Source organism: Rhinoderma darwinii, chromosome 10 (assembly GCF_050947455.1).
Source record: "Rhinoderma darwinii isolate aRhiDar2 chromosome 10, aRhiDar2.hap1, whole genome shotgun sequence".
NCBI lineage: Eukaryota > Metazoa > Chordata > Amphibia > Anura > Rhinodermatidae > Rhinoderma > Rhinoderma darwinii.
The window spans coordinates 39,598,130-39,742,308 of NC_134696.1; the positions used below are offsets into that span (position 1 = coordinate 39,598,130).

The window sequence follows — 144,179 nt, forward strand, 5'->3', positions numbered from 1 at the left end:
GGGGTATATGTAAGCTGGGCAGAGAACATCAGGGGCATAGTCAGGTGGTATAATAATGGGGTAAAAAAAGCAATAAAATAATCCATAGATATTTGTTATGCTGTGAAGCAATCCTTTCTGCAGAGGCTGGTGTCGCACTGATAAATGGTGTCCTTACTTATCCCCCCTTTGGTCCACACTCTGCATCTTTGCAGTTTGGGGAATTTTGCTGGGAAAGTGTTGTCCTGGTATAATATGGGCACCCTCGCTTCCAGCAGATATGTTTGGGCCCTCCCTGGTTCCCTAATTTTAGGGCCTTGATAAATTGCAGCTTGAAACAGAAGAAATGTTCCCCTCGGGCCTGCACAACTGCATATTTTTCTTTCCTGAATGGGAGCCTTTACTCATTTTAGTTTTTCATAGATGTAGTGGTATGAGGGCTGTTTTTTTGTGTGATGAGCTGTAGTTTATATTGGTACAATTTTTGGGGTACATGCAACTTTTCGATCACTTTTTATCCTTTTTTTGGGAGGCAAGATGACCAAAAAACAGCAATTCTGTCATACTTTTTTTTTTAAATGTTCATATAGCATTCACCACATGTTCTAAATTACATGTTAACTTTATTCTGCGGGCCAGTATGATTCCGGCGATACCTAATTTATAGCACTTTTTTATGTTTTCAACTTTTTGCACAATAAAATTACTTTTGTAAAAAGAATGTATTTTTTCTGTTGCCATGTTGTAGGAGCCATAACTTTTTATGGTATGGGGCTTGTTTTTTGCGAGACGTGCTATAGTTTTTACAGGTACCATTTTTAGACACATGCGACTTTTTGATCACTTTTTATAAAAAAAATTTAAGGCAAAGTGACCAAAAAACAGTAATTCTGGCAATGTGTTTTTATTTATTTTTTTACGGCGTTCACCGTGCAGGAAAGATAACAATATTTTTATAGTTCTGCCCGTTACGGAAGCGGCGATTACAAATATGTATGGTTTATTTATTTATTTTTCAATAATAACTTACTTGATAAGACATATCAATACTGTGCCTTGCGGGAACCCCTGCCCAACGGCACCATATATATACGTCAGATGTCGGGAAGGAGTTAATAAACACAGAATATAACACAGTTCACATATTTTGTACAGCACTTTTTTGCAGACTATGGGTGACAAATCTGTGTCGAAAAGTTCTTCCACGTCTGAACGTGGTCGTGAGAAGTTATCCTAAATGCTGGTTATTCATAGTGGACTACTACTTTAAAACATAAAACAGATACAGTGGCTCTGTCTGATAACAAAAAATACGGTATAATGTGAATATAGCCTATTAGTGTCTTTGTACAACAAATAATCAGGGGCATAGCTATAAGGGGTGCAGAGGTTGAAGTCGCACCTGTGTTTTGGTGCCTGAGGTAGCCAAAGGCTCCAGTATAGGACTAGACTCATATGTGCCATTTTTAACGCAGTTTTTGGTGCTGTGTTTTGAGCCAAACATTGGAGTGGATCCAAAACAAAGGAAAAATATAAAGGAAAATATAAAATACACCTCTACACTCTTGTACGTCCACTTCAGTGTTTGGCCTAAAATCTGCCTCAAAAACTGCATGTGTGAATATAGTCTTATACCTAGTACATGATAGCTCAGGAGCCCTGTTACAAACTAACCATCAGGGCCCGGAGCTTCAGTTATGACTCTGACTTTTATGCTAGAATGAACAGTAAACTTTTATTTTTATCAAGTTGCGTGTTTGGATATAATTTTTTTTTAAGATTAATAACAGATGTTGACAAAATATATCATGTGGTTGATTTAGCAACTCAGAAAAACGTCACTGGTATTTTAAAGTCAGGAGCTAATTTAATATTGCATTTACACAGACCAGGGAAGGCAGAAGAGCAGAGGTAAGAAACACAAAACTACTGCTGCTAATAATATGCCTCTATCTGTCTGACAATATAGAAACTTTAAGAATTAGTATTTGTGTATATATATATATATATATATATATATATATGTTATAAGCCAGCAGCAGGAAATAATTGAAGGGGTGTATATCTCACTCAGTTTATTAAGATTGGTGAGATAAAGGAATCCAGGAAAGCTGGATTTCTTAAGGAGACCTAGTTTGCTGTGTTCTGGGTCTGGATTTCTATGGAATGACAGGTAGGATTGATAGTGGGACCTGTCATTCCCTTCCGCACTCCAGTACGGGCGTCACCATTAGACCAGTTATCTCCGGTGAAGCTGCTGGGCTCATTACTGAGCCGTAATAGCTCTGCAGTTAGTGTAGAGAATGTGTAGAGAGCGTCAGAGCCTGGGAAGCCGCACAAGGATAGTGTGGAAAGATCATGCTTTATAATAGGTGAGGAAGCCTGCTGTTTGGTTAGCGCCCAGATGGGCGATGTGTTTATTTTGCTTATATGCTGCAGGTTTTGTATGCTGGATAAGAACTAGTTTGTTTTTGGACTGCAATAATGTCAAGCATGGACTTTTACCTTGACTGCATAAGACGACATGCATTTGACTCAGAAGGAGTTCCAATAGGTTTTCATTGTCAGGGTATGTTCACACGAGGGCGTCCGTAACGGATGAAATTACGGGGATGTTTCAGCCTGAAAACATCCCCGTAATTTCAGCCGTACCGGCATGTGCAGGCGCTTGAACGCCGCGTCAATTACGGACGTAATTGGTGCTGCTATTCATTGGAGTCAATGAATAACGGCTCCAATTACGGCCAAAGAAGTGACAGGTCACTTCTTTGACGCGGGCGTCTATTTACGCGCCGTCATTTGACAGCGGCGCGTAAATTACGCCTCGTGTGAACAGACAAACATCTTCCCATTGCTTTCAATGGGCAGATGTTTGTCAGCGCTATTGAGGCGCTATTTTCGGACGTAATTCGGGGCAAAAACGCCCGAATTACGTCCGTAAATAGGCCGTGTGAACATACCCTCAAAGTGAACTATGAAGCGTTTTGGGGTTGTACCAACTCTTTCTTCAGGTAGAAATCTCCCTGACTATTCTACCTAATGAAGGGGTTGGTACAACACAGAAACGCTTCAGAGTTTTACTTAGACTATTAAAAACTTTCTATTGGTTTTCCTTCCCAGATCTGATTCCGGACAAACTGGGACAAAGATTGCACCAACTCAGGAGGTGTAGATGAGCTGCAAGGAATTTTGCATTCATGTTTGTGTAGTGGTTTTGCCTCCCAGCACAGCCCCTAAAGGTGAGCCCCACCAGTTATCCACTTCACTTGTTGCTGATATCTTATAGTTTTATATTATGAAGTGCTTGTACTCTGTTTATTCAATACAGATACAAGATTATATGTAACCAACTGCATGTTGAGCGTGTTATGACATACTACTAATATATTTTCCATCAGACTGGAAGGTAACCCTTCTAGTCCATAAGCAGCCAGTGATTGTTTTCTTACATAAACGGCAGTCTATATTCAGCGTGTGGCCACTGGGGAATATGATTTCTCCACCACTGCCCTCATCCATTCATGTTCTATGTTTAGGGAACCAGGTGGAGCTTACAAATTTCCTAATATTTAACTGTAAGGTCACCTTGAGTTAATTATGAAAGTGTAAGAATTGTAGAAATGCAATTTTATCTTTTAAAAATTATTGTTGAAATTTTAAAAGTTTCAACAAAATAACCAGAGGGAATCAGTATACGTGTGTTTTGCAATATAAAAAATAGTATAGAAAATATAAAGCATGTCGGCATATGAATCATAAGGATGAAATATGAGAGTGATTTAATATTGACTTTCGGACGGGGCGTGGCCGGATGTAGAGGAGAGAGGCTGTGTGAGGAAGGAGCTCCTGAACCCATATCCCTTAAAGGAACAGTGTCACCAAAATTATTTTTTTTATATCAGTTTTATGTTAGGGTTTTATTAAAAACGTTTATATTTATTTGTGTGTTTGTGTGTTACTTTTTTCTATTTTTACACTTTTTCTTCCCTATGGGGGCTGCCATTTTTTTTTTCAATTTCTGTATGTGTCGATTAACGACACATACAGACATGGAATACGGCAGCTCCAGTCCCATAGGGAATGCGAACGGGGCCCATTCCATCCACTATGGTGTACGCCGTGTGTGTGGGAACGGCGCATGCGCCGCTCCCACACAGTCCAATTTGAAATGCGCGCCGACCGGCGCCATTTTCCTGTGGACCGGAAGTCGCGGCCGGACAGTAAGATTACTACTTCCGGTCGCGGCTTCCGGACTTGTGCACATGGAGCAGCGGCAGCAGACGGAGCGGACGGACCGGAGGGAGCGGTGGCGACTGGAGCAGGTAAGTGATTTCTATGTATGTTCGTGTTTCAGTGTGTTTACTACTGTATGTTAACCTACTACACTGTGTGTTAGCTCAAAAAATGGCGACACACAGTGTAGGAGGTTAGACCGTTCAAACCCCTCGTTTCTCCCGGCACTAGCCAGGATAAAGGAGGGGGGGATTCTGAGAGCTCACTAGAGCGAGGGATTTTTTCCCAATTTTGCAGCATATAGCAATGTGGTTGCTTTACCACTTGCAATGCTGCAATTTTGGGAATTGCTCCATCTAGTGACCAGTGCTGGGAAATATTATAAATTGAATCCAATTTATAATATTTCCTGACTCGTGAAAAAAATAAAAAAAATTAGAACAATGTTTAATCACCTACACACTAATTGTTTAACTAAAAAAAAAAAACATGTTTTGCTGGCAACACATTCCCTTTAAGCAGCTCAAACAGCAGTGATAAACAGAGATATTCGATCCCCCAGTGTCACCAAAGTGTGTGAGAACTCTGAAAGACAACCAGATCATGACTAGAAGCAAGAGAAAAGCATCTAGCCCACCGAAAATGACAGCATTCTTTGCGCCCTCCACATCACAAAATGCCATCGGAACACACCGATGGCAGGACCTCCGGCTTACTACACAGGAGGTGAGCGCTTCTTCATTTACTAACTCCATAAATCATTTACAACAAGAGGACTTTGCAACAGTATCTCAGAAATCCCTCACACAACCCTCCTTAACTGCTTTCCCAGTGAAGTTAACTTCTCCCTCAAAAGCTGTGCCATGCAGCAGCAATAGCAGCACTACATCTTCACACAGGATTGCATCAGAAACTCCTGTCTCCTCTGCTGAAATGAGAATCATGCTGCAAGAACTCAGAGTCATTTCACAATGAAGCTGGGTGGGAACGATGAGAAGTGTATGACGCTGATTGGTTAGCGTCATTCACTTCTATTCACAACGCCCAGTTGGTAAAAACACAATACACGCCCAGTTGGTAAAACGAGAAAACACGCCCAGTTGTCTATCGAAAAGCTCATTTGCATAAATCTAAAATTGCTCATTAGGCTGGGTTCACACGTGGCGGAATTTCACTTAAATTCCGCTGCGGACACTCCGCAGCGTTAATCCGCAGCGGAGCCGTTTGTCCATTGACTTTCACTTTAATTTAGCAGTGTTCGTTTAGACGATGCGTAACATTCCGCTGCGGAGCATAGGCTGCGGAGCGGAATTTGGTGTCCGCAGCATGCTCTGTCTGTTGCGGAGCAGTGGCGGACTCATGGCGGAATTTCTCCATTGACTTCAATGGAGATTCTAATTTCCGCAATGAAGTCCGCAGCTGTCATGCACATGTTATGTGTGCTGCGGATGCGTCTTGCTTTTTTAACTTGACATTCCTTCATTCTGGCTGGACCTATGTATTTCTAGGTCTACAGCCAGACTGAGGAAGTCAATGGGGCTCCCGTAATGACAGGAGCGTTGCTAGGAGACGTCTGTAAATAGTCACTGTCCAGGGTGCTGAAAGAGTTAAGCGATCGGCAGTAACTGTTTCTGCACCCGGGACAGTGACTACCGATCACAATATAGAGCAACCTGTCAAAAAAATAGAAGTTCATACTTACCGAGAACTCCCTGCTTCTGTCTCCAGTCCGGCCTCCCAGGATGACGTTTCAGTCTAAGTGACGGCTGCAGCCAATCACAGGCCAAGCACAGGCTGCAGCGGTCACATGGACTGGCGCGTCATCCAGGGAGGTGGGGCTGGATGCCGAAAGAGGGACGCGTCACCAAGACAACGGCCGGTAAGTATGAAATTCGTTTACTTTCACTAGGGAAAGTGCTGTCCCTTCTCTCTATCCTGCACTGATAGGGAGAAGGGAAGCACTTTTCCCGCAGTCCGCAGCAGCTAGTCCGCATCAATTTTCTGCACATTTTGTGCAGATCCGCAGCAGAATCTGCAACGCAGATTCTGTGCGGCATTGATGCGGACAGTTGCGGAGGAAATCCGCCACGTGTGGTCATGCCCTAACTTGGGCAAAAATGATCGTTTTAAAAAAAACAACAACTTTACTATTATCTACATTGCAGCGCTGATCACATTCAATAGGAGATAGGGATTTTATAATCTGGTGATAGAGCCTCTATAAATGCATTAACGCTTACAACAGTATACTGTGACCTGGGACTCTACACATGATTTAGAGTAATGAATTTCTTCCAAAGCCCTTCCAGGTGTTATTTACCTGTGTATTACACTCTTAAACGTACACACTGCTATTTATCCTGTTATGTATACTTGTCTGGCTTCCATTTGTTCCACACTGTGGCAGTCATCTCTGATTTTAATATGTGAGTTCTTCATGTTTTATATTTTGTATCAATAAAAATCACCTTTTTATCAGCTATAGCTTTGTCTTGACTCCATTTTTTAGGTTGTTGTTCTAATATTCTAGGAGTCACTGCTGATGTTATTCATAGTCATGGGCATTATCATATTGTTATTATATGCACTTTTCCCTGTATATATGATACAATCATTAGATGAAACTCATTCTACTTAAAAGGGGTATTTAGGTTGTCCTCCACATTGGTTGTGTAGATCTATTCTATATGAGCTGAGCAAAATTCCTATCCATGTCACATTTACTGATGTTAGCTGTGTAATCGATCATGTTTATTTTCCGCAATGGTACTCCATATTAGCTCTTTAAATGTAAAAGGGTTAAATAGCCCCTTCAAACGATCCCTTTTATGGAAGGAAGCTCGAAAACAAAAATGCAATGTATTCTGTATTCAAGAAACCCACGTGAATGAAATAGATGCGAAAATAATTTCTAACAGTAATTTTCCGAATGTATTTTTCTCCCATGCTACCAACAAAAAGAGGGGTGCAATGATAGCCTTTAAAAAACAACATTGCCTTTCAACTAGTGTTTTCCGTAGCAGATCCTGAAGGCAGATATCTCATTGTGATTTGTCATATAAATAACGTCCCCTATACTATAGCCTGCATATATGCGCCTAACTCTCACTAATCCAAATTTATTAAAGATACGATAGAATTGGTTAATAATATTAAAAAAAGGTCTCTTATTTTTTTGTGGAGATTTTAATATTGTCCCAGATCCAGATATTGATAAGCGCTCATATCGCTCTTCTACTAAAGACATGGGTATCTCAAACCTACTTTTTAAATAAAGTTTATATGATACTTGGAGAATCCTTCATGCAAACTAAAGAGATTACACTTTCTTCTCTTACCCCCATAAAATCTACTCCCGTATTGACCTATTTCTTACAGATAAATGGTTATTACAAAAAATCTTACATTCTAAGATTGATATTATATCTTGGTCTGACAATGCTCCTATCTCCATAACTATTTCTTTGGAATTCAATAACCCGCCTTCCTCCGCTTGGAGAATGAATAATTCTCTTTTGAATAAGTCCGATTTGTTTAATCAAATTAACATCAATTTAACAGAATATTTAGAAATAAATGACAATGGTGAAACTTCTGATACTAACGTATGGTGCGCACACAAAGCAGTGATCAGGGGCCTTCTTATTAAACTGGCAGCGACTGAAAAGAAAAACGTATGGCAACCATTGATAGACTTATGAACAAAATAAAAACCTTAGAGGATAACAATAAATCTAATTTCTCCTCTCAAACCCTTATAGAAATTAAAAAGCTCCGCTCACAATTATACCTATATATACAAAATAGGTATGAACTCAACCTCAGGAAATCTAAGTTGACTCATTTTTGGCAAGGAAATAGAGCGTCCAAGCTTCTTGCTAATAAAATGAAATACAGAGAGGCGAAATCGAAAATTCCCTATATTATTGACACTAACACGAATGGTAATAAAATTCTTAATCCGCAGAAGATTACTGAAGCTTTTGCGGACTATTATAGTACCTTATATCATTTAAACAATCAACTTGATACTACCGAACCCAATACGGAAATAATTAATAGCTTCCTGAAGGATATATCCTTACCTCAGATATCTCTGACCGAAAAGGATCTCATAAATAAAGCGATCTCCTTGTCTGAAATAACTGACGTAATAAAATCCTTGAAATCCTTTAGGTCCAGGAATTCTGCACTTGATTTTATAGCAGCATACTGTTTTCTAGGGGGCCTAATGCTGCTGAAACATTAGAAACACCCCATAAATAACTTCATTCACACAAGTAGACCCCACAAGGTTTCCTTCAAGGGGTTTATCATATTTTTAGACAGTCCAGTTTTCTTCTGAAAGTTTCTTGAATAAGATGGAACAAAATAAAATTAGCATTTTTTTAGCAAATGCGTCAGTTTATACCAGCATTTTTCACACATGTTATAGACCACGGACAAAATTCATCTCCTTCCACATTCTGTCACTTCTCCTGTGCATGGGGATACCAAATATGTGTGTCTTATTATCACATAGAGATGTAGGAGGGCGGAGGATAGAAGAAGCTTATTTCACAAATCGCCTTTTTTAAAAGCTGGTTTTACAAAACTCAACAGAGTTTCTATAACACTTCCAAAATATCTGCTCATGAAGCAGAGATCCCAAAATATTCATCTAGGGGGATAATGGGAATTAATTTTTTGGGGTTTTCTAAAATAAGAAATTGCAGGTTTATGCAAATGGACCTCTCCAGCAGATGAACTTTAGAAAATATCAAACATGACATCCACTCCCCACCCCCCACCCATTCCCTCCCTCACCCTTGGAGTAAAATCAGGGGAAAAATAAAAAAGTAATGTAGGGCAAATATATTTTCAACTACTTAACTAAAATCTAATAATTCAGAACAGTGTAGTATTTTTTTAAAACATGGGTCAATGCACAGGCCTGGTTGCGAGGGACATGAGGGACAGAAATATCGGGAATCTTTGCGGTGCCCGTCTTTTCTGCAGACGCGGCACTTTTTCTGGGGGTTGCTTCTGGTTGGTGTTGGGGGAATGCGAGTGATGAAATGTCTTTCAGTCAGTCATGTGACATCCTCAGACTGGGGGCATTCTGTGGTGTCCTGAACGTCAAATATGAGGCCTTCGATAATTTTCTCCTGAAAATCCAGATATGTGTCTCTGCCTCTGCTTTTTTTTATAGAGCACAAATGAATTGTGGATTGTCACCTGTAACAGATAAATGGCCACTTTTTTGTACCCGGTTTTTGTTTTGTGTTTTACTAAATACGGCTGTAAAACCTTGTTACTTAAATCCATCCCCGCCCCCCATGTACTTGTTATATTCGGACACGCTCACTTGTTTGTGCTTGTCCGATGTTGCCCCTCTTTCCCTCACTGCCACTGTTCCTGCGGTATGAATCGTGCTTAGTACATACACATCTTTGCGATCCCTGTACTTGACCGCCAGCAATTCCTCAGATGCATAAGCACAGGAGTCCCCCTTTACCATCCGCTTCCCCACTAATTGCTGCGGAAAACCAATTCGGTTTTTGCACATGGTACCACATGCCCCAGTCCTTGCAGCATGCAAATGCCTAAACAGGGGCACACTCGAATAAAAATTATCGCAGTACAGGTGGTACCCCTTGTGAAGTAGAGGCTGCATAATCTCCCACACGATCTTACTGCTGGTGGAAAGATCAGGGGGGCATCCAGGAACATTTATTGTGCGGTCCCGCCCTTCATAAATTCTGAAGGCGGTGGTATATCCTGACCCGCTTTCGCACAGTTTTTAAAACTTAACGCCATATCTTGCCCTTTTGGAAGGTAGATATTGGCGAAAGCTAAGTCTTCCATAGAAGTTGAGGAGAGATTCGTCCACACTTACATTCTGCTCAGGGGTGTAGAGTTGCAGAAATAATTTATTCAGGGAATTTATTAGCGGTCTTATTTTGAACAACCGATCCCGGTTTGCATCGGTACTTGAGGGGGCCTGTGCATTGTCATTGAAGTGGAGGAACCTCATTATTGTCTCATAACGAGACCTGGGCTTTACTGCAGAATATACTGGGGTGGCTTGCGCGGGCCTTGTTGACCAGTAAGACCTAATGGAGGGCTTTTTGACAATATCCATATTTAAAGTGTGCCCCAAATTTTTTTTTCATTCCTGCAAATTGGTGGCCGTCCAATCTCTGGCATGGGTCGATGAAGGTTTCTGCCTTATATGCTGAGCCGCATATAAATTTGTTTAGTGGACAATCATATTTAGGATGTCGTCAGTAATAAATAAATGGAAGTAATCCATTTGGACAAAATTTGTCTTGTCCACAATTATGGCAGGAGTGGCAGTAAATCCGTGGATTCTAGCCCCAAAAGATGGAGCAGGTGTCCATACAAGAGCCTGAACTGGAGGGACCAGGCTGTCCCGTGCTACAGCGCTACTAGGCCTTGCGCTTTCATGTTCTGCAGTTTCAACTGCATCAGGGATAACGTCCCCTGAAGATGAACCTGAAGTGACGCCATCATAGTCACTGCCCAAAACAGGTTCCATTTCTGACGCCATCTCTGATGCGGTCTCAGACTCAGACCACAGGATGGCGTATGCCTCCTCAGCACTAAAAAAACTTCCTCGCTATAACGTCACTAACACTAACTAAACAAACTTCTTTTTTTTTATAAACACACAAACTAACTGGTATATATACACCGCATTCCAAATTATTATGCAAATGTTATTTTTCGCTGAAAATAGTCGATGCAAATGACAGTCAGTATAATCTTCAAGCCATCAACCGTTGGAGTATAATGCGAATTTTATTGAGCAAATCTCCTAATGATAACAGATTTTTTTTAGAAGTAAAAAACGCAAAATGCACTGTTTCACATTATTATGCACAACAGAGATCAAAACATTTTAAAGGTTGTAAAGAGAACTAAAATGGTCATTTGTTGAATTTGCAGCATCAGGAGGTCATATTTACTGAAATCAAAAGCTCTTTCAATCAAAAAAAAACTTAACAGGCCAAGTTATATGTTAACATAGGACCCCTTCTTTGATATCACCTTCACAATTCTTGCATCAATAGAATTTGTGAGTATTTAGACAGTTTCTGCTTGAATATCTTTGCAGGATGTCAGAATAACCTCCCAGAGCTTCTGTTTTGGTGTGAACTGCCTCCCACCCTCATAGGTATTTTGCTTGAGGATGCTCCAAAGGTTCTCAATAGGGTTGAGGTCAAGGGAACATGGGGGCCACACCATGAGTTTCTGTCCTTTCATGCCCATAGCAGCCAATGACACAGAGGTATTCTTTGCAGCATGAGATGGTGCATTGTCATGCATGAAGATAATTTTGCTACGGAAGGCACGGTTCTTCTTTTTGTACCACGGAAGAAAGTGGTCAGTCATAAACTCTACGTACTTTGCAGAGGTCATTTTCACACAGTCAGTGACCCTGAAGGGGCCTACCAGCTCTCTCCCCTTGATTCCAGCCCAAAACATGACTCCGCCACCTCCTTGCTGACATCGCATCCTTGTTGGGACATGGTGGCCATTCACCAACCATCCGCTACTCCATACATCTGGACCATCCAGGGTTGCACGGTACTCATCAGTAAACAACACGGTTTGAAAATTAGTCTTCATGTATTTCTGAGCCCACTGCAACCGTTTCTGCTTGTGAACATTGTTTAGGGGTGGCCGAATAATAGCTTTATGCACACTTGTAAACCTCTGGAAGATCCTACACCTTGAGGTTCGCGGGACTCCAGAGGCACCAGCGGCTTCAAATACCTGTTTGCTGCTTTGCAATGGCATTTTAGCAGCTGCTCACCTAATCCTATGGGTATGTGCACACGAGAAGTGCCTTTTACGTCTGAAAAGACAGACTGTTTTCAGGAGAAAACAGCTGCCTTGTTTCAGACGTAAAAGCTCCTCCTCGCATTATGTGAGGCGTCTGTGACGCTTGTAAATCTTGAGCTGCTCTTCATTGAGTTCAATGAAGAACGGCTCAAATTACGTTGCAAAGAAGTGCCCTGCACTTCTTTGCCGAGGCAGTCATTTTACGCGTCGTCGTTTGACAGCTGTCAAACGACGACGCGTAAATTACAGGTCGTCTGCACAGTACGTCGGCAAACCCATTCAAATGAAAGGGCAGATGTTTGCCGACGTATTGTAGCCCTATTTTCAGGTGTAAATCGAGGCATAATACGCCTTGTTTACGCCTGAAAATAGGTTGTGTGAACCCAGCCTATTAATTTGTCTGGCAGAAACCTTCCTCATTATGCCTTTATCTGAACGAACCCGTCTGTGCTCTGAATCAGCTAAAAAATCTTTTCACAGTACGATGATCACGCTTACGTTTTCTTGAAATATCCAATGTTTTCATACCTTGTCCAAGGTATTGCACTATTTCACGCTTTTCGGCAGCAGAGAGATCCTTTTTCTTTCCCATATTGCTTGAAACCTGTGGCCTGCTTAATAATGTGGAACGTCCTTCTTAAGTAGTTTTCCTTTGATTGGGCACACCTGGCAAACTAATTATCACAGGTGTCTAAGATTGATTACAATGATCCAAAGAGCCCTAAGACACAATACCATCCATGAGTTTAATTGAAAAACTAATAATTAAATGTTTATGACACTTAAATCCAACGTGCATAATAATTTGGAACACGGTGTAAATAGGTGAGTGCACACCTTAGGGACACGGTCCAATGGCCCCTCAATCAACAAAAAATGGGAGATCAGACAGCACCCCAAAAGTAAAAGTGATACATTTATTCCCACATGAAATGTTTCCGCTCAGTGTGAGCTTTTCTCAAGCACTACAACAGTGAATCACATTAGTCAACAGGTGCATCAATTACTATTATTACAATTACATATAGGTGCATCAATTACTCACATCATTAAAGACTATTAAAACGTTCAATCAACTTTTTATTTTCTAGCAGCATGTGTAATATAAATATATTTTGTAATATACTTTATTATGAATTTTGGCTCCTTTTTATGTTATATGTGTTTTAAATGGCCACTCTGACACTTTTCTACCACATTTTATTTCTTGTATTTCTCCTGTTGCTAGCAGAAATCCGTACACTGTTTGAATGTATCGGTGTTCGGATTCTGCTGCCTATGAGTACGGGTGGACGGCCCCATCCTGACGTCAGATGTGCACGCCCCCATCGTGATGTCAGGAAGGTCTCTCTGCCTCTATACACTACCTGCAGCAACAGAGAGCATGGAAGAGACTGTGATGAGCTCTGCTTCTGTCCGGACTATAGTGTGTGTGAGAGGCGCTTCAATAGCAGAAGGCACGTCTGGCGCCCACTCCCTGTCCCCTCTTCTCCCTGTCCACTTTACTGTAACCGGCAGGGAGGAGAATGACAGCTGTTACTGTCTGTATGGTATGTGTGAGAGGCGCTTCAGTAGCAGAAGCGCCTCTCACACACACTATAGTCCGGACAGTAGCAGAGCTGTCATTCCCCTCCCTGCACTCTGCTACTGCCGGTTATAGCACACTTGGACAGGGGGAAGAGGGGACAGGGAGGGGGACCAGACCTGCGCTTCTGCTACTGAAGCGCCTCTTACACATACCATAGACCGGACAGTAGAAGAGCTATCATTCTCCTCCCTGCGCTCTACTACTGCCGGCTACAGTACTGTGTACAGGGGGAAGAGCGGACAGGGAGGGGGCACCAGACCTGCGCCCAGTGGTGTAGCTATAGGGGTCGCAGCGGTCGCACTTGCGACCGGGCCCCTAACCCACGCTAACGCTGACTGGGCTGTACTAAGGAGGAGGAGCCAGGATAATCACACTGCCGCACTCCGCGTTGTGTCAGGCTGCAGTGATGGACTTGACAACCTAACCAAAAACCTCGCACCAAAGAAATGGCATGTAGTGGGGTCCCCTATAGCAATAGAACCTAAAAACGAACCAAATGGGACATATCCCTAAAGAGAATATTGTACTCAATATAAAAAGCACAAAAAATATCTTTATTAAATATAATGACAAAATAACACAGTAATGGAAAAAGAGAAATAATACAGCATATACGGAGACATATACAGCAGGGTCAGATAGAAAAGACCATGACCAACAGAATCAACCATATACTAATGATCACTCACACGCTCAAATAATATCCAATAACAACACAAGCCCAGGGGTGTGTAATATAAATCCCACATGTAGAAATAGCAATGCAAAGGTGGCCTGTATAATATCAAAGCCTATACAAAAAGGGAAGGGCAGAATAACATGTGGCAGCATACATATAATGATAATACGTCAGAGCCAGCACAAAAAAGGTGCAGCTAAATAGATATGCATAAAATAATGCGTACAAGGACAGCGCAGTATAACTAAATAGATATACGTATACTGCTAGGTAGGAGTCAGCACAAAAAAAGAGTGTAGCTATTGACGTATATCAAGAGATAGTGTAGCTCAGATAGCCATAGAAAGATGCAGCTGCCATAGTTGAACAGTATAGCCCAAAAGTCGGTACAAGTTAACAAAAGCACATACACATACCCTGAGACATGTTGAGAGAGCGTGGAGGATCAGAAGATCTGGGTGAACAAGCGCCTCGACGCGCGTTTCGCCCGATAGACCGGCTTCGTCAGGAGGCTAATTTAAAATGGTACTCCAGGGTTATAAATAGAGAACATAGAGTTAGGCTCACCTGTGATGAGCGCAAATCGGCGCTCGGAACACACGCCCAGTGACACCCACATCACGGGACGCGCCGCGCGTCAGATGGAGAAGACGCCGCATGATGAAAGATCACCATAGCGACGTAGGACGCTAAGCGGCACTCCCGGATGTAGGCCACACTGCGCATGCGCAGCCGAGCGTCTGTGCGGACACCACAGGGGAGACAACAAAAGACAGGACTAACACAATGGCAGTTTAGGAGTGGGAAGTAACTACGAGAATGGAATGCATTCAACGGAATCTAGTAATAGAAGGTACATGCAGATAGAGCAGGATGTTTATAATAAATAAAAATAATAAGATAAAATGAGACGAGGGGAAGTGCACATATGACAAAACTGTGCACAAAAGGAAAAGGTGAAAAAATAAGTGGACTATAATCCAGTAGATAAGTGAAACAGGTGAAAAAAAGGGGGGGGCATGTTAATATAATAATAAATATAATATATAATGTGAAAAGTGATATACATGAATGTGAATGGGCAATTCCCAAACACCCTATAAGAATAAATATACATAGTACAAAAAATAAATAATAAAATAGTGACAAGTGAATACATATATATATATATATATATATAAATAAATATACATGAAACGAAATACATCAAGATGTTTAAAATAAATCAATATACTCCATCCCATATGTCCCATTATATACAACAAATGGAAAGCCGATAATGTGAAACCCAAAATATAATAATACAATGGAATCCACAGTATCGGCAATAAATACACACATATAGATACATTGGTGGATGTACAAAATGCTGCAACATCAAATATACAAGAAATAGATATAAAGTACTACACAATGTATATTAAAAAAATACATATATAAATAGAAATATATTCTTATATAGTTAGTTGAAAAACGCAGCAATCGCTCCAAAAATTTTTTTTTAGAAAAATACACACATTGGCAGAAATAATACAACAAATACACAATACATCAAAATTACAATATGTGTATAACTTCTCCACTTCTGGTTTGCAATAAAGGCCATATGCGATCCTCGTAGATATATAGAGAAGTAGACCCACTCACTGGACAAGATAAACTGCAATATACAAAAGTAGATATAAAACACAAGAAAAAAACCCTAGAGAAAATAAAATTCACGCATGGTTAAAAAATTACAAGAAAGGCCTAAAACTAGTGGCTTCGTTTAAGCCAGATGGAGCTACAGTATTAAGTAACGTGATCCACTTCATCTCTTTTCTCAATAACGCCACACGTACATCCCCACCTCTACAGCCCAAAGAGATCTTGTCAATTCCACGTACCTCAAAACCCTTTGGATTACAGGAGTGGAACTCGCGAAAATGCCGAGCAACAGGCTGGAGTTTGTCAATGTCCACGACATTAAGTGCCGATTTAATCTTACTCACGTGTTCCAGCACCCGCACCTTCAATTGCCTGGTAGTCATGCCAACATAAATAAGCCCACACGGACAGGTAGCAAAGTACACCACAGCCACGGTATTACACGTGATGTGGTAGACAATTTTATAATCTTTCCTTCCGCTTGAGCTCTAGAAGTTAGAGGTACGTAGAATGTATTTACAGGCAGAACAATGACCGCAGTTATACGAGCCCCAAGGAGGGCCTCTACTCCCAAACGGGTTGGGGGGAGCACTAGGAATATAGTGACTCGCAGTCAGAAGGTCCTTAAGATTTTTGGACCGCCTCCAGGTAATGGAGGGATAGCTGGGTAAGACGCCTGCCAAGTCGCGATCAGTGAGAAGGACCCGCCAGTGCTTTTGCAAAATATCACGGATCTCAGTCCAATGAGGGTTGAAAGTAGTGATAAATCTGACATTCTGATCTATTTTGTGTCTCCTGGGTCTACTCACCAGAAGTCCATCGCGAGTTGAGTTTTTAGCTCTTAGATAGCCTTTCTTAATGACCCTCTGACTGTACCCACGACTCTTGAATCTTGCTGTAAGATCCAAAGCTTGACGCTCAAAGTTGCTGTCACTGGAGCAGATACGCTTTGCCCTCAAAAACTGGCCCACGAGTATGGATGTTGTAACCTTCGGGTAGTGGGCAGACCTAGCATGGAGGAGGGCATTTGTGGAAGTTTTTTTCCCTGAAAATATCGGTAGAGATAAAACCGCTATTATCTCTGCAAATCCTGATGTCCAGAAAGTCAACGCAAGTGAAGCTAAACTGCCACGTCAATTTGATGTTGATATCATTCCTATTAAGGGAATCGAGGAAAGATTCCAAACTAGACGTGGAGCCCTGCCAGATGAATAGAATATCATCTATATACCGTGACCACAGGAGCACTGAATCATGACCCGGAGTCTGCTGCACAGTCTCCCACTCCCACAGCCCCAGGAACAAATTAGCATATGAGGGCGCACAAGTGGCCCCCATTGCTGTGCCCTGGAGCTGTAGGAAGAGACGGTCCTTGAATACAAAAAAATTGTGTGTTAGTGCAAAGTCGAGAAGGCATAGAATGAACTCAACAAGATCCAGGTCATGATTAGTCATCTGTAAAAAATGTCTAGATGCTCGGATCCCGTGGTCATGGCATATAGATGTATACAGGGACTCCACGTCACATGTAACAAGAAGCATGTCATCCTCAAGATACAGCCCATCAAGACGTTGTAACATATCCGTGGTATCCCTGATATATGACGGCAGAGTTTCCACACATTTCTGTAGATAAAAATCCACGAATCTGCAGATGTTCTCACATAAGCCTCCAATCCCTGACACTATTGGGCGCCCGGGAGGGCAAATGACATTTTTATGCACTTTAGGCAGTAAATAAAAAGTGGGCTTAATGGGAAAGTCCACGGAAAGACCATCTCTTAGTTTGGAGTTGATAATATTTGAATCCACACCTCGTTGCAATAAACTATCTAGTTCTGCTTTAAAGGCTAGCGTAGGATCCGATGGTAACCTACGGTAACAGTGGCTCATATCTAGTTGACGAAAGGCCTCACATGCAGTGATGGACTTGTATGCACTGCTGTTTTACTTCCCCGTCATTAGGATGAATTTTCGGCGCGCACTGGTCTCTGTGCCTGGATGATTCTCCCCCTTCCCTCCGGCAAAGAGTCTCAGGACACTGTAATCTGATCTGCAAATTAGCATCAGATAAGACTAGGACTGCTCCGTCCCCCCTCCCCCCCCCCCCCTTGCAAGGGAAAGGACTCTCTTCTGGAGTGTACAGAGATATTTCCATCTCTATATATAATGTGTTGTGCTGTGCATAGCTCAGTGCACGCTCACAGTTTTGTAGTTATCACCTCAGAGTTCACTGCCCATGAAAGATACAGACAAATCATAACATCACACACAGTAAGGCCTCATTTACACGAGCGTAATATACGCGCGTGCGACGCGCGTGCTTTTCACGCGTGTCGTACGCACCTATATTACTCTATGGGGCAGTGCAGACGATGCGTGAATTTTGCGCAGCGCGAGTGCGTTGCGTAAAACTCACGACATGTTCTAAAATTCTGAGTTTTTCGCGCATCACGCACCCATTGAAGTCAATGGGTGCGTGAAAACCACGCAGGTCGCACGGAAGCACTTCCGTGCGAACTGCGTGGTTCGCGCAAGAGCTGTCAAACTGAATGTGCTTTTCTGTTTACAAACATCCGAACGGAGTGTCTTACACATGAGCGAACCGAACTTTACCGGGTTCGGCCGAACTCGTTTTGACTGAACCCTGCAGGAGACAATCACTGTGCAGGGTGCTGAAAGAGTTAAACTGGTTCAGCACCCTGGACAGTGACTTCCGATCCCAATATACGTGAACGTGTAAAAAAAAAAAAAAAGTTCTGACTTACCGATAACTCCCAGCTTCTTCCTCCAGTCTGACCTCCCGGGATGACAATTCAGTCCAAGTGACAGCTGCAGCCAATCACAAGCCAAGCACAGGCTGCAGCGGTCACATGGACTGCCGCGTCATCCAGGGAGGTGGGGCCAGATGTCAAGAGAGGCGCATCACCAAGGACGCGTCACCAAGGCAACGGCCGGGAAGTTCGCGGTAAGTACGAACCTCTTTTTTTTTAAACAGGTTACTCGATATGGTGATCGGAATTCACTGTCGAGGGTGCTGAAAGAGTTACTGCCGATCAGTTAACTCTTTCAGCACCATGGACAGTGACTGACGTCGACTAGCCTCATCTATATGATGGCGGCTGCGCGAAAATCACGCAGCCGCGCATAATACACTGATGACACACGGAGCTTTCAAGTGCCTTTTGCGCACGCAAAATGCTGCGTTTTTTGCGCGCGCAAAACGCACACGCTCGTGTAAATGAGGCCTAAGACATGCCACTAGCAACTGCCAGAATCAGGAAGTGTGGGAAAATAGATATGGACGGTTTCACAAGAAAAAAAAGCTGCAAAAAAAGGTACTTTGACGTGAAAAAAATTGCTAGGAGTAATGTATTCACATAGAGGGACATAATAGCAGTTTAAATTTTTTTTTTTTTTTGCGAAAGTTTAGCTACACTTTAATATAAATTGTCTTGTACAAAGTGCAAACTTCATAATAACAACCAGTAAATCACATTAGTGTAAGTATAAAAAAACATATAAAAATGTGATATATAAGAAGTCCAAAAGTGTAATAAATATAAAGTGCAAAGTTAAATTCATAACAAGAATGCCCATTAATACATATGGCATTCAAGTGTTTGTTAAAAGCAATTAATTATACATACTGTATTACAAACTGTTTCACAACATCCAGCTCTGCTGCTGGTGCCCCCCTCGCCTCTGAGGCGCTTGTGAGCATGCGCAAACTGACATCACACATCACTGAGTGAATAGATGAGCTATTCATATGTTAAACTGTGGTGGACATGCGAAGGGAGGTCAAGTGTTGGCTAATGTGACGCACTTTTGTAGTGCTTGGGAAAAGCTCACACTGAGCTGACTCGTCTGATCTCCCATTTTTTGAGCCTCTGACAAGGTGACCTGCATAGACTGTCTGATATAATAACACAGACAGGATCTCAAACTAACAGAGAATGGGACCACATTCAGGACATGGTTTCGCTTTTATATGGCTGATACTAGTGGACACTGATACTAGTGCACAACCATACTTAAAAAAATAAAAAAGTTTTATGTTTACCACACTACAGTTCCCACACTCCTTCCTTCCCCTACTCATTTAATGTTTGAAATGTTCATCAGATCCTCATCTTTGGATCATTCGTCAGTGGTCTGAATAATCTTGGTGTGTAAACGGCTTTAACAAACAGCGGAATAGAATTTATAAAATCTTAAGAGAATAGAACTAGTCAAGGGCTTATATTTACAGGAGACAATTTAATTTCTAAAATGTACAGTATATAATTTGTTTGTGGTGAAGGGTTAATTTTGTTTTTTTTTACAATCAGGTTCCTTTTCTGAAGCATCTAAGAGAAACAGCACAGTCCTGAGGATAGAAAAACATGGCCATCCCTTTTACCACTCAGCAAACCTACATTGATGAATTTAACCCTAAAGATTACTTACAGACATTCTATGTGGCAGGAGAAGGAGTCCATACTGGAGAATGGACAGACTTTGTATCGCAACATCTACATGAAACTTTCACTAAAGGTAAGTAATACAACTGAAATAAAGTGTTCAATTATATATTAATGTTGGACCTGTCTAGAGTCAATTAAATTATAGGTCCCTGTCCTAAACCACTTCCATTCACCCCTTCACCCTCCCATCCAGGAATACCAGTTAAATTATTGTACCGTCTGTAAAATTGGTGGATGGAGCATTTTGCTGTCTTCCCCATAGGCTTCAACACACTTGAAACCCCCCCCCCCCCCTTAAAAAATCCTGTGTTTGCCTTTCAAGGGAATATACATAAATTAAAAATCTGCTGAAAAAAATCTAAAAATATATAATGCTCAAAATGTACAGCCTCATTGGGGTTGTTTTGTCTTCCACTGGATCAACACTGCCGGATAATAGTTTAGAACTTGCTCTATGCCACATATTAATTAACGTAATGGGCTGCATTTTCAGAGCTATGAGAATTGGGGTGACTAAAAGCATGGTCTCTGCCTTCTGCTCGACCCTGAACTTTCAGCTACCCTCTATATTACAGTGTGTCCTAATACAATTTATTCCTTTTACAATTAGTATAGCAACAGCTAGTAAAAGCTATGTACACGTTGGCAACTATTTTGTTTTGATTTTCTATGCATCTTAAATGCAAAAAGAAGCAACTAGTCTTCATTAAAAATGTCCTATAATTTTGGATCTATAGCTCCTATGCAGATTTATACATCTCCATGGTAACAGACAACAAACAAACCCTCTGTAGTCTGACCTGCAGTTATACTCCTTACTATCTGTCCCCTATTTCGTAATAACACCTACCATGTTAACAAGAAGTAGGTTGCAGATGGAAAAGATTATGACTGCCGGATCAGAATACACAGGGTCTGCCACCATGGACACAAGACACATAAGTCCGTATAGCTGCCATAGACAAAAAATAGCAGGACATTTTTAATAAAGAATATTTGTAAAGGTGCTTCATTTTTAATTTCAGACGCATTGGAGCAAAAAAAATTGGTAGCAAAAGGTGTACATAGCCTTAAAGGAATAGTGTCACCCCAAAAAAATTTTTTTATATCAGTTTGATGTTAGTGTTTTATAAAAAACTTTTGTATTTATTTGTGTGTTTGTGTGTTACTTTTTTTTATTTTTTCACTTTTTCTTCCCTATGGGGGCTGCCATTTTTTACTCCATTTCTGTATGTGTCGATTAACGACACATACAGACATGGAATACGGCAGCTACAGTCCCATAGTGAATGCGAACGGGGCCCGTTCCATCCACTATGGTGTACGCCGTCTGTGTGGGAACGGCGCATGCGCCGCTCCCACACAGTCCAAGTTGAACTGAGCGCCGTCCGGCGCCATTTTCCTGTAGACCGGAAGTCACGGCCGGACAGTAACATTACTACTTCCGGTCGCGGCTTCCAGACTTGTGCACTTGGAGCAGCGGCAGCAGACGGAGCGGACAGACCGGAGGGAGCGGCGGCGACAGGAGCAGGTAAGTGATTTCTATGTATGTTCGTGTTTCAGTGTGTTTACTACTGTATGTTAACCTTCTACACTGTGTGTTAGCTCAAAAAATGGCGACACACAGTGTAGGAGGTTAGACCGTTCAATCCCCTCGTTTCTCCCGGCACTAGCCAGGATAAAGGAGGGGGGGATTCTGAGAGCTCACTAGAGCGAGGGATTTTTTCCCAATTTTGCAGCATAAAGCAATGTGGTTGCTTTACCACATGCAATGCTGCAATTTTGGGAATTGCTCCATCTAGTGACCAGTGCTGGGAAATATTATAAATTAGAATTTAATTTATAATATTTCCTGACTCGTGAAAAAAATAAAAAAAATTTGAACATTGTTTAATCACCTATACACTAAATGTTTAACTAAAAAAAAAAATACATTTTTTGCTAACAACACATTCCCTTTAAAACTCTTTCATTATTTCATTATTTTTTACCATATTAAATCTGTACTCTGCTACTATGAGTTACTTATTTTGCCTGGCATATAAAAAGAACATTTAAAAGCTAATTATCCTATTAGTAGTACAGAATTATTAGATTGAGCATGTAACGTTGGTTTAAACAAGGACAAGCTACGCTGCAGGAGATTTATAATGGCTCACCCAGTACTTTAATGAGGCTCTGTCATCAGATTATAAGTGCCCTATGTCCTACATAATCTGATCGCCGCTGTAATCTAGATAACAGTGGTTTTTATTTTTAAAAACGATCATTTTTTACCAAGTTATAAACAATTTTAGATTTATACTAATTAGTTTCTTAATAGACAACTGAGCGTGTTTTTACATTTTACCAACTGAGCATTGTGAAGAGAAGTGAATGACGCTGACCAATCAGTGACCAATCAGCGTCATACACTTCTCATTGTTCCAGCCCAGCTTCTTTCCCTGCACAGCGTGATTGTGCACAGCGTGATTGCCTCTGGCAAGGCTTAAAAGGTGCCTGTAAAAATGACAATAGACTGCAATACATTAGGATCTAACGATCACTGGTTCAAGTCCCCTAGGGGGACTAATAAGCTGTGTAGAAAAAAGTGAAATTAAGTTTTTAGTAGTGAAAAAAAACAATTTTTCCTCTAAAGTAATGTAAAAAGTTAAGAAAGGAAACAAACCTGGTATCACTGCGGCCATAAAAGTCTGAACAATTACAATATAGTGTTATTTAAGTGGCACTGTGCACGCTGTAAAAAATAAAAAAATTAACCTGCCAAGCCAAAATCGCTGTTTTATGGTCAACTTATCTCTCAAAATATGTAATAAAAAGTGATCAAAAAGATGTATGTACCAAAAAATGAACAGCTCGTCCCGCAAAAAATAAATAAAATAAAGTTTCTATTTAAAAAAAAAAACTTTTCTCATTTTTATCACTGAAGAGATGTAAAAAATGAAAAAATATACAAAATTGGTATCATTGCGTTTGTAAAAGTCCGAACTAGCAATATAGCGTTGTTTAACACGCACTGTGAATGCCATTAAAAAATAATTTTTAAATACGCCAGAATCGCTGTTGTGATCAAAAAGTCTCATATAGCCCTAGTATATTGTATTACCAATAGAAACTACAGCTCACCCTGCAAAAAATAAACAAAGCACTCAATCAACGGAAAAATTAAAAAGTTATGGCTCTCAGAATGTGGCGACTAAACACAAATTTTATTTTTAACAACTACTTTCTGCCTTGTAAAATTAGTAAAACATAAAAAAAGATATATAAATTTGGTATCGCCATAATCATATTGACTGGTAGAATAAAGCTAACAATAAATCGCAGTTTTTTTCCTATTCCACCCCATGAGGAATTTTTTTCCAGTTTCCCAATACATTATGCGGTACAATAAATGGTGCCGTGAAAAACAACAACTCATCCCGCAAAAAAACAAGCCCTCATATGGCTATATCGACGGAAAAATAAAAAACTTATGGTTTTTAGAAGGTGGGAAGGAAAAAATCAAAACGAAAATCCCAAAAATGGCTGTGTCCTTAAAGCGTTAAGGGGTTAAAGTCTTTTATTTAGGCAAAGTAATGCAAGACTAATAATGATGTTTCGGCTTACACAGAAGCTTCTGTGTAAGCCGAGACATTCTTACTAGTATTGTAGTACTTTGCCCTGTCAGCTCTTTATCCACGCTTAACAGGTGTAAGTTTTATTTTTATTTTTTTTCCGAATCCCTGTTTCATCTATGTAGGTTTGGTTTGTGGCAGCAATTTTGGTATTCCCAATAATATTCCTTTCTAACCTGATATTTTATATATTTTGTTATTATTTTGTAAGATGGAGTAAGAGGAGATACATTACTTGATGTTGGCACTGGACCCAGCATTTATCACCTGCTCTCTGCTTGTGAAGTGTTCGATAAAATCATTGCCTCAGATTTAGTTGAGCAAAACCGTGCTGAATTCCAAAAATGGCTGAAGAAGGATCCAGATGCTTTTGACTGGACTCACATAATCAAATTTGTGTGTGAACTCGAAGGAAACAGGTATTAAATCCTTTCAACTTTACCCCAACTAAAATTACTACAAGTAAGTTATGTAAGTATATTTCATATAGCAAGGTATCCCATCTCTATATGTGTTTTGTGCAGGGCTAGTGCTAATACACAGCAGCCAATCTGATCACACAGAGCTGCAGTAAAAATCATAAAGAAGTGACAGAGCAGTAGTTGGAGCCATTGATGAGAAAGGGGTGGTGGGTCAAACTCCCTCAGATTTCCTCTACAGATAAGTTTATCTTGCAGATATATGGGACAAATAAAATGTAAAAAGTTAATCAAGTCAGAATTCTGAAATTCAAAAGTCGGAATTCTGAACAGTTTAAATGGTTGTCTCATAAAGATCATCTCTATATATGTGCCATATTAAAGCATATGGATGTCATAAAAAAGAGTTCCGAGCATGAGACCCACTTCTTTGAGACAGAACGGACAGCCGGTCTCTAGGAGCAGCTCTTGTTCTGGAGACCCAGTCTGGCAATTCATCACATAGATGGCGATTCCCTTCAATTGCCACCATGTACTGATTTATTGCATTACAGAAGAAATCAGTGGACAGACGCGGCTTACCCTGACAACAGCAGCTGATTACTGGAGGTTAGAGAAGCGATCAGCTGTCTTGCCAAGTCAACTTCTTTGCAGGTATGGGAGAAGCACACGATTAAGTGTAAATTTACATAATTGGTGCTTTCATAATTGGTGCTTAGATAATCATAATTTATGAGGTAGTGGGTTAAATATAATTTGTTGGATCTCAATTGGAATTCCACTTTAAAGAGGCTCTGTCACCACATTATAAGTGCCCTATCTCCTACATAAGGAGATCGGCGCTGTAATGTAGGTGACAGTAATGCTTTTTATTTAGAAAAATGATCTATTTTAAACCACTTTATTAGCGATTTTTAGCTTTATGCTAATGAGTTTCTTAATGCCCAAGTGGGCGTATTTTTACTTTCGACCAAGTGGGCGTTGTACAGAGGAGTGTATGACGCTGACCAATCAGCATCATGCAAAGTAAAAATACGCCCACTTGGGCATTAAGCAACTCATTAGCATAAACCAAAATAGCTAATAAAGTGGTGAAAACAGATCGTTTTTTTTAAAATAAAAAGCATTACTGTCACCTACATTATAGCGCCGATCTCCTTATGTAGGAGATAGGGCACTTATAATGTGGTGACAGAGCCTCTTTAACTGTGATACCAGAAGAGCGGCAACCATTGCTGTCACTATAACAGTAATAGGAGTTCCTCAGGAAGGCAATATTTTTTCAATGATTCACCCATGGCAAAAAGATTGGGAATTACTGTGGTAGACAATCAAACCTCATCACAGGCAATCCCTTGCAGACAGCAGATTTTGCTGGGGTAAGCACCAGACATTTCCCCTGCTGCAAATGAATGGCTCATCATGGCTTATGTCCACCAGAGCAGGAGCCACTATTACAGAGCAGCTCTGAATTCAGGCTCATTGAGGGTGATCCTGAGCAGTGGACCTCCTTCTATGATATTCATATACCCTAAAAGGGTTGAAGACAATCCCTTTCAATCTGGTATTTTCTTCTGGTATCAGTAATTGGTATCAGTAATCAGTAATTTCAATAACATACTGTGAAGGATGGTTTATTTGCTTATATTCTATGTATGAAATTACATCATGAATTATCAAGCAGGATGCCGAATTACTAAAATATGTATTATGTGAAAGTGATTATGATAATGTTTAAATGATTTCGTTTTGTGCAGCAGCCATCTTGTCTGGAGTTCCCATCTTGGTTCTTTTGTAGTGAATAGGAAAGTCATTGTTCCTTTAATACAAGTAATGTTGATTTTGTATGTTTTATCTTTGACCTTGGTTTCCATGCGAAGCTTGCAGAGAAGGAACAGGGAGTGAGAAGCGAGGGCCAAAATATGTGTGTGGGAGAGCCATCTTACGGGAAGATTCTGCACAAGAGAGTTAAGGCCACCTGCAAACCTAATGAGTGAAGAATTATAGTGATGTTTCTGGGATGTATTTTATTGTATGCTTTTTACTGAATAACAAATATTGTCACATTGTCTCTAATTTGTTAAATTCAACCCCTTCTGAATTTCAGTATTATAGTTTGAGCTTGGAAATAAACTTTCAGAGGAGCATTTTGAGCATATCAGCAGCGTCTGTGTGTTTTCTTCTCCTCTCTCGATATATATCGGTGAAATATCCTAATTGGGATACTGAATAATGGGGCCTGGCCTGATAGTCTGTTTGGACTCGTATAAATTTCAGTCTAATATATTTTGAGCCATTGATTTCCACGACAATACAAATTAGATAATTATTTTATTCTTGTATGTTTAAAGGGAAAGTTCTGAGGAAAAGGCTGAGAAACTTCGCAGTAAGGTGACAGAAGTCCTGAAATGTGATGTAATGAAAAGAAACCCTTATGACCCTGTCGTTCTGCCACCAGTTGATTGTCTCCTGTGTTGTCTCTGGCTTGAATGTGCATGCCCAGACATGAAGTCATACTGTAATGTTCTTAAAAACTTCAAGAACTTGATTAAACCTGGAGGTCACCTTTTGATTTTAAGTGTAATGAATGGTACTTTTTACCACGTTGGTGAAAAGTATTTTAGACCATTGACCACAAGAAAGGATGATGTGGAGATGGCTTTTATAGAAGCTGGTTACCACATTGAAAGAGCTGTGTATATGCCACGTATTAATAAATCAAGGATGGATGTTGGTGATTATGACAGTAAATATTTTATTCATGCCCGTAAACCACAGTAAGGGCCAAATTCTTAAACCACGATTTGTTGGAAATAATAGTGTATATCTGCATGCTTTAGCTTGTAAACAGGTAATGCAAAATACTAGTAAATAAGTAATTTGGGGTTGGGTTAAGCCTGAAAATGCCAAAATAATTAATAAATAAGGTATGAAACAAATTCACCATGCAAAAAGAATGTTCCACTTGTCAACACTATTAATAATAGAGTCCACCTGTAAATGTTATCGTTTATATGGGTAGCCAAAGTGTTGCGAACTCGGATGGGAAATAGTGGGTAGGTTTTTGTCTCCTGGTGATAACATATTATTAAATGGTTATTCTGGAGTCCACAGTCCATTTTACTCCTATGTAAAGTAATGTAAATCCTACAGGAAAGCAGAGGTAGACCAGAATTGTTTCAAACTTTTAACATATCACATTGGTCACTGATCACATCTGAAAGGAGGGATCAGGAGACCTACTCCATGGCACCTTTGGAAGAAATGGCATGGAACTTGCTGTGTAATCCCTTTTGACCAATTAGCCCAAAAAGATAAATGGGCTCATGTAAACGATCGTATTGGTTTTGCGGGCTGCAAAATCACGGGTCTGTTGCAGGCCGTCGGACCGCAAAAAACTCTTGTTGTGCATCCGTATGTCATCCTGACTCATGGATCCACAATAATTCACCACTATTGGTGAATCCGCAAATCCGGACCGTAAAATGACTTGTCCTGAGATTTTGCAGTCCGGATTTGCGGCCCCCATACCGATCTCTGTAAATCACGGTCATGTGCATAGGGCCATAGATAAGAATGGGTCCGCCATTTTTTGCAAAAATGCGGATAAATTGCGGCCACAAAAATATGGTCGTGTGCATAAGGCCTAACTATTTTTAAAAAATAAAGTAGAGTCTTGAATGCCCCCATACTAAAGTTCAGGGAAATGTTTAATGGGTGCAATTTAACCAACCTTATTTTTCTAGATTAACAAATACCCTGTAACGGAGGTCCACAAATTTCTTTAGCTTGTGAGATACTTTCATATATGACAGGTGTTGTTGAGACATGATCACTATTAAACGGGAAAAGTCTAACAAAGATATGACTAAGTTACAAGGCTGTTACCCTTGTAGTGGAAAAAATATACAGGGTGGGCCATTTATATGGATACACCTAAATAAAATGGGAATGGTTGGTGATATTAACTTCCTGTTTGTGGCACATTAGTATATGGGAGGGGGGAAACTTTTCAAGCTGGGTGTTGACCATGGCGGCCATTTTGAATTTGGCCATTTTGTATCCAACTTTAGTTTTTTCAATGGGAAGAGGGTCATGTGACACATCAAACTTATCGAGAATTTCACAAGAAAAACAATGGTGTGCTTAGTTTTAACGTTACTTTATTCTTTCATTAGTTATTTACAAGTTTCTGACCACTTATAAAATGTGTTCAAAGTGCTGCCCATTGTGTTGGATTGTCAATGAAACCCTCTTCTCCCACTCTTCACACACTGATAGCAACACCTGTTTTTTTTCTTTAAAAGTAGTAAAATATAAAAAAAACTATATAAATCTGGTATCACCGTAATCGTATTTAGCCACAGAATAAAGTTAAGTTGTTGTTTGTACCGCACGGTAAAAGCTGTAAAAACGAAAGCCACAAAAAAATCAGGAGTCACAGTTTTTTCCAATATTAGCCCGCAAATCATTTTTTCTTAGTTTCCCAGTATATTTTATGGTACTTTAAATGCTATCAATAGAAACTAAAACTCCTCGTGCAAAAAAATAAGCCCTCACATTATGCTATTGATAAAAAAATAAAAAAGTTATGGCTCTTGGAAGGCGGGGAGTGAAAAACAAAAATGAAAAATCAAAAAATGGCTTCGTCCCGATGGGGTTAAAGCCCCTTCCTATAATTCTTCCGAAGGTTATATCTCTATGGCTAATGCAAGACCAATCAAGTTACATTTCTAAAACATTTTGAACATATATTTACTAACACATTTAAAGCTTCCTTTTATAAATTGTATGTAACAAGTATGTAAACTATTTTCCATGGTCATTGTAACCTTCAATTTGTTTAATTATTTTTGCAACTAAAAAAAAATTCTATTCATTTTTATAAAGTTTAGAATTTTCCTAAATCCGTGGCTATTTGTTATGCTATTCTAAATTAAATCATCCTGTATACTGTATTATTATATATCCTTTATTAAAGACAATACAAGTTGTGATCTCGAGTATTGTGTTGCCTTACTTAGGAGCAAAATGGCCTTTTAAAAATAATTAATGACACATACTGGTTATAAATAAATGTTTTATTTAAGTGTTTACATGACTAAAACGTACACCCTCACAGCGTGTGACTTGGCTGTAACCAAAAGATGTTAAAGTGGTATTTCGCAATATATAATGTTATGGCATATTGCAATGATGTGTCAGAAAATTATGATTGATCTCTAGGACTCCCAACGATCCGAAGAACAAAGAAGCAGAAGCCCATTCACCTTTGTACCTATCCACGATTAAATGAATGGGGTTGTGTTGCAGTTCTATTCACAGTGGGTTGTGGAAAACCCTGATGTGCAGGAAAGAACTTTGAAGGAACCACGGCACTTAACTAGCACTCCGGCACTTTCATTCTGAAGATCAGTGAGGGTACTGGCAGTCAGACCACAACCATGAATTGCACAATATACAAAGTATTTTCAAATATTAATTTATATATATAGATAGATATAACTATAATATATATAAGATATAACTCAGGTTAAATAGCCATCATACACCATGTCTTTAGAAACCTCGCTTTGTGCATTGGGCCACAGTCATGCTGGAACAGGAAAGGACCTTCCCCAAATTGTTCCCACAAAGTTGGAAGCATAGGATGAAATGTCTCTGTATGCTGAAGCATTATCCTTCACTGTGAATAAAACCAAACCCTTAAAAACCAGACCATTATCCCTCCTCCACCAAATGTTACATTAGGCACTATGCATTCCGGTAGGTAGAATTCTCTTGGCATCTGCTAAACCCAGATTGTATAACGTGATTCATCACTCCAGAGAACATGTCATGCTTTACACCACTCCAGTCGATGCTTGGCATTGTGCATGGTAATCTTAGGCAGCTGTTCCACCATGGAAATCCATTGCATGAAGCTCAGGAAGTACAATTCTTCAGCTCATGCTGATCTCAGTGCTCTGTCACTTAGTCAGTAATTCACCACAAATTAAATCTTATACTTGCGGCATCCAGGCGTGATGCAGGGTTTCATTCCAATGCTATTCAAATATTCTTGCTTTCCTTGCCCTCCAGCCGCTGATTGATACATTTTTCCCTATGCAGAGGAATAGGGAGAAATATGTCAACCAGCGGCTGGAGGTCCGAGGGGAAAATTAATATATGCACTTAACTAGCTCCAGGCAGTTGGACTAACATCGATCAGTAAGTATTAGATTCAGGAAAAAAGCCAAGTAGCGCTACCTCATCAAGACAGAAGAGGTCATCAAGTTTGTTATTCGTAGTTTCAGCTTTTAATAGGGTGACACATTTCGACACCGAAACGGTGTCTTCATCAGACCCTATACATAAAACACCAAAAGAGAATGTGGTTTTTAAAACATAAAAAAACGCCAAAAAAACCCGAGTGGCAGTTACAATAGGCAATCAGATGTGTATTAGGAAATTGCAGTCTAAAAAGAGAGGTACAGGCAGCGGTTTTCACCTGTGGTGCAATACATAAAGTGTGCGTAGCATTTTTAGAATAATGATAAATAAAGGATACTTAGTTAATTTAATCCGTTAATTAGAAGAAAAACAATAGGGGAATTAAAAAATATATCCGGGCGGGGAGAGAGATTTATTATGCGCATAGTCCTAAATGACTCATAAAAACGTGCCTTTATTGCATACGGCTTATATTGTGTGAAAAGGCAGTGGGGAAAATGCAGAAAAGGCGAGGGATCCGGGGACCTAATTGGCGGGGGTACATAGGGTTTATTACACCATATTTCACACTTGAGAACAGTTTAGCATCGGGAGCGCAGGGACGGACTCCCCTTGATGCTATTGGTAGAGTGCCGGCGCAGGCAACAAATCAGCAGCCAGGTCTCTGTTACTATGGTGCATGGAGACGCTAGCTCCCTGATAAGCTGGAAACTAGCCAATCAGGGGATCGCAATACGCCAAGCCCCCAATCACCAAACCAAGGGACCAGGACGCTTTGGCAGAGACTAAAACGACAGAGTGAAATGTCGGCAAATGGATGTCAATAGGGGATTTAAAGACTTTGCTGGACTGTCAAAACATGAAGACAAACATGCATAGAAATAAATATATGTGTATATATATATATATATATATATATATATATATATATATATATATATATATACAACGTGCCGGCCAATTAAGGAGAAAGGGGGTGGAGGGGGAAGTAGCACCACATATAGAAACATGGCAGAAGAAGATTGGGGCACAATGAGCAGCATATAAGGGAAAAACCAAAAAGGTGTAATAATAATAATCATAATAATAATAGTAGTAAAATTGCATGCTACAAGATTAATTGCTTAAGAAGATAACTAAAGACAATTGATCATCAGGTTAGTACATAAAGACTTTTTCTAAAAGTGAGAATATATACACTGTCATAACAAACATATGCAAATATATATATGAATTATGAAAAAAATATTAAAAATATTTTTTTTTTAAATTAGCCCGTTCCTAGATCATTTTGTTGCCTGGCTTCCACAATTCCAATGCTCTCAAACATCCACTCTCTTTTGGGGCGACTTTAACATCCCCATTGATGACCTAATCTCTTCATCTGCCTCCCAGCTTCTGTCGTTAACTACCTCCCTAGTCCTGTCACAACTTACTAATTCTCCTACACATGAAGATGGCCATTCACATGACCACAACCTTCTCTCCCTAAGACTAGATTCACATGGGCGTTGCACATCTCGGACATGAAAAATGGCAGTTTTTACGTCCGAGGTACATCTGTGCTTTGCGCTGTGGGACGCAATATAACTTATCCCCCATAGACTAGAGTCTATGGAGGGATGTGTGAAGAGTGAAAAAATAGGACATGTCCTATTTACTCATGGACCCTTCACACAGTCCGTTAAAACAACGATTGTGTGAAGGGCCACATTGAATTATATAGGTCCGTGTGACGGCCATTGTTTCAACGACCGTCACACGGACGTTTAACACGTTCGTGTGAATAAGGCCTTACTATCAAAAATTCTCTGCCTACTCAGGACATACCTACCCATTAAACACACAGAAATCTACATGCCATCAACACTCAACAACTCATAGACAGTCTACAGTCCTCGTTGTCCCCTATCTATTCCCTCTCCTTTCCCAATCTGGCTGCCAAACATTACAATAACACTTTAAAAAATGCTTTGGATGAAGTAGCCGACCCCTACACTCCAAACTTCCGGACACAGATGTCAACAACCTTGGCACATGCCTCAATCCCGCTTTCTTTAGCGGTGATCAAGATGCACGGAACGTCTGTGGAGAAAATCGTATTTGTCAGCAGATTTCCTCCATTACAAATTTATGTTCAAAACTTACAACTCTGTCCTCCACCGTGCCAAACAAGTCTATTTCACCTCTCTCAACTCCACGCTATTTAATAATCCAAAACGACTCTTTGATACTTTCCATTCCTTCCTTAGTCCTAAAGTTCAAACGCCGATCACAAATCTCAGTGCTTAAAGAGGACCGGTCACCAGCATTTCGCCTATTAAACCAGCAATACCTGGTGGTAGTGGGTGAAAAATCATTTCTATATAACCTATAATTGTCTTCTTAGTTGGCTCTGTAGCTTTATTATTCAGCTTTTTAGTGTTCCAACACCATATGCATTGAGCATAAAAGAGTCAAATCTGCGTTTGAAAAGAGTCAAATTTTTGTTTGAAAAGAGTCATATCTTCCTTCCTCGAGTCTTTCCGAGTTTACCCCGCCCTATACTTTTCCCTCACACTTCGTCCAGTCCCTCTCCCCGGCTGTCACTAGTCACCTTAATAAAATATTTAACCTCTCTCTCTGTTCTGGAATCTTTCCCTCCTCTTTTAAACATGCCATTATAACCCCATTACTGAAAAAAACAACTCTTGACCCATCCTGTACTGATAACTACCGACCGTTCTCTAAACCCCCCTTTATCTCTAAACTTCTGGAACTCTTGGTCTACTCTTGCCTAATCCACTAACTCTCTATTATTGACCCCTTAAAGGGAAGGTGTCATAAAAAAAATATTTTTTTTATAATATTGCTTTTAGTATGTTATTAAAATAAATTGTATTTATTTGTGTTCTTATGTGGTACTTTTTACTTTTTTATTACTTTTACTTCTCTATGGGGGCTGCCATTTTTTTTCATCTCTGTATGTGTCAATTAACGACACATACAGAGATGGAATACGGCACACACATCCCCATAGAGAATGCGAACGGGAGCCGTTCCATTCACTATAGTGTATGCCGTCTGTGTGGGAACGGCGCATGCGCCGCTCACACACAGACCAAAAGGAAGGTCTTTGGCAGAGCGAAATCCGGCACCATTTTCATGTGGACCGGAAGCCGCGGCCGGACAGTAAGATGACGACTTCCGGTCGCGGCTTCCAGCCATATGTTCAAGTCAGCGAAAACGCAAGGCAGAGGAGCGGAAGCGGCAGCGGCGGCAGAAGCAGGTAAGTTATGTTTGTGTATGTGATGTGTGTATAATGTTCGTGTTATACTGTCTGATTACCACTGTATCTAATCCTCCTACACTGTGCATTCGCTCAGAAAATGGCGGCACACAGTGTAGGAGATTTGAAGAGTCAACCCCCTCCTTCTCCTGGCACTAGCCAGAATAAGGGAGGGGTGATTGTGTGAGGACACTAGAGCGAGTGTGTCTATCCCAAATTTGCAACATAAAGCAATGAGGTTGCTTTACCACATTGCCAATGCTGCAATTTTGGGAATTGCTCCCTCTAGTGGCCAGCACATGGAAATGTTATAAATTAGAATCTTACAACAATGTTTAATCACTTACATAATAATTGTTTAACTAAAAAAATTCTAGCGACACATTCCCTTTAAATCTGGTATACACACTCTACACTCCTCAGAAACTGCCCTTACTAAAGTCTCAAATGATCTCCTGACAGCTAAATCTAATGGCAACTACTCTCTATTGATTCTTCTGGATCTCTCTGCAGCCTTTGGCACTGTAGACCACCAACTCCTACTCAATAAGATCCACTCTATTGCTCTCTCTTGGTTTTCTTCCTATCCCTCTGACTGCTCATTCAGTGTTTCATTTGCTGGTTCTACTTCTTCTCCTCTTCCACTTGCTATCGGGGTACCTCAGGGATCAGTCCTAGGTCCACTCCTCTTTTCTCTTTACACAGCCCCTATTGGACAAACCATCAGCAGATTTGGCTTCTAGTACCATCTCTTTGCTGATGACACCCAATAATATACCTCTTCCTACGACATCACCCCTGCTCTAATAAAAAAACAAAACACCTGTGATTGTCTGTCCGCTGTTTCTAACATCATGTCCTCTCTCTATCTGAAAATGAATCTTTCTAAAACTGAGCTCATTGTGTTTCCACCATCTACTAACCTACCTCAAACTGATGTCTCCATGTCAGTAAGTGGTACGACCATAACTCGCTGTCTCTGGGTTATTTTTTACTAAGATCTTTTCTTTACTTCGCACATTCAATCGCTTACACGCTCCTGTCATTTTCACATCAAAGACATCTCCAGAATCCGCCCTTTTCTTACTGTGGAAACAGCCAAAACTCTCATTGTCGCTCTGATTCACTCTCGTCTTGACTACTAGAATTCATTACTAAATCAATTTTCCCCACACCAATTTTCCCCTCTCCAATCCATCCTTAATGCAGCAGCCAGGCTCATCTTTCTGACAAACCGCTACACTGATGCCTATACCCTGTGTCAGTCACTGAACTGGTTGCCCACTCCCTTCAGAATAAAAGTCAAATTTGTAACGACCGGGGTCGCGGTCCGTAGACCCCTCTCATCCTGTCAACGTCTCCCTCCCCGGAGACGCCAGCACATGCGGCCGTCTTGCCCTGCAGTGACCACTGGGGTGCGTGCGTGCACGAGCTCATTCCAGGCCTTAAAGGGCCAGCACGTGCACATGTAAAGAATTTATAATTACTCCCAGGTCACCCTGGACTATAAAAAAGGGCCCTGCCCTTTCACTCTTTACCTGAGCATTGTTTGTATTCCTATGTTAGTCTTGCAAATGGTCTCTTAGTTGTATCCTTTTCCCAGTGTTCCCGTGCCCTGTCACCTGTATCCAGTGCTGTATTTGTTCCTGTGTTCCCTGCCAAACCAAGAATCCATTAGACTTCCAGATAGAGAAGCGTGATTCATCACTCCACAGAACACGTTGGCGACTTTTATGCACTATGTGCCTCAGAACTCGGCCACAATATCTGCCATTTCATGACTGTGGTTCTGAAACTCTTCCACTTTGCAATAATACCACTCACAGTTGATCATGGAATATCTAAGAGGGAAGAAATTTCATGAACTGACTTGTTGCAATGGCGGCATCCCATTACAGTAACACGCTGGAATTCAGTGAGCTCTTAACAACAACCCATTCTTTTTCAAATGTTCATAAAGACAAACAGCATGGCTAGATGCTTTATTTTATACACCTGTAGCAATGGGACTAGATGAAACACCTGAATTCAATGATTAAGACGTGTGTCTCAATACTTTTGTCCATATAGTGTATGATAAATACAATTGTTGTACTTTTATTCCAATATGGCTCACCTTCGCCTGTGCCTTCCCCTTTTTGCAAGAGACATATTAAAGGGGTTTTCCAGTTCAAAAATATTGATGACCTATCTTCAGGACAGGCTATCAATGTCTGATCGGTCAAGGTTCGATTCCCGGGTCCCCTGCCGATCAGCTGTTTTAAAGGGGCAGTAGCGCTTAGTATCACAGCTTTCTCCCATTAAAGTGAAAGGGAGAAGGCTGTAATACTGTGAACCACGACTACGAGTGTGTCAGCGTTCCACAGTGTGAGCAGTAATGGGAATGAAAAGTATCGCTCGTACGAGCTCTGCAGCCCCTTAAAAAACAGCTGATCGGCGGAGGTCCCAGGATTTGGACCCCAACCGATCAGATATTGATGGCCTATCCTAAGGATAGGTCATTAATTTTTTAGGACTGGAAAACCCCTTTAAGCTAATAAAGTTGGTCTTTTGGTTTGGGGTACAGAAGTTTTGATTTCCTGCGACTGTCATACACAACCAAGGAAGCCATTCTGGGCCAGAATAGAAAACATGAAAGTAAGGTTTGAAACTTATCCTTAAGGATGAGGAGCTAATGAAGCCACTAAAGCTGACCATAGGCGTCGCAAAGTTATTGTTATGGTGTTACATTGGTGTTTACTTATTGATAGGCTGTGCTGTATTTTGATGATATTACAATAGTGTGTGTATAAATGGACTCCGTACTAAAGTGACACCATGACACCATGACACCAAGACAGAAATGGAAATGAACTGGCATAACACGTGGCTCTTTTAACTGCTGTAATTTGAAGGGAAATTAGGTTCTGTCCCTTCCATTATATATTTTGGAAATGATAGCCACATCTACATAAATGTATGTAAAAAATGTATTATGCAGCAGCCCAGTATATACCAGTGTAACCCAGAAATTCTTAAAATAGAATCTGTCACAGAGAACCAAGCTGTTCAAGAACAATGTGTATTACAGACAGAAACTATGCACAAATTCATAAGGAGGTTCTAGCCATTGTGGAAGGAGTAAAGAATTTCACTTATATGGAAGAAGTTTCAGCACTATAACAGACCACATGTCACGAACAAATACACAGTGAGGTCCCTGTTCTTCCCAAATCTCTGTCCCTACCTACTTGTACGGCCCGACCTAAACGACGGCGCACAACTGGGTGGCGTTCCCTATACTATTACCAGTGAAACTGACAAACGGATAAGACAGAGACAGTACGAAATAACAAAGGGTCACCTGGGAAGCTGGGAAGTACATGGAGGGAGAGGCAGGGCAATTGCGCCACGGACAAGTCCGGGCGCAAAAGGCGGAGTCAGGCAGGCAGGGTCAAACCAGGAGAGTGCGGAAAAAACAAAAGTCAGAAGGCAAAGAAAAATCAGGAGTCCAGCTGGGGTCAGGTCACAAAGGAGTCAAAATGCAAGTCGCTCAGGGGAGGCTGAAACAAGGGAAAGCACCTGGCTAGGTAACTCTAATTACAAGCATAGGCCTACTACCCCAGGCTGAACTAAACAAGGAGAGGGCAGGAGCTCAGGAACATCAGCCAGGCTTTGATTGGCCTGACGCTCCTGAGCTCCTATTGCAGACTGCCTTAGTCTGCCAGGCCGGGCGACGCCCGAGTGAGTAACTCTCGACGTCCTCGAAACCAAGGGAGCAGCAGGAAAGGAGTACGTGACAGTACCCGCCCTTTTATGAGGGGCCACTGGACCCTCCAGCCCTGAACCAGGTTTATTCGGAAATGTTCTATGAAAGTTTTTTATAAGGGTCCGAGCGTGGATATCTCGGACTGGGACCCAAGTCCTCTCCTCTGGACCATATCCTTTCCAATGGACCAGGTACTGGATAGACCCCTGAACATTTCTACTGTCCAGCAACCTGGCCACCTCGAACTCCTATCCCTCGGGTGTCAATATTGGGACAGGAGGTTTCCCTATAGGAAGGATGGGGGGAACAAATCTCTTCAGAAGGAAGGAATGAAACAAATCATGGATGTGGAAGGAGGGGGCAATTTTAAGCGGAAGGAGACCGGGTTGATCCTCTCCTTGACCTCATCAGGACCGATGTACCTAGGGGCGAACTTTCTGGAGGGTACCCTCAGGCGGAGGTTCTTGGAAGATAACCAAACCCGATCTCCCACCAAGAAATCAGGGTTGGCCGAACGTCTTTTATTGGCTTAAAGCCTCTGGCGGCCCCGGGCTGCCCTGAGATTATTCTGGACCAGGTCCCAGATGACCTTCAAGTTCCCAGTGAGAAGCTCCACTTCAGGGTTATCTGATACACATGGGGAAAATGAAGAAAACCGGGGATTAAAACCACAATTAGCAAAAGAATGGAGAAATGTGCTGATGTGATTATTCATGGCAAATTCCGCAAGGGCCAAAAACCTGAGCCATTTATCCTGAGCTTCGGCCACGAAGCATCTGAGATACTGTTCCAGAGACTGATTGGTCCTATCAGTCTGGCCATTAGTTTCTGGATGAAAGGCCGATGAAAAGGACAAGTCTAGTCCTAACTGCTTGCAGAACGCTCTCCAAAACAACAACACAAATTGGACCCCCCTGTCAGAAACGATGTTAACAGGCACCCCGTGCAAACGTAAAATATGTTTAATAAAGAGGTTAACTAGCTCTTTGGCATTGAGCAATTACTTCAGGGGAATGAAGTGGGCCATTTTACTAAACCGGTCTACCACTACCCAGATCACCGACGTGCCCTGGGACGAAGGGAGATCGGTGACAAAATCCATGGCTAGATGGATCCTTGGGGCATCGGCAAAGGACACAGCAAGCCTGCAGGTTGGGATCTGGGAGTTTTAGACTGGGCGCAGTTCTCACATGAGACCACGTAGGCTCGGACATCCCGTAGCAGCCCTGGCCAGCAGAAACTACGGGTGACAAGGTCCTTGGTACCAGAGAGGCCTGGGTGACCTGACAGGACTGAGTCAGACACTCCTGGAGGAGCCTCAGTCGGAGTTTGCCCTCTGGAAGGGCTTCAGGGGCAGAGTCCTGGCTGGCCATGACCTCTGTGGTCAGGTCAGAGTCTACGGTTGCCACTACCGCACCAAGAAGCAATACTCCTTCGGGTTTGGTCTCAGGCGGAGGGGTGGGCAGAAAAAAATGGGACGGAGCATCCACTTTAATATTCTTTGAACCAGGCCTGTAGGTAACAACAAAATTGAACCTGGTAAAAAAAAATAGAGCCCATCTAGCCTGTCTAGGGTTGAGTCTCTTGGCTGATTCTAAAAAGACCACATTTTTATGGTCAGTGTGGACCGCGACCCGATGTCTTGCCCCTTCGAGAAAATGGCGCCATTCCTCCGAAGCCCATTTGATGGCCAGCAGTTCCCGATTACCCATATCGTAATTTTGCTCAGTGGGAGAGAACTTACAGGAAAAGAAGGCACAGGGTCGGAGGTGAGTGTGAGAAGTAGGACCCTGAGACAATACTGCTCCCACACCCACCTCAGAAGCATCCACCTCCACAATAAAAGGTTGAGTTTGATCCAGTTGGATTAGTACCGGGGCGGAGGAAAATCACCCCTTAAGGAGCTTGAAGTTTGGATAAAACGTCTGTAGTAATTTGCGAACCCTAAAAACCTTTGGAGGGCTTTCAGGGAAGCAGGCCGGACCCATTCAGATAGTGCCTGGACCTTGGCAGGATCCATGCGGAAATCCTCAGGGGTAAGGATGTGTCCCAAAAAAGGCATCACTTGAGTACCAAAAATAAATTTTTCAAATTTATCGAACAAGTTATTCTCTCTGAGAATGTGGAGGACAGTCCTGACATGTTTGACATGCGAGTCCCAGTCTTCGGAAAACACCAAAATGTCATCCAAGTATACAACCAAGAAAAGCCCTAGATAGTCTCTAAAAATATAATTTACGAAAGTCTGGAACACAGCTGGCGCATTACATAGACCGAAGGGCATCAGCAGGTACTCAAAGTGCCCTTCAGGGGTGTTAAAGGCAGTCTTCCACTCATCCCCCTTACGAACGGGTTATAAGCCCCCCCGCAGGTCAAACTTAGAGAACCATTGGGCACTCAGAACCTGATTAAAGAAATCGGGGATGAGCGGAAGTGGGTGTTGGTTCTTTATGGTAAGATTGTTTTGCTGACGGTAGTCGATACAGGGTCGGAGCCCCCCGTCTTTCTTCCCCACAAAGAAGAAACCGGCACCTACAGGTAATGAGGAGGGGCGGATGTACCCCTTGGCCAAGCTCTCCTGGATATACACCCTCATCGCTTCACGCTCAGGGCAAGATAGATTAAAGATTCTACCTTTGGGGAGCCTGGCTCCAGGTATCATGTCAATTGCGCAATCGTGTACTCGATGAGGAGGTAACTCTTCAGAGGCTTTTTTAGAAAAGACGTCACTGAAGTCCTGAATAAATTCAGGAAGTGTGTTCCACTCCTCAACGAGACTGACCCTTAAGGTGGACATACAAGATGACAAAAACGTCTTGCTCCAAGTAACAAGTTCCCCCGTCACCCAATCTAAGATGGGGTTAAATTTGCGCAACCAGGGGAGACCTAATAAAATCTCGGTGGGTAGCCCCTTAAGGACAAATATAGTACATTCCTCCAAGTGAATTGAACCAATCTTTAAACAAAACACAGGGGTAGACTGGAAAACGTGCCCGCAAGCTAACGGGGAGAAGTCTACCCCTACCAGGGGAATAGGAACAGACAAATCAATAAAGGGTAAACCAATCGACAAAGCAAAACTGTGGGAAACAAAAATTGACAACGGACCCCGAGTCCACAAACGCAAAACCTATCCCAGTCTTGGCCAAAAATGACACCTGGGCTGGCAACAAGTCCTTATTAAAACGAACGGGAAATACCTGTGCGCCAAAGTGACCTCCCTGATGACCACTTAGGCACGGAAGTTTTCCGGAGTCTTCTTTTTTGCGTTTGGGACAGGCGCTGAGTAGATGGTCTGCGTCTCCACAGTTGAAGCATAAGGCATTTTTGCGGCGGAACGCCCTGCGAACTTTCGGATCTCCTGTGATCCCTATCTCCATCTGTTCCTCCTGGAAGTCAGCTAAAGAAGATGGCACTAGCTCCTGGATGCGTCGGTCGAGACGGACTGTGACATTCATGAGCTGATATAGGGAGTCGGGGGTAAACTACTAGCAGGTCTTTCAGGGCGTCAGTCAGTCCTAGCCTGAAGTGGTACTTCAGGGCCGAGTCACCCCAGGTAGATTCCACTGACCACTTCCTAAATTCAGAACAGTACGCCTCTACTGGCCTCTTACTCTGATGAAGTCCCCTAACTTTTCGGATTCGTCATAGAGATGTCCTAGGGCGGAAAAGAAAGCATCAACAGAGGAGCCATGGGTACTAGTGGGAGATAAGGAAAATGCCCAATCCCGGGTGTCCCCCAACAGACAGGACATGATGATCCCCACGCGTTGAGACTCAGAGCCAGAAAAATAGGGCCATAACTGAAAATAAAGAATGCAGCTCTCACGAAAAGATGAAAACATTTTTGGGGAGAGAAACGATCGGGTAACTGGATTTGGTGTTCCAGCACTGGTGCGGAAGGGTAGGCTGCCACGGGTTACACAGGGGCGGCCACCTGCGGGGCATGCTCCTGCTGGTAGACTCTCTGGGCCAGATCCTGCACCAATTGGGTGAAACCCTGCATTTGCTCTGTTAACAGTACCAAGGGGTCCATGGCAAACAAAGCCAGAAAACAGGGAAGAGAAGGTAAAGGTCCTGTAATTCTGTCATGAACAAATACACAGTAAACAGTGAGGTCCCTGTTCTTCCCAAACCTCTGTCTCTACCTACTTGTACGACCCAACCTAAACGACGGCGCACAACTGGGCGACGTTGCCTATACTATTACCAGTGAAACTGACAAACGGATAAGACAGAGACAGTACAAAATAACAAAGGGTCACCTGGGAAGTACACGGAGGGAGAGGCAGGGCAATTGCTCCACGGACAAGTCCGGGCACAAAAGGCGGAGTCAGACAGGCAGGGTCAAAAGGGAGAGTGCAGAAGAAAAAAAAAGTCAGAATGCAAAGAAAAGTCAGGAGTCCAGCCGGGGTCAGGTCACAAAGGAGTCAAAATGCAAGTCGCTCAGGGGAGTCTGAAACAGGAGAAAGCACCAGTCTCAGTCTGCCAGGCCGGGTGATGCCCGAGCGAGTAACTCTCGACGTCCTGGAGACCGAGGGAGCAGCAGGAAGGGAGTACGTGACACCACAAGCCTCTTTCTGATCAATTAAAAAATAATGGACCTAATGCTGATACCTTTAGTCGTTTACCACTACAGACGGGTGATTCTGTGGTACCTGACATTTTTTAAATACTTACGTTGGAATCGCTATCCAAAATTCCATTACAAGCAACTGATATTGCTCACATGACTGCAATGGATAATCTTGGCAGCAAGAGTATTCAACTGGGTATGGAGAGACTGGCCACATTCAAAATAAAAGATGAATTCAAACCTTTTCAGCGTAAGCAGCAGGAACTCTCTCTGCCTAGAAGGATTGTCTCCTCTTGGGTAATAGAGTAATAATGCCAAGAGCAGGTCAAACTCAAGTGCTTAAAGCTCTACATCAAGGACATCCTGGAAATGGTAACATGAACGCTCTTATGTATGGTGGCCTAAAACTGATGAACATATTGAATAATGGGTAAAGAAATGGGTTCCTTGTCAAAACACACATCATTTTCCAAAAATAGCTGTGTCTCATTCTTAGAAAGTGACCAGAAACCCATGCTCTAGATTGCATATTGACTTTGCAGGTTCAGTTCAAGAACAGACATTTTACATGGTGTTAATTCTTTTAACAAGTGGCTGGAAGTTGTACCACTACGCTCTGCCACAACAAGTGCTGTCATACAAGATCTAAGGAGAATTGTTGAAGGCGATTGGAATCACAGATTGACAAATTCTCTACTGCAACAGCAGGTGACACCTTGCTCCAGTACCGGCTCCAGCCTTCAGAGCTACTGATGAACAGGAGAATTAAGGTTTGTCTGGACAGACTTCCTTCTGATCTGACACCTAAAATGCAAAAGAAATAGGAATCCAGACTGTCTATAAAATACATCCATGAGGAGTTTTCAGCCAGGAGATAGTGTGTATGCTAGAAACTATGCGATTGGACCAAGGTGGGTACCAGCAACTGTAGTAGAAACCCCAGGGTCAGTGTCTTATAAAGTTAGACGGTCGTCTTCTTAGTAGGCATATCGGCCAACTGAGAAACAAAAGCTATGGTATAATGTGAATATAGCTTATTAGTGTCTCTATACAACAAATAGAACTTAGATGTGATTGATAACAGGTGGCTCATGCGTGTCAGAGACACACAGGACCCACTGTCACCAAAGCCGTCAGTGCCACTGACCTGATGGATTCAGGTTTCAGCGCAAGATACAGCTTCTATATCTCAAAAAGTAAAACATTTTTTTAATAAAAACAAATCATTAAGTTGCACTAAACACTAAAATACACTGTTTTAGTAAAACAAAAGTCTTTAAAGGTGTACAAAGCCTTTAACTGTATGCAGGGGCGTAGCTAAAGGCTCATGGGCCCGATGCAAAAGTCCTTCATGGGCCCCCCCCCCACCCGTTCTCTTCATGGCTGACGGCCCACAGCTTTCAGCTGAATCGCTGGGTCTCAGGGGCGTAGTTAAGCACACTTTCTCTGCCCAGTATCTCCAATAAACACAGAGATGATCTAGCCCGCCCTTTTACTACAACAGAACTGGAAACAGCTCTTTGCTAGTCCCCATCTGGTAAAACTCCAAGGTAAGCGCTTCCTCATACTCTGCCTCTGCAAGTTGTCTACCACCTGAAGATTTCCTCAAAGCATCTCAAACCTCACCCACATATCCCTCTCTACATACCACTCCTGAGAAACCATCCTCTCCCTTGCTCTCCTTGCCATGCAGAAGCAATCGCAATACAGCAGCTTCCCAAAAGATTGCTCCAGACGCTCCTAAATCTTCAGCAGAAATGAGAATCCTGCTGCAGGTCCTCAGAGAGTCTTCCCATAATGATGTACATTCTGCTATTTCCTCCCTGAGAGCAGATATAAACTACATAGGTTAGTGTACTGCGCATCTAGAGGAAAACATGGAGGAATGTGTGGGGGCACATAACTTGGCTGGACACGCATAATGATAGGGGCCCCCCAGAGCAGTTTGCTTGGGGGTAAAACATTGTAGCACAGTCCCATTATTAATTTTTAATTAAGGTTTTTATTTTGGGACTTGGTTTGTTCCTGCTCTCTTTCCCCCTTCCTTTTTTATTCCCACAGTGGTTCTTACCTTATGAGGTCAATCTCAGGTCAGCTGCATTGAACATACGAGCAGGTTCCGGAATTTTCTGTTTCAATATTGATATATTCTGATTGGAGCTTCATAATTTACGGCGGGAAGATTTTCCTTTAAATAGGCAAGCGCTCAGCTGTTCAGGTGCCAGTTTTCCCAGACCTTCAGGACCAGCGCCCGCCCTCCCTATTTTAATAAAGTTTGATATTTTCGCAATGTTTTTTAGTTGGGGTATAGTCTCCCAGCTAATGCTGGGAGGATTTGGCCATTTGTTTATTGATTCTTTTAACAGTTATTGGTTTATTATATTTATTATAAAATTATTGATATTTATATTTTTCAGGTTACCATTAATAAACATCGCGGCCAATTTTTAATCCAAATTCATATGTCTTGGTCTTTTATTCATCTATTTAATTGGGTCTTGTGCTACCATATATACTACCTGCCTGTGTCCTGTCAAATTATTCTGATGGTTGGTTACTTTTTCCTGTAGAAATAAAAGGCCAGAAGCATATTGAAATCCGACAGTAAATTGCAGTCAAACTTAGCAGTGTCTGCTCTCTATTAAGATACATTGCAAATGTTCTCATCCTTCTTAAGGCATTAGATTATATTTAATTCATGTAACAAATAGCAGGAAAACAAGTACAGATCATCAGTAATATCCAGGCTTACCATTATCTGGGTGGGATTAAAGGTGTGAGCCTCTGTAGTTGTTCTGGTTAGTCATTGTCATTGTCATGATGAGACAAGTCACCTTTGTCTATAAAAAACTAAATGAAAAACAAGAAATTAGATTTTAGTCTCAGCTGTCAAACCAGTTCTATACAAGCCTCCTGCTATGGAGGCTTGTAATAATATCATTCCTCCCAACCGTTCCGTATTCAGCGGGACAGTCCCGGATTCCGGGCGATTTCCCGCTGTCCTGGCAGCTGGTGGTTTGTCCCGGTGTCAACTGTATCTGCATCCTCAGGACACAAATACAGTTGAATCCAATGCTGAAGCAGAAAATCGTCAGCTCCCTGCTTCAGCATTCTACTGTGTGAAGCGGACGTGAGTCGCTCGGCACAGACAGGTGCGATGAAGTTACGTCATCGTGCCTGTCTGCGCCGAGCCACTTATAGTGCAGAGTGGAGGAGCAGAGGGAGTGACCAGTGGCAAGATCCTTAAAGGGAATGTGTTGCCAGAAAAACATGTTTTTTTTTTAAAAATTAAACATTTATAGTGTGGGTGATTAAACACTGTTCAAATTTTTTTTATTTTTTTGCACGAGTCCAGGTAATATTATAAATTATTTCTAATTTATAATACTACCCATTTTTGGTCACTAGATGGAGCTGTTCCCAAAATTGCAGCATTGCAACATTGGGATAAAAGCCCTCGCTCTAGTGAGCTCTCAGCATCCCCCCCTCCTTTATCCTGGCTAGTGCCGGGATAAACGAGGGGTTTGAACGATGTAACCTCCTACACTGTGTGTCGCCATTTTTTGAGCTAACCCACAGTGTAGTAGGTTTACATACAGTAGTAAACACACACAAACACGAACATACATTGAAATCTCTTACCTGCTCCTGCCGCCGCGGCTCCCTCCGGCCCGTCCGCTCCGTTTGCTGCCGCTGGTGCAAGTGAACAAATCCGGAAGCCGCGACCGGAAGTAGTAATATTACTGTCCGGCCGCGACTTCCGGTCCACAGGAAAATGGCGCCGGACGGCGCCAATTTCGAATAGGACTGTATGGGAGCGGCGCATGCGCAGTTCCCACACAGACGCCGTACACTGTAGTCAATGGGACGGGAGCCGTTCGCAGTCCCTATGGGACTGTGGCTGCCGTATTCCATGTCTGTATGTGTCGTTAATCGACACACACAGAAATGGAACAAAAAATGGCAGCCCCCATAGGGAAGAAAAAGTGTAAAAATAAGAAAAAGTAAAACACAAACACACAAATGAATATAAACGTTTTTAATAAAGCACTAACATCTTTAACATATAAAAAAAATAATTTGTGATGACACTGTTCCTTTAATCTTGAGTTTTTCAATGACTTCTCAATGGCTTTTGTTGTGTGATATCACGCTGCAGCAAGTTATCACAGTCAAGATAAAAACGGCTACATCCATTTGCTATGGGGGCATTATACTGTATGGAGACATTATGCTGTATGAGGCATTATGCTGTATGGGGTAATTTGTGTGGGCATTATACTGTATGGGGGCATCTGTGTTTGTCTTATACTGTATGTGGCAGCAATTTGACATAATACTGTGTGGGAGGACCTATGGGGCATTATACTGTGGGGGGCAGCTATATTGGCATTATACTGTGTGGGTGTAATGAATCGGGGTAGGGAGACGACAGGTGAGCCCTAATCTACCCGCAACTCAGTCCCTGCCTACTTGCACGGCCCGTCCTAAGTGACGGCGTACAACTGGGCGACGGTCCCTATGCTCAGTAAGTGCAAGACAGACAACACAAGACAAGGGCACACAGAAGCAAAGAGGGAAGTAGGGGCAGTTGCCCATGGAAAAACCGTGAGCAACAGGCAGTGGTGAACGAGCCGAATCAAACCAGGAGAGTACGTAGTAGCAAAACAGCAGGAGAATAGTCAGGCAAGCCAGGGTCAATGTTACAGCGGTCAATCAGGTAAATAGCAGGAATAGCAGAGCCAGGAAACCAGAGAATCACACTCACTTCATTGTTTTTTACTATTATGGCTGAACGGTGCGTGTGTGTATAAATATATATATAATCCCCTAGTACCTTAAATATTTGAAGAAATTGCTTTGCCCCTGAGCCAACCCGATGAATAATGTTTTATTTGTCGGAATAATTCATGATTATTGACTCATAGTGACAAGTCATAGAAATGGTTGGAAAGACTGACGTGTTTATGGCGTAGGAGAAAACAAGTTTGAAATTGTGGCTTAAATACCAAATTAAAACCCCTTAACAACCTCTCATTGTGGAATATATCCCTACTCCACCTTGTTTATGGGTGGCTCCACTCTAGATCCTTATAAAAAGACCAGTTCTTCCAAGAATCAGTTTTGTGGATTCAATTAATGTAGAGAGGTTACATCGTTCCACAACGCTCACCACAATGAATATCGCCACTGTGGCACTAATATCAGTCTCTGCGCTATGGAGCATTTTGGAAGGTAAGTTATGATTGATGCTGGAAACCTCTACACTACTTTCAAGTTTGGCCGTATTTAGTCATTTCAGGTGATAAAAAATTGCAATAAGATACGCAGGATTGATATGGACATTACAGATAAGATCTCTACATACCACACCCTTTTTCATATATTAGACTACATAATATTAAAATATTTCATTCTCACATTCTTATATTAGAAATTCACTGTGCTTATCAACAATTTGTTAAAATTATTTATACATTAAAAATAATTGAAAGAAACATAATAATTGCCTTAATGTCTATAAAAGGACCGAGCTACATTTAAGAATAAGAGCTCTGCTTTTGGAATGCAACGGTTTTCCCCATTAAGATCAACGGGGAAAGCGTTGCAAAAACTCCACAAAACAGTGACCAATAAGGTGGCGGAATTGCTGTTGAATTCTGCTGCGGACAGTCCGCGGTGGAAATCTACAGCAGCCGTATTTTACATTGATTCCTATACATTTGTAGGTAACTTGGTTAAGAGATTGCGGAATATAACTGTGGGGAATTTAGGCTGCGGTGCGGAATTATCACTCCGCAGCATGCACGTTTTGTTGTGGAGAAGCAGCGAAAAGTCTGCTGTGATATCTGCAACGTGTAAATTACCTGTCAAATATGCAATGTTGCTGAAGAATTGTTGCATAATTGCCGCGAATATGCACCAACATTTGCAGCGGAAAAATTCTGCCACGTCTGAACGTGCCCTAATAGTACATGTTGCAGTTTATAAAAAAAATAAAAACGGCATAACCTGAAAACTGCACTATGGAATGGGATTCCATGAAATTACTCATGGAAATCCTATTCACAACAGTATAATATCTAGCTGATGTGGTAATTTAATGCAGCAAGACCACTGTGTGAGTGAAAACAGCCATAAAGTGAATATTCACCCTGGAACACCATTTAACTTTTTTTTTTTCATCTATATGGGTTCAAAATTCTGTGCTGATTAATTCATTAATATCTTAGTAATCAGAGCTTTGCTTTTCCGATACAGAGCTCCAAATCTCCTGCGTAGACATAGATTTTAAAAAATAACATGCTGGCTGCATGCCGCCACCACTAGAGGGATCTTGGGATACTGCAGACTGTTTCTACATTACTGCAGTAAGCTCATAAGCTCCCCCTAGTGGTGGTTGCAGACAGCATGTTATTTTTTTAAAATGTCTATGCAGGGGATTTGGAGCTCTGTATCGGAAAAGCAAAGTTCAGTGACAAAACAACATGTGACTTATATAGCAGATACACAATGCCACGTAACATGATTGCAGTCGTTTTCTGGTGTGATGCCTCCATCTGCTTCAAATAATGTTCACCTGTCTGCAACTGTTAATCAAATTACATCTCTTCCGATCTCCGTGACAATGGAGTTAATTTACCTAACACACCTGTCGTGGTCACAGAGAATAATTCCTATAGGGGCCTGGGATAGAACAGGTCAGGTAGGCTTAAAGGGGTTGTCCGAGATACGATCAAATTTTCAAAAAGTGTCATACATTACCCCTTATACAGACAACCTAAATAAAGCAGTATTTAAAAAAAAATAATCCACTTACCACATCTCTTCTTTGAATTTAGCGCCGTTTGTTTACATGCAGTCCAGGTCCGGTTGGTTGATGCTTCCTTCTGATGAAACTTTTTTTCCCTGCATGCATTGCAGGCTGTAATGAGCGTGCATGTAGGGTCCATGTGTGACACTGTTTGTTAGACCCTGTATCTAAGCGTAACACAATGTAGGCTTAGATACAGGACCCCAGCAGACAGTAATCGGATGCAGTATACAGTGGCGGATTATCATTAGGGCGTTTCGGGCGGTCGCCCGGGGCCCAAGACTGCCAGGGGGCCCAAGGAGCCTATGACCGCCCGAACCCCCTCATGCCCAGTGGCGTCGCTAGCACCGGAGGGAGCCCCGGTGCCAGGACCGCACCTGTCAGGCGAGGGGAGCTTTGCTTCTACTTAGCAGCCGTGGTCTGTGCTGCTTTAGAAGCTCCCCCTCCAGCCCCCCTTCCCTGCTCTAAACATCTCTGCTGCTAGCTGTCGGGACATGGGGGAGGGGAGACTGTCGGCGGGCTCTGTGCTGTGAGCAGGAGAAGAGCTGCAGTGAAGACATAAAAGGTAAGTGCATGTGTGTTTAATATCCATATTCATGTATGTTTAATATCCATATTCATGTGTGTTTAATATCCATATTCATGTGTGTTTAATATCCATATTCATGTATGTTTAATGTCCATATTCATGTATGTTTAATGTCCATATTCATGTATGTTTAATGTCCATATTCATGTATGTTTAATGTCCATATTCATGTGTGTTTAATATCCATATTCATGTGTGTTTAATGTCCATATTCATGTATGTTTAATGTCCATATTCATGTATGTTTAATGTCCATATTCATGTATGTTTAATGTCCATATTCATGTGTGTTTAATGTCCATATTCATGTATGTTTAATGTCCATATTCATGTATGTTTAATGTCCATATTCATGTATGTTTAATGTCCATATTCATGTGTTTACAAGGTGTACTTTGTGTATAATGTGCATACTTAGTGTATAATGTGCATACTCGTGTGTACTTTGTGTACTATGCATACTTTGTGTATAATGTGCCTACTTTGTGTACTTTGTGCATAATGTGTGTACTTTGTGTACTGTGCGTACTTTGTGCATAATGTGCGTACTTTGTACTGTGCGTACTTTGTGCATAATGTGCGTACTTTGTGCGTACTTTGTGCATAATGTGCGTACTTTGTGCATAATGTGCGTACTTTGTGCATAATGTGGTACTTTGTGTACTGTGCATACTTTGTGCATAATGTGCCTACTTTGTGCATAATGTGCGTACTTTGTGCATAATGTGCGTACTTTGTGCATAATGTGCGTACTTTGTGCATAATGTGCGTACTTTGTGCATAATTTGCGTACTTTGTGCATAATGTGGTACTTTGTGTACTGTGCGTACTTTGTGCATAATGTGCCTACTTTGTGCATAATGTGCGTACTTTGTGCATAATGTGTGTACTTTGTGCATAATGTGCGTACTTTGTGCATAATGTGCGTACTTTGTGCATAATGTGCGTACTGTGTGTACTTTGTGCATAATGTGCCTACTTTGTGTACTAGTGTTTAGGTAGTGTTAGCAATAGTTACGGCGCGGCAGGGTGGTGGTGGAGAAGGGGGGCCCAAGTTTGGGTAACAGCCCAGGGCCCATGGTCTTCTTAATCCGCCACTGGCAGTATACTATTATAGGCTCTGCTCCAGAGGACTCTGTGGAATCCCCTGACATCGGAGCAGAGCCTATACTAGCGTTCTGAGGCTCCTCCTTGGGTCTGCTCTGTCCTCTCCCTAGGGAGCAACGGGCAGCAGATAACAGCCTCAAGGGCTGCATGCAGTCCGTGTGCCGCGTGTTTGATAACCCGTTATCAAAGCCTACTATGTGTAGGCTTTGGCAGTGTATTTAGTTCTAAAACATAAAAGTGCCGGTGCTGATATTGTACCTCGTAGACCGGGATAGTCATACGCAGGTGCCGTCCTTGTTCACTGTGAACACACACAGGCGCGCTCACAGTGAACAACTACATAGGCTGGGCGGGCTCTAAAGAACCAGCACCCGCAGAAACGACACGTCACCAGTGACGTGTCGTATACCATCCGAGGTCTCTCTGGTCCGAGACCATGCGATGGGTATATGACACGACAGTGGAGGAGGCAGAAAACGTGACGTCGGAGGTCATGTGATCAGCAGGAAAAAGCTAGAATGCACAGGTAAGTAAATTATGAAATTGTAAATATCTGCAATGTGGTTTTAAATGTACAAAAAAAAAAAAAATCGCGGACAACCCCTTTAACCCATGAAGCTAGAAGCAGTGCAGGATGGCTTCCAGTCCCAGATTGTGTTGGGAGGACACATGCTTGAACTAGGGGATTAAAGGCAGAATAGTAGTAAAAAAATTAAAAATAAAGCTAATAATTAACTCCTCTGTGAACAAAATATTATTTCCTCCTCCTTAGATTCACACCGGGCGGTTTTATTGCACTCTGTGGGTTTTCCCTTATGACTTCAAAGGAGAAAAACTACACATAATCCCCCACCCAACCCCCCATAAAAAGTCACACAAATGAACCTCTGACTAAACATTTTTTTATGTCTTATTATTCTAGTGAATTCTTTGCAGTGCTATTCTTGTTCCGAGATGAAAAACAATACCGAGTGCAACCATCTACCAATAGTGACCTGTAACTCCTCCAGCTATTGCCTTACACAAGTAGAGAAGATACTGGGTAAGTTCTTCTTCTTTATATTGCGCTCTCTTGTATCGCTGTATCAATCATACATTTTATTAATGTGTTTGCTACTTTATCACCACAGACATACAGTAGCTTGAAGCTCCCACACACCAAAGCAAAATCTGTAAGACTGGATTCGCACAGTGCAGATTTGCTGCAGATTTTGGATGTATTATTTTAAGCCAAAACCAGGAACAGAACTTAAACAGAAGAAATATATAAAGGACCTTATAGGTCTCCTCTCCTGGATCTAATTTGGCTTACAAAATGCAGGCAAAATCTGTAGCAAATCTGCAATGCGGGAACCCAGCCTAAAAGGGCTCCTGATGTTAGGGCATGCAGCAGAAATTCACATATACGTTGTGGATTGTTACTGAGTGTTGTGGCAGATTTCACACTTTCAGGTGCAAAGAGTGAAACCTGCCGCAAAATCCAACGTTTTTGGTGGATTTGTGTTACAATCTGCGGTGGTAATTTTTTTGCCATTGATTTTACTGTGAATCTGCCTTAAATGATGTTACATTTGGATTTTGCTTCTGACTTGATGCGGTTTTATAAATCTGTGACAAAAATTCTGCAATGCAGGCTGTTTATACAAGGCAGATTAACTGTAGGAGAAAATCAGAATAGAAAATCCACTCTCATACTCGTGCAGATTTTTATGCAGGTTTGACCATTTGTAATGGTTAGGGTATGTTCACACGTAGTCAACCAAAACGTCTGAAAATCCAGAGCTGTTTTCAAGGGAAAACAGACCCTGCTTTTCAGACGTTTTTTTACCAACTCGCATTTTTCGCTGCGTTTTTCGCGCCGTTTTCGCGGCGTTTTTTACGTCCGTTTTTGGAGCTGTTTTCATTGGAGTCTATGAGAAAACAGCTCCAAAAACGTCCAAAGAAGTGTCCTGCACTTCTTTTGACGAGGCTGTTATTTTACGAGTCGTCGTTTGACAGCTGTCAAACGACGATGCGTAAATAACAGGTCGTCTGCACAGTACGTCGGCAAACCCATTCAAATGAATGGGCAGATGTTTGCCTACGTATTGGAGCCGTATTTTCAGACGTAAAACGAGGCATAATACGCCTCGTATACGTCTGAAATTTGGCCGTGTGAACATACCCTAAGGGAGAAAGCCACGTCAAAATCCACCACATTTCCGCAGCAGAATAGAGCATACCGCAAATTTGATAATCCACAGCTAGCTCTAAAGTCTGCAATGTGTGAATGAGGTATGAAAACCCCATTAAATTACATTGCACCGCAGTTTGCTGCAGATTTTCTTCTGCTAAAAGCAAACAGAGATCTTGTAAATGCATTCATTGAAACACAAAGGGGAAGATTTACTTGCCGTCTAAGGGTATGTTCACACTCACTAATTACGGACGTAATTCGGGCGTTTTTGCCCTGAAATACGTCCGAAAAATGCGGCTTGAAAGCGTTGACAAACATCTGCCCATTGAAAGCAATGGGCTGACGTTTGTCTGTTCACACGAGGCGTATATTTACGCGCCGCTGTCAAATGACGGCGCGTAAATAGACGCCCGCGTCAAAGAAGTGACCTGTCGCTTCTTGGGGCGTAATTGGAGCCGTTATTCATTGACTCCAATGAAAAGCAGCGCCAATTACGCCCGTAATGGACGCGGCGTTCAAGCGCCTGCACATGCCGTTACGGCTGAAATTACGGGGATGTTTTCTCCTGAAAACATCCCCGTAATTTCAGCCGTTACGGACGCTGCCGTGTGAACATACCCTAAGATTTAGACCTATACACAGCCTACATTTTGATCAGGCAGTCAGAGGATGTGCTGAATTTATCAAAGTGGGGCACGCTGTATGATAAATTTGGCGCATCTTGCTAGACATGATAGACGCTTATCTCTTCCTTATACCCTCTCAGCTGGCTTAGTTAAGTGCAGGTTTTTTTTTGTAGTGCAGCGGTGCATTTTAATGCGACATTGCTTTCCACTAAGCTATGCCCCTCTTAAAAAGGGTCTAGTGAGCTGCAAACATCTGTTCTTTTATTAATAATAAATTTGTTTGAATTGATTTGCACCAAAACAGGCGCAAGTTACACCATCATTCAATAATTCAACTTTGTTTAAATAAATGTGGAAAACTCTTTTACATTTAAAAGTCTTCTTTAAAGGGGATGTCTGGGCACAGGATAAGTCATCAGTATATGATTGATGGGGGTCCAACACCCAGACCAGAAAACTAATCAGCTGCTCTGGTGGCCTCCTGGCGCTGGGTTTTATGCAGTGTATGCAGAGTTCGGAGACGGAAGCAGATGGCTCCGACCACTGTATAGCGGCCATGCTGTGGATAGGTCATCGGTTGTCCTTGCCCAGACAACCACTTTAAGATGACTTACAACCAATGAAAGTACTCGTCTTAACCAGGTTCTTTTTCTTTTTATACAGTCCGTAATCTGAAGATAACTAAGAGATGTGCCCTAAGCCCTGAGTGTAACTCAGCAGACTACAACGTATGGCTAGCATCAAAGCACACATCTTGTTGTACTGGAGACCTATGCAATGAATATGCCAACGGCCAGACCAATATAACATATAACACTCTTCTAATAGTGGCTGCATTTCTGGCTCTTTGTATCTTCAAGAACATATAGTCTGAAAATATCAACGTCAAAAGACTTTTTTACAAATGCAATAATCTGAAGAACATGTAAATTTTACATAAAAAATAAAAACTTGGGATAAGGGAGAATAAAGATGGCACTAGTCCCTCGAGTACCGAGTGGTGCAGGACTTTTTTCCCACCATAGCAAATCCTTCATGTTGCTCTACTTCACATCTGGTCAATGTTAAGTTGGACCTATACTTTTCCTGGAACACATAAACCACCAGTTCTAGAGATACCTTTTTAGCAGTCCAGAGCAATGTACATACCTATCAGTGGCACCAGATTATAGAGTGGGCATAAGGGGTGATTGCCCAGGGTCCTCCACCACCCTGTTTCCTCAAGGGCTTTCAACAATCCCAAACCATGTTTTCTACAGCAGCAGATATACAGGGACATTTGGGCTGCCCCATGCCTGTTACATTTCGGCAGATCCTGTGGACGTTGGCAGGGTATTATCTAATGTGCTTAATTTAGCCAAGCGTTATATAATGCTGGGGAGGTGGGTGACATCAACTGTTTTGCCCAGGGGCCTCCAACAACCTTTATCCAACCCAGAGTGTCACATGGTGATGTGAAATATAGTACCTTAGCTCCTATAAAAATCACTTCATCAAAAAAGACACAAGTATCCTGACTAAAAGGTGATAATAAATTCATATGTTTGACTTTTATCTGATGTTTGCTATTTTGTATGCAGTGAGATTCCTTTCTTAACACATCTAAATGTTGGTGAAAGAGGCTGTCAAACTAAATAAAAAGTTATTGTTTAAGAACCAATCCTTCATCTTTTGACCAGAAAAATGTGCCCTCTGAGGATTTGAAAAGTGGAGGCCAAGGGCCAAAATGTGAGCACCAACAGCTGCCAGTTGCCCACCACTGACCTTGATGATCTCTTACACCAAAAACCCCCAAGACATTTGAGATAATGTTATATGGATCGATAAATCACACACGTTGATCATGCATGAAGCAAATTTGATATTTAACAGTGAGTGCAGGATGGCAGTCACATATGGTGGAGATGTTATTGGGTGTTGCTGCCTTAGGAACAGATTGTTATATTTGACACATTTGAGAATTCTGCACTGTACTGGGTATCATAAAGGTATCATACCTATTATACTTTTGTCTTTTTTGACACAAAAGTATTTAACATTTCGCACTGTACTGGGAAAACTTTCATAATATCAGGTCATCTGTAGGCTTAAGATTAAAAGTGATTGGGTTTTGCAGGAAGACATAAAACCTACAGTAATATCAAGTCTCCATTTAAATGACTAATAAGAAACACTGGATTGACCTAGTCAAAGCCCTGACCTGAGGATAGAGATGCTGTAGCAGGAGCCGTGTGCAGTTCAATGTGTCTGAACCAAAGCAGTTAGGCTAGAATCAACAGTGACGTTAAAAACCTATAATTCGTCATACTTTGGAGCATGGCACAATTATTTTTTTTAAATAGATTATTATGTGCTGCATATTCTGGAACCACACAACATGAATCCTAAATACGCTTGTCTGAATGAGGCCTTAGGCTTCGTGCCCATGAAAGAGTCACGTGCACAGTGCCTTACGAAGGCACACAGAATCCCCACGGCTACTAGGAATCAGTAGTTAGGGTGTGTTCAAATCAGCGTTGTCTTTCCGTCGGAGGAACCCCTCAACGGAAAGGCAAACGGAAACCATAGTTTCCTTTTTGATCACCATTGATCTCAATGGTGACGGATACTTTGCTACTGGTTTCTGTTTGTCACCGTTGTGAAAGGGTTCAGTTTTTTTATGGAATCAATAGCGCAGTCGACTGCGGCATTAAATAAGTCATGGCAAGAATTTTTTTTTGTCAGTTGGATTCATACAGAATGCGACAGAATTAAAACGCTGTCTGTCGCCATATATAATCACAGGTGGCAGTACAGTGTCCGTCCTTACCTTTCTTTTTATCTCAACGTATGCTGATATGTTTGATGTGTAATGATCAGCTTTGGAAAAAAAAAAGAAAATATTTTGTGATACTCCGTCACGAGATGTCTGTGTGGCCAACCAGTGGTATTGATATGAATTGCAGCCTTCCAATGGTTCTGCTATGAGGTCACTATATTGTATTGAATTGTACAAAGTTTTACTATGGCCTAGATGTAGATGTCTTACATTTCGCCTTCAAAGCTACATGTTTAGTTTGCGTTTCCAGTTTCAAAGATCACAACAACCAAAGGATGTGCCAGCGCAGAAGAATGAAGTTGCGAAGACGTCAATATATGGGAACGGGAAAAAACCATATGGTGCTGCAAAGACGACTTATGCAACATATTTACAAATATTGTCAAGGCGCAAACCTATAGCGACAATTCACATGCTCCGAAGAGTGACCCGTTACCTGTCATCCACACTTTAGCCCTAGTCATATCTTTTATATTGTGCTTACAGATAGAAACATTTATTGCATTTTGAGGAAAAAGCCTTTAATTCATGAACATAGGTACAAGGGAAAAACAGTGGAAGTAATCTGGTGTGTACTGTGCATTGCAGCAAATTTCTAAACCTTATGTGAGTAGCGCTCCATGTATAATTCTGCATTACCAATTTTATTTGGACAAAGTAAGTCACAGAGCCTCCCATAAGAGTGTCAGCTAAAAATAATTCCTTAGATGTGCCCCCCTTGTGTCCCTTCCCCCAGTGCCCCCTATAGTGCTAATGCACAAATAGCAAAAGTAGAATTTTTTAAAAAAATTCAGCAAATCTTTGGCTGAATTGGAAAAAAGTCGTACCAGCGATACTCACAGTAAAGATTAATGAAATGTAAAACTTTACGTCAGTGCACCTGGACGCATTTTATGAAACATTTAAGATGATTTACATTTTTCTCTTTAATTATTTAGAAAAGATTGATTCTTAATATTCAAACCTTAGGCCTCGCTTACACGACAAGGGAGGCCAGGGCCTAGTGCGATGGGAGACGTAGACCTGGTTCATTCAGTTATGTCCATGACACGAAATTGGTCTATAAAAAGATGTTCGAACAAAATAGTGTTGCCATAGCAACTGAGGTGATGCATGAAATAATTTTCCAAATATTACAATAAAGATCACTAGGTGTGGTGAGGGTATTATGAGAAATAATTAATCTGAGTGCTACACATCCATATAATACATAGATACACATGGAGAATAGCAAGAAAAGACAGGGCTCCACTGCTCCTGGGACTCCTCCATGCCCAATTTGTGCAGCAATTTTGTAGCGCCAGTTACTCTAACAATTGGCAGAATTACCGTATATAGAGAATCTGTTCGCTCCTCTATGATTATTTTATGGGGGAAGAAAGAGTGACAGATTGTCCAAAAATTCAGGACCAAAAGTCTCTCACTGTCATCACATTTTTTACTGTCCTGCAGATCTTTATTAAGTTCCCCTCAGTTTTTTAATTCATGACCCATTTACCTCAATTAAAAAAACAAAAAAAAGGATTTTAATGAATTTGGTAAAAAAAATAAAAAGGTCCATATGTAACTGAAGACTTTTGAACATTGACATCAGTTTGAGGACCACAGAAATGAATAGGATCCATCAACATGAATCCAGCCTAACTTTGTCCTCAATGACTTTCTCCACCCATATAAAGGAGTTGTGAAAAAAAGCTACTTCTTTCCAGAAACAGAGCTGCTTTTCACTATGGGCTGTGTCTTATATTGCAGCTTATCATCATTCACTTGAATAAAGTTGAGCTGCAATACCAGGCACAGCCCATGGACAAGAGTGGCGCTGTTTCTGGAAGAAAGAAGCCATGATTTTATAATCTCATACAACCCCTCTCACACCCAGAACAGCAGTCACTCTTTTCTGGTCTCTTTGATCTGTAAGATCATATCATACAGCAACAACACAACAGGACTGCATAACTAGAATTTACAAAATATAACATTTATTCTTTAAAATTCACAGTATTTAGAATTAATGTTAAATCATAATCAAATCTTCCAACTATATTTAGGTCTTCTGAGGTACAAAGATCCCGTGAAACCCGAATGGTATATTTACAGGTACTTCAGCTCTGGCAATTTCAGTAAAATCTTTGGCGTCCAAAATCAGAAGGAAGGTATTTTTATGCTAAAAAAAAAAAAAGGGATTGGATTTTGGTTAATACCCTAAGCTAAAAACATTATGAAAATATGACCACCCATACTAGCACCTTACCTGATCTGGTGTAAGAACAGGTGAAAGAATTACACCATCATCTTCCTCAACAGAATTTGGATAAGGCACAAATATAGGCTCTGAGGGATAGTACCCATCCTCCTTCCATATCTACAATATTCAACATGCATATGTAAGATTTATTTAGTACATGAATAATTGCAAAAATGATGGTGACAATTGACGGTTGCATTATTAATCACTGGGGTGTAGAACAACAATTATTAGCTGGTCTGAGTATAAAATCTGCCTAGATTAAATATTATAGGGAGATAACAAAAATAAGGAAAGATGCAACTTGTAATATTTGGCATAAATGACCATGAAACAGAGAGAGCTCAGTTATTTACTCTACAGTCTATGGAGATTTTACTCATTTCTATGCAATTGATGAAATCTGCTGCCTTTCTGCAGGGACCCAACGGTTCCTGGCATTCTGTGGGTTTTCATCTTTCCCTCCGCATACCCTCAGATCAGATTTCTGCAGAGGGTGTATGTTGTTTTTGTGATCCCAATTAACATACAACTTATTTTTACCTTTGCTTTCTTTGTCTCTACATCCACTTTAACTAAGGAATCCCCAACAATGTGCTGGGAGCTGCAGCCATAGAAGAATCTGTATTTCTTTGTGTTATATTTGGCATAATTTATTTGCGGAAATTCCATTCCACATGAGTCCAGTGTGTGGTCATGGAGGTTTTCATGAATGCACCAAATCTGAATAAAATAAACCACAATATTTCCAATATATAAAATATGCAATTAGGATCCCAGAATAAATACAATATTAGGGCGCATTCAACCAGATTTACAGTATCTCATCATATAACATTAGATACCAGCAGTAGAGCTGGAACGTCTTTTCTTCTGCTCACATCCAATTCCATTTTAGGTAAAAAAGATAAATAAATAGAAAAGAACCGAAATCAAGCCGTGCCAATCTGTAGCAGGCATTCCAGTCACCTTTATGTGGTATTCATACATGAATAGGATTGAGATCTTCCACAGAAGCGCAAAAATCCTACAAGTCTTTATTTAGGGTGAAAGAAAAGGCCAGATAGCTGGCGAAACCATCTGTATTGGCATACAGGGGCAGATTTACTAAAACTGTGCAAAGGAAAAGTGGAGCAGTTCCTGATAGCAACCAGTCAGATTGCTTCCGTTATTTTCACCCCATAGTTTCTTCTACATTTGTTCGGATGAAGTTGTGCAATCTAAATAATTTCAGTTTTCATTTTAGTGTTTTAGTACCTTAAATCACTTAATAATGTTACTAAACAAGCCCCAATACAAATTTCCCGTCTGATGAGTTGCCTACCTTGCCATCACCTGTCTTTGCAGCTGTAGCAGTCGAGTAGTTTAAAGGCTGCGTGGCCACATCACCTTTGACGCTGCAATCCAGGGGAAGAACAAATCTCCGTGGGTAAGCCTTTCCCATCTGTTTGAAGCACTACAAAGCAAAAAAACTTCAGACCAAAGAGACCTCCACCCAAAATATAATAATGGCTGTATAGTAGTTGGCCAGAAGTTATTGGGATTTGCTTAATACAACTACTACAAAGATCCCCATGCCAGAATTTTTCCTGGAGTAAAACATGAATGACCTATACTACCCCCGCCAATCACCAGTATGAAGGTGTCCCTTTATTGATAACGCAGGTAAAGCGGCTCATCCATTATTCTGATGATTGGCCATGATCCTGGGGGTTGTATCACCACCGATTCCTAGTTAATACAGTGATTCTGGTGCTTAAATGACGGGGCTGGCTCCTAGAAAGTAGATATCATGTAAATTATTCATTCAGAACTCAGGTTACAATCTTAAACTTTATTCTAAGTAAATGTAGGCACACAACAAACACGACTTTCATAGACCCCACAGCTGTATCACAGGATGTGGAGGTGACTGTTATTGCATGCTGTGACTAAGAGCTGTTGCTAAACGCTGGAGCGAGATGTAAATTTTTAAAGGGGTTCACCAGAGATAAAACAAAATGAATAAAAAAAACATGTTACTATGAAAAAAAAAATACATTTAATTAGCAAAATTTGTTTTAAGGGATTATCATTGTGGTAAATGACAAAGGCCACCGTGCTGTTTATACTGTCAGAAAGCCATCTTAAAATGTTGAGGGCACAAGAGTAGGAGCGGCGTAGCAGACTGACTGGCAACAGCAACGTGAACACAGTCTGACAGAAGAGAATGATATTTTATGAACCTATAGGATCTATAGTCTGTATACATGTCACATCCGACATACCATATCAGTTGTGTCTTTGTGCCGCAGATGCTACCCAGGGTCGGAGTGCGAACAGACATAGCTGAAGTGGCAAGTGGACGAGACGCTGGCTGTTGTACTATCGCGGCTGCTCGTCTGCGCACAGAAGCGCATATCCTTTCCCGGAGAACCCCTTAAACATTTTTGTGTGTCTCCATTTATCGGGAATATAGATGAAGATTTTAATCTGAGTTATAATTTATATGTCATCCTAAGAATAGGCCGTCATTTTTTTTATCTTGGAAACCACTTTTAAAGTAAGTACACACATGACAAATGTGAAGTGGAAATTTCTGAGACTGAAAATCTGTTCCATTCATCTTAATGGGGCTTTCAGAAATCCATGTACCTGCTGCAGAAACAACCACATTCCGATAAATGGACCCGATTTTCTGCAAAAAACCTTCCACATGTGAACTTACCCTTAGAATCCCCACACACATAGCGAATTCATTGTAGATTTTCCACCGCGCATCCATAGCGTGTTTGGAACATTTCCGCAGCAAAATCTGCATGTGTTACAAGCGGATTTTGGTGCGGAGGTCACCCCTTCTACATTAAAAATGGTTAAATCGGAGGTGAACGTCCATAACAAAATGAGAATGCTATGGATTTAAAAATACACAGAATGCTCTAATTAACGTGTGGAAAATTTTGTCAGCAGATTTTTTTGAAATCTCATGCACTTGTCTGCAACAGTCTGCCGGATAGAAAATCAGCGTGTGCAGGGTGCTTAACACTCAGTTGGGCTCTCCCACCATAGAGATTTATGTACATACTGTATATCTGGGCTTTGCTAAAACTGTGCTGGGGAAAACATTACAATGTAAGCCTATGTGAAAAATATTTTTACAACGCAAGAATTTGACAGTTGCAATTGAACCTTTTACAGTTGGGCAGGTACGCCACGTGTGACTGTAACCTAATAGTTATGTGAGATCCGGGATTCTCAATCATTCTCCTCTAGGGCCTCACTAGCCAAAACATGGTAATACCTGGGCCTCACCACTGGCTACAGCCCATAACAACATTTTTCAGAATTACCTTAATTTATCTTAAAACGTTGACTTCTAAATGCATTAAAACAAGCACAAAAATACTCGGTTATATCTCTAAACTAAAGATTAAAGGGGTTGTCTACTACCGGACAACTGATGATCTACTCACTGGATAGGTCATCATTATATGATCAGTGGGGATTCGACACTCAGACCCCGCACCGGTCAGCTTCTCCGGCTGCCTCTGTGCGCTGTATGTCCATTCCGGATGCAGAGGGCTCCGACCATGGAATAACGGCCGAGCTGCCATACTGCAGCTCTGCTCCTATTCAAATGAATAGGAGCAGAGCTGCAGTTCGGCAGCACGGCCGCTATGCAATGTACGTAGCCAACTGCTTCCAGCTCCGTACATTGCACACCGTGCAATGACATCCGGTGCCCGCAGGCAGCCGAAGCAGCTGATCGGTGCAGGGTCCGAGTGTCGTTCGTCACTGGACAACCCCTATAATGCAGCCCGAAAAGGCCTGTAGGGCTTATAATCACTTTTGTTAAAACTGTTTCCCTAGCTGCGCCTCACCAGCTGTGAGAAGCACTGACCTAGATAATGTGCGTGCATTAGGCCTTATTTACACTAACGTGTTTCACGTCCGTGATACGCGCGGACCTATGTAACTCAATGGGGCCGTTAAGACAGTCCGTGATTTTCACGCAGCGTGTGTCTACTGCGTAAAACTCACGACATATCCTATACTTGAGCGTGTTTTGCGAATCACGCACCCATTGAAGTCAATGGGTGCGTGAAAATCACGCGCAGCACCCAGACGCACTTCCGTGTGCTGTGCGTGATTCGCGCAACAGTAGATCAAGAAATGAAGGGAAAAATAAAAACACCACCTTCATTTCTTTTTCTAAACCTCAAAACCGAGTGTCATAAGGAAGGAATATGCGTGAAAATTACGCAGCCACGCACCATTCACTGATGACACACAGAACTGCAACACGCGCAAAACGCACACATTCGTGTGAATTTCGCCTACGGGTAAGGCCACATGGAGCGGCACTGACTCGGACGTGATGCGGCCAATAACCGCGCCAGGTACCATGCTCAGCACAGTTGTCAAACAGACTGTTAACGGCCACGCGTTGTTGCTGGTAAAACAGCCCTTCACCTGCAAAGTCATGTAGCCATAAAGGGTGTATTAATTAGTGGTCGAACAATTTTGCAGGTAAAGGGCTGTTTTACCAGCAATAACCCGCAGCCATTGACAGGCTATTCTACTGTTGGATGCATGACATCCGGGTCAGTGCCGCTGTGTGTGGCCTTAGGGTATGTTCAGACACAGTGGTTTCAGACGTAATTCGGGCGTTTTACACCTTGAATTATGCCTGAAAAAACAGCTCCATTACGCCTACAAACATCTGCCCATTGCTTGCAATGTGTTTTACGGTGTTCTGTCCACACGAGGCGTAATTTGATGCGTCGTTGTCAAAATACGGCGCGTAAAATGACGGCTCATCAAAAGAAGTGCAGGACCTTTCTTGGGACGTTTTTGGAGGCATTTTTCATTGACTCCATTGAAAAACGGCTCCAAAAACAGCTGTAAAATACGCTGCGAAAAACACAAGTTGCTACAAAAACGGCTGAAAATCAGGAGCTGTTTTTGCCTGAAAACAGCTCCGTATTTTCTGACGTTTTTAGGCTAGCGTCTGAACATATCCTTACACGCCCCATAACAATGGTTTATCCCTATGTTAGAAAGTGGTGCATGAGAGGGGCTTTTGTTTCTGCTGTTTAATTTCTCTTATTGCTGCATTCCTGACTGCACTTTTACCTTGCGTCTACCACCCTAAAAGGCTATGTCTACCCTTGCAACCAAATTTGTTTTTATTGCTCAAATGCATCTAAAATGAGATATGAAGCAACTTCACAACAGATCTTAATTTAAAAAAATTAACCATTTTGCTTCAACAACTCCTGTGCCGAAAACAAATGAACGATGTGCAGACTGATCCTGCAGTCATACCCCGTTATATCTGTCCTAAACTTCTTGCCAACCTACTGAACGTATGTTAGCATAAGGAAAGGAAGGTGGCAACTGGCATTTGTGGACTTCTGGCTATTCTAAAAAGTGACTAGAGAAGGGGAAACAGCCCAAAGGTCAAAATTTTTGTGACTTTTGGTCCATTTGCCACATTTCTACGTCAGAAAACCCACGTAGAAACGTTGTTGCATTCCTGATTAGTGTGAATCTGGGGAAGTTAACTAAAGCTTTTCCGAATTACATCACATTGTAGTAGGACTTGCAGTGCATGTTTCATCTTCATACAACATCAGTTAAATATTACTTTGCTGCCCCCTACTGGACAGTGACTCAATATATATCTTTAGTGCAAGTCAAGGACAAAGTTTCATATCACATACAACAAACAAATTCTAGATATAAGAAATATTTAATCTAAATGAAAACAAATCCCAATAAACTAGTTAAAATAAATAATTTTCTACCCTTTAAAAAATACAATATCAAACTTTCCCTGCAGCATTGGGATATAACCTCTGAGTTGTCTGCTGCCGTAATACTGCGCCCATGCAAGTGTATGCTTGGTATGACAGAACACAGAGGCCTTTGCCGTGTGAATGGGTAATAATAAAGCAAAGAGGAAATACTTTGTATACTCATTTTTTGGGATTGGTTTTAATAATATTAAATATTTGTATTTTTGGATCTTGGGAGTTGTATGTTGTATACACAAGTTATGTGTTGTGTTTGATATTTCTAACACCAGATACAATATACTGGATTTTTCGTAAATTTTTCCCAAGTGAGAGGATTTATCCAAAAAATCTCAATGTTGTACTCATCTGACATCTGCCTCTTAGCCAAATCTGACCCTTAAAGACTATGTACACCTACGAAAGTGATTTTTTTAATTTTTTTTTAAATAAAAATGTCAGTCCGTGTGTTTTGTGCAACTTTCAAATTAGCGGTTATTAAAAATTATTTTTACTTTTTTGAGATACAGCTGCTATGTATTCTGTATACAGAGCAGCTGTACTGTTCGCTAAGACCTGAATCCGTCAGGTCTGTGGGACGGACTGGTTCAGTGTCAGCGGGTCCTGCCTTAAATGTGATGATAACAGGTGGATCCTGTGTGTCAGAGACACGCAGGATCCGCTCTCAATGAAGCCGTCAGTCCTGACGGGTACAGGATTCAGCGAACGATAGAGCTGCTCTGTATACAGTATACAGAGCAGCTGTATCTCAAAAAGTAAAAATAATTTTTAATAAAAACTAATTTGAAAGTTGGACCAAAGACACTGACTGACATTTTTATTAATAAACAAAAACACACTTTCAAGGGTTAACATAGCCTTTAAATAATGTAACGTTCTTTCTCACAACAAAATCCTGTATCATCAGACTGTGCTGTACCAAGCCTCCATTTACCCCATCTTTACCTCCTTCAGGTCTTCTCCAGATTTGCGCAGATTCTGTAGCTGGAACAGTTTTACAGCTCCCCCATCATCCTGGCAACAGAGGTCAAGAACAATGCAGCCCTGATCCTCAAAGGCATTGATTTGGTGAAATGTTGCAAACGCCTTAGTGTGAAAGAGTGAGTGTTTCTAAACAAAACATTAAAATCATACATGAAAATAAAACCAGAACAGATTCCTCTGCAGGGATATTGCAATCAACAAAACTAAACCACCAGAGGGTAACATTAGTGCCCCATTAGGGATATGGACCCCATGGAACTATTGGGGATACATAATTTGGTTACGTGTATGACACTTCAAATGCCATTGTTCCCTGCCTCTCCCATCCTCCGCCTCCTAAAAATTTTCAGCTCCAAAAACACTGATCACTAACTGCTCCGACCTCTGAAGACCCTTTAACAGTACAGCCATTGCCGACCACATAGCAGCTGCTATGCGTGTTCATTTAGCAGGTATGTCCTTGAGGGCTGCTCAGCTAAACAGTGACACATCCTACACAGCTATATTACTAGGTATATTTGGCAACTCCAATGTGACCTGTAAAGATAAGCACGCTAGTTGAACCCCAGGTTTTCTAGCAAAGTATGTAACGAAGAAATATTTAAATATAATGTTTTATAACTTACAGAGGACAACTTTAATGGGTTGTCTGGTTTACAAAACTTTTTGTCAAATACACTTTTAGGAAATTCAGAGTTTATACATTCTCATTCAAAACCTACATAAGTTAGATGGAGGGGAGAATAGCTTCAAAGGGCGTCCCTCTCTGGAGCATGCATTACGTCTGTGCATTACAGACAGCCCATTCCTTTCAGTTGGCACCATGTAATACCTTACTTTCTCTCTGGGGGCGTTGCAGGGAAATTGAACTCATGCTACCAGAATCCCTGGCATATTACAGATGATTGTTGGGGTTCCGACAGCGGCAGCCTGTGGTCAGAATTTTATCAGGGAATCCTTTTAACAAAAAGGTGTTAGGCTGGGTTCACACGAGCACATTAACGTCCGTAATGGACGGACGTATTTCGGCCGGGCTTCTAGCATCATAGTTATGTACGACGCTAGGAGTCCCTGCCTCGCTGCAGGACAACTGTCCCGTACTGTAATCATGTTTACAGTACGGGACAGCAGTTCCACGGAGAGGCAGGGACTCCTAGCATCGTACATAACTATGATGCTAGGAGCCCGGCTCCCTGCACTGAGTTCGGTCCGGGACTTCCGCCCGAAATACGTCCGTCCATTACGGACGTTAATGTGCTCGTGTGAACCCAGCCTTATCGAAAAATCCTCTTTAAAAAGGACCTATATTTACTGTAATATTTTATAATGTCGGTTTTAGCGTTCTTTAATGTTTTACACTTCATAATGTAATTTAGACTTAATAAAAAGGTTTTTATGATAAATTCTACTTTTTGACAGACACTATAACCACTCATTACATTGTAGAGTACCTGTTCTTAAATATGGAGCCATGACATCTGTATAACTTAATATTAGATGTAAGAATGGAGATGTAAGGATCTAGGAGGTGCAGAATGTACCTTTCCTGTGTGTTTATTAATAACATGGAATATAGTATTTAGCTCAGGGTCCCAACTCATGCTTTCCAAAAAGGTTTTTCCTCGTATTTGACAAATCATTAATTTCATTATGTTCAGTTTCAGAGGTTGTTCCACAAACACCACATAATTCTCACTCATGCCTATGGGGAAGAAAAAAAAAAGAAAGAAAAAGCATATATCCAAATTATGTGACATTTATATAACAAAAATCATAATATTTTCTTTTCAAGTAAAAAATACATCTTCATAACCAGTTATTAATATTGTAATCATAATAGTTCCCAAAGTTATGTGACAATATCCTGCAATGAAGAACCGACAGGCAGACAAGTGATGAGTTTAGATATTCTTCAAGTCAACTTTAAAATAAGCAGAAGATATGATCTGAGTGGCTTTGGGGGTGCACAGGAGATACACATTGAGGACTTAATGATAATGATGGGAAAAATTATGAAACAAAGATTGTATCATCTGTCCAGCAAAACGATGATGTGTTGACTTCAATGCTTGCACAATGCTCGGACCTGAATCCCCTTGGGAATGGATGGAGTGTACAGTAGCTGCTCCACCATCACATTTTCAGCCGGCTGCACAATAATGCCCTCTAGAGTATATTACAATGTATAGCCCATTTTTTAACATTAATTTAAAGGGGATGTGTTAACCCCCGGCAATCAGCTATTATTAGCGAGGGAGGCTGCACATGTGTTCTGCAGAAGCCTAATAGGACCTATGAACAGGGGATGTCCTGATGGGACACCCCTTTAATGTTAAACTATCGATACATGGAGTTAGAGGTGGAAAGAAGGCTATGCTGTGGTAATATCTTGGCATTTACCCTTCTCACGGCTTTCAACTTTAGTATTATGACAGGGACAGTGTATGGATTTCACCGTCCAAATGTATAAGAGAACATAAATAATGTCAAATAATATCCACAGGATAGGTGATCATTTTCTGATCGCTGAGGGTCCCACCAATGGGACCCCCACTGATCGTGAGAACAGAGGTCCCGAACCTCCAATACTCCGCACTGCAACCCTGCAAACAGCCGAGCGCTGTACGCGGCTGGTCTGTCATTCCCATAGACAATGAATGGAGTGGCATCGTGCATGCTCGACCGCCGCTTTATTCAATGTCGTCCTCACTGTTCGAGCAGTGAGGAGGAACGAGAGGTTCGAGACCCCTGTTCTCATAATCATTGGGGGTCCCAGCGATCAGAAAATTATCACCTATCCTGTGCATAGGTGATCATTTATGATTTTGGAAAAAACATCTTTACACACATTCTTTTGCAGCGTCCTTTTAATATTCTAGTGCGGTATGTAGGTATAATGGGCACTCACCAAAGCTGTGATAGTAAGCAAATTTCATTTTCTCCTCTGGTTCGATGGAACAAACAACTTGTGCCCCTTCCAAAGTCTCTCCTGGAATAGACTTCTGAGGGGGAACTCTAAAAATATTGTAACGTGTTCCTGAAAAAAAAAAATACAGTTAAAAATCACTCTCACTGTCTTACTTGCACTGTTTGCAGGTAAATTGTCATCAGGCATAGCAGAGGTGGAGGGATAAAAGTCCAAATGGGTCATCATTGCTTACCATCTTTTCCATATGAATTTCCCATATTGTACACTGTCCCATCAGGGTCATAATGTGGATGAGCTGTGGCACTATTCACAGCAATAAATTTGCTCCAGTCAACCTGCACAGAGCGACAATTACATGGTAAACATTTGGATGGCAGTGTAGATACAATCTTATCTGGGCTGTGTTGGGGATATTTATTTACGTTGCTTTATAGCACCAACATATTCTGAAGTTGTCATCACTCGCTGTGCCCAGTGGGGTACACAATCTAAAATTCCTATCTTTTTTTGGAGTGTGTGGGAGGAAACTGGAGTACCCATAGGAAAACCACGCAAACACAGGGAGAACATACAAACTTCATGCAGTTGTTGCTCTTTGTCGGATTCGAATCGGGTACCCCAGTGCAGCAAGGCAACAGAGCGAGCCACTGAGCCACCATGCTGTCCATATCATATAGATGAGATTTGTTTTGTTGGCATGATGGTACTGCGGTTAACAGCAGATCTTGGGGACTGCTGCTGGGACAGCATTATTTCACTACATTAGCCAGCCCTGGAATAAAAGGGTAGACATACATACACAGACATCACAACTTTAAAAGCTGGGAAAGATATCATAGTGTAACATAACAAAGGAGAAAGCAGATGAGCTGTTCTGGTCCTTATGGTTAGGCAGCACTCAGCGTACAGCGTCATGCTGGATCCCAATCCTGAGGAAGCCAAGTGCACCCTATCAAGTTGTCTTCTGTGGTGCATAATCTGCACATTTGGGACATGAGGTCGACATGTCGCCCCTTAGCTGGGCATCACTGGTCCCCATCTATCACATCTATGGACATGGTATACTGTACATACACAGGACTCTATGGATGCAAAAAGCTTCCTGGACCTGAAAATGCTGCTGTGCTAACCTGAATATTATAACCCATTGATCCCCAACCACCGGGCCGCAGGCCGATACCAGGCCGCTGATCTTTTGGTACAGGGCTGCGGTATCTGGTATCCCCAGGGAACATAGGGCGAAAAACTGCAGTTTTTCGCCCAGAATGTCCGCTGCGGAAAACTGCTGAGAACTTAGCCGGCCTGCTAGCAGACCGGTCTCCTAGGATGACGTTTCATCCCAGGAGACCGCTGCAGCCTGTGATTGGCTGCAGCGGCAGTCACATGGGGTGAAACATCATCCCAGGAGGCTGGCCCTCTGACATCATCCTGGCCGGCCTCCTGGGAAGATGTTTCATCTCATGTGACCACCGCTGGAGCAGTCACATGGGGTGAAACGTCATCCCAGGAGGCTGGCCTTGGAGGAGTAACACGGACTTCTGGCTAAGTATAGGTTTAGTTTGTTTCTTTTTTTTCTTGTGTAATGTTTTTGCAGCTGAACCGCTGTTATTCCCGCCACAATAAACACAACAACTGCTATTTGTTGTGGGTTTTCCATTCAATGGGGAAAGCCCGCAACAAATAAGCACCATTAACGCAAATAAAATTGACAAGCTGTGGAATAAAATATACACAACCCCCCCCCCTCTGGGTATGTGCACACACACTAATTACGTCCGTAATATACGGACGTATTTTGGCCGCAAGTTCCGGACCGAACTCAGTGCAGGGAGCCGGGCTCCTAGCATCATACTTATGTACGATGCTAGGAGTCCCTGCCTCGCTGCCGGACAACTGTTCCGTACTGTAATCATGTTTTCAGTACGGGACAGTTGTCCTGCAGAGAGGCAGGGACTCCTAGCGTCGTACATAACTATGATGCTAGGAGCCCGGCTCCCTGCACTGTGTTCGGTCCGGGACTTGCGGCCGAAATACGTCCGTCAATTACGGACGTAATTAGTGTGTGTGCACATACCCTCTCTGTTATAACCAGTCATCTGGCTGCCATATTACATGCAGAATTAACACATATCTACCATGGCAGGAATCAATGTGTCAGTGCAACAAGTTGGGGCCAAGATGCGGCTATGAGAGTAACCTCAGTTGAGAGGGAAATAAATGGCTATATCGCAATGGTAATGCATTGTTTAAAAGGAACAGTCGTGGTCCGGAGGATCTTTTAGTGACATCATCTCACAAGATGATGGAGGTCAGTTGATGCATGAATTGAGAAGAAGTCATACTAAAGACATCAAACATCACCTAAAAACACTTCTTACGGTTACAATTAATCATTTGCGGTTATTGAACAAAACGTTACCTTTTCCAGGGTACTCAAGTTTTCAGGATCCACCTTATGCATAAAATTGGTTTCAGTGCTGACATAATAGTCTCCTTTATACAGAACGTAGCTCACACTGCAATTGTCGGTTGAAGCTGAAGATTGAAAAAAAATAAAGATGGAGACTAACATTGGTTTAAAAGCTCATACTGAACAAAAGACCAACTTCTAATGACAAGTATCCATGGTGCATGAAATGACATCCAGCTGACGGACTGTGTAACCGTGAGTTACATTCTAATGACAAGCTACAATGCTGTACACTGAAAATGCTGCTTACACTCAATGCAGAAAATAAGTCGCTAAAAAAGACATTCCCAACATTTTGTTTTTTACTTTGAGAAAAACCCTTGACAAAATATTCCTCTTCTGGGGAGCCTGTACAACTACCCCATCCCTACTGTAATAGCTCTTGCCGTCTTCCTGGGAACCCCCTAACCAGGTTCCAAAGAACACCAGGGATCATCGGAGCCCTGGTTGCGAAACTCCGCGTAAATGACTGATATTTGTTCAGTGCATGAAAGCGGATCTGTCAGCTTAGTATGCTGCCCCCTTAGGTTATGATCACACGGAGTCGTTTCTAACGTTTTTCGGGCCGTTAACGGCCCGGAAAATGGCCGAAAAATTGGAAGCAGAAGGCCTCCAACCATCTGCCCATTGATTTCAATGGAAAAACTGCGTTCTGTTGCGACAGGGCGTTTTCTATGCGGCTGTTTTTCAAAACGGGCGTGAGAAAGAAGTGCATGTCACTTCTTCAGCTGTTTTTGGAGCCGTTTTTTTATAGACTCTATAGAAAAACAGCTCCAAAAACCGCCATTAAAAACGCTACGAAAAACGCGACTTTGATTAAAAAAACGTCTTTTTCCCTTGAAAACAGCTCCGTATTTTGAGATGTTTTTTATTTTGTGTGCGTATACCCTTACAGTTACAGGTCCATACGCCAAAACGTCACATTAATAAAAAAAAATGTTGTGACGTTTAAAAAAAACGAGTGCTGAAAGAATTCAGTGGACTCATAGTTATGCTGTATCCTAGAAGGGAGCGCCCCCATGCCTCTCTCTGCCCTTCAGGCCGGTGATTGACAGCCTGTCAGTCACAGCAGCCTGACAACACCAGAATATATCCAGATATACCAGTAACTGTTTACAAAATGTTTAGATCTGTGAGCAGAATATAGATATTAGAATCTTTGTCAGATTTTTTTTTCTCCATGAGATAGGCAGCACAGCAGGATCTGACAGCCATCATATCACCCTCCCCTCTATAATGCACATATATGTTAATCAGGCACTGCGTAATTATAGACACAATAATAACTATCCTACAAGGTCATGTGACTATATAAAACTTCACGTATTGTAATAACCCCACTGAAATAAGCTCTGCATCATTCCCATCTGCTGATGTGTCATATAATCTACTTTGAGTGCATTCATGTGTATATAGTTAAGCTAGGGCAACTTCAAAGCTTGACTATGACAAATAAAGGTGACATTCTGAAAATCACAAAGGATTCTCCGTGGTTGAATTTCTGCAATGATTGCAAGATTCCTAGCAACTTTTCTTCTATTGAGATATGCTGCAAGGCCTCAATGTTACCACAAACCACCGGCGGACTCATAGTTATGCTGTGCTGCTGTGAAGCCCTAGTCCTAATTATTTAAGGCCTTATTTACACCAGCGTGTTAAACGGACCTTAGTAATCCAATGTGGCCGCTCACACAGCCGTTGTTTCAACGGACCGTGTGAAGGGTCCGTGAAAAAATAGGACGTGTCACGCATCCCTCCATGGACTCTAGTCTAGGGGGATGCGTGATATCGCGTCCCGCAGTGCATAGCACGGATGCACCTTGGACGTGAAAAACTGCAGTTTTTCACGTCCGATATGCGCCACGCTCATGTAAATAAGGCCTAAGGAAGTTACATAAATATATATATACACATACATGTACACTGTATGCATATGTATATACACACACAATGTGCTCTGGTTAGACCATGTGTTATCTGTCTCTTCTGCAACGGACAAAAATATAGAACTTACTGAATTTGAATTTGGACATAAAGCGATCAAACACAGACTTGCAGGGGTCTGGCATTGCCACGGTGCCAAACTCTGAGATGACTATTCGATTTGCACTCTTATTCTTGGTGTAAGAGTCACTTTGTAGGAACTTGCTGAGGTAGGTGACAGAGCCGTTCTCAATCTTGAAGTTGTGCATGAGAGCCATTCCATCAAACCAATGATTGAATCTAAAATACAAGAAATCAGAACCTGATATAAACAAAATAATGGTGAACGATACATTGAATAGTTAAAAATACAGCAGTTCTCATAAACCCCGTCCCTGCTTACATCCCGCTGCATGTGGGCAGCGGTAAAGAGATAATACAGTTGTTCCTGAGTATTAGGGCGGATTTACACGAACGTGCTATACGTCCGTGCAACCCGCGTGGTTTGACGTGGGTCGCACGAACCTATGCAAGTCTATGGGGCAGTGCAGACTGTCTGCGAGTTTTGCGCAGCGTGAGTCCGCTGCGTAAAACTCGCGTCATGTTCTATATTTCGCCGTGTTTCGTGCATCACGCACCCATTGAAGTCAATGGGTGCGTGAAAATCACGCGCACCCCACGGAAGAACTTCCGTGGGACGCGCGTTATTCGCGCAACAGCAGTAAAAGAATGAATGTAAACAGAAAAGCACCACGTGCTTTTCTGTTTACAAACATCCAAACGGAGTGTCATAATGATGGCGGCTGCGCGAAAATCACGCAGCCGCGCATCATATGGTGATGACACACGGAGCTGTTAAGTGTGTTTTGCGCACGCAAAACGCACATTTTTTGCGTGCGCAAAACGCACACGCTCGTGTAAATCCGCCCTTTGGGAGGATTTACACGAGCGTGTGCGTTTTGAAAGTGCAAAAAACACGCCGTTTTGCGCGCGCAAAAGGTACTTGACAGCTCCGTGTGTCTTCATCATATGGTGCGCGGCTGCGTGCTTTTCGCGCAGCCGCCATCATTATGACACTCAGTTTGTATGTTTGTAAACAGAAAAGCACGTGGTGGAGGAGTTTTTTTTCCCGCGAACGTAAAAACAGTCTCGCAGAAAAAAGAAGCAACATGCCCTATCTTCGGGCGTTTACATCTCTGACCTCCCATTCACATCAATGGGAGGCAGAGAAAGCGTATTTTGCAGTGTTTTTTGCCCGCGGCGCTGAATGGCCGCAGGCAAAAAATGCTGCGAAAAACGCAGTGAAAATCGACGTGCAGGCAGAGCAAAATCTGCCTCAAAATTCCAAACTCCAAATTCCAAACTAAGTGTTAACCCAGCCTAATACCGGCTCTCAAGCATCACACAAAGATGGTATTTAGAGTTGTATTTATAGAAAAATAATATGGATAAGAGCAAACAAGCACAGTATACTGTATCAAATATATACCACAATATTTATCAATAAAATCAATATGTATGACAAACACATATCATAGTATTAAAACAAACAAAATATCTCATCACAACAGCTTGTGACGTAGGCAAGGGGAGTGAGTGAGAGAGTAAGGCCTGATTTACACGAGCGTGTGCGTTTTGCGCATGCAAATAACGCGGCGTTTTGCGTGTGCAAAAGGCACTTAACAGCTGCGTGTGTCATCAGTGTATGATGCGCAGCTGCGTGATTCTCGCCCAGCCGCCATCATTATGACACTCCGATTGGATGTTTGTAAACAGAAAAGCACATGGTGCTTTTCTGTTTACATTCAGAGTATGACAGCTGTTGCGTGAATCACGCAGTTCGCATGGAAGTGCTTCCGTGTGACATGCATGGTTTTCACGCACCCATTGACTTCAATGGGTGCGTGATGCGCGAAAAACTGCGAAATATAGAACATGTCGTGAGTTTTACGCAGCGGACTCACGCTGCGCAAAACTCAGACTGTCTGCACTGCCCCATAGACTTGTATAGGTCCGTGCGACCCGCGTGAAAAGCACACGCGTCGCACGGACGAAAATCACGCTCGTGTAAATGAGGCCTAAGGCTGAGTTCACACTGGGCGGATATACTGCGTAAAATAACGCAGCGTATCGGCCCTGTGCGCCGCAGGAAATTCCAGTCCACTGCGGAAAACTGCAGTACTAGCCGGCCTGCTAGCAGGCCAGCCTCCTGGGATGACGCTTCATCCCAGGAGACCGCTGCAGCCTGTGATTGGATGCAGCGGCGGTCACATGGGAAGAAGCGTCATCCCAGGAGGCCAACCCTCTGACGTCATCAAGGCAGGCCTCCTGGGATGATGTTTCATTCCACGTGACCGCCGCTACGGCTTGTGATTGGCTGCAGCGTTCACATGGAATAAAACGTCCGGCCGGGAGGAAGAAACACAGACTCCTGGGTAAGTATCCGGTTTTTTTTTTCTGAGTTGCGTTCCTTGAGGCAGAATTATTGCAAACCCGCCGCAAAAAAACGCAACAACTGCTATTTGTTGCTGGTTTTACCTCGCCATTGAATTAAATGGGGAAAACCTGCAACAAACAAGCAGTGTTTACGCAAATACAAATGACATGCTGCAAAATAAAATTCCGCACTGCAGGTCAATCTTTGAGTGTTTTTTTCCGTTCTGTATTTACGCAGCGTGTGGATGAGATTTGCTTCGTCTCATCTAATGTATTCTGTTGCGGAAAATCCACAGTATTTACGCTACCTGTGAACTGACCCTAAGGCTGGATTCACACGAGCGTGTTCAGTCCGTAAAGTACGGAACATATTTCGGCCGCATTTCGCGAACGGAACACACTGCAGGGAGCCGGGCTCCTAGCATCATAGTTATGTACGACACTAGGAGTCCCTGCCTCTCCGTGGAACTACTGTCCGGTATTGAAAACATGATTACAGTACGGGACAGTTGTGCTGCAGCGAGGCAGGGACTCCTAGCATCGTACATAACTATGATGCTAGGAGCCCGGCTCCCTGCAGTGTGTTCGGTCCTGGACTTGCGTCCGAAATACGTTCCGTACTTTACGGACCGAACATGCTCGTGTGAATCCAGCCCAAGAGAGCGAGAGAGTGGGTAAGAAAGAAAAAATGGTTGAGAGTGTTAGGGTATGTTCACGCGTGCACGCCCGTTACGGCTAAAATTACGGAGCTGTTTTCAGGAGAAAACATCTCCTGAATGTCAGACGTAATGGCATGTGCAGGCGTTTTTCGCGGCGGTAATTACGGTCGTAATTGGAGCTGTTTTTCAATGGAGCCAATGAAAAACGGCTCCAATTACGTCTCAAGAAGTGACAGCCACTTCTTTGACGCGGGTGTCTTTTTACGCGCCGCTGTCAAAAGACGGTGTGCACAGAACATCGTAACCCCATTGATTTCATTGGGCAGATGTTTGCCGGCGGTTTGGAGCCGTATTTTCGGACGTAATTCGAGGTGTAAACGCCCGATTTACGTCCGTAAATAGGGCGTGTGAACATACCCTTAGTGAGAAAGATGGTAGAAGAGAGATACTGTATCATACTGGCCCCCAGCTCAAGAAAGAAACAAACTGAGTATTAGGGTATGTTCACACGGCGGGGGTCCGTAACGGCTGAAATTACGGGGATGTTTCAGCCTGAAAACATCCCCGTAATTTCAGCCGTACCGGCATGTGCAGGCGCTTGAACGCCGCGTCAATTACGGGCGTAATTAGCGCTGCTATTCATTGTAGTCAATGAATAACGGCTCTATTTACGGCCAAAGAAGTGACAGGTCACTTCTTTGACGCGGGCGTCTATTTACGCGCCGTCATTTGACAGCGGCGCGTAAATTTACGCCTCGTGTGAACAGACAAACGTCTGCCCATTGCTTTCAATGGGCAGATGTTTGTCAGCGCTATTGAGGCGCTATTTTCAGACGTAATTCGGGGCAAAAACGCCCGAATTACGTCCGTAAATAGGCCGTGTGAACATACCCTTAGGAGAAAGCACATGATGTAAATGCTGATACATAAGCAGCTAAATGCATTCTTACTTGTCACTGCCAAATTCAAACCTGCCCGGCCCATTCCGCAGCAGACTTCCTCTGATCCATTTGGGGATGGTCCCTGTGACTTTGGTTGGTACAGGTTGTGGAGTTTCTTGCACAGTTTGGAATAGAGGAGCGATACATTCCACTCCTGCCTGGGAGGAGAAGCTTGTCATGAGGTAGAACTTCTTTACGACTGGATTAAGAGACAATGTTACTGCTTATTATAAATTGCCTGAAAATATTCCCATTTACCCCTTTGCTCCTCATAAAAGTTACAGTGAAGTGTCTTTAGTTTGGAATCTGATGATCCATAAAGTGTGGTAATCCCACTCCGAACTGCGATATTATGTGGAAATTTGCGCGAGCAGAAGACTATGATGGGCACGTCCACACAGCGTAAACACAGCAGAATTTCCCACCGAATTTTCAGTGCGGAAGTTCCTGCAGGGCTAAACCTAGACTTTTTGTAGTGCTTTTTAACTTTAACCCTTGAGTGACAGCTGCAGTACACAAGATTGCCTGCAACTCAATGTACTCATGTGGACCGCAGCTGTAGCTTAACCCCTTAATGACCAGCCTATTTTAAACCTTTAATTCTATTACAGTTTTCTATCGTCGCATTCCAAGAGATATAACTTTTTTATTTTTGCGTCGACATAGCCGTATAAGGTCTTGTTTTTTGCGGAACAAGTTGTATTTTTTAATAGCACCATTTTGGGGAACATATAATTTATTGATTAACTTTTAGAAAATTTTCTTTAGGGGAGAAAAGAAAAAAAACCTGAAATTTCGACACACTTTTTCGCATCCTAAAGCTACGCCGTTTACCGTGTGGTATAAATAACACAATAGCTTTATTCAGCGGGTTGTTACGATTGCAACGATACCAAATTTGTATAGTTTTTGTATGTTTTACTACTTTTACACAGTAAAAATGCTTTTTTTTTTCAAAATTATTTGTTTTTGTGTCTCCATATTTGAAGAGCCATAACTTTTTTATTGTTCCACTGATGTAGTTGTATGAGGGCTTTTTTGCGGGACGACTTGTAGTTTTTATTGGTACCATTTTGGAGTAGATACGACTTTTTGGTCACTTTTTATCACATTTTTTTTTAAGGCAGGATTCACAGAAAACAGCAATTTTTCCATAGTTTTTTATTTTATTTTTCACGGCGTTCACCGTGCGGGTTAAATAATGTAATAGCTTTATAGTCGGGGCCGTTACTGACGTGGCAATACCAAATATGTGTAACTTATTTACTTAATTTTGGTTTTTTTAATAGTAAAGCATTGTGGGTTTTTCATTTTTTTTTTTCACATTTTTTTTAAATTAACTTTATTAAACTTTTTTTTTTTTACTTTTTTACTAGTCCCACTAGGGGACTTTAATATGCGATCATCCAATCGCTATTATAATACACTGCAATACTGTTGCAGTTCGTTGTTTCACGGACCAAATCAATGCAAAGGGCAAGACTGTTACGTCAAAAACAGGCAGGAGTAGGACCTGCCCTATTTTTGACGGAACGGCCGCACAGTTCCATTAAAACAACAAAAGGGGGTATGGCCCCACTGAAATGAATGTGTCAGGGTGCTATCAGTTAAAACAATGGATAGCACCCTGACGAAAAAAAACTGATGTGGGCATGAGGCCTAAGAAGAGTGCATACACATCTCTCCAAAGAGATCCATGGATAGTCAACAGAAGTCGAAAAGGCACTCCACTCACAGGAGCACCACAGACCCTTTATTGTAGCGATCGGCAAGGGTCTCACACCTAAACCCCCTACTATCACAGCATCTCACATATTTCTTATTCTAGAAGCTTTTAAATTGGCTGTGAACCATTTGTGTTAGCATTTATTTTGGGCTTTCTTCTCTTCTTAAAGAGGCTCTGTCACCAGTTTATAACCGCCCTATCTTCTACCTAATCTAATAGGTGCTTTAATGTAGATAAGTAATGTATTTGTTGTTTTTTTTTTAACTTTTCTTTTTTTACATTGTCTCCAGCCCGGTTATTCTCCCGTCGCTTGTGTGAAGGAACTTCGGGAGTAAGTGACAGCACAGCGTGATCTCGCGAGATCACGCTGTGCTGTGGATTAAGCTGGACATGAATGAAGAGAAGTGTATGACGCTGATTGGTCACTGATTGGTCAGCGTCATACACTCCTCTGTACTACGCCCACTTGGTCATTAAGAACAAATTTGCATAACACTTAAAATGCTCATAACTTTGTCAAAAATAAACGTTTTAAAAAAAAAAACAAAACATATTACTTATCTACTTTAAAGCGCCTATTAGATTAGTTAGAAGATAGTTATAAACTGGTGACAGAGCCTCTTTAACGGATATCTACCCAAAATTAGTATGATAAAGTTTTCAATGACCGTCTGCTAACCCAGAAAATCTGATGATCCAGCACCTATCGGGTCCCATGAATGACAGGTTAAAGGGGTTTAACCAGGAATGAACCAGGATTGTCCACTTGGTTACGGACAATGGTGAACTGTAAAAACCAAGAGAAAAAATGCAACTCTGTCTGGCCCTGTTCCCATCAAATTTTTTGCCAACGTTTAACATAAGCGTTGGGGAGAAAAACTGTGACCAATGCCTAAGGGTATGTTCACACGCCCTATTTACGGACGTAATTCAGGCGTTTTACGCCTGGAATTAAGGCCGAAAAAACGGCTCCAAACATCTGCCCGTAGAATTCAATGGGTCTTACGGTGTTCTGTGCAGACAGGATTTTTATTTCCGCGCCGCTGTCAAAAGACGGCGCGTAAAAAGACGCCCTCCTCAAAGAAGTGCATGTCACTTCTTGGGACGTAATTGGAGCCGTTTTTCATTGACTCCAATGAAAACCAGCTCCAATTACGTCCGTAAAAGACGCCGCGAAAAATGCGTGTGCTTGCAAAAACGTCTGAATTTCAGGAGCTGTTTTCGCCAGAAAACTAGGGAAGCACAATGCATCAAAACTTCGATACTGTTTCGATACTGTGCATCCCCAAACGGTTCGATACCGTTATTTCATGTATTTCGATACTTAGCTGTGCGGCCACCCAGCTCAGTATTGTAACACATGAATGTATGAGAGCGGGGCTGCGGCTGTGTAATACAGTCATTGCCGCGCTCCTGAGTCCTGATAACAAGTGCGCGGGGTCAGGATGATGTGATGCGGCCAACACTGCACTAACGAGCGGCGGCACTGAACACCCCCATTTTCTGTCTTCAGTGCCTGAACCGCCGCTCATTAGTGCAGCGTCGGCCGCATCTCCTCATGCTGACCGCGCGCGCACTTATTGTCAGGAGCGGGGCAATGACTGTATTACACAGCCGCAGCCCCGCTCTATAACGGCGGAGATCAGAGAAACCTCTCATCTCCGCCGTTATTCCCGTGAATGTTGCGATCACAGCTGACTGCAGCATTCAGGGGAAAATGAGAAGGGGGGGATGCACTTGGATCGCATCACAGGGAATTCCTGTGACGCGATTGGGGGACATACCATATATGGGCAGACAGCCCAGGGTCCATTGAAGGACCCCAGGGCTGTCCTACCATATTTCCTGTTGTTAGGGCATACTTAGGTATGTCCTAACAACTGCCTGTGTACTATCAGTACACAGGCTAATCTACTGTAATATAGATATATGCCAGTACATTAAAGTTTAAAAAATAAAGTAAAAACAAAGTAATGTTAAATTAAAAAAAATACTCATACACCTGTTTTACAATAAACATTAAAATAAGTCTCAATACATAAAACATACACATATTCGAAATTGGCACGGCCGTAATAACCTGCACAACAATTTTTTTGCATCACAAATGTAAAAAAATAAAATAAAAACTGCTTTCTATCACTTATTGTGAGGCACGTCGTGTGATGATGAATTTAACCTCCATGTGCCTCACATTAAGGCCTCATTTACACGAGCATGTGCGTTTTGCGCACGCAAAACAACGCAGCGTTTTGCGTGCGCAAAAGGCACTTGACAGCTCCGTGTGTCATCAGTGTATGATGCGCGGCTGCGTGATTTTCGCGCAGCCGCCATCATAGAGATGAGGCTAGTCGACGTCAGTCACTGTCCAGGGTGCTGAAAGATTTAACTGATCGGCAGTAACTGTTTCAGCACCCTCGACAGTGAATTCCGATCACAATATACAGCAACCTGTAAAAAAAAAAAAGACGTTCATACTTAGCAAGAACTTCCTGCTTCCTCCAGTCCGGTCTCCCGGCCGTTGCCTTGGTGACGCGTCCCTCTCTTGACATCCGGCCCCACCTCCCTGGATGACGCGGCAGTCCATGTGACCGCTGCAGCCTGTGATTGGCTGCAGCCTGTGCTTAGCCTGTGATTGGCTGCAGCTGTCACTTGGACTGAATTGTCATCCCGGGAGGTCAGTCTGGAGGAAGAAGCCGGGAGTTATCGGTAAGTCAGAACTTCTTTTTTCTTTTACACGTTCATGTATATTGTGATCGGAAGTCACTGTCCAGGGTGCTGAACCAGTTTAACTATTTCAGCACCCTGGACAGTGACTGTCTCCTGACGTCGCGTCCCGGAAATTTTTTGGCCGGGTTCGGTCAAAACGAGTTCGGCCGAACCCCCGGTGAAGTTCGGTGCGGTCATCTCTAAATTCTGACACTCCGTTTGGATGTTTGTAAACAGAAAAGCACGTGGTGCTTTTCTGTTTACATTCAGTTTGACAGCTCTTGCGCGAATCACGCAGTTCGCACGGAAGTGCTTCCGTGCGGCATGCATGGTTTTCACGCACCCATTGACTTCAATGTGTGCGTGATGCGCGAAAAACGCACGATTATAGAACATGACGTGAGTTTTACGCAACGCACTCGCGTTGCGCAAAATTCACGCATTGTCTGCACTGCCCCATAGAGTAATATAGGTGCGTACGACACGCGTGAAAAGCACGCGCGTCGTACGCGCGTATAGTATGCTCGTGTTAATGAGGCCTAATAGTAATTAACCCCATCATGTACCTCACACATTAACCCATTTTGGCTGAGAAACATGATGGGGTTAATTACTATTAATGTGAGGCACGTGGAGGTTAAATTCATCATCGCACCTCGCGCCTCACATCAGAAAATGGAAGAACTTTTTTTTTTTTTATTACAGTTGGCAAAGTATCGAATTGGTATCAAAATCGCAATACTAAACGAAGTATCGGTATCGAAGTCCAAATTCTGGTATCGTGACAACACTACTGAAAACAGCTCCGTAATTTCAGACGTAATTCGCATTGCCGTGTGAACATACCCTTACAATGGCATCCGTCACAATAAACTTTAATGGTATCCGTGAGGGGCAATTGGAAAGCCTATGACGTATCCGATAAACAGATGCCTGTGATGTATGCCATACAGTAGCCCAACATCACCCATAGGCTTCCATGTTAAAAAACATATAATGTGCGGTCAGGGCCGCCATCAGGGGGGTATTACTGGTACTCCCGTCAGGGGCCCGGCCACATGGATGAAGAAAAGGGGCCCGCCGGGCTGCCGTCGCCCCCCCCCTCGGACTGTTGCCCCCCCCTCGCAACGCTCACGGGCCCCCCCTCGCAACGCTCGCGCCCCGCCCCTACTAACGCCCGCGGCACCCCCCTAGCAATGCCCGCGGCACCCCCCTAGCAACGCCCGCGGCACCCCCCTAGCGACGCTCGCGGCACCCCCTGCATACCTGTTGAAGATGCAGCATGTGCAGAAGCTGTGTGTGGAGATCTCGCCCCCCAGCTCCTCTACACTGCCGACAGGACCTGCAGGCTGGTGAGTATGTTCCCCCTATCCTTCCTGCTTCCCATCCCCCTGACCCCGTTTGTAGTATGTATAAAGTTGATTAAAATGTTTTTTGGTATTTTTTCGTTTTCCTAGCGTTTTTTGGCGCAGTTTTGCCAAGATTTGTGCCCCAATTACGAAAATTGCATAAAAAAAGGATTCAAGACATGAAAAGTGCTGTTAGGCTATATTCTCACAGTGCGGTCAAATCACGTATTTGCCGCGATTTTGCAAAAATTGTGGCAAAAAAATGGGGATTTCACTGCACTGTGTAACTAGACTAAGGCCTTATTCAGACGGCCGCGTTCGATCCGTGATATACAGAGCGTGTATCGGCCGTATTTCCCAGGCCGACCACTATTCATGGAGCCGGACTCCTAGCATCATAGTTATCAGTGTTGCTGGGAGTCCCTGCCTCTCCGCGGGAATACTGTCCCATATTGTAATGATGCTTTCAGTACGGGACCGGGGACAGTATTCAGACGGGAAGGGAGGGACTATGATCATAGATAACTGTGATGCTAGAAACCCGGCTCCCTGAACTGTGGTCGGTCCGGGAAATATGGCCGATACACGGTCCTTATATCACAGACCGAACATGGACATCTGAATAAGCCACTTACTTGCCTCCTATTTTTGGTGCGGATTGCGAACTGAAAATTCACTACAAATTACAATATAAGGCCTTATTCACACAAACTTGTTATACGTCCGTGCTACTAGCGTGATTTTCACGGGCGTCGCATGGACTTATGTTAGTCTATGGGGCCGTTCAGACTGTCAGTGAATTTCACGCAGCGTATGTGCGCTGCGTAAAACTCACGACATGTCCTATACTTTGCCCGTGTTTCGCGCAGCACGCACCCATTGAAGTCATTGGGTGTGTGCAAATCGCGCACGGCACACGGAAGCACTTCCGGGTGACACGCATGATTCGCGCTACAGCTGGTAAAGAAGTGAAGGGAAACCTAAAAGCCCCTCCTTCTTTACTGTGTTGTAACATCAAAACAGAGTGTCATAATGATGCCGGCTGCGCGAAAATCACGCAGCCACGCACCATATGCTGATGCCACACCGAACTTTTGCTCGCGCAAAACGCAGCGTTTTTTGCGCGTCCAAAACGGACACGTTCGTGTGAATAAGGCCTAAGGCGATATTCAGACCAACGTGTGTGAAATCAGACGTGAAGAACGGCCGATTTGCAGCCGTGCGGGACCCTTTTTCACAGACTTGAGTCTATTGAGGGATCCGTGAAAACGCACAAAAATAGGACATGTCCTATTTTTTTACAGGCCCTTCACACGGTCTGTTAGAACAACGACCATGTGAATAACCCCATAGAAATACATGCAGCCGTGTGACGGCCATTAAAAAAAACATCCTTCACACGGACGATTAACACGTTAGTCTGAATAAGCCCCAACTCATGTGAATGGGGTTTGTCAGAACGTCATGCACGTGCAGCATTTCACCCCACAAATAATTTTTTTTCAGCTTCCCAGTACATTATGCAATAAATGGTGCCATGAAAAACTACAACTTGTACCGCAAAAAACAAGCCCTCAAGTAAAAAAAAAAGATAGCTTTTGGAGGGTGGAGAGGAAAAAACAAAAGTTTAAATACAAAAAATGGCTGAGGAGGGAAGGGGTTAAATAAGCTGCATGCCTATTAGGCTCTGTTCACACAATTAGCAAAAACAGTCTGAGAGTATGGAGATATTCAAGGGAAAACAGCTGATTTTCAGAAGTTTTTTACGGCCGTTTTTGGAGCTGTTTTTCTATAGAGTCAATGAAAAACGGCTCCAGAAACGTCTGAAGAAATGACCTGCACTTCTTTTTCGCAGCCGTTTTTTTATGCGGCCGTTGCAAAAAGAACGGCCCATCGGAACACAACGCCGTTTTTTTCTCATTGAAATCTATGGGCAGATGTTTGGAGGCGTTCTGCTTCTGATATTTCAGACGTTTACGGCCAGAAAAACGGCAGAAAATAAGCTGTGTGAACATACCCTAATGTTGCAGAGTTGTAACGTATTTCATCCTTTACAATGTAAAGGGTTAAGTTGCTGTAAATCCCCAGCAAATTCTGTAACGCACACATTGAGGAATTTGGTGCACAAAATCCGTATCAAAACCGCAGGTAATTCCGCAGGTAAAATCTGCACCTAATAGTGCGTTTTTTTATAAGTTTTTAGGTGCGGTTTTTACTTTTTGATGTGGAAATAGGTGCAGGTTTTGGGGTATGTGCACACACACTAATTACGTCCGTAATGTACAGAACGTATTTCGGCCGGAAGACCCGGACCGAACACAGTGCAGGGAGCCGGGCTCCTAGCATCATACTTATGTACGATGCTAGGAGTTCCTGCCTCTCCGTGGGACTACTGTCCCGTACTGTAATCATGATTACAGTACGGGACAGTTGTCCTGCAGCGAGGCAGGGACTCCTAGCGTCGTACATCACTATGATGCTAGGAGCCCGGCCCCCTGCAGTGTGTTCGGTCCGGGACTTGCGGCCAAAATACGTTCCGTACTTTACGGACGTAACATGATCGTGTGAACCCAGCCTTATGCTGCAGATATTTTATTATTTTTTAAACTAGTCAGAAACAATTCGCAAGCGGAAACGCAAGATAAAGTGACATGTAGCAGATTTTCAAATACGCACCGCAGGACAGTTTTTGTGCAGAAAATGCGACATGTAGATGAGATTTCTTGATCTCATTTACTTTGCTGGTCCTGTATTACACTGCGGATTTACCACACGAAAATACCCGCGACAAATTTGCACGTAATAAGTATCGTGTGTATTTGGCCTAACAGAGATTTTTTTTAACTCCCACTAAAGCCCCGTTCACACATGTTGGATTTGATACGGATTCCGATGACATGCCGATGATTCTGCATCCCATGCATATGAGGTTTCCGCAACCCAGTTCACATGCTGTGAAAAATTTTCCACGTGTATTTTTGTCCGCACCATGAAAAGAAATCCACCGCTAATAAGCAGCATGCGACTTATATTACATGGAAAACCCGAGGATGAGCAACATTGAATGACAATGCGACTTAGGCCTTGTTCACACAGCTTTTTGCAGGCAGAAACATCTGCCTTGAAATTCCTTCAGGCTTTCTCTGCCTCCCATTGAGGTCAATGGGAGGTCAGAGACGGAAATGCCTGAAGAAAGAGCATGTCGCTTCTTTCTCTCGGGGGAAAAAACACCTTCGCCTCCCGTTGAAATTAATAGGAGGCGATTTCGGACGTTTTTTGCCGCGGATTCCGCTGAAAAAAAATGTGGCAAAAAACTCTGTGTGAACAGGGCCTTATTCTCGTGCGGATCTGCTACACGCTTGTAGCATCTGTGCCAGGAATCAAAGGGAAAGCCTACGATTTTTGCTGTGGAAAAACAAATTGAACTTTAATGGCAACGTAAGAGCGGAGAATTAGTGCTCCTTACTACCTCACAAGCGCTTCCCCCTCCCTTCCCCCTTCATCATCGTGTTGTTGCCCTAAGTTTATCGTGTAGTCAGGAAATCTCCTACCTTACAGTATAAACAACGTAGACGATAATTCACAGGGCTCCATTATGTCCTTTTAGCCTCCGTCGGGCTGGTAGACGTCGGTTTACCTTATTTTTGAAGGATGGAATGGCGTAGTAGACTTTGTTATTCCGGAGTCCCCAGGCAGCATCACGAGTGCTCTACCCGTGCCGTGGACTTTGTCCCTGGGAAAGCTCCTGACATCACTGTCCATATATGTAAAGTGACATCAGAGGATTCTCTAGGGCCGGAATCCCTGGCCAGAGCATTGTCGACGCTCCGGCCGTGTACTCAGGCTTTGCAAAGCTTCGGACGTCACTTTATGTATATGGACATCCCTGGGCAGAGCGCTAGTAGAAGGCTCCAGGTCTGTTCGTGGGCAGTGACTTCAGGAGTTTCCCCTGGGCCATTCCCCAGGTGACGTATCCCACTGTATGCCATACAGTCGGATACGTTTTAGCTAAATAGATTAAAATCCGGAGCATTAACCGGTCACTGTCGACTCCATGGTTTCCTTCACTGTAATTTTAAACCTACAAAGAACCTCAAAACAGGGTAAAGCGAAAAGGAGAATCCCCAATATGACTCTGAAACAACCTACAAAGCGCGAAAGCGCAAGGGACATAGCATCCCAATAGAATATGAAGATAACTACCATGAATAGTAAAAACTATACATCTTTATTATTACATAACGATACATGGTATTACAATAATAAATACAACAAAAATAACGGATCATATATCAGGAGAAATAGCAGTCAGGTACAGATGACAACATACCATGAGGGAAGCAAGAGACAACAAAACTCTGAAACACGTCCCAATACTAGACATGCCATGCGCACAAGTATAATATAATGCTAATAGGGTATACAAAATATATGTATATGAGGCTACATCTATAATAGAAATGCTGCCCGTTGCAAAATGTGCATAGCAAGTGCCCGCTACAGATCACTGGCGCAGATACAGGCAAAAGTCACAGATATATGCCAAAAAAGGTAGTGTGAAAACGGATATACCTGTGGACATGATGGCAGCACGGGACGTGGAGAGATGGCACAGGAACGCCTCGACGCGCATTTCGCCTGGTCGCGTCGAGGCGTTCCTGTGCCATCTCTCCACGTCCCGTGCTGCCATCATGTCCACAGGTATATCCGTTTTCACACTACCTTTTTTGGCATATATCTGTGACTTTTGCCTGTATCTGCGCCAGTGATCTGTAGCGGGCACTTGCTATGCACATTTTGCAACGGGCAGCATTTATTTTATAGATGTAGCCTCATATACATATATTTTGTATACCCTATTGGCATTCTATTATACTTGTGCGCATGGCATGTCTAGTATTGGGACGTGTTTCAGAGTTTGGTTGTCTCTTGATTCCCTCATGGTATGTTGTTCCTTCACTGTAATTGACATCGGCACCAAAATCAGTTAAAGAGGCTCTGTCACCAGATTTTGCAACCCCTATCTGCTATTGCAGCAGATCGGCGCTGCAATGTAGATTACAGTAACGGTTTTATTTTTAAAAAACGAGCATTTTTGGCCAAGTTATGACCATTTTCGTATTTATGCAAATGAGGCTTGCAAAAGTACAACTGGGCGTGTTGAAAAGTAAAAGTACAACTGGGCGTGTATTATGTGCGTACATCGGGGCGTTTTTACTTCTTTTACTAGCTGGGCGTTATGTATAGAAGTATCATCCACTTCTCTTCAGAACGCCCAGCTTCTGGCAGTGCAGACACAGCCGTGTTCTCGAGAGATCACGCTGTGACGTCACTTCCCCAGGTCCTGCATCGTGTCAGATGAGCGAGGACACATCGGCACCAGATGATTCTGCAGCAGCATCGGCGTTTGCAGGTAAGTCGATGTAGCTACTTACCTGCAAATGCTGATGCTGCTGCAGAATCAACTGTAGCCTCTGGTGCCGACACGATGCAGGACCTGTGAGTGACGTCACAGATCTGCACTGCCAGAAGCTGGGCGTTCTGAAGAGAAGTGGCTGATACTTCTCATCAGAACGCCCAGCTAGTAAAAGTAGTAAACACGCCCCGATGTACGCACATAATACACGCCCAGTTGTACTTTTACTTTTCAACACGCCCAGTTGTACTTTTGCAAGCCTCATTTGCATAAATACAAAAATGGTCATAACTTGGCCAAAAATGCTAGTTTTTTAAAAATAAAAACGTTACTGTAATCTACATTGCAGCGCCGATCTGCTGCAATAGCAGATAGGGGTTGCAAAATCTGGTGACAGAGCCTCTTTAATGTGTATAACATACAAACGTGAGCGCCACAATTTCCGTTGCCCACCCCCGGTAATGGAGGGGGGGCCCCAGACATCTTGGCTGTATGGGGCCCAGAAATTCCTGATGGCGGCCCTGTGTGCGGTATCCATTTTTTGTGCAGATCTGGTGGGATGAAGAATGTGTTACGGTACCACAAAAAAAAAATCTAATAAAGTTTTACTTGTGGATGCATTTGGTAAATGAAAAACATTCCTTCAGGAATTTTCAGGCGGATTTTGAAGTGCCTGCGTTTTTTTTTTCCGCCTGCGTCACTGATGTTAATGCAAGTTCCCGGGCAAAAAAATGCAGCGAAAAACGGTCAGAAACATTGGTTCAATGGGAGGTCGGAGGCGTTACCGTTATACGGCATTACAATGGCATTGGCGCATTTTTCCGTGTAGCCCTGGACTATGGGGTTGTAAACCCACTTTAAAATTTCAAGAAAAAACTCTTGATCAAAGACAATCCAAATAAGATAATCACCCGTGTAGCCCAGGAGACAGCAAGCTGCATAAACAAGTGCCACTAAAACGCTGCCAAGAACGTGCCCATAACTAATAACGTGACATGAACCCCCTGTTCACAAGGCAATGGCATGGAAGCTGCCTTTTCTAGACGAAGACTTTATCTATAGCACTCAGGATCGGGGTCATGCTGAGCCTTGTAGTCCCGCGGTTACATAAGTCTGGTCTATGGCGAGCACTAGTTATATAACACACACCGGACTTTCATGCAGGTTATATTACACCGGAAATGCTAAAAAGACGTGTAACCAGAGCGGGCAGAGTATAGAAGGCGGGAGATATACGATGGGTAAATGAGTTGCAGTAACATTTACCTGCCACCCGCAGTGGCCGACGAATGGCCAACACCCGCATCTTCGCCGGATAGAATTACACTAGCTCTAAAGTGACATGAACGTCTTCTTGCCATTGGCTCCTGCGGCTGTCAATCGATTCTTTCTCTATTCTGATTGGCGGCTTAGCTGGTCGGTCTATATATGTGAATTCCAGAACAAAATTCGCCTCGAGCTTACAGAAGAACAGCTGGAGGGAGGGGAGCAGTCAGGAGGAGTCATCACACGGAGGAGGAAAGAAGAAGAGTCAGGAGGAGGAGGAAAGAAGAGGAGGAGGAAATTAGAGGAGTCAGGAAGAGAGGAGGAGCAAAGAAGAGGAGTGAGGAGAGGGAAAGTAGAGGAGTCAGGAAGGAGGAAAGAAGAGAGGGGAGGAAAGAAGAGGAGTCATGAGGAGAAGAGAGGAAAGAAGAGGAGAGGAGGAAAGAAGAGGAGTCACAAGGAGGAGGAAAGAAGAGGAGTCAGGAGGAGAAAAGACTAGGAGGAAAGAAGAGAAGTGAGGAGAGAGGAGGAAAGAAGAGTCAGGAGAGAGGAGGGCAGAAGAGGTGTCAGGAGGAGAAGAGAGAAGGAGGTAAGAAGAGGAGTCAGGAGAGAGGAAAGAAGAGGAGTCAGGAGGAGAAGGAAAGAAGAGGAGTCAGGATGAGAAGAGAGGAACAAAGAGGAGTGAGAAGGAAAGGAGAGGAGTAGGAAAAAAGAGGAGAAAGGAGGAGGAAAGGAGAGAAGTCAGGAGGAGGAAAGAAGAGGAGTCAGGAGAGAGGAGGAGGAGGAAAGAAGGGTCAGGAGGAGAAGGAAAGAAGAGGAGTCAGGAGGAGAAGAGAGGAGCAAAGAGGAGTGAGAAGGAGAGGAGTCAGGAGGAGAAGTCAGGAGGAGGAAAGGAGAGAAGTCAGGAGGAGGAAAGGAGAGAAGTCAGGAGGAGGAAAGAAGAGAAGTCAGGAGAGAGGAGGAGGAAAGAAGGGTCAGGAGGAGAAGGAAAGAAGAGGAGGTAAGAAGAGGAGTGAGGAGGAAAGAAGAGAGGTGTAGGAAAAAAGAAGAGTCAGGAGAGAGGAGGATGAAAGAAGAAGAGTCAGGAGAGAGGAGGAGGAAAGAAGAGGAGTCAGGAGGAGAAGGAAAGAAGAGGAGTCAGGTGGAGAAGAGAGAAGGAGGAAAGAAGAGGAGTGAGTAGGAAAAAAGAGGAGTCAGGAGGAGGAGGAGAAGAGAGGAGGAGGAGAAGAGAGGAGGAGGAAAGGAGAGAGGAGGAAAGGAGAGGAGGAGGAAAGTAGAGGAGTCAGGAAGAGAAGAGAGGAAGAGGAAAGGAGAGGAGGAAAGAAGAAGAGAGGAGGAGGAAAGACTTGTCAGGAGGAGAAGAGAAGAAGAAAGGAGAGGAGGGGAAAGGAGTCAGGAGGAAAGAAGAGGAGGAGCAGAAGAGAGGAGGAGTTTGTAAAGGGTTTTTTCAGTATCAAAAATTATGACCTTTTCATAGGTGAACATTTTCTGATCGCAAGGGGCCCCATCGCTGGGACCCCCACGAATCGCAAGTACGGAGATAAGCTGTTTTCGTCATTCTCAGACACAAAATGGAGAGGTGGGATGCGACCCAGATCCTTTTCACTGCGGGGGTTGCCGTGAGGAGGATAATGAGGTTCGGAACCCCTTTTTCATGATTGGTGTGGGTTCCAGCGATGGAGCCACATCGATCAGAAAATAATCACATATCCTGTGGATAGGTGATAATTTATGATTCCTGGAAAACCCCTTTAAAGGGGTTGTCTAATCACAGACATTTATGGCATATCCACAGAATATGTCTGAAAGATGCCGACTCCACCTCTGAGACGTACACCTATCATCTATCTGGCCACCACATTTGGGTGGTGAATCAGTGCTGAGCAGGATGGAATTCTAGAAACTGCTGAGCTACGCACCCATAGAAGTAATTGGGTGTTACGGAAACGGCATAGCACAGCGAGCTGCACTGTTTTCATATCTTTGGAGGTACAAAAACAACGTAGCTCATTGAGCTTGGCAGGTATGGAATCCCATCATGCGCTACACTGATTCTCCATCTGGATGTGGTGGCCAGCAGCCGCCTCACCAGGCTGGATGGGCTCAGGAGGATTACGGTTCGGGAGATAGATATGGTTCTCAGGAAATGGATATGTGGATGTGCCATAAAAGGCCTGTTATGAGACAACTTGCCCTTCAGCGCTCCATACTTAGTGGGTGTCGGTTATTTGTTACAGCCGACACTTTACTGCAACGGCCAGGATTGAAGATAACTCCAAACCGACCATTTAACCACTTAGATGCCGCGGTCCATAGCAACCACGGCATCTAAGCTGTTAGAAAGGAGGGGCTGTCAGTCCATCCCAACACCACAGATACGGGATCTCGGGGCACTGATGGTTGTCATGGCAGCCTGGGGGCCTAAATAAGGCCCCCAGGTCTGCCATTTTTGTTCTCCTAAAGGCAGGGCTTAATTGGAGCCGGTTAATAGCACAATACACTGCTATACATAGGTTTTGCAGTGTAGTGTACCAGCGATCAGGTGACATTAAAAAAGAATAAAAACAGTTGAATACAGTTTTTAATAATGTACAAAAAAAAAATCTAAAATATTAAAAGGTGGGGAGGAAAAAACAAAAATGAAAAATGACTGTAGCACTAAAGGGTTAAAGCCGTGGATGAGCAATCAAAGCAATGCTTGTTTTTCAGATTGTAGATATGGGTACTGGTGCCTGATGTGGCCCACTTTGTTCTGATCGGACATTGCTGCCATATAATAGCAATCACGATATTGTTTTTATTCCAAGGCATTGTTCTATTGTGATAGTGTCAAAATAGTGTTTGTCTTGAACGGACTATGTTTTATTGTTTCTTTGTCACAATGGCATGTGACTTCATTTATAAGCTGTATTTTATTTTGCCGATTTAATAAAAGACTGTCTTCATTTATGAGAAGTTTCCTATTGTGATAATGTCACCGTAGAATTTGTTTATCTCAAGGCTGTATTCTATTGTACTGATGTCATGTTAACTTATAAGCCGTGTTATAGTGTGATGATGTCACAATGGACTGCTTGTCATAATACAGTATATAAGCTCTGTTCTATTTGGATGACGTCACAATAGTATTTTCATTTATTTCTAGGCCATGTTCGAATGTTGTGATGTCACTACTGTTTGTCTTTATTCCTAGATTGTGTTCTTTTGAGATGATGTCACAATAGTAAAGTTTGTCTTTTATTGTAGGGAGTGTTTTATTGTAGTGATGACACAATAGTGTTTGTCTTTATGAAAAACAACAGTATGTCATGATATCACAATGACCTGTGTCCACATCTAAAAGCTGTGCTCTCTCTGGATAATTTCACAATAGGCAATGTATTCTATTTATTTACAATTGTGGTTATGTCAATAGTCAATAGTGTGATGATGTAACAATAGCCCGTGTATTTATTTATAAGCTGTATTTTATTGTGATGATGTCACAATAGTGTTTATATTCATTTCTAAACTGTGTTCTATTGTGGTGATGTCGGTCTGGACAGGATCACAGATACACTGTTTTACTGTTAGGCTTCATGCACACGAACGTGTATTTGCGTCCGCAATTCATCCGCAAAAATGCGGATGAATTGCGTACTTATTCATTTGTATGGGCTCTTAGGCACGACCGTGGCTTACAAGGACCGTGTGGGTGCCGCGAAAGCGGACCGAAAAAACTCAGGACAAGTCATTTTATGGATCGCCATTGAGGTCCGGCACCATTGAAAAAATGCACATCTTCTTTGTGCACGGTCAGTGACACTCCGCAGCCATCCGTGCAGTAATCGCGGACCGTGCACACAGCTACCACCTTAGGGCCCATCCACACGACCACAAAATTAGTCCGTAATTGCAGACCGTAATTACCGTCCAGGATGGCGGACAGTAATTACGGACCAATTCACTTCTATTGACCACGGACACCTTCCCGTATATTTGCAGAAAGGTGTCCGGGCCGTAGAAAGCCTTCGCAAAAGATAAGACAGGTCCTATCTTTTTACGGACCGTTCTCCCATACTTTGTATGGGAGGACAGGCCGAAAATGCGACTAGCTGTCCGCGGCCGCCCGTGCCCATAATCGCGGAACAAGATTACGGGCACGGACATGTACATGAGGCCTTAGAGTTGGCTTAGTGCTAAACCAGGGGACGAAAACCCTTAGGCCTATTGCACACGACTGTAGCCATGTGCACGGCCGTGATTTTCGGGTCGGCCGGCAGCGGAGTGTCACCCGCGAGCTGCCCGCAAATCGCGGGCCGTGCACATGGCCGCGACCATTATTTTCAATGAGCCTAGAACACTGCCGTAATAAGGCTTGTCCGTTCTTTTTGCCGTCAAGGCTCCTGGGCCATGCATGGACCGTGAAAACCACGGTCGTGTGCATGGCCTCATAGAAATGAATAGGGCCGCAATTCTCCCGTGGATTTTCGGGGTTATTGCGGCCGCAAAAGCACGTTCGTGTGCATGGGGCCTAAGGCTTCATGCACACGACTGTACCCGCAAATACTGTCAGCAAATACAGATAAGTAGTCATTTTTAGACATCCGCAAATCAGCAGCAACTTATCTGCATATACTGAATGATGTCCGCAAATAGTGCATGTACACGGATCTGCTAAAAAAGAGGGAGGGTGCAAATGATGTCACAAACATGTCCCCGACCCCTTAAAAGGGTCACATGATCACTCTGGCCCCATTTTCTCTGGCATTTGTGCTTTGAGAGAGCTGTGTTGGATTTCTCGGCCGCTATAGCTTTGATTTCTGGCATGTTATTTAGTTGCAAGGATGCCCTACAGACGTGTGGATGAAGCTCTTCTGGGCTCTCTCGGCAACTCGAACAGCAAGATATGCTGGAAGAAGAACCGTAGAGGAAGAGGAGGAGGTATTGGATTTACCCATTGTCTCCCAAAGGTCCAGAGGGGCATTTCCATACCCTGTAAGATGACCTGTGGCAGCACCCGGAAAAGTTTCACAACTTCTGCCGCATGTCATTTTCAAGCTTTGACCGTCTGCTGTCAGATCTCTGTCTCGGGATCACCTTCCAGGACACCGACATGCGACGGAGGAACGGCTCATAGTCACCGTCCGGTAAGAACACATAATCTCCCCTCTGCCAATTGCTGCCATGTCACCCAGCTACAAGTATATAAGTGTAGTTGTCCCATGTCCCCATTGCTGCCATGTCACCCTGATTGAGGTAATATAACCGTACTTGTCCCCTGTGCCCATTGCCGTAATTTCACCCTGCTTCAGGTAGTATAACCGTAGTTGTCTACTGCTGTCCTGTGTGCCAGCAGCACTTATATTTTTTTCTTTTCCTTCGCAGGTTCCCTGCAACTGGCAACTCAATTGCATCACTGCATTTTGCGTTTTTGCTGTGTTGCTCCACGATTTCGCAGATAATCCGTCTGACCTGCGAAGACATCTGACAGTGTCTGAGAGCGGCAGTGATGTCACAGCCCAAGGCAGAAGATTGGCTACGGATTGCTGAGGGCTTTTACCAATCTGCAGTTTTCCAACTGTGTTGGCGTGCTGGATGGGAAACACATTTGTGTGAAGAAGCCGCCTCACTCAGGGTTCCTATATTTTAATAACAAGCAATATTTCTCGGACGCCTGGGGACGATGTGTCTTCTCTCTTCCGACGCGGCGGTGAAGGACCTGTGGGAGAAAGTGACGTCACAGCGTGATCTCGCGAGATCACGCTGTGTGCAGTGAAAGAAGCTGGGCGGGAACGATGAGAAGTGTATGGCGCTGATTGGTCAGCGTCATACACTTCTCTTTACAATGCCCAGTTGGTCAAAAGCGAAAACACGACCAGTTGTCTATTAGGAAAGTTATTAGCATAAATCTAAAATAAGTCATAACTCCGTCAAAATGGATTGTTTTTCAAAATAAAAAAAACTACTGTAATCTACATTACAGCACCGATCACATTATGTAGGAGATTATTTACATTTATAATCTAGTGACAGAGCCTCTTTAAGCGCCTTCCAGGCGACCGACGTCTATACACGTGCTAACTGCACGGGGCATCGGCAGTTAGAACGTATATAGCCGTATGGCAGTCGTCAAGGGGTTAATAAGGGTGGGCCTCTTATTAAATTAGTCGCATCTTACTCCAGCATGTTTCTTATTAAGACTGGCGCATGAAACGACAATCCTAATAAATCCCCCCCCCCCCCCCCTGCATCTTTATGTATGATCTGTGTTTTAATGTGATGGCTTCACAGTAGTGGATGTTTTATCGGTAGTTAGTGTTCCATTGTGATGATGTCATAATAATGTTTGCCTTTATTTGCTGGCTTTTCTTTATTCTGTTAATGTCACAATAGAAATTGTCTTAGTCTGTGTTATATTGTGATTATATGACATTGACCTGTGTCTTGACTTAAAAGCTGTGTTCTGATGTGACTATGTCATAATAGTGTTTGTATTAATTCCTAAACTGTGATCTATTTTTTTATACACCGAAAATTACATAGAGGAGGTCCCAAACTCTTCATAACGTTCTTGCAGCAAGCAGACTTCATGACATAAAAATCAAAACTGTGATGAGTCTTCCGACTATTTGTGATTCCTTCCTTTGTGGCCACTCTTGGTGTTTATGTTGTGCTAACATTTAGGATTAATACCTTCACGTTAACAGCAACAGGTGTAATCTATCCTATAAAAACCATCATGAATTGCAGTAGTGATTACGTTATCTACCTTTTAAAATGCCTTTGCAACTTGCAGTATGTAGGGAGAACCACATAACAACTGCGTTGCAAGATCAATAAACGCCGATCCAATGCCAGTATTGGCTTTTTAAAACACAGCGTTTCCCGACACTGTACTGAAGTTCACAACTGTGAGTTGAGTTTAGGAATGTGACGGTAACCCCTATAGAACATATTCCTCCCAATATAGTGGATAGATTCACAAGATTAAAGCAAAGAGAGAATTTTTGGATATACAAACTGTCGTTCTTGCACCCGGGGGGGGAGGTCTTAATGACAATCCAACCTCCTTGGGTTAATTTGATGTACCGTATAACTTTTATGATCATTTGGTTTTATAATCATGCATGTTTTTTGCACTTTTTACTCTATCTATCTATCTATCTATCTATCTATCTATCTATCTATCTATCTATCTATCTATCTATCTATATATACATATATACACATACACACTATCTATATATACATATATACACACACAGAGCAAATAATGGCAGCACTCCAGCAGGTTCAGTGAAAAAATAGGTGGACTTTATTCATAACCTATATATATTGCATTGATATTATTGCATTTATTTACCTATTTTATTCATTTTAATGCCACTGGTATCATAAGAATTTTATAGGTGCAATTATTAATATTTTTTGATTTATTTACTCTTTGTATTGATCAAATCTTAGCGCTATCACTTATTATGAATATTGTTTTTTCCACATGCATATTCTTCCTTGCAAGGCTATTTTTATTATTATTTTTTATTTTAATATTTATTATTCATTTATTTTCTATCTATTATTATCTTTTCTACATGCGATACCAAGTAGATTCTAAAGTCATTTTCTGTATATATTTTGAGTTTTATTTTGTCCCCTCCTTTTCCCATACCTGTATATGTTGATTTCCTTGTAATTCACCACACCAAGGCGCTCATAGCTCTGCAAAGCCATTTCGCTATCTTCCGCTATCTTTTTGATCCTCTCCGGCTTCCGTAGCCCTCTTGTTGCCATAACGACGGGGACTCTTACAGGCCGTATGCAGTTCTCCGTTCTTGGCTTATATTCTTTCCTTGAGCACCTCCTGTCATCAAGAGATTTCCAGCTCAGCGTAACGTTTATTCCCACATCATACAACCGCAATTACCGCTTTCTTCCCCATTCCTCCTCCTTATAATATTTTTCTTTTACTGACTATTTAATTCTATTATTTGTTTCACTGTCCTTGACCTTTTTTACTTACATTATTACCCCCTAAATATTTGTTCTTGCTTCCTATTAGTTCTTCAATATGTCTATCACCCACCACTCCCTTGTCATGTATGACATCAGCAGTTTTTTTGCTGTTTTCTAGCGGTTCGTTTTTTAAATAAACAGGTGTTCTAATTTATATGTGTATAAAAGATGTGTGTGCTGTATGTTCATATATTTTGGCCTGATGGAGACACTAGTGCTGTCGAAAGGCGTAGCCTTGTATAAATACGTTATACTTATTAATCCTCTGATGTCAGCAGCGCTTTATTACTATCCCTCATGTTGGTAAACTATTTTTAATTTGTCATTACTCCAAGACTCCAACGTATAACCTGTATCCATGCTGATGATATCAACGTGGTGTTTTCATTTATATTTAGATGCCCTGATATTGTGATATTGTGTCTTAGTTTATAAGATTTGTTCTGTGCTGTTCTCACAGTAGTGTTTGCTGTGGTTTTTTTATTTATTTTTTTAGCTGTGTTTCTATTGAAAATGTTTTTGTTTTCCTTTAAAAAAAAACAGGGGCAAAATAAAGCAAACCAATCAAATACAGAAAAAAATGGAAATATTGACATAGTAGCAAGAGGTAATAACAATAAACAGTTGTTTTGCTAAATTGAGGAGGTAGGGCAGTCCAAAAATGAGTCCATCCTAGATGAGTGAATATGGAAAAAGACCCAAAGAGGTCAGTCAGGTGGCTTGAAATTATTCTATCATATTTTTGGTTAAGGCAATGAGATTCTCCATTGTGTGGACATCCTTGATTTGAGTTCATTAGAGATGGAGTAGAGACAGAGTAGTACGTTTCCATAAAAATTCTATTATAGACTTTTCCACTGTGAGGATCTAGAGGAGCAGCCTGGTACTGGATCACTAAATTTGGAGGGGGGCACATTTAGGAGATACAATAAACGGTCTAAAGAGACATCACAACAACAACAACAAAAATTCTGCTTTATTGGTGACTAATCTAAGGAAAGCCATAGTGTGCAGAGAGGTGATGTATTGTATGAGGAGGATGACACTTGGTATAGTATCATTTATGACTAAAGTGGGACTATTGGGGGAAAAATTAGTGGAGTGTAATAGGAAGGCAAAAGCCTATTCAGGCTTTGCTCACGGGCTGCGTATTGGTTCTGGACTTCCACGTAATTGTTTTTTTGTTAGGCAGCGGGTTATTGGGACTCCACAGTTTGTTGTATCCACAGCACTTACCAGAGAGTTCCCCTTTACCAGTGCAAGTCAGAGAATGCCCCCATTAACAGTGCATGGCAGAGTGCTTGACTACACAGTATCTGCCCGTGTGCCCCATATATAGTGCTTGCCAGAGAGTGCCCCTATATACAGTGTAAAACAGAGAGAGCCCCATATAAAACGCCAGCTAGAAAGTGCCCCCTTTTACAGTGCTTCACTTTAGAATACCACTTTTTTTTTTTATATGGGGCACTACTGTACCTCAATATGCTTCCAGTTGTATATAGGTGCCATCAGATGCCATATTATGGTGATCATTTTCCCTAGAAGCAAAACCCAAAAAATCATGAGAAATGCATTGTAAAATGCTTTTTTGGCTCCTAATAATGACATTTAGGTAAATTAACACATTTAAAAGGGACTTTTCAATAGGCCTAATGTAGATAATGTTCGTGGAAATGCAACTCGTCTAAAAAGTTTACCTATATTAAAATCAAGATGGTGTCCTCATTAGCGTATCATCTCTATCTATAGATCGGACCGCCATTGAACACCCAGTGAAACTGTAGTATTAAATGGGATTTCCTTTTTTTTTAAAAATAAAGCCTAATCAATTTATTAATGAAATGTTCTGCAACTTTTTTAATATACTTTGTTTAAATTTCGTATTATTTTACAGATATTTGATTGCTGTCAGTGAATGAGAACACATGTTTACATTAAAAGGATGCAAACCCGTTCATACCTAATCCTAGAGGGTCTTAGCTGAAAAGTGTATCCAGTCTGACCATTATTTATATAAAACCTTTAAAGGTGTTTTCTCAGTTAATTTTGAGTAGATATCCCAATAGTTGAACCCCCATTGAGGAGTATGAAGAGGACGTGATGCTTAGTGGAGGGCTGCAGCACCTTTGCATGTTTCCAGTAGATGCGTCTGGTATTGCAGCTCAGTCCAATTTACTTGTACTAGAGCAAATGTGTGATCGGTGAGAGTCTCTATGCTGGGACCCCCACCATGAGAGTCTATATGCTGGGACCCCCTCCATGAGAGTCCCTCTGCTGGGACCCCCACCAATCCCTATAACAGGGTTTCCCAGTCCCCTGTTCCAGGCAGAATATCTTACCAAAGGTTTAGTGGCCCTTTTAGCTGGCTCAAAGTCTTAGTCTCTGTTTACTGAGTTACCATGCTTCTCCCTAAAGAACCATCCTCCAGTGTGGGGTGATGTAAATATAATAATGATCACTGGTGCGGTGCGTTGCGTTGTATTCAGCAAGAAACGACATCCTTAACTGTTGTATAATCTTCCTTAAGAAATAATTAATAAGCAGATGTCTGGTCTTAACCCCTTCCCGTCACAGCCATTTTCTGGATTTTCATTTTTTTCCTCCCCACTTTCCAAAAGCCATAACTTCTTTATTTTTCCTTCGATAAAGCCATATGAGGGCTTTTTTTATTGTGGGACGAGTTGTAGTTTTTCACGGCACCATTTATTGTATCATATAATGTAATGGGAACCTGGAAAAAAAATCTTTGTGGGCTGGAATAGGAAAAAAACTGAGATTCCTCAATTTTTGAGGGGTTTTGTTTTCATGGCTTTCACCGTATGGTAAAATGGCATATTAACCTTATTCTACCAGCCAGTACGATTACGGCAATACCAAATTTCTATATTTTTTTTTTTTATGTTTTACTACTTTTACAAGACAGAAACTAATTGTTTAAAATAAAATGTGTTTTGTCGCCACATTCTGAGAGCCATAACTTTTTTAATTTTCTGGCAATTCAGCGGCATGAGGGCTTATTTTTTTGCAGGGCGAGCTGTAGTTTCTATTGGTACACATTTGACATGAGATTCTTTTTTTTTATACTCGTTTTATTGAAGAAACGTAGTACAAATGCAATCATACCATACATATAATACAGTATACAATGCAGATATGGGTGAGAAACTTTAACACTCCAACATTACAAATAAGGAGAAGTGCATACATGTAATCAGACAGTTAACATGTGTCTAGAATCCATCAGAATTACAAAGCAAGAAAACTGGAAAACAATAGCCAAGACAAGTCAGAACAGTTTGCATAGATGATTTAGGTCAACAACCCCATATGTTCAGACGTGTGTCAATGAACTACGGAGGTCGCTATACCTGTGCGGAGTATGCTGTGTCACCGCAGAGTCACACCAAGCTTCCCATATCCTATGGAATTTACCAATGCAACCCCTCTGTCTATACATTATTCTCTCATACGGGATAACCGAATTCACCAGTGCATTCCACCTTGCCACCGTGGGAGGATGAGGGTCCATCCACCTTAAAGCAACAGCCTTTCGCTCCATAAACAGTATTTCCCGGAGGAATATTTTCAAATAATGGGACCACTGTTCATCCTGGAGGAGACCAAATATACACACTTGTGGACTTACTGGGACCGGGATATACAGGATTTCCGCAGCTACCCCTACCACCTCCTTCCAAAAAGAGGAAATGACCGGACACTCCCAGATCATATGACAAAAGTCTGACCTAGGGTGCCGGCATCTGTGACATTCTGTGCTCGGGTATCTACCCATTTTATGCATTCTAACAGGTGTCAGGTAGCTTTGATGAACTATGAACAGCTGTATCATTCTATTGTTGGCAGCTGGCAACACGTATAGTGGAGAGGATAGGATCTCATCCCAGTCCTCTTCCGCAAGGTCAGGTATCCTCGCAGTCCATTTATCCTTGATCAGCAGGGGTGTACTGGCTACTTTGGCCGTAGTGAGAAATGTGTATATAGCGGATATCAGACCTCTAGGGCCTTGGGACCTAAAAACTCCTATCCGAGGAAGCCGAGTGAATGGCGTGTCAGTGGAGGGGAATTGGACATTAAGAGCATGGCGCAGTTGTAGATATCTGTAAAAAGCAGTCCTGGGTATTGCAAAATCCGACTGCACCTGTGAAAACGATTTAAGAATATTATCCATATACATGTCCCCTATAGTGCATATCCCATGTTGAATCCAAAAGGGGGGAGCCAGTTCCTCCGACATCTGGGGGAGGAGGGGGTTAGACCATAATGGCATGTCAATTTGTACTCCAGAGTGACTGTATATGCTCTTCGCAGCCCTCCACACCTGGGATGCCACCCTATGAATGGGCAATACATTTTTAATTTCGGTCAGGGACCCCTCCAATACTGGCCACAGAGTGGACATATGCATATGAAATGCCAGATGATGTTCTCTATCTGGCAAGGCCATATTGGCGACCCAGATTTTCAGATATCTTAGTTGCCCCGCCAGTTAGTAAAGGTAAAGATCTGGCAAGGCTGCCTCACCTAATGTTTTGGGGCGCTGCAGAGTAGTGAGACTGAGCTTCGATCGATTGGAACCCCAAATAAATCGTGGAAATAAGGCATGTATCTGTTTGAAAAATGTTTTGAACACTGGCGTCGCTGCATGTTCGAGGATATAGAGACATTTGGGAAGAATGACCATTTTAATTACATTTATTCTACCCGTCACTGCTACGGGAAGAGTGCTCCATATCCGAAATTTAACCCTTCTATATTCCAACAGCGGCAAGACATTAGTGGCATGATCATTCCCATGCTCTCGATTTATAACAATTCCTAGGTATTTCAATGAGGAAACCACCCTTAAGCCGTGCAACGCGTCCGGCCATCCTGCCCCCTGCAATGGCATAAAAAAAGACTTGGTCCTGTTGACGTAAAGGCCAAAGAACCTCCCAAAGATTTCCAAGGTGGTGATTGCCAGGGGCAGCGTTACCGTCGGCTGGGACATAAAAAGAACCATGTCATCTGCATACAGGCCAATTCTATCCTCCCTACCCCCCAAACTAATCCCCTTATATCCAGGGTGTTGACGTATACGTAAAGCTAAGGGTTCTATAGCAAGAGCGAAAAGCAATGGGGAGAGGGGGCAACCCTGCCGAGTACCCCTCTGTAACCGGAAATATGGGGACAGTATACCATTCACCAGAATTTGTGCCCTCGGCGCTTTATATAGGAGCGAAATCCATCTAAGGAACTGTGGTCCAAACCCAAACCTCTCCAAAGTTTCCAACAGATATACATATTCAATGGAGTCAAAAGCTTTTGCAGCGTCCAGAGACGCCATCGCCCAGTCAGCCTGCATCTCTTTCCCTATCTGAGCGAGAATCTGTACCCTCCGGATGTTATCTGAGGTAGATTTCCCTGGAATAAAGCCCGTCTGGTCCTCATGAATTACTTGGGAAATAACTTTGTTCAACCTGTTTGCCAATATTTTAGTAAGCAATTTGTAGTCATTGTTTAGTAATGATATCGGGCGATAGGAGCCACATTCCACCGGGTCTTTGTCTGGTTTTAGCAGAACAATAATAGTAGCGTCATACATACTATCAGGTAACTGCCCCCTCTCAAGTGCATACGAGAAAATAGCAGACAGTGAGGGAATGAGATGACCTGAATATTTATGGTATACCTCAATAGGGATCCCATCAGGACCCGGTGCTTTCCCCTTTGCCATATCTTTCAAAGCTTCCCTTATTTCATTCTCAGTCACAACCTCTTCCAGGGTCAATCTACCTTCCGTACTCAGCTTAGGGAACGAAATACCATCCATATACGACTGGAGCTCAGATTTATCATACCTAGATTGTGAGGCATATAGCCCCCTGTAAAACTGAACAAATGCCTCAGGTATGCCTTGGGAGTCAGTCAAACATTCCCCAGAGCTGCTATGAATTTTAAGAATAGCCGGACTTTTTAGAGTTTTGATGAATTAAATGGGCCAACATTTTACTGGACTGGTTGCTCAGTTCAAAATATGTTTGTTTTGCAAAAAATGTCTTCCCATGTGCCTTTTCCTGCAGCAGTAACAGGTACTTCCGCCCCATTTGTAACCATTGGTCCCTATTTGTGTCAGTGGGATCAGCCGTGTATTTACCCTCTAGAGCAGCGCATTGTTTCTCCATCTCCACTTCTGTTCTGGAGGAGTCCTTTTTTATGTATGAAATAGTGGACCAGAGACACCCTCTAAGATACGCTTTCAGTGTATCCCAGGCAATGCTGGAATTTTCAAATGTGTTATGTTCCATGTTAAACACCTCCAGTTGATCAGGGATCCTATCCTGTGGGCCTATAAGGGTCAGCCAAAAGGGATGTATTTTCCAACTTCTAGGCATTGAAGGGCCTGGGAGGCTAAAGCTGGCCACCATTGGAGAGTGATCAGATACTGCTCTAGATTTATAAGATATTGATCCCACCAAAGGTACAATTAGAGAGTTTCCCACCATATAATCTATGCGGGACAGGGAGTTTCTGCCTAGGGAGTGACAGGAATACACTGTAGTCGTCGGGTATTTATATCTATAGAGATCCTTCCACCCCATTTCATCAAACAGTAAAGCCAGGACTGATACCGTGGAGAATGTCCGGTCTTGCCCAGAAGTAGCACTGAACCTGTCCAGATTGCTATCTACCACCATGTTGAAGTCTCCCATGCCAAGCACTCTAGCGGTCGGATATGTGGCTGCAAAGGTAGCCGCCAAATGTAGAATCTGTAATGAAGCTGGCGGGGGGATGTATATACCCAACAAGACATGAGGCACATTTTCTATAAGCGCATACACAAATACATATCTACCCTCACTATCCACCTTAGTGTGAATTGCTTCCCATCTCACCGATTTGTGCACCAATATGGACACGCCCCTTGCCTTATGCGGTTACATTTGTACATGAATGGTGCTATAACTATCCGCACCCAAGGCACATTCCAGCTTAGAACCCAAAACAACAGGTTATTAAAAACACAACCATACCGGCAATGCATTAAGATGCATATTACATTACCGGTGCATGCCGCACAACGTGGCATTTTAAATATACGGGGGTAATACCCGCGCCAAACAGCAACTAGATATGCTTCCATCGGGACGTAAACGGCCAGCAACTTCTTCGGGCATAGCGCCCCATACTTCAAGGGAACTCAAATTCGTACTGGCCTGGCATACGGACCAGCCAAGCTCTGCCAGGCCCAGTCCATATCCTCTCCAGGCTGGGTCCGTATGGGTTAACAGGAGAGTCCAGCGAGACAGCACAGCCCAACAATAACAGACTTTTCAACACGAGGCACCAACCGTGATATCAGGCAGAGTTAGTTCCTTCGTGGCGGATGCTTGCTTCTCACCCAGTCATCAGCATCCTGTGGGGAATTGAAAAAGATGGTTCTCTCTCCGTCCACAATGCATAGCCTAGCCGGATAGTAAGGGACCCCCAACTCCCGCAGGCGCCGTTTAACAGCCAAGAAGGTCGCCCGTCTTTTTTGCAGGTCCGCCGAGAAGTCGGGGAAGATGGAGACTTTCGCCCCATTATAGGTAATTTCCAGCAGCCTGCGATTCAGGCGTAAAATCAAGTCCCGGTCATTGCAGTTTAGTATGCATGCCAGAAGCAGTCTGGGGGGAGCCCCCGGTGGTGGCGGCCTCCCCGGCACTCCGTGGGCACTCCCAACCGCCAAGGCTTGCGAAAATGGCGCATCAGGAAGCAGGTCTTTAATCCATTGCAGGACGAAATCACCAGGGACCTGACCTTCAGCCCTCTCCGGCATGCCAATTATGCGTATGTTACGCCTAAGCCGGTTTTCCATGTCGTCAGTCTTCTGTTTCCATAATTCAGCCGCCGATTCCAAGTCAGCAATGGCCTCCGGTAAGGACACCGTTCTGTCCTCCACCCCGGATATTCTATCCTCCACGTAGGTCAGACGCTCCCTCATGGCCTGCATGTCCTGTCTCATAAGGCCGATATCTATCTTCACTTCCTCCAGCTTACCGGTAAGTGAAGTTTTACAAGCTGCGATAGCTGTGAGGAGTTGAGTAGTCATTTCCGACAGCGTGGGTTCCGGAATTGCCTCTGCATCTGATTCCTTGCTGCCTGATGTCTCTCCTCCCTTAGAACGCTGAGGCAGAGGGGTTCGTCCGCCATCTTGCCTCTCACCTCGTGCAAAGCTTTGCAGCTTCTCCGCGGCCATCTGACCTCTAGTGGGGCTCATGCTGGCTCCGGTGTTTGCCCCCGGCCGTCTCGAGCGTCTGGACGGTATATTTGTAGTCTATGGAAGCCTAAGGATCTCTGCATGATAACGAAGGCGCAAGTTCACTGCGGAGCTCCTAGAACATACGACCACTCTCGCTGCGCGCTAAGCCACGCCCCTGACATGAGATTCTTTGATCACTTTTTATTTAATTTTTTGTGGGATATGAAGTTACAAAAAATCAGCGATTTGGGCGTTTTAATTTTTTACAGCGTTCACCATGCGGGTTAAATAATGGTATATTGTAATAGTTCTGAATTTTACGGACGTTGCTATACCAATTTTGTTCATTTTTTTCATTACCTTAGAGGTAAAATAGGAAAATGTTTTTTTTTTTAAATTTTTGTATATTTTTTTTACACCCTAGGGGACTTGAACCAGCGATCACTGGTACAATACACTATATTGTTATTTTTACAGGCTCCTATCAAGCAGGGCTTAACAGGAAATGAAGGAAGGCAGCCCTGGGAGACTTCATTAGGCCCCTAGGCTGCCATGACAACCATTGGCACCTCCCCATCACATTGCCGGGGGGAAGGCGATGAGCTGTGAGAGGGGAGCGCCCCCCTCTTTTTAACATCTTAGATTCTGCGACCATGATTGATCACAGCATCTAAGTCAGGGGTCTCAAGCACGCGACCCGCGGGCCGCATGCGGCCCCTGGTGCTGTCATCTGCGGCCCGCGGGACACAGAGCCGCTAGTATCGGCTCTGCTCCGAGACTCTGGAATTCCCTGACATCGCTGTCCACATATGAACAGCGATGTCTGGGGCTTCCCCAGAGCCAGAGTCCCGGGCAGAGCGCTAGTACAGGCTCTGCTCCGGGACTCTGTGGAATTCCCTGACATCGCTGCCCATATATGGACAGTGTGTCAGGGTCTTGCCCAGAGCGGAGCAGAGCGCTGGTGTCGGCTCTGCTCCTGGACTCTGTGGAATTCCCTGACATCGCTGCCCATATATGGACGGTGTGTCAGGGACTTGCCCAGAGCGGAGCAGAGCGCTGGTGTCGGCTCTGCTCCTGGACTCTGTGGAATTCCCTGACATCGCTGTCCACATATGAACAGCGATGTCTGGGGCTTCCCCAGAGCCAGAGTCCCGGGCAGAGCGCTAGTACAGGCTCTGCTCCGGGACTCTGTGGAATTCCCTGACATCGCTGCCCATATATGGACAGTGTGTCAGGGTCTTGCCCAGAGCGGAGCAGAGCGCTGGTGTCAGCTCTGCTCCTGGACTCTGTGGAATTCCCTGACATCGCTGTCCACATATGAACAGCGATGTCTGGCGCTTCCCCAGAGCCGGAGTCCCGAGCAGAGCGCTGGTGTCGGCTCTGCTCCGGGACTCTGTGGAATTCCCTGACATCGCTGTCCACATATGAACAGCGATGTCTGGGGCTTCCCCAGAGCCGGAGTCCCGAGCAGAGCACTGGTGTCGGCTCTGCTCCGGGACTCTGTGGAATTCCCTGACATCGCTGTCCACATATGAACAGCGATGTCTGGGGCTTCCCCAGAGCCGGAGTCCCGGACAGAGCGCTAGTACAGGCTCTGCTCTGGGACTCTGTGGAATTCCCTGACATCGCTGCCCATATGTGGACAGTGTGTCAGTCTTCCCCAGAGCGGAGTCCCGGGCAGAGCGCTAGTACAGGCTCTGCTCCGTGACTCTGTGGAATTCCCTGACATCGCTGCCCATATGTGGACAGTGTGTCAGGGTCTTCCCCAGAGCGGAGTGCCGGGCAGAGCGCTAGTATCGGCTCTGCTCCGGGACTCTGTCCATATATGGGCAGCGATGTCTGGGAATTCCACAGAGTCCCGGAGCAGAGCCGGTACTAGCGCTCTGCCCGGGACTCCGCTCTGGGGAAGGCCCTGACACACTGTCCATATATGGGCAGCGATGTCAGGGAATTTCACAGTGTGTCAGGGTATTCCCCAGAGCGGAGTCCCGGGCAGAGCGCTATTATCGGCTCTGCTCCGGGACTCTGGGGAAGCCTCTGACATCGCTGTCCATACACCCACAATGATGTCAGGGGCTTCCCCAGAGCAGGAGTCCAAGTGATGTCAGGAGCATAGCTGGAGTCCAAGGAAGAGCCTACTAGCGATCTGCCCGGGACTCCAGCTCTGGGGTTGCCCCTGACATCACTGTGGTAGCATCCGCGGAGGGCACTGCTGCAGCATCCGCGAAGGGCACTGCGGCAGCATCCACCGAGGGCACTGCGGCAGCATCCACAGAGGGCACTGCGGCAGCATCCACAGAGGGCACTGCGGCAGCATCCACAGAGGACTCTGCGGCAGCATCCACAGAGGACTCTGCGGCAGCATCCACAGAGGACTCTGCGGCAGCATCCACAGAGGGCACTGCGGCAGCATCCACAGAGGGCACTGCGGCAGCATCCACAGAGGGCTCTGCGACAGCATCCACAGAGGGCACTGCGGCAGCATCCACAGAGGGCACTGCGGCACTATCTAAAAAGGGGCTGCCCAATCTTGACGCTGCCAACTGAGCCGCCGGACTGCATTTAGCGACACTTAAACTGGAAAGCTGGATGCGCCCTGTCAACTTCCCATTTTTTCTATATGCGGCCCTCTTACCTGGCCGAGTTTGAGACCCCTGATCTAAGTGATTAAATGGCCGTTAGTCCCAGGTGTCAGCTGTAACACACAGCTGACACCCACTTCGTACGGAGCGGGCTCAGCGGATGAGCCTGCCCCAAACATCACCCACACCACAACACATAGTACGTTGTGGTGCGGATAGGGGTTAAGGCTTATGATTGCCAATTGATTGAATAACATAAGATATGAAAGACCATAGATCAAGATCTAAAAAAATACTATAATCAGCCCCAATATTCTAATAATAACTATTACGACATCTATACCAGGTTTGAAACCTTGGCTCATTTCAAATCTTAACCGTAATGTGTCAGCTCTTTACACTTTCAGTATGCCTCGATTTTAACAATATTTCAGTTTGAATCAATTTAAAAGTTTACTTTGGGACTCAAGCACACTACCGAATTACAGCTCAGTACAACCTCTATGTTGTATGGAGGCATAATATGCCCTTATAGAAGTCAATGAGGCCCTACTGTACCTCTCTATGCTTAAAAGGTTGTTAGGTTTAGAAAACCCAGTTTCATACACTCTTCTAGAGAAATCTGAGTTAATATAGGGGGTCCTCTGTTCAGGATTCTCATCTTTCATGGTGGCACTTCAGGGAAACACTTTTTACCATGTTTCCCCACAGATTACAGCTGATCCCTGGTAGTCCCTGCAGGATGACTCTTTGTGATCAGCTTATTGTCAAGTCACCCTTCGAAGGCAGGCCATACAGTTTAGATAGCAGTCGGCTGAACTATCTTTCGACCAACAGCTATTCTTCCAGTCTCCCCCATACACATGCACACTCAGCAGGGCCGAGCGCGCATGTATTCTCAATAGGGAGAAGCAGGAAAGCCGATGCCAGACTTCACTAGCAGCGGATTATCTTTTAACAGACAAAATGATTGGGCATGTTGAAATTCAACAGCCCAATCCTTCTCTCCCAAGATATGTGCCGTTAAGGGAGAGTGGGGACATCGCCATACACATTAGTTCGTCGGCCGGTTCCATCATCTAATGTGTATGGCCAGTTTAACAAGTAGGGATTACCCAAAGTGGACAACCCCTTCAACAAAAAAAATCTGAACTCAGGCATCAAAGTGAATGGAAAAGAAAATGCGTACATCTAAAGCAATCCAAAAGCATTTTCAGCAGTAGCATTTGAAGATAAACATAATAGTAGCACATGTGCACAAAGGAAAATGGATAAATTGCATAAATATTAGTGTTGTCAGTCAAGGATTGAGCTCATTCATTTTGTGGCACAAAGACTCCATGGAATCCATAAGGCATTTGAACAGGGACTTCAGCTCGACCAATTTCTTTGAAGTTTTTAGCATCTAAAATGAGTAAAAATGTTGTTTTATCCTAGAAGATACAAAAAGGTACAAATTAATAAGGGGCATTTGTGGAGTATACCATGTGCCAGTCAAAAACATTTCACAGTGGACCCTACCTCACTGTATTAAGAAATGTACCCAATATTAACCTGCTGCTGTCTCTGCAAAATGTGCAAGACAGAAACTGCAAAAATACCCAACCTAATACCACCTAATAAAGACCTTAATATAGATATATTATTTCCTAAGATCCTGTGGATATGACGTGGGATTTCAAAAAAATAGATAAAAATGTAATACGAGTCACATTAATCATATACAGACACTGGAAACCCCACAAATGTCAAGAATATAGTGTCCCGGCTATAGGTTTAATGAAAACCCCACCATGCATGCACTACTGCCTCTCCGCTGAAATCAGTAGGACCCATTCACACTCATTAGTGGGGAGTCTCTCCTATCAGACCCTCACTGTGTGACTCTAACTACACTGGAGAATGCCATGCCAGAACAAGGCCTTAGGTTGTCTAATCAGGCTCATAACTTTTTTCCCCCTTTCAATAATGTTGAGCATTGTAACAGATTTGGATTGTGAAAAAAGTTGATTACATGTGGTACCAATACTGTGCTGACCAAAATGCAGAGCACCATATCTTATTTGCCTAATACATTGACATACACATACAGCACTTGCGATCACCTGCGGGATGGTGGCTGTAATTGACAGCTGTACTCCCGCTGCAATGACCGGTATTGGAGAAAAACATTGATCGTGCCCATTTAACTCTTAATTGCAGGTAGATAAGAGGAATGCAGACCAAGTGGAGATCCACTGTAAGAAAGAGACACCATCCAGGGGCAAAACTTTCACGCCGGATATTTGGTAAAAGATATATATTGTATTTATTGTACAATAAAACAAGAATCTCAAAAATACGATGCATTTCGGGGAAACAGAACCCCTTTTTTAAGTAAGCATGAGCCAATTATACATTGCCACATTTTACAACTAGGAAAATTTGCTTCTGCTCATGGGGGTTTTTGTCTTCTTCTGTATCAACATTGCAGGAGAATTTGATGAATAGATGGATTTATGTATTTTTTCAAGCTTACTATGTAAGTAAATGCCTACCTGCCGTGGTGAGACAACAGCAGAGAGGATTACGCCATCATCTTCCTCACATGAATCTGGGCTGGGGACAAACACTGGCTCCGAGGGGTAGAAGCCATCTTCCTGCCAAACCTTTAAACCAGCATCATATGTATATAAATAAAAGTGATGTATAGTACAGACAAGGAAAATCAATATTTAAGCTCTGTAAACTTTACATTGTATTTTGTCTATTTTTTCATATATTCATACACCTCAAATAGGGGGCAGCCCATTTTCCATACGGACAGTAGGAAACATTATGCTGTACTTGTAAAGAATAGTAGGAGCCTCACAAGGGTAATAAAGGACATCCATGCTAACATCACTAAAAAAATTCAACCATAGATGCAAATATAATTATATTACACTTTCAGCAAATAAAAAGTTATACCATTTTCTATTATACTTTCTGTACCAGTTGTTCACGATTTTCTAGATCTCAATTTATCAGGAACATTCATTGTTTTACAAGCAGTGGATAAAAATCTGTCCTGGTCATGTGATGGACACACAGGTCCTCAGTTAGTTACAAGATACAGTTCTGATAACTACACTGCAACTGTAAAGGCCCTTTTACAGGGGACAATTATGGGCAAACGATTGTTCATCTGCTGATCGTATCGTTTTAAAAAACTGAAATATTATCGTTGTCGGCAGCACATCTTCCTGTGTAAACAAGGAGACACGCTGCTGACATGATAGAAATGTATGAGGACTAGCAATCGGAGTAATGACCGCTCGTCCCCGTACATAGCTCCTTGTGAAAGGAGTAAACGAGCGCCGATCAACGAGCTGTCTCATTGATCGGCGCTCAACAATTTTTCAAATCAAACATTTTTATCCCCTGGAAGTAAATATTAAACGTTCTAATTAACCCCTTAATGACCGGGCCTGAAAAGACGTTAATGACCAGCTCAATTTTTCTGTTTTTGCCTGTCTGCGCTTCAGCAGCCATAACTTTTTTATTTTTTCATTGACGTGGCTGTATGAGGCCTTGTTTTATGCGAGAGAAATAGTATTTTTTTTTTCCCACAGTTTGGTGGTAAAATTTTTTTTTTTTACGGCGTGAATGTAGGAAAAAGCGATTCTCGACATAGTTTTTCTTGTTTATTTTTTATCCCGTTCACGTTTCACGCTAAATAACCCATTAGATTAATTCTTCAGGTTATTACGGTCGTGTAGATACCTAATATGCGCAGGTTTTTTGTTTTTATTTAGTGTAGGGGCAATAAAATGGATTTTATGCAAAATAAAGACACTTTTTGGGACTTTTTTATTTATTTATTTGTTTTGTTACTTTTTTTTTTTTAATCCCATCAAGGGATAACTTTATTTGTAACTTTTTTTTTTACTTGCAATGTATTAGCATACTCCTGTATGCTAATACATTACACTGTGTCACAATGACACAGGCTGCTGATCGGGCAGCACATAGTGTGCCCGAACAGCAGGCACACGGAACAGACAGCCCTGGAGTCCTTTGTAGGTCCCCAGGGCTGACTGCAGAGGGATTCCCCGGTGTTTGATCGCATCACTGGAATCCCGGTGATGCGATCAAAGAGGGGAATTCCCTTTGATCATGCCGCGGTCACGGACCGCGGTAATCAAAGAGTTAAACAGCTGGGGTTGGAATGTTTGCCGACCCCAGCTGTGTTCAGGAGGCTGCTCTGAGATCAGGAGCTGTTAGTAACAGCTCCTGCTTAGAGAACAAGCGCTCTCACGAGCGCTCATCAGCCTGATCTGCAGCGATGCCAAAAGATGTCTCTGTAGACTAGGCACCCGCACCGCCTGACGTCAAAAGACAGTGGGCGGTCGGGAAGGAGTTAAAAAAACTGCAAGCAGAGAACTTGAAAATCATAAGAAATTGATAAAGAAAATTCTTGGAAAATGAATAACTTTTATTTTTAGTGAATACCCATGCGCCTTCCATCATGGTATCAATGCTACTATTTTCAACAAATGGAAATTCATTGGTTGCGAAATTGTTGGAGATATTTTCTCTACGGTTGGTTGTTATCAGGGACCTGAACCTTGTAAACAGTAGTAGACCCTATAACACCTATTTGGGCTATGTAAATAGTCAGAAAATAGAAAACAAGACATCACTTTCAATGTACTTACTTTAAACTGCTTGGTGTCAACATCCACTTTAATAAGACAGCTTCCTACAAGATGCTTGAACCCACACCCATAAAAATAGCGATACTTCTTGGTATTGTATTTGGAATAGTTGATGGCAGGAAAGTCAAGGCCTCCAATGTGATCATATAGGTTTTCAGGTGTACACCACAGCTAGAAAAACAAAAAACACATATATTGGGGAAGATTTACTTACATTCAGACAGCTAAGAATTTTACTATATGCGCCAAATTTATCATAGTGGCTAATGCTAGATAATAAAATGGACACTTCCATCTAACTTTATACCACCTCTTAGACCACTTCTTGCACCACAATATTGGCACAATTTGGCACATCTCAATCCACTCACATTTTCTGCTAAGCCACGACCCCTTGTTGGACAAGTCGCAAATATCTGCTCTTTTTGGCAAATGGTTTTCCCTATAAAGAAGGTGCAATTTAGGCCAGAATTCTAGCGCAACACGAATAGTAAATCTGACAAATGTCTAACTTAAAATAATATCAGACTAATGCAAAAGAATGCTAGAATGCTTCTCTTAGAGGGACAGCTCACTTATTGTAGCATACATGCCTCTTGCCTGCTTCCCGAGGACAATGTCCCGTTCTCTCCACCGCTAGCAAACTGCTGTTGTGCCACATGTGGTGCCGTGTCTTCCAGGGGCCAGAATGCTCCAATTTCAAATGGTTACATTTATTATAGAATTCTGCAAAGGTGTTTCTGTTATGTTTCTGTGGTTCGCATGCTGCCTGCCCTGATCTGACCGTGTTCCTGGTAAACCAATGTTGCTAGAAGTAAGCCTGCCCTGACTTTGGCATATGCACTACTACGTCTTTATCTCTCGCCTAGTACTGCGCTACATCTCCGGCCTGTCATCACATCTGCTGAAGCTAATGTTAACTATTCCAGAATGGACGGCATAATGAATCTGATAAACTGGTATGGTCCATGCAGGATTTCATCAAAGCCTAATCAAAATTTTATAAAACCCATTCGACTTGAATTGGTTGTTGACACTACCAAATCTGCGCCTGGTTTGTGCTCATTGTGCAGTGTCAATGTGACCAGCCCCACAATTATCAAAAACTGCTGTGCAGAATTTTCCCTCTGTTGTTGTCCCCAAGGCTAAAACAATGACAACTATGGTTTCACCACCTTGGCTCTCCAGTAGCATATGGGGTTAAGACTTTCCCATCCTCAGGACCAGCGAGGGTTCCCCACTAGTCAATGTTTTATTATCAGTAGGTCATAGAACATTATTCCATTTCCAGGTTCTACTACTATTACAAATTAAACTACTGTATGTAAAAGCAATAGTACCTTCCCATCAGCTCTTTTCTCAACTGTGGCTGTAGTATAGCTGAGAGGGTTGATGTTTATGTCATGTGGAGTTTCGGAGTTTATAGTCAGAGGAAGCACAAACCGGCGTGGAAAAGACTTTGGAACTGCATGATAAATCTGGTAAAACCAAGAGAGAAAAAAGATTCTTCATATTATAACATAAAGGGACAAACATTATTGCTTCAATTGTACATTGCTGTGGGAAGTATTCCCCACTACCTGACATAAAGCGTTCCTATTAATGCCCTTTATTTAGAAGAATTACAAAGCAGTTACATTTTATGATAGGTAGTGGAGTAATATTTTGTACTAATGTTGTCATCTCTGTTATAATTTTTGATTTGCTAATATCCTCCTATATCTTTTTGGTGGAGAGGTTTTTTCACAATTTGATGTCCCTTGTTATCTTTGGCGGATTAAGTAGACTATAGGCCCTGGGCTGTTACCAGAAGTTGGGCCCCCCTTCTCCACCGCCGCCCTGTAACTTTTGTTAACACTTCCTTTTTGTCCAGACATTAACAAATGGGTGTTACTACTTGCCTTGTCAAAAGGCTGTGTCCCTACATACTGACAGTCTCCAACCATCGCTGACAGTATTGCACTGTGTAGGGACACATTCTCCTGACAAGGGGAATAGTAACACTTATTTGTCTATCAGTCCTGGACTACACAAAGACTTTTTGTGAAATACAAGGATTTCCTATAATAAACATGTCAGGAGAGATGACAGATTGTCTATAAATCTAGTGACTCACAGGTGACGACGTAGTTTTTTTCCTCTTTTCTACTCCATACGGTCCAGACTTCAGGACGACATTTCCCGGCCATGACCCATTTTTGCAGAATTTGCCACTCAGATGTCTTTGGCTCCTCACTTTTCCAACATTTCCACACCTATATCAAAGATAAAATTATCATGGTACCACACACTGTGCCCCTAAATATAATAGCACCAAACACTGCGCCCCTGAATAAAATAGTACCAAACGCTGGGCCCCTAAATATTATAGCACCATAGACTGCGCCCCTGAATATAATTGTGTCAAACACTGTAGAGTTAAGCACCACATACACACAGCCCCTGTAGAAAGCACCACACACAACCCCCTGTAGATAGCGCTACACACAGACCGCTGTAGATAGAGCCACACACAGCCCCTGTAGATAGCGCTACACACAGACCCCTGTAGATAGCGCTACACAGCCCTCCCCCTCTGTAAATAGCGTCACATAGCCCTCCCCCTCTTGCATATAGTGCTACACAGCAATCTCCCTTAGATATAGTGATACACAGCGCTCCCCCTTCTATATAGTGCTATACAGCAATCCCCCTTGTATATAGTGCCACATAGCGCCACTCCCCTTGTATATAGTGCTACACAGCGCCTCCCCCCTTGGTCCTGCAGCTCTTGTAGTTGCTCAGTATAATGTCCCCCATAGCTGCCCCCACAGTATATTGCCACCCATAGCTGCCCCATACAGTATAATGCCCTCCATAGCTGCCTCTACACAGTATAATGTTCCCCTTAGCTGACCTACATAGTATAATGCCCTCCATAGCTGCCTCTACACAGTATAATGTTCCCCTTAGCTGTCCTATACAGTATAATGCCCCCATAGTTGCTACACAGTATAATGCTCTCCATAGCTGCCTCTACACAGTATAATGCCCCCATAGCTGTCCTATACAGTATAATGTTCCCCTTAGCTGTCCTATACAGTATAATGCCCCCATAGCTGTCCTAAACAGTATAATGCCCCGATAGCTGCTACAAAGTATAATGCCCTCCATAGCTGCCTCTACAAAGTATAATGCCCCCATAGCTGTCCTATACAGTATAATGTTCCCATTAGCTGTCCTATACAGTATAATGCCCCCATAGCTGTCCTATACAGTATAATGCCCCCATAGCTGTCCTATACAGTATAATGTTCCCCTTAGCTGTCCTATACAGTATAATGCCCCCATAGCTGCTACAGAGTATAATGCCCTCCATAGCTGCCTGTACTCAGTATAATGCCCCCCATAGCTGCCTCTACACAGTATAATGTCCCCCATAGCTGCCCCCACAGTATATTGCCACCCATAGCTGCCCCATACAGTATAATGCCCTCCATTGCTGCCTCTACACAGTATAATGTTCCCCTTAGCTGACCTACATAGTATAATGCCCTCCATAGCTGCCTCTACACGGTATAATGTTCCCCTTAGCTGTCCTATACAGTATAATGCCCCCATAGCTGCTACACAGTATAATGCTCTCCATAACTGCCTCTACACAGTATAATGCCCCCATAGCTGTCCTATACAGTATAATGTTCCCCTTAGCTGTCCTATACAGTATAATGCCCCCATAGCTGTCCTAAACAGTATAATGCCCCGATAGCTGCTACAAAGTATAATGCCCTCCATAGCTGCCTCTACAAAGTATAATGCCCCCATAGCTGTCCTATACAGTATAATGTTCCCATTAGCTGTCCTATACAGTATAATGCCCCCATAGCTGTCCTATACAGTATAATGCCCCCATAGCTGTCCTATACAGTATAATGTTCCCCTTAGCTGTCCTATACAGTATAATGCCCCCATAGCTGCTACAGAGTATAATGCCCTCCATAGCTGCCTGTACTCAGTATAATGCCCTCCATAACTGCCTCTACACAGTATAATGTTCACCTTAGCTGTCCTATACAGTATAATGCCCCCCATAGCTGCTACACACTATAATGCCCCCCATAGCTGCTACACGGTATAATGCCCTCCATAGCTGCCTCTACACAGTATAATGTTCCCCTTAGCTGTCCTATACAGTATAATGCCCCCATAGCTGCTACACAGTGTAATGCCCTCCATAGCTGCCTCTACACAGTATAATGTTTCCCTTAGCTGTCCTATACAGTATAATGCCCCCATAGCTGTCCTATACAGTATAATGTTCCCCTTAGCTGTCCTATACAGTATAATGCCCCCATAGCTGTCCTATACAGTATAATGTTCCCCTTAGCTGTCCTATACAGTATAATGTTCCCCTTAGCTGTCCTATACAGTATAATGCCCCCATAGCTGCTACACAGTATAATACCCTCCATAGCTGCCTCTACACAGTATAATGTTCCCCTTAGCTGTCCTATACAGTATAATGCCCTCCATAGCTGCTACACAGTATCATGCCCTCCATAGCTGCCTCTACACAGTATAATGCCCTCCATAGCTGCCTCTACACAGTATAATGTTCCCCTTAGCTGTCCTATACAGTATAATGCCCTCCATAGCTGCTACACAGTATCATGCCCTCCATAGCTGCCTCTACACAGTATAATGTTCCCCTTAGCTGTCCTATACAGTATAATGCCCTCCATAGCTGCTACACAGTATCATGCCCTCCATAGCTGCCTCTACACAGTATAATGCCCTCCATAGCTGCCTCTACACAGTATAATGCCCTCCATAGCTGCCTCTACACAGTATAATGTTCCCCTTAGCTGTCCTACACAGTATAATGCCCTCCATAGCTGCCTCTACACAGTATAATGTTCCCCTTAACTGTCCTACACAGTATAATTCCCCTCCATAGCTTCCTCTACACAGTATAATGATCCCCTTAGCTGTCCTATACAGTATAATGCCACCATATGTACGTACCTAATAAAAAAATAACATAATTACTTACCTATCTCTGTTCCCACGACGGGTGGGGGATGCTTCTTCTCCTCTGCACTGTCCCGTGAGTGACTCGGTGCCGTCAGGCGCGATGACGTCACTATATCACGCCTGCCTGCGCCGAGCCGCTCACGGCAGAGTGAATGCTGGAGCTCCAGCATTCAACCCAATTGAATCTGTGTCCTGCGGACGCAGGTTCAGTTGGAAGCTGGACCAGCGCGGTCCACAGCGGCAGTTAGCAGTGCTAGAGCACTGCATGGTTTTTTAAGATTATGTGCCGCCCGAACCGCCCATATGATAATCCGCCATTGCTTGTTATTACATATTTGTCACACTGGAATATGATCATATTTAATCATGTAAACTCTGGTTATGATAGATGTTCTCAGTAATACATTACCTCGTCCAAAGCTTTCCCAGATTTGTGTAGATTTTGCAAGCGAAATAGCTGGACAACTACTCCATCATCCTGACAACAGAGGTCAAGTACAATGCAGTCTTGATCTTCATATGCATTGATTTGGTGAAACATGGCAACTGCTTGAGTGTGGAATGTTACAGAGTGCAGCTAGAACAGAGAAGGGTAACATGATGTCAGCACATTATATGGCAAATATACATATAAAAAAAAATATATATAATATATATATTAGAAAAATGAAGTTGTAAATGTTGAGACAGACCGCTCACTTCAGGGTACCTATTAGAAGCCTAATAAAACTAAGCCGCTGGCGGGTCCTATTGCACCCACTGATTGACCTCCCGTTAGGGTACATGTGCTGTGTCTTATCAGAGCATCCCTTTCGGCTATGAGAAATCACTTGGCCCATTCCACCTCAACTTTACAAAAAAGGTTGATTCGCCTAGGGGGAAGTGCTGATTAGAACATAGCACCGACTGTCTTACAGACCCCTCATACTTTCAGGGGGTTACAGCGCCCTTATTTCATACTGTATTGGAAAAAGTGTGCATGGTTGAGCATGCATGTGTTCTCAATAGGGAGAAGGCAATAAGCTGTTGCAAGGCACCATTGGCAGTGGCTTATCTCCTTACAAATAAAAGGATCAGGCATTTGCCATCAGGGGAGAGTCGGGACAACGCCATACACATTAGATGGTCGGCTGGTCCCAGCCGAAATCGGCCGGATCAGCAGACATTCATCAATGTGTATGGCCACCTTTAGTGTATGTTCACACGCACAAGTAAAAACGGTTGAAAATTACGGAGCTATTTTCAAGGGAAAACAGCCTCTGATTTTCAGCCGTTTTTGAAGCAAAATATGTTTTTGTGTGGCTTTTTTGAGCCGTTTTTTGAGCTGTTTTTCAATTTACCCTATGAAAAACAGCTGCAAAATCAGCTCAAGAAGTCACATGCTCCTTCTTTTTCCGCTGCATTTTTTTTACGCACCGTTTTTTAAAACAGCGGCGTAAAAAAACGCGCCTTCTGAAGAAAACATGTTTTTTCCCATAGATTATAATGGGAAGGTGTTTGTCGGCGTTTCAATAGCGTTTTTCAAGGCGTATTTCAAGGCATTCAGGCTTGAAAACACAGCGTGTAAACATACCCTTAGGCTGGATTCAAACGAGCACATTACGTCCGTAATGGACAGAACGTATTTCGGCCGCAAGTCCCGGACCGAGCACACTGCAGGGAGCCGGGCTCCTAGCATCATAGTTATGTACGACGCTAGGAGTCCCTGCCTCGCTGCCGGACAACTGTCCCGTACTGTAATCATGTTTTCAGTACGGGACAGTAGTTCCATGGAGAGGCAGGGACTCCTAGCGTCGTACATAACTATGATGCTAGGAGCCCGGCTCCCTGCAATGTGTTCGGTCCGGGACTTGCGGGCGTAATACCTTGCGTACATTACGGACGTAATGTGCTCCTGTGAATCCAGCATCAGACTGCGACAGATTGATCAACATTTATCCACTAATGTAGACTTACCTCCCCTGTATGTTTGTTTGCCACATGGAAAACAGTGTCATATCTGGGATCCCAACTTAAGCAGTTTGATATAGGTGACCCTGTTATGTTACATGTAATAATTTTCATCAGATTCATCTTCATTGGTTGTTCTATAAAAACAATGTAGTTTTCTGTCATGCCTGGGAGAAAACAACAAAATATGTAATTTTGTACACTGTACATCCTTAGTGTATTTTCCTAGAGTTGTCCCTTCAGTTTGTCTAGTAGCCACTTGTTTTACAGTCTGGATATTCAATTTCAACGTGGCAAGCTCTTCTTAATCAGTATGTATTTTTGTGCTTGCATGTTGTTATTATTGACTTACATTATATGATACTATTAGTATATATTACTTAATGGGGCATTCATACATTTTAAATAGTAGATTGGTGGGGTTATACCAATCGCTAAAATGAGGGACCCTCATAGTGAGCAGTGGTGGATGATGTACATTACCACTCCACACAACTCTAATAAACTGTTTCTTATTGTTTTTTTCTTGATTACAATGTACGTAACTTGACTCTGATAACTTGCTGCAGCGTGATATCACACAACAAAAGCCATTGAAAAAGTCAAGATAAGGAATCCTGCCACTGTGTATTTAATGCGTTAAAAGTCAAGGTAAAGATGGCTACATCGGTGTGACACCCATGGACGCGGACCGTCAGGATTACTCATCCCCCGACGACCGCAGCCATGGATCAGTGAACGCTGGCCGCTTCACTCTGCTGTGTCCCGTAGGGTGCGCGTGCACGCTCGTGCCCGGCCTTTACCTGAATAGTATGTCAAATTAGCTCATGATCACCCTGGACTATAAGAAGGGCCCTGCCCCTTCCTTCATTGCCTGAGCATTGTTGTGTTTACCCGTGTTAGTCTTTGCAAATGGTCTCTTAGTGTTTTCCAGTTGCCAATGTTGCTGTACCTGCTACCTGTATCCCGTGCTACCTTGTTCCTGTTGGAAATCGTGTTGTGCCGTATACTACGACTGCTGTGTTACACCACGCCTGGTGTCTGCCTGCTGCCAATCTCCCATCCGAGCCTAACCATTGCTGCTGTCTGAATTACCACAGGTACCCTTATTCGAACTATAGACATTGACTTGGTATCCTGTTGGCCAGCTGCTATCCTGCTACGGCGGAATGGCCCAGTGGATCCACACACCCACCATGACAATATGTATGTCATTAAGATAATACCTCCAGGACAGGTAGCACAGGTAGTAGAGAGCAGAATTTTGGCGCATGATCTACCACAGTCATTAAATCTTTAATGTACTATACAGTACAGTTGTATTAGTAAAGCACTCACCAAAACTATGGTAATAAGAGGGATTCCAATTGTCACTTGCTGGTATGGAACAAATAACCTGTGCACCGTGCAGTGTGTCGTCATCTTCAGATTTTTGGGCAGGCACCTTAATAATGTTGTACGTGACTGCAAATTGTAAATGGATAATAGAATGAGGAATATAGTCTTTCTGCAAAGTGATCTTATTTCCAACAGTAATAGACAACTCTTCACCAACTCATGGTAGTAGGGCATAGCGGTGGGGGTCTGTCAGGCCATGGGTCTCAAATGCTGGGTGCCAGGAATGCTGTGTGCCAACAAACTACTGGCATTTTAATAACAATTAACTAATCAAAACTGATAATTGGGTTATTTTATTACATTCAAAAGTTTTTTCTAGTTTAGTAGCCCCTCATCCCACTGACAGAAATCAAATAATCTATTTTCTTGAATGCCCAAATATAGTCTTTCCCCAGGTACAGTATATAGTTAATTAAGATAAAAAATGATTCATTTCTATCAAAGGCAACCTTTCTAAGACCGGACTGTTTGATCCAGAAAAAGGAAAAACAATACCACTTGGGTGACCTCACAGGGAATTTTTTTGTCTTACAGTAAAGAACCCTTTCCTTCATTGATAATGGAAGCACCTGTCCTACACGCATAAATGATGTAATAATGATTCCTGTTACTCTGTCTTGGCCATGGTGTTTAGAAACAGGACTAAGGCTATGTTAACACGCTTATCAAAAAACGGCTGACAATACGAAGCTCTTTTCACGGGAAAACAGACTCTGATTTTCAGCCGTTTTTTTTAAACAAAGTAAAATAGCGTTTTTTGCAGCGTTCTTGGAGCTGTTTTTCTGTTGAGTCAATGAAAAAAGGCTCCAAAAACGGCTCAAGAAGTGACATGCACTTCTTTTTTACGGGGCATTTTTTTACGCGCCTTTTTAAAAACGGCCGCGTAAAGAACGCCCAGTGGGAATGGAACGCCGTTTTTGGGCAGATTTTTGTAGGCGTTCAGCCCCCACATTTTAAGCCATTTTTCGGGGTGTTTACGGCCCGAAAAATAGCTGAAAATAGGCCGTGTGAACATACCCTAAGTCAGTGTTGCATATAAAAAAGTCACCCTCATAGACTTTTTAAGGTTGCCAAACTAAATCTTTGTCCAGTGGGAATGAAAGCCTAGCTGTGCCTCTGAATGATAAGGGTATTTAAAGAGGCTCTGTCACCAGATTATAAGTGACCTATCTCGTACATAATCTGATTGGCGCTTTAATGTAGATAACAACAGTGGTTTTTATTTTGAAAAACGATAATTTTTGAGCAAGTTATGAACAATTTTTGATTTATGCTAATTAGTTTTTTAATAGACAACTGGGCGTTGCAAGGAGAAGGGTATGACGCTGACCATTCAGCGTCATACACTTCTCATCGTTCCAGCCTAGCTTCTTTCACTCCACAGCGTGATCTCGCAAGATCACTCTGTGCTGTGAGTAAATCCCACAGAAACGTCACCGAAGTGTCGGGAGTGTGAATAGACATCGCATCCTGGCTGGAGGCGATGACTATTCACTCTTAAGGCACTTTAGTAATGTTACTGTGGGAGTATGTGACAGCACAGCTAAACTTGAATGGAGAGAAGTGTATGACACTGATTGGTCACTGATTGGTCAGCGTCATGCACTTCTTTTTACAACGCCCACTTGGTAAAAAGTTAAAAAACACGCCCAGTTGTCTATTAAGAAACTAAGTAGTATAAATCTAAAATTGCTAATTTGTAGGTCCCCAGGGCTGACTGCAGAGGTATTCCCCGGTCTTTGATTGTGTCACAGGGTTGCCGGTGACACGATCGAACAGGGGAGTCCCCTTTGATCATGCCGTGGACACTGACCACTGCGATCAAAGGGTTAAGCAGCTTAGATCAGAATATATTCAGATCCCAACTGCGTTCAGCAGGCTGCTCTAAGTTCAGAGGCTGTAAGTTACAGCTCCTGTTTAGAGGATGAGAGTTCACATCAGTTCTTCTACTGTGGTGGGCGGTCGTCAATGGGTTAAATAAATGACTGCAAAAAGTAACTAACATAGACATATTTGGTATACCCGTAACCGTAACAACCTGTACAATATACTTGAGCACAATATTTATCGTGATCGGTAAATGTTGTAAGGAAAAATTGCACAATTGCTTTTTTTCTGCATTCAACCCATAATAAAAGTTAATATAAATTAAACGCTTACTTATGCAAATTGAAAAATGGTGACTAGAAAAACTATAGCTCATCTCCCAAACAACAGGACCTTGTTTAGCTATGTTGACTCGAAAATAAAAAAAGTTATGGCTATTATAGCTATGAATGTGGGAAAGCGAATATAAAAAAAATCTTAAATACATGGACTTACATTTTCCTGACAGTGAAAGGATTAAATTACAAACTTTGCAGCATACAGCTGCATTTCTCCTCCTTAGGGTCTGTTCACACGTAGTGGGTGGTTTGTTTTTTTGGGCGTTATTTTTAAAGATAAGTCTATAATAACTTAGATCATAAGGGAAAATTGAACTATATAACTTTATTTTTACACAATAAAGTAGGCAGGAGCTAAAAAACTGTTTTCTGACCTTGTCATTGGCATTTTGGCGCCTCCCCTACGGCTGCAAGATTAGCCATTAAATCGTAAAACTTGCAGGATGTTTATAAATGTATTGACAGTATTATAAGGGGAGGGCATAAATGTAATGTCTATTAGTGATCTGCAAAGGGTCAAAGCTATGTTCACACCTTATCCTTTGTTTACGTTTGACGTATACACAGGAACAATCTTCAAATGTATACACTGAACATATAGCCCATTGACTCGCAGTATAAACAATGCGGAATTTGTTTTTTATGTGGGATCTCCCTGTGTTGAATAGGGTAGTCGAATATGTTTTTTAGTACAGTGGAAAAAAAGGAAACTATGGTGCATGGTGTGAACAAAGCCTGGTCGCAGTGCAATATTATTGAAAATATCGGTTAATTGGCAAGTGACTCAATCACATATAATATTGTCCAATAAAAAAAAGTATTTTTATGGTAAAAAAAATAAATCATTCTTATTTATTGTTTTTCAGGAAATGATTAATTAATGGAATTTACTAAATTTGTAGTTATTTTTCCTATTATAATCGAAATGTGACCATTTGAAAATTCAGCCTATTGACACACTTACCACATTTCCCATAGGAATTGCCCATGTTATATGCAGTCCCATCAGGGTCATAATGAGGATGAGCTGTTGCCCCATTCACAGCAACATATTTACTCCAGTCAACCTACAAGGAAATGTCATCCTGTTCATGAAGGGTTTAATCATCTTCAGAAAACTTGAAAGCAAATTTGACAACAAGGTAGGCTCCTTTAAGATTACTATTGAGCTTTAGACACTTTACTTAGTGTATGTGCTACAAAAAGCCTTATATCTGTATGAAAAGTTTTTAAAAGAACATCGTGTTATATGACACCGTTAAAGTTCACCTGTGTGGTTCGACAAAGGCTTTATGCACACTACCATATTACGGCACCAATAGCAGTTTGTGGGGCTCTACCATACCTCCGTATGTGTACGACTTCATTTTAGTATGAATCCAGCAGAATTATTTTTTTTACCATTCTCCATCAAACATTGTATTACAAATGTATTCTCCCCTAGACGCATTGATACTTTTGGAGAATATCTCTGTAATATAATGCCATATAGAGGCACCATATGGCAGTACATGGAGTGCCCATGACTCAGCATCATGGAGACTGTGTATAAATGTGCAAACATGAGGCCATGAACAGAATAAAGGCTGCTCTATACCCTTATTGTGCTGACAACCTCCCAAGGCAACAACTGGAACTTTCTGCTTCACAACCACAATTCACGTTCATAAAAAGGGAAGTTCAGATAACATAAATGTATAACAGAATATGCAGTTCCCTCAAATACTGTATAAACATAGTCGACTGTGGAGTCGGAAACAACTAAATCTTTAGAGATTGGGCCAACAATAATGATGAGAATAATGAAATCAGGAAAGGTAACAAGATGGAACTGGTGACTGATCTTAAACATGCGACTTCAAACTGTAAAGGATCTGCCAGACACAGCTTATGTGTCGACGCCCGTGGGTAATCAGTCTGCACCTGCTCCTATGTCTGTGAGACTGACTCCATCTTCCACCACTCAGGATGGCAGGCTTAGGAGTGGGAGAGCCTATCACAGCCTGACCAGATGGAGCTAGCTCCCGCCCACTGTCTATTTATACCTGCCTTTCCTGTTCCTCCTTTGCCTGTGATTCTGCTCTGCTTGTTTCCTGGCTCTGCTGCTGCTGCTTGAACTACTGATCCTCTGCTTGTTATTGACCATGGCTTACTGACCACTCGCCTGCTCAGCGTTTTGTACCTCGTGCACTCCTGGTTTGACTCGGCTCGTTCACTACTCTCGTTGCTCACGGTGTCTCCGTGGGCAGCTGCCCCGTTTCCCTAGCTTCTGTGTACCCTTGTCTGTTTGTCTGTCGTGCACTTACTGAGTGTAGGGACCGTCGCCCAGTTGTACCCCGTCGCCTAGGACGGGTCGTTGCAAGTAGGCAGGGACTGAGTGGCGGGTAGATTAGGGCTCACCTGTCTGTCTCCCTACCCCGTCATTACACAAATATGGTAGAAACAAGACAATCCACCTTTTCTTCTGTCTCTAATGTTGCTGGATCCACCTTGTTGATCATGTTTGTCTCTGTACTGACATAATAATCCTTCTTGTATTTCACAAAGTTGACATTCCCATTGTCAGTTGGTTCTGAAAACAGCAAATAAATAATGAATACATTATACATTAAAAAGTTTCCATAAAAATATTGTTTTTTTTGAGTTGACTTTATCACATACATTTTTGAGTTTACTATATTACATAAATCTTATTGTAAGTTTATACCCTCTGATAACAAAATGTCTAGGAATATAAGGAAACCTTAAAGGGCCGTCATGGGAAGTACTGAATATAGTAAGACGAAAACTAAAAGCATTTAAAACATAGAAGACTGGGTTCAGAAAAAGCATTCCAGGTTTACAAAGATCTCAATAAAAAAAAGTAAAAATGAAATCAAATTAGTAAAATTAACCAAAGAAAAATGATTTGCTAAATCCCAGAAAAATGTATTAATATATACATGCCAAAAAGAGAAAATCTGACCATTTTCGCCCTCTAAAAGATGGCCAAAGGAATATAATTGTAGAGGACAAAGGGAGGGCTGAGATATTAAACACATATTTTTCCTCTGTGTTCACTGATGAGCTGCCGGGGCCAGACATTCAGGGGGACAGTAATAACGATTCCTCACCCAATATTACCTGCTTAACACAGGAAGAAGTATAGCTGCGCTTGAGCAAATTAAATATTGATAAAGCCCCTGGTCCAGACGGCATTCATCCATGGGTATTAAGGGAATTGAGCTCAGTATTGGACAGACCATTGTATCTCATCTTCTTAGACTCTCTTGTAACAGAATCAGTGCCACAGGATTGGAGGACGGGTGAAGATGCACCAATATTTAAGAAGGGTATGTAAGATTGACATCTGTGGTATGTAAAATATTTGAGGGTATTCTAAGAGATGAACTGCAAAAGTATATAGCGGAGGATAGTCTAATAACTGATAACCAGCATGGATTCATGAAAAACAGGTCATGCCTAATTAACTAGAAGGTAAGTGCAAATCTGGATGTTGGTCATGCGACGGATGTGGTATATCTGGATTTTGCAAAAGCATTTGACAATGTACCACACAACAGACTTGTTGTGAAAGTATAAACACAGGGACTGGGGGACCATGTATGCAAGTGGGTAAAGAATAGTTAAGGGACAAAAAACAGAGTCCTTGTTAAAAGGCACATGCTAAAGTCAGCAATGGGGTACCACAAGGATCTGTGTCAGGCCCAATTGTTTTAATTGGTTTTTATTAATGACCCTTTGAGTCGGATTAATAGTAAATTGTCAGTTTTTGCTGATGATACAAAATTTTGTAGCATACCTAAAACTCTGGCAGCATGGGCAAAAACAAGGCAGGTGAATTATAATGTTAATAAATGTAAAGTAATGCACCTAGGCCGTAGTAATAGTATTAATGCATATACATAAAATGAAATAAAACTGGTGAAGACAGAACAAGTGAGGGACTTGGGTATTCTGGCTACCAGTAAGTTAAGCAGCAGAACTCAATGTCAAGCAGAAGCTGCAAAAGCAAATAAGATTTTTACCGAGTATAAAAAGAGGGATAAAAACTTGTAAATCCCTTTTAAGGCCACATCTTGAATATGGGATTCCGTTTTGGACTTCACATTCTAAAAACAATATAGGGGAGCTGGAGAGGGTTCAAAGGCGGGCCACTAAATTATTAAATGGGATAGGAGGTGTCTCTTCTAATGAGAGGCTAGAAAAATCAGGCTCGTTTAGCTTGGAGAAAAGATGTCTTAAAAGTGATCTAATTTATATGTCTAAATTTATGTGTGGTCAATACATAGAAATGCCACATGATATATTCTTTCCAAGGACTTTATAAGGAAAAAGACAGTGTACATTCATTGCGTATGGATGAAAGGCATTTCAGACATCAGTATAGGAAAGGGTTCTTTGAGTTAGAGTAGTCTAACTAAGAGGCAGATACTATGTATGTCAGTATGTAAAAAAGGGGCTAGATGCTTATCTAATGACGAATGGAATTGAGGGTTATAACTAATACAGCAATGAGACATGTAATTGAAAAAAATTTAACATGATGGATCTGTGTCTTTTTTAAACCTATATAACTATGTAAAAGTAATAAAAGATAAAAAAAAACTACGTAAATTTGGTAATGCCGTAATCGTACTGACCCGCTGAATAAAGTTATTTACCGCATAGTGAACGCTGTATAAACAAAACCCAAGAAACAATGGCAAAATTGTGGGGTTTTTTTTCAATTCCACCCCACAAAATAGCTTTTAAATGTTTCGCAGTATATTTTATTGTGCAACACAGCTGTCGGCTCAGCTTAGCTGATCTGATAGTATGCAAAGAACAATTAAGGGATCACCTAAACCTGCTGTCCGCTGAATCTTATATGTAGGTGGCTGATCATTACGGGTCAGACTTGTTTAACCTCTGGGGATCAGCTGTTATCGCTGGTGGAAGCAGCATCTGACTATACCTTTCTGGCCGCTGCAAGAGAAATGTAGCGTGATCGGATGGCCATTCAAATGAATGGCTGACCATGTGATGCATGGACAGGCTTGGTCTGCCCGAGATGGAGCCACTCTTGCAGAGGCTCTCTGTTCTGACTCATAGAGGGGTGGGACCCCTATACGATGTCCATATGCCCTAATGGGGCATATGAACAGGGGTTGTCTTTTATGAGACAGCCCTTTAACTAGGTTTGCTGACTTAACACAAAACTTCATGATTCAAAACATTACTTTGACTGCTTAGTTTTAAAGTATGACAAATTGCATCTGGGAGGCTACTATTTAAGTTACTTACTTGGCATTTCAAACATAGATACAAATCGCTGAAACATGCTCTTACAGGGGTCTGGCATAGCCACCGTGCCAAATTCAGATACCACAATCCTGTTTTCACTTTCGTTTGACTTGTAGGAGTCACTTTGAAGAAACTTGCTCATGTAAGTTACATTTCCATTCTCAATTGTGAATTTGTGCATAAGGGCCATCCCATCGAACCAGTGGTTAAAACTGACAAAAAAAGACACGTTAACTCAAATACTGTTCTTATGTTCTTCCTAAACCACATACAATGCCATTCAGATATAGAGAATGAATACAAACATCATTGTTCAATAACAACCAATCATATTCTAACTAATATTTTGCAGGTAAAGGTTAGTAAAAGGTTATACAGTAATTGTTATACTTGTTGAACTTACCAACTTTTTCCATTAGTTTTTCTTTTTTACTTAGAGACCTGGTTACGAATGTTGTGAAACTGATCTGTAAAGTTCCAATTATAATACTTAACATAAACTAATCTAAACTCAGAAAAAACTGCAATTCAGTAATGAGTTGCTTTGAAGAGTCTTTTTATATGCAGTATTTGTCTTTTCCTCTCTTTCTTACCCTGCTTGATTTGTTTATATCAGTGGGATCACCAGTGGGGTCACCAGCCTGTCTACACAAAAGCCTATAGCAATAAGAAAAATATTGTCTATCCATGCATGTTCAGAGTCACTGTGACCTAAGGCAGCTACAGACAGAAGGAATTGCAGAATCCACAGTGACAGATGAACATTGCTAAATTGTATTATCACATACTGTCATGTTGGTCATACTATGCAAGACTCAAAACGCACAGTTTTTATGCAATAAAGATGCTTTTGTCAAATTCGATACACCACTAATTAGCAATAGGGTAAAGGAAGAGGGACATAACAATGTTAAAGATCTTAGGACTTGCATCAGGTTAAAAAATAATTGCATACTTCCAACTCAAACAGGCGATTGATAAATCAGTGGATAGGGAGCTGTTCCTAATATCTCCTGTTCAGAGAGTTTATAAGTTATTAGTAAGAGAGAAAAGACAGATGTCCCAAATGTATGTCGGACGGTGCAGATTTATTGCATTTAATGTGGAATTTCCCAGAAACCTTGGAATATTGGGAAAAAATCTTTGAGAATGTGTCGGGTCAATTCCATCCTGAAATTCAATTTACACCCAAATTAGTTTTACTGGAAGATGATGTAGGAGTACCCTTATGGGAGGGAAAAAAAACGGGGTTGCTTAAAGAGGCTGTGTCACCACATTATAAGTACCCTATCTTCTAAATAATGTGATCGATCAATTTTGAGCAAGTTATGCACAATTTCAGATTTATGCTAATTACTTTCTTAATAGACAACTGGGCGTGTTTTTACTTTTTTTTACCAAATGGGCATTGTAAAGAGAAGTGTATGGCGCTGACCAATCAGCGTCATACACTTCTCTCCATTCATTTTTAGCAGTACTTGCAACACAGCGTGATCTCGCGAGATCATGCTGTACTGTCACATACTCCCACATTAACTTTACCAAAGTGTCTTGAGAGTGAATAGACATTGCCTCCAGCCAGGACGCGATATCTATTCACACTCCCGACACGTCGGTAAAGTTTCTGTGAATGACAGCACAGCATGATCTCGTGAGATCACGCTGTGCTGTGTGAGTAAGTCCCACAGAAGCTTTACCGAAGTGTCGATAGTGTGAATAGACATCGCGTCCTGGCTGGAGGCAATGTCTATTCACTCTCAAGACACTTCGGTAAAGTTAATTTGGGAGTATGTGAGAGTACAGCGTGATCTCGCGAGATCACGGTGTTGCGAGTACTGCTAAAAATGAATGGAGAGAAGTGTATGACGCTGATTGGTCAGCGTCATACACTTCTCTTTACAACGCCCAGTTGGTAAAAAAGTAAAAACACACCCAGTTGTCTATTAAGAAAGTAATTAGCATAAATCTAAAATTGTGCATAACCTGCTCAAAATTGATTGTTTTTCAAAATAAAAACCAAGGTTGTTATCTACATTACAGTGCCGATCACATTATGTAGGAGATAGGGCACTTATAATTTGGTGACAGAACTTCTTTAACCCCTTGCCCCAGAATCACGTACATGCACGGCGGGGAATGCTGTGCCTTGCCGCATTTTGCCGTACATGCTTGTGATTCAGTTAATGCATGAAGTTGTGCAGATGCAGTTTAAGGACAGCCCCTGACAACAAGTGTCTCTTGCCGGCCAGGGACAAATCAGCTGTTGACCCGGTCGGCGATCGTTGTAATTGGTCTGTTTCTACGGCGGACCAATCACAATGAGCACTGTCAGAGGAGGGTGTCTCCCCAGCTCCGATCCTCTCATTTGTGAGAGAGTAGAGGTCGGAACTGGTTATTAGAGATTAGGCAGTGATAGAAAGAGAAAGAAAAGTTACAAAAAAACGAAAATTAACCCCATCGCATTCCCATAACAAGGTCAAGTTCAAATATACAAGTAGTGTGTCATGTTCAAGTTCGGTCGACAAGAGCTATTCAAGTTCACGTTCATTTACCTCATTGTCCTGTACTTTGTCAAGTTCAACAACAATATACAAACATGAAAGGCAGAACCTGACAAGTTCAAGTCCAAATAGCCACAATCGTTGTGTCAGAGAGACACAATTGTTCTGTGCTTTGTCAAGTTCATCAGCATTATCCAAAGTGTCAGGCAGAAGTTGATAAGTTTAGTATATATGTACATTAATTCAAGTTCATAATTTTTTTTATTTACGTTAGAAATTTAGCCTTACAGTTAAATTAGAAAAATGTCTGAATGGATGTAAAGCGCCGAGGAGGCATTTGATATCCTAAATTCAGAGTCAGACTCTGACAGTGGAGAAGAAGTGCATTTTCTGCTGTCATCCTCTTCATTTTCATCTGATTCAAGTGATGAAGTACTCCGTAGACGCACTAGGGTCAGCGGCCAATCAGTTTCCCCAAGTGACTCTGACTGAACCTCTGCTAGTAATTTTATACCCCAAGTGCCAGACTTTACAGCCACTGCGGGAACTTGTGTGAACACTGCAGGGTTCAAGGAAGTAGATTTCTTTTCACAGAAGAATTAATAGAGATGATAGTGGAGCAAACCAATACCTATGCCCAGCAGTGTTTAGCTGCCAACCCCAACTCATATTACGCAAGACCCCGTTAGTGGACTCCTACCAACTCAGTGGAGATGAAACATTTTTGGGGTCTAGTCCTAAATATGGGAATAATAAAAAAGCCCTCAATAAGGTCATATTGGAGTAATGACCTTTTATACCACACTCCACTGTACCGCAACGTCATGCCCAGGGCTTGATTTGAAGTGTTACTAAAATTTCTGCATTATAACAACAATGAACATTGCCTACTCCCTAATGACCCTGCATATGATTGCTTATTTAAAATTCGGCCCATTATAGACCACTATAATCTTACATTTTCCCAGATATACACCCCCGACAAACATATAGCCATAGATGAATCCCTAGTACATTTCAAGGGCAGATTACATATTCGTCAATACCTACCCAACAAACTGGCCAGGTATGGCGTTAAGCTGTACAAATTATGTGAGAGCACATCTGGCTACACACATAAATTCAGAGTCTACGAAGGGAAGGACTCCAGATTAGTGCCCCCAGACTGCCCCCCTGCCTGAAAATAACTGGTAAAATTGTATGGGATCTGATTCACCCCCTGCTAGATCAAGGGTACAAATTGTATCTAAACAATTTATATACAATCGTCCCGCTACTGAAATGCCTGTTTTCCAGAGGTACTGTTGCCTGTGGCACTATCAGGCGAAACCAAAGAGATTTGCCTAAAAGTTTCATAGGGCAAAGGATGCAAGCGGGGGAAAGTAGGGCGGTGTGCACTGATAACATGATGCTTGTCAAGTACAAGGACAAGCGTGAAGTCCTTGTACTGACCACTATATATTCTGACAGATCCAGCCCCGTCCCAGTCCGTGGAAACATAGAGCCGGTCCCCAAACCTGTGTGTATCCAGGACTATAATAAGTTTATGGGAGTAGTGGATTTGTCAGACAAGGTGCTGCAGTCATACAGTGACCTTTGCAAGACTCGGGCATGGTATAAAAAAACTGTCACTGCACCTGACTCAAATAGCCCTTTATAATTCTTTTGTCAGCTACAAAAGTGTAGGAAACTGGGAAATTCCTACAATTTCAGGAAAAAATAATAAAGGCCTTTATATTTGGGGAACAGGAAGGAGTGGGGAACAGGGCCTCAGGAAGCGAAGGCAGAATAATTCCAGGGCAGCATTTCCCTGGAGTAGTTCCCCCGACAGAGACAAGGAGGAGGCCACAAAAAAGTTGTCGGGTATGCTCCAAGAATGGAATTAGAAGGGACACTACACACCATTGTGAGACCTGCCCCTCAAAGCCCGGTCTTTGCATACAAAACTGTTTTGAAATTTACCACACCTCAGTTGACTTCAACTAACCTGCCCTCCCTTCTGTAATTTTTTCAAATACCCCCTAACTTTTTTTTATTATTCTTTTTATTACCAATGGTGAAGTAGAAAATTACTTTATTTAATAATTCAGTTCCCATTTTTACTTATTACCATATTTCCAACGTTTCAATTGGCAATCTAGTAAAAGCCCTAAACAAAACGAAAAATTCTCATTACACCCCTAGAGGAATACCGTTCAAACACAAAGCGGATCCTCAAAATAATGAGAGTAAAAATTAGGCCATAAAATGCCTTGTACCGCATGTCCTGCCATATAACGCTGTTATATCAAATCCCTGTTACTGTTTGGTGAAATCGGCTTGAACACAGGAGAAACTGGGCAATAAATGTTGGGGTGCGTTTCCACAGTTTCATGTACTATGTACGAAAAATATGTCCTATAAATGACGCATTTGTGAAAAGAAATGAAAATTATTTTTTTTACAGCGGTTTTGGGTTAATTTCAGCAACAACCTGTGGGCCCAAACACCTCACTAGACCCTTAAATGAATACCTTAGGGGATGTAGTTTTCAAAATGGGGTCACTTCTGGGGGTGTCACATCGTTCTGCCAGCTCAAATCCTTTGCGGCCATGGAGTGGGGCCTATAAGTCATTCATGATAAAATGATGTCCTGAAAAGCCAAAGGGTGCTCCTTTGCTTTGGGGCCACACTGTGTGGACATGCAGCAGATTACGGCCTAAGTTGGAGAAACTGGGCAATAAATGTTCGGGTGTTTCCTAAATTTCATGTACTATGTACGAAAAATCTGTCCTATAAATGACGCATTTGTGGAAATAAACAATTTTTTTATTTTTTACACCTACTTTTCATTAATTCTTGCACAAAAACGATGAACTCAAAAAACACAATACACCCCCCATTTAACACTTTGGGGAGTGTATTTTTTAAAATGGTGTCGTTTTGGGGAGTTCCTTGTGTTCTGGCACCTCTGAGCCTCTGCAAACCTTGCATGGTGCATGAAAACAAAGTCTACTTCAAAATTTAGAAAATTACCTTTAAATTTTTAAGCTTTGTAATACATATAAAAATTTAAAATATTTTAAATACATTGCTGTTAAAATAAAGTAGACATAAGGAAATATACGTTTTATAGCACATTAGTACAGCATGTGCATAAATAAGTCAACTAGACTTTAAAATACTAAATAAATGATTTTTTTCTAAAATTTCTAGATTTTTGCATTTTAATAAAAAAAATACAAATCGTATCGGCCTACTTTTACCACATAAATATAGCACAATATGTCACGAAAAAACAATGTCAGAATCACTTGGATACACAAAGGCATTACGGAGTTATTTTGAAAAATGTTCACACATCCCAGAATTTAAAAATCTGGCTTGGTCCTTAAAAAGGCTCTGTCACCAGATTTTGCAGCCCCTATCTGCTATTGCAGCAGATCGGCGCTGCAATGTAGATTACAGTAACGTTTTTATTTTTTAAAAACGAGCATTTTTGGCCAAGTTATGACCATTTTCGTATTTATGCAAATGAGGCTTGCAAAAGTACAACTGGGCGTGTTGAAAAGTAAAAGTACAACTGGGCGTGTATTATGTGTGTTACATCGGGGCGTGTTTACTACTTTTACTAGCTGGGCGTTCTGATGAGAAGTATCATCCACTTCTCTTCAGAACGCCCAGCTTCTGGCAGTGCAGACACAGCCGTGTTCTCGAGAGATCACGCTGTGACGTCACTCACTTCCTGCCCCAGGTCCTGCATCGTGTCGGCCACATCGGCACCAGAGGCTACAGTTGATTCTGCAGCAGCATCAGCGTTTGCAGGTAAGTAGCTACATCGATTTACCTGCAAACGCCGATGCTGCTGCAGAATCATCTGTAGCCTCTGGTGCCGGCTCGTCTGACACGATGCAGGACCTGTGAGTGACGACACAGCGTGATCTCTCGAGAACACGCTGTGTGTCTGCACTGCCAGAAGCTGGGCGTTCTGAAGAGAAGTGGATGATACTTCTCATCAGAACGCCCAGCTAGTAAAAGTAGTAAACACGCCCCGATGTACGCACATAATACACGCCCACTTGTACTTTTACTTTTCAACACGCCCAGTTGTACTTTTGCAAGCCTCATTTGCATAAATACAAAAATGGCCATAACTTGGCCAAAAATGCTCGTTTTTTAAAAATAAAAACGTTACTGTAATCTACATTGCAGCGCCTATCTGCTGCAATAGCAGATAGGGGTTGCAAAATCTGGTGACAGAGCCTCTTTAAGGCAAAAATGGTTCAGTCCTTAAGGGGTTAAAACACTTTTTACCGCTAAATTGCTGATCGTTAGACATTGGATATCGGACAAAACCCCCTCAATCACCGAATGGAATCGACAATTGAACTCCTTAATTGTAACGGAAGAGATGTATCACCAGGGTTTAATTAATAAAAAACATATAACACATTGGGGTATTAGAGAGAACACACAGTCAATTAAACCTTTATACAGAAGTTGTTCCTACCTTCTTATATATTTAGGTAATATCCCAGACCGGGTGGTGGGTGGGGGTGGGGTGTATCGGAATAAAACTAGTTTTATGTCATTTGTATGTATCGCTGCATTTGATAAATAAAAAAAATTTTAAAAAAATTATTCTGCCATTTGCAAATTTGGTTTGCTGAGCTCCAACCACTCCCCTCTGTAGTTGATTGACGGCTTTGCTTGTCTTCATCGTTATACAAGCAGAGCCGTCAATCAACTGCAGACGGGAAGAAAGGGAAGTGTTTGGAGATGTCGGACAGTTCTTGGTTCGGTAGACTTGAAAACCTAATTTGCATATGGCGCGTGCCAGAATAAAAAGTATTTTTTTACCCGGATGCAAGCCCTAAGATCTTCCACACTGACACGCATGTCCCTCTTCCTTTACCCTTTCGCTAACTAGCAATGTTAGCCGTTTGTTAGCCTTAAATCTGATGACAGACTCACTTTAATACATTAATTTGCTGAAATTTATTTGAGATCGACAGACGGACAGATAGACATATAAAGAAAGATAAATATATAGATATAGATTGATGATAGAGAGAGATAGATAGATAGATAGATAGATAGATAGATAGATAGATAGATAGATAGATAGATAGATAGATAGATAGATAGATAGATAGATAGATAGATAGATAGATAGATAGATAGATAGATAGATATTGACTTGATTTAATCTCACTTGTCATTTCCAAACTCAAATCTGCCAGGTCCATTACGGAGCAGGCTGCCTGTGATCCATCCGGGGACTGTCCCAGTAACCGTAGTGGAGATGGGCAGTGGAGTTTCCTCTACAGTCTGATATAGTGGTGCAATGCATTCTTTCTCTTCTTCAGTGGAAAGGCACAACTGCTTTTCCTCTTTATTAAAAAAATTCTTTAGCACTGAAGACAAAAATTTGTAATATTAATTAGGTTTATTTCACAGTTTCTGCTTTAGATCATGTGCCTGTACATGCCCTCATCACATCCCACTTACAGTAGATTACTACAACATCCTCCTCTGTGGCCTTCCCTCTAACTTCCTTGCACCCGTCCAATCCATCCTCCACTCTGCTGTCCGGTTAATCCACTTCTCCCCTCATTCTTCTCCTTTGTCCAAGTCCCTTCACTGGCTACCAATCACCCAGCAAATTATTTTTTAAATACTGACAATAACATATAAGTCCGTTCTTCCGCCAACTTGCCAATACTTCCCCACACGTAATCTACGGTCCTCTCAAGACCTTCTTTCCTTCTCTGCACTCCTCTTGCCTGTTACTCATATCATTGTCCTCAAAATATCTCCCGCGCCCCCCAACTCTAAAATTTACTACCTTAGCACATCAGACTCTATCCCACCATTCAAACTTTCGAAAGCAGCCAGAAAAGTGTTGTCTATGCAGCCCAAAAATATTTTATGGTAAATACCTCAAAACCGCTGAGCTATGCTGTTTCCATAACTCCAATAGGAGTGAATGGCAGTTACGGAGGCAGCGTAGCGCACGAGCTATACTGTTTCCGTAACTGCCATTCACTTCTATGGGAGTTACGGAAACAGCATAGCTCAGTGTGCTATGCTGTTTTCTGATTACATGGACGGAGATTACGGGAACCGAGAAAGGTAGGGGGCCCGTTCTAGAGATAGCTGCAGGTCCCAGAGGTGATATGTTGATATGCCATATATGCCTCTGATGGGCAAACACCTTTAAGTGTATTATTTACTTACATTATATATTTGGAATATTACACTTCTATCACAAGTACGTGTAATGGGGATGGTAATGGAGATGTGATGTAATGCATTGTAATAATCCGCTTACCATAAATCCTATCCTAACTGCACTCCCCTGTTCTGTTGCCAATACATAGTATCACACAGCTGGCAAAGAAATACGAGTGCCAGGCTGTCACTCCAGCTCATTATTTGACAGGTGGGTGATTGTCTACGCACTACCTAGCCAAACTAATCCCTGAGATTTACAAGGATTAATCATTACTATTTATTCACGTGAAAAATTGTGAAGTAATGTGAACACTGTGTGATTCTTTTTATTGTTCGTACATTATCATTAATGAATAGCAGTAATAAAATTAAAACCAACCACAAACACAAAAAGAAACTGCTAACTGTGTGAGGGTTTAGTAATAGTAAATCTTATGGATTAAATTATGGAAATCGCTGAATTACCAAAAAAAACCTACTAAAGTTATAGTTGTTTAAAGAGTAGCTCCAGTTGTACTCTCCCACACAAATGGACATTGAGCGTGGAGACTCTACTGAAGGCTGCGCGGAACAGTTGCCATGGCAACGGTACGACACCCATATAGAGTATCGTGCATGGGTCCTATTAATTACAATTGGACTCGCATAGTTGCCAATAGTCCTGAATTTGCTGGGACTGTCCCGAATTTACAAACACAATCCTGGCAAATTACTGTCCCGGATCGTGTTCCGGCAACTGGCAAATGCCATATTCAATAGGACGCAGAAACAATTGAATACTATGACAGAGCAGGAAACGATCCGCTCCCTGCTCTGTCATTCACTAAGTTACAGGCCACGCTAGGCCTGCAGCCTATAAGATTCAGGGACGGGATCCCTGCGCATGCCGGAGCAATGATGTCACTGGATCTCGCTGGCCCACGCAAGGATTCCGTCTCTATAGGGGGGCTGTGTGGCTTTATCTACAGGGTGCCTGTGTGACACTATTTAGAAAGGGAGCAGTGTGCCACTATTTATAAAGGGGATAGTGTGGCACTATATACAACTGGGGAGTGTGGCACTATGTACAAGGGGGAGTGTGGCACTATCTAAAAAGGGAGGTGTGGCAATATCTACAGGGGGCTGTGTGTGGCACAATCTACAGCGGGCTTTGTGTGGCACTATCTACAGGGGGCTGAGTGCGGTACTATTTACAGAGGGCACTGTGGCACTATCTACAGAGGGCACTGTGGCACGATCTAAAAATGGGCCGTGTGGCACTATCTACAGGGGGCCATGTGGCACTATTTAGTGGGGACCGTGTGGCACTATCTACAGGGGGCCATGTGGCACTATCTACAGGGGGGCCATGTAGAACTATATACAGGAGGCACTGTGGCATTATCTACGGGAAGCATGTGTGGCAATATGTACAGGGAGCAGTGTGTGGCACTATCTACTAGGGGCAGTGTGGGGAACCATCTACAAGGGGCAATAAATGTGGCACTATCTACACTGCACATATCGCCTATTCCTAGTGATAAAGTGAGACACCACGTGCCTGTAAACAACCAGATAACCAGAGAGAGATACTGGCCACCATAGTAGTTGTCAGCCAAACTAGTGCAGAAATGTTTGTTTATTTGCATGCAGAATTCTCTGAACAAAGCCATGCCCCATTAGCCATGCCCACAAGATTAACCACGCCCACATAAGACACCCCCACCCGATAAGCCACACCCTAAGTGTCCCTGGAAAAAAAATTAGCCAACTATGAACTCGTGCCAGGGCAACTGTACCTCCTAGCGTGCAGGAGTGTTTCCCCACGCCCGATGTAAGTTCAGGCAGCAGTGTACAACTTGAGCCTCACTTTAAGCAGAAAAAAGCTATTGGCAACATGGTATGCAGAAAAACAGGTGGCTACAACCAAAGAAAACAAAGGCAAAGACTCCAAATTAGTTATCTGATCTCCCGATCAATCCTGACATACTGAAACCATACTTGCCTCCTCTCCCTGATTGTCTTGGAGTCTCCAGAAATAGGGAAGAATTCTAGGACTTTAGCAGAAGAAGCAAGTCTCACGCAAAAGGCTGCTGACAGCCGTCACTTGGGGGAGCTTCCTGCCTATGTGTATACAGCATATTGCTCCTGTTGTATAAATATGTATGCAGTGAGCTCCCCCTTGAGGCAGCTGCAGGCACACTGAATTATATCATTTAATTAAACATTTTTAAGGTAAGCACTCTATTGCAATGTTTATGTGGGGCACTCTGCTAGCAGTAAGGTTTATTGAGTGCACACTGCTGGTGCTGGCAATATTTATGTAAGGCACTCTGCTAGGCAATGATCGTGGGGGGCACTATTATGGCACTGTTATTGGGGGCACACTGCTGGCACTGTTAGTAAAGATACTTTGGCTGTTGCTTATGGGGGCCTGGTCTGTATATTTTCACCACACCTCGAGTTTCTGCAAAAATGCACAGCCTCTCATAGACTCCTTACCTGAGAAAACTCACATAATTCCCCTTAAACTCTGTGCTTCATTGAAATTTCTATTTAGTCCAGCTGCGGTGTGGTGCTTAGATGCATTTGAACAAGGATAGAAAGAACGACCTCCAGCTCACCTTTGCTGCATATGTGACTTTGGATAATCCTGCACGGATCCTCGTGTCGGCACACGATGAGTAGACAAAACTAGGAAGAAAGAGGTTGGATCCAGCATGGAAGATGCGATAAAATGGAACTAATTTCCAAGTTTAATGGGCCAATAAGTTTGGCTAGTTAAAATCAGGACTTGGGTGCACAGCGTGAAATCCTGGTAGTGTAAGGAAAATTATAGTAGTTTGTAGAGAGCCTACGCGTTTCAGACACTGCAAGCGTCCTTAATCATGGCTGAAGCTTCAGCCATGATTAAGGACGCTTGCAGCGTCTGAAACGCGTAGGCTCTCTACAAACTACTATAATTTTCCTTACACTACCAGGATTTCACGCTGTGCACCCAAGTCCTGATTTTAACTAGCCAAACTTATTGGCCCATTAAACTTGGAAATTAGTTCCATTTTATCGCATCTTCCATGCTGGATCCAACCTCGTTCTTCCTAACTTAGATGCATTTGCATAGTGTGTGTTCACATATGGAAAGTAAGATATATGATCATGACACTATATTTCGTAAAGTGTTCCTATAGAAATTGGATTGTCACCAGTGTCCTCCTGTTCTTATAGAAATGGGACGGTCACTGGTGTCGACATGTTCTTATAGAAATGGGACTGTCATTGGTGTCTTCCTGTTCTTATAGAAATAAGACTGTCACTGGTGTGGACCTGTTCTTACAGAAATGTGACTCACTGGTGTCTTCATGCTCTTATAGAAAGTGGGTTGTCACTGGTGTCTTTATGTTCTTATAGAAATGGGACTTTCACTGGTGTATTCATAATCTTAAAAAAATGGGACTGTCACTGGTGTCGACATGTTCCTATAGAAATGAGACTGTCACTGGTGTCTTCATGTTCTTATAGAAATGGGACTGTCACTGGTGTCTTCATGTTCTTATAGAAATGGGATTGTCACTGGTGTCACCATGTTCTTATAGAAATGAGACGTTCACTGGTATCTTAATGTTCTTATAGTAGTGAGACTCATTGGGGTCGACATGTTCTTATAGAAATGGGACTGCCACTGGTGTCGACATGTTCTCATAGAAGTGAGACTGTCACGGGTGTTGATATGTGCTTATAGAAATGAGACTGTTGCTGGTGTCAACGTGATCTCAAAATGTTCTGGTTTATTACAAAAAACACAAGGTAACCATAAAAGTTTTGCTTGGGGGTTTAATCTTATTTTCTGTGTAGAACATACAATATGAAAAAAATGTGACTATGGAAAATGAAATTAAATTCTGTAAAACAAATTCATAATTTAAGTCACTCAGTTGCCAATTACTTCCAAGAAGTCAGATGTTTTCTTTCATTTTTTTTAATTTAAATATGGATTTGTCATTCTAAAGAGTATCTATACTTATCAACCCCATGAAAGGGTTGTTACAATTCACGTTATACCGCCTTGCTCGTTTATCGGCTGATCGTAAAGTTTTAAATACTGAAACTATTATCGTTGTCGGCTGCACATCCCTCTGTGTAAACAGGGAGACGTGCTGCCGACAAGACGGAAATGTATGGGGTTGAACGATCGTAGGAATGAGCACTCGTCCCCATACTAGCTCCTTGTAAAAGGTGCAAACGAGCGCCGATCAACAAGCTGTCTTGTTGATCGGCGCTTGTTTACACGGTCCAGGTCAGTACCCTAAGACTCATTTATAAAGCTCTCCACAATGCTTCTAACTTATCTTATCTTTTTTTACTTCTTTAATTCTCCTCTTCAGTCTGACAGTCCCCATAGTCTCATCCTTTTTTATGGATGAGTTCACACCTTTCAAGCAAGGAAATCAGTTCCCTCCCCCATTGAAAACAACATGGCTGGATGGAAATGAAACACCAACATCATTCCCATCCAGCCCACCATTGATATCAATGGCCTCAGTACCGCCAGTCTAAAAAGCCATCCATCGTCTATGATGGACAGAAACTGACCATTTTGGTCTCTTTTGGATCAAAACATTTTTCCATAGAAAACAATTTTTTATTTAGACATCAGTTTTCATGAACAATTTTTGCCCAGATTAACCTCTTTTCCACAAAATCTTGTTTATTTGGGGTGCTGAATGGCAGAGATGTTAATAGCTCAATTTTCATATCAGCTTCCTTCAGTTTGTAATCCACATTCCCCCTGTATTCGTTTCTACTGTTTAATCCTGGTTGCCATTCCCCAGCCAGCGTAGTCTGAACTTTGATGACGTCTCGAAGACAGTGAAGCAGAGTAGCACAGCGTGGCGGGAGCAGACTTCAGTTGCACCAAGCAGACTTGTTGGGGAAAGAGTGAAGCCCAGGAGTAATTTGGCAGCATGCAGGTACAATGAATGACTGGGACCATTATTGATCTGGCACAGGCTAACCTAGGGTGCTGAATCTAAGATATATCACGTTCTTCACCCTTAACCCCCGCAACGAGGTATGGACTTTAAGATTCCCAGGTCATGTTCCCGAGGATAGTCCCCAATGAACTGGAGGGCTGCAGATGGTGGGTGTGAACCATTTTGTGGTAACCAGATTTGGGTCAGTAACAGGCGGGCCAGGGGCGGACATACCGCATGTGCAGCCGGTGCAGCTGCACAAGGGCCCCGCGTGGGAAGGGGGCCCGTTCAGTGGCGTAACTACCACAGTAGCAGCCGTAGCAGCTGCTACGGGGCCCGCGGCATGGGGGGGCCCGTGTCGCCCTGACAGGCACATTACATTTTATGTACCAGGCCTGGCGGCACGGGCCCCCTCATGCCTAGTAGCATCACAACACTAGGCATGAGGGGAGGGAGGGGGCGGGGGCCCGGTGATAGCCGCCACACTGCACTACCAATCGGGAGGGAGGGGGCGGGTGCCCGGGCCCGGTGATAGCCGCTACACTGCACTGCCAATCTGGCACAGATGAATAGGACAGGACGGCGATGCTGGTGGTAGGAGGAGCGCTCAGGCAGGGGAGAGGACAGGGGGCGGTGCGACGTAAGACTTCGGGCGGCTGGACAGTACAGTCAGGACTGCCGGAGAACTCATAGGATGAGCGGAGGACAGACACAGGACGAGTGGAGGACGTGCAGACTGCAGAGGACAGGTAGATGAAGTTAAAAAGTTCATGTCAGAAGGGAGAAGTTTTTATGTAGAAAAATCTGCCTCATAATTCCTTCCGGAATTTTGAGGCATATTTTGACCTGCCGGTAGAACACTTCCCGCGTTTTTCATTGCGTTTTTTTGTGGCGTTTTTCGGCCATCGGGCCGTGGGCAGGGAAACGCAGCAAAAAACGCATTTTCTGCCTGCCATTGTTGTCAATGGGAAGTCAGAGACAGAAACGCCCGAAGAAAGGGCATTGCGCTTCTTTTTCCCGCATGCGGTTTTTACTGCTCGCAGGAAAAATTTCATGGATTTCAATGGGAGGCACTTTCTGACGTTTTTCGCGAAAAAAACCTCAGTGTGAACTCCCCCTAACACAGGGGCGTAACTACTGCTATAGCAGCCGTAGCGGCTGCTACGGGGCCGCGGCATTAGGGGGCCCGCGTCACCTGCCGGCACGGGCCCCCACCTTGGCCGGAATCTCCGCTAGCTGCCGCTATGGCTGCTACAGCGCGATGCCACGGAACACTACGGCAGAGCAGGGAGTATCTCCCCGCTCTGCCATTAAACATAAGACATGTATCCCCTATCCACAGGATAGGGGATACGTGTGTGATCGCTGGCATTGATAGGGAGAACGGGGGACCGAAAGTCCCCTGAAGTTCTCCATCACAAACCTCGGACTTCCGGGGTCTGTGTCGGCAGCTCCGTAGAAATGAATGGAGCGCCGGTCACACTTGAGCTGCGCAGACACCGGAAGTCAGAGGTGAGTGATGGAGAACTTCGGGGGACTTTCGGTCCCCCGCTCTCCCTATCAATGCCAGCGATCACACATGTATCCCCTATCCTGTGGATAGGGGATACATGTCTTTTGTCTTTTCACACTGTAGGTCGCATTTTTTTGAGTGATTGGGGGTGTATGGCGTTCCCTACAGGGGGGGGGCTGTATAGCGTTCCCTACAGGGGGGGGCTGTAAGGCGTTCCCTACAGGGGGGGCTGTATAGCGTTCCCTACAGGGGGGGCTGTATAGCGTTCCCTACAGGGGGGTCTGTATGGCGTTCCCTAAAGGGGGGTCTGTATGGCGTTCCCTACAGGGGGGGGCTGTATGACTTTCCCTACAGACCCCCCCTGTAGGGAACGCCATACAGAACCCCTGTAGATAACGCCATACAGACCCCACTGTAGATAACGCCAT

At 42.7% G+C, this 144,179-nt stretch overlaps 4 protein-coding genes and 1 long non-coding RNA gene across 5 annotated transcripts in view; 2 read left to right on the forward strand and 3 right to left on the reverse strand.

Annotated features, from left to right (window-relative positions):
• Positions 1–3,133: 3,133 nt before the first annotated feature.
• On the forward strand, positions 3,134–27,593 carry LOC142661388 (nicotinamide N-methyltransferase-like). Its single transcript, XM_075838768.1, has 4 exons — positions 3,134–3,218; positions 20,312–20,516; positions 24,275–24,482; positions 26,834–27,593. The coding sequence occupies exons 2-4, from the start codon at positions 20,366–20,368 to the stop codon at positions 27,261–27,263; spliced, it is 789 nt and encodes a 262-aa protein (XP_075694883.1). The 5' UTR covers positions 3,134–3,218; positions 20,312–20,365; the 3' UTR covers positions 27,264–27,593.
• Positions 27,594–44,812: 17,219 nt separating this feature from the next.
• LOC142662394 (uncharacterized) lies at positions 44,813–56,487 on the reverse strand. Its single transcript, XR_012850919.1, has 3 exons — positions 56,409–56,487; positions 45,040–45,137; positions 44,813–44,851 (listed from the first exon to the last, which is right to left on the reverse strand). It is a non-coding gene; the product is annotated as an uncharacterized LOC142662394 (long non-coding RNA).
• LOC142661389 (prostate stem cell antigen-like) lies at positions 47,465–54,651 on the forward strand. The gene is made up of 3 exons (XM_075838771.1): positions 47,465–47,522; positions 51,720–51,839; positions 54,263–54,651. Exons 1-3 carry the CDS (start codon positions 47,465–47,467, stop codon positions 54,466–54,468), a joined length of 384 nt encoding a protein of 127 aa, XP_075694886.1. The 3' UTR covers positions 54,469–54,651.
• Positions 56,488–58,374: 1,887 nt separating the features above from the next.
• On the reverse strand, positions 58,375–89,396 carry LOC142661974 (carotenoid-cleaving dioxygenase, mitochondrial-like). Its single transcript, XM_075839750.1, has 12 exons — positions 89,269–89,396; positions 76,812–77,001; positions 72,858–73,066; positions 70,793–70,908; positions 68,606–68,708; positions 68,353–68,481; positions 66,986–67,146; positions 65,406–65,570; positions 59,987–60,118; positions 59,206–59,385; positions 58,669–58,779; positions 58,375–58,581 (listed from the first exon to the last, which is right to left on the reverse strand). Exons 1-12 carry the CDS (start codon positions 89,306–89,308, stop codon positions 58,462–58,464), a joined length of 1,656 nt encoding a protein of 551 aa, XP_075695865.1. The 5' UTR covers positions 89,309–89,396; the 3' UTR covers positions 58,375–58,461.
• Positions 89,397–107,976: 18,580 nt separating this feature from the next.
• LOC142661390 (carotenoid-cleaving dioxygenase, mitochondrial-like) overlaps positions 107,977–144,179 on the reverse strand; it is a 43,298-nt gene continuing 7,095 nt past the window's right edge. Inside the window, exons 2-12 of the mRNA XM_075838772.1 lie at positions 136,268–136,469; positions 128,573–128,784; positions 125,743–125,858; positions 124,251–124,353; positions 121,062–121,187; positions 119,730–119,890; positions 118,183–118,350; positions 114,101–114,238; positions 112,761–112,931; positions 110,619–110,729; positions 107,977–109,514 (exon numbers count right to left, since the gene is read on the reverse strand). Of these exons, the coding sequence (XP_075694887.1) occupies positions 109,395–109,514; positions 110,619–110,729; positions 112,761–112,931; positions 114,101–114,238; positions 118,183–118,350; positions 119,730–119,890; positions 121,062–121,187; positions 124,251–124,353; positions 125,743–125,858; positions 128,573–128,784; positions 136,268–136,469 (1,628 nt within the window). The 3' untranslated portion in view covers positions 107,977–109,394. The remainder of the gene's footprint in view (positions 109,515–110,618; positions 110,730–112,760; positions 112,932–114,100; positions 114,239–118,182; positions 118,351–119,729; positions 119,891–121,061; positions 121,188–124,250; positions 124,354–125,742; positions 125,859–128,572; positions 128,785–136,267; positions 136,470–144,179) is intronic.

Bases quoted from the DNA above. Each gene is read 5' to 3' on its own strand.
- LOC142661388 (XM_075838768.1), top strand. From the start codon at position 20,366: ATGGCCATCCCTTTTACCACTCAGCAAACCTACATTGATGAATTTAAC. The intron at 20,517-24,274 runs GTAAGTAATACA...TTATTTTGTAAG, and splicing joins ACATGAAACTTTCACTAAAG to ATGGAGTAAGAGGAGATACA. The intron at 24,483-26,833 runs GTATTAAATCCT...GTATGTTTAAAG, and splicing joins TGTGAACTCGAAGGAAACAG to GGAAAGTTCTGAGGAAAAGG.
- LOC142661389 (XM_075838771.1), top strand. From the start codon at position 47,465: ATGAATATCGCCACTGTGGCACTAATATCAGTCTCTGCGCTATGGAGC. The intron at 47,523-51,719 runs GTAAGTTATGAT...TTATTATTCTAG, and splicing joins GCTATGGAGCATTTTGGAAG to TGAATTCTTTGCAGTGCTAT. The intron at 51,840-54,262 runs GTAAGTTCTTCT...CTTTTTATACAG, and splicing joins ACAAGTAGAGAAGATACTGG to TCCGTAATCTGAAGATAACT.
- LOC142661974 (XM_075839750.1), bottom strand. From the start codon at position 89,308: ATGCGGGTGTTGGCCATTCGTCGGCCACTGCGGGTGGCAG. The intron at 67,147-68,352 runs GTGAGTGCCCAT...TCTTCCCCATAG, and splicing joins TGCTTACTATCACAGCTTTG to GCATGAGTGAGAATTATGTG. The intron at 58,582-58,668 runs GTAAGGTGCTAG...TTTTTTTTTTAG, and splicing joins CTGTTCTTACACCAGATCAG to CATAAAAATACCTTCCTTCT.